Source organism: Sorex fumeus, unplaced genomic scaffold, assembly GCF_029834395.1.
Source record: "Sorex fumeus unplaced genomic scaffold, SorFum_2.1 ptg000044l, whole genome shotgun sequence".
NCBI classification, from domain to species: Eukaryota; Metazoa; Chordata; class Mammalia; order Eulipotyphla; family Soricidae; genus Sorex; species Sorex fumeus.
Window position 1 is genome coordinate 31264268 of NW_026606101.1, and position 120200 is coordinate 31384467.

General features: G+C 41.2%; 1 protein-coding gene and 1 pseudogene across 3 annotated transcripts; one reads left to right on the forward strand and one right to left on the reverse strand.

The window, feature by feature from the left end:
• Positions 1–203: 203 nt before the first annotated feature.
• LOC130030371 (serine/threonine-protein kinase 16-like) lies at positions 204–30154 on the reverse strand (annotated as a pseudogene).
• A 1235-nt stretch (positions 30155–31389) lies between these two features.
• On the forward strand, positions 31390–118521 carry ISM1 (isthmin 1). Of its 3 annotated transcripts, none has more exons than XM_056121564.1 (6): positions 31390–31588; positions 86161–86400; positions 94734–94998; positions 105257–105400; positions 111185–111274; positions 116813–118521. In XM_056121564.1, exons 1-6 carry the CDS (start codon positions 31451–31453, stop codon positions 117328–117330), a joined length of 1395 nt encoding a protein of 464 aa, XP_055977539.1. In that variant the 5' UTR covers positions 31390–31450; the 3' UTR covers positions 117331–118521. The 3 variants fall into 3 exon arrangements, with proteins under 3 accessions (XP_055977539.1, XP_055977540.1, XP_055977541.1); XM_056121565.1 differs by having other exon boundaries at positions 86164–86400; XM_056121566.1 differs by lacking the exon at positions 86161–86400.
• Positions 118522–120200: the final 1679 nt, after the last annotated feature.

A 120200-nucleotide genomic window follows, 5' to 3' on the forward strand; every position in this document is an offset into this window, starting at 1 on the left:
CCTGGGGTCTCTCCATAGCAACAGGCTTCTTTTTAAATAACAACTGCATGTTTTTGAGTTTATTTCCTTTTCCCCTCATTCCACCTCCCAAGCATTTAAAAAATTATATCCTGCATTTCTGTGTTCAGTAAACACAAATAGTGAGTATTTCTGTATTCAGTAAACACAAATCAAACCTGACCCCTAGCTTCTCTAAATCTCCTTTAGTGAAAGAGAACAATATAACTGTTTATCTCAGTCTCTATACCTAATTCACAAATCCCTGGAGCAGGAGAGGCGCCATCAGTCCTGCAGGACAAAGGAGATTCTTAGGAATGCCGCTTAAATTGATCAATGCTCAACAAGTGATTCTGATATGTATATCTGTAACTAACTTGGTGTATTTCCCTCTAATCAGATTCTGATTCATATTTCTTATCAATGGTTCCTTTACAATATCTGAATCAGTTTCATCATAAACTAATCTGAGGGATACAGAGGAAATCAAGGGTTGGAGCTTATGCTCAAAAAACTGCCTGGGCTGAAGTGATAGCACAGTGGATGGGGCGTTTGCCTTGCATGCAGCCAACCCAGATTCAATTCCCAACATCCCATATAGTCCCCTGAGCACCGCCAGGAGTAATTCCTGAGTGCAGAGGCAGGAGTATTGTGCATTGGCGGGTGTGACGACCCCCCCCCCCAAAAAAAAAGACTGCTGATATGGAATCTCAATCAAGAGATATGAAACTCAAGACATTTCTTAGACTTTTCTAAGAAGGGCCAGTGCTGTGAATTAACTTCTTAACCAATACTATTGACTTTCCTCTTTTGGGGGGGGGCTGGTGCATAGAGTGTGAGTATATATGCAGCAGTGCTCAGAGTCTCCTGCTGATGTTGCTCAGACAGACCATGCAGTGAAGGATCAGGGGTCCTAACATGCTGGAACTCTTCTTTGAACCACCTCCTTAACCCTTGACTTCCTACTTTTTGGTTATGGCCAACCAAACACTAATTCACAAACCTTAAATAGCTTTATTAAGCAGTGGTAAAAAACAACAAACGCATGAATTTATCTTTTGAAAGAACTTTGCAAGCTGTAGTTTCTTCCTTCAAAATAACTTAAGATACTCAATGGGCAAGTCTCTCCTACTGCACAAAATTGTAAGTTCCTTCCCAAATTTAAAATAATCAATAATTTAATTTAAATCCCCTAAAGCCCTGTGGCTACTCAGTTGACATTTTGTATCTTTTGTTTTCATGATCTCTGAAGACAAGTTAAAAATTGAAGCTTAAACCATAAAAATGCATAGTCAGTGCTTGATGCTGAGTGTCATCTTTATCATCTGTGTTAGGCCAAGGATTCTTCTTTTGAACCTAGTCATTTGTTGAATGTTTGCCTCATGGAAAGGCATCTATGATGTTAGATTGTAATTTTCCTAGAGAACCAATTCTGGGTGTTTTCTCTAATGCAATTAGCATGATATAGGTTCCTAGAAAACAGCTAACCATAGGACTAAATAATAAACCTCAACATCATGAGAACCATCGCTATAAACTAAGTCACTTTCTAGTAAAGCTTCTCTCCCTCTGGGGCTATTGTGATTTCATCTCCCATTCAATGAAATTGTACAGGTACAGTGGAAAGCACTGTATCAGAACATGATGGCTTATTTGACCATAAACCCATTTGACTTCATTCATCTGCATACAGTTTGTAATTAAAACAAAAACCAAAACAAACCGACAAACACCAATAGAGTGAGCAAAGAAGGAAAAGGACCATCTCTGGATTATGTTACAGAGCCCTCCCCAAACCTCCAGAGGGAGGGGTAAGGAGCTTGCTTCATTAGCCCTAATGATAATTACACTCACTTTCAAAGAGGCTTTTATCCCCATGCTTGAAGTGCTCTATAAACATTAATTAATTTAAGCTCTGAGTAACCCAGTGTCATTATGTCTTTTGTAAAAAAAAAAAAAGAGAGAGAGAGAGAGAGCGAGAGAGAAAACAGAAGTTCAGGGAAGTTAAGTGATTTAACTAGGTTCATTCAGCCAGCCTGCCCAGAGCTGTGAACAAAATCAAGTTTGATTGACAGTCTTCAAAGCTAGTCACAAGCAAGGAGGGAGGGCAGAGAAGATGCAGCAAAGTGGCAAATGAAAACAAAGGCCTGGACTTAACTGAAATCACAGCAAACCAGTAGAATACAACTGATTGAACAAATGCAAAAAAGATAACTGTGCCCACACCCCAACATTTTTTTTTAACACAGAGCTTTGCAAAGTGCTAGCAAATCACCTTAAGTGCCTCGCTCACCTAAGGACCCTGACTCAGCTGGAGGCCAGTGAGGCCTGAGTCACATCTACCAATTCTAATTTTCCTAGACAATTGAATGCTACTGAGGGGATGCTGCTGACCAAAGGTCACATGTTTAATAATTCCCTGCCTCATATTTTTATTGTGCATTTTTACCATTTCTCATACTGTACTAATGGTTTTTCATACCATGTATTTCATATGCCCTCTTTAAAATTGTTGTGTGGAGGATTAAGGATGTGGTTAAATAGTAAAGCACTCGCCTTGCTTTCATGGTACCTGGGCTTGATCACTGGCATGACAATAAGTGAATGAATGAATAAATAAATAAAATGTTTCATGCGTGACTGGGAGAGAGCATAGTGATAAGGGTGTCTATCTAGTATGTATCACATGGTCCTTTGAACATTGCTGGGTGCAGCCCTGGAGAACTCCAACTACTCCAGGAAATAGCCCTGGAAGCCCCCGTATGTTCAGGGTATCTGAGGAATCTCCAGTAATGAAGGTCTTCAACAGCATTGTATCTTCTGGGGCCTTAAATTGAAAAACCAGTCTTTGTCAAAGAAGAAATCTGAATGGCTGAAAGGCACATGAGAAAATGCTCTACATCACTAATCATCAGGGAGATGCAGATCAAAATAACAATGAGCTTCCGGTGCATTCATCTGGGGAACATAAAGTAACAAAATGGGAGACTAACACCCAGGAGTGGCCAAGATTAGTACCAGGAATTTTGCTCCATGACTTGGAGGCCAGCCACACGTGCTAGGGGAAAAGGAAGCTCAGATAGAGAAGGGAGCACCAAATAAAGGGTGTTGGGAGGATCCTCCCAGGATGGGAGAGGCATGCTGAAAGTAGACTATAGACCAAACATGATTGCCGCTCAATGCCTCTCTTTTAAACCACAGGACCCAAAAGGAGAGAGAGAGAACAAAAGGGAATGCCCTGCCACAGAGGCAGGGTGGGATGGGGGTACGGGGAGTGAGTGGGATGCTGGGACCTGTTGTGTTAGAGGATGGGCGCTGATGGAGGGATGGGTATTTGATCATCGTATAACTGAAACCCAAGAACAAAAATTTGTAAGTCTCTAACTGTACCTCATGGTGTTTCACTAATAAATAAATTAATTAATTAAAAAAATAAAACAATGAGATATCATCTCACACCACAAAGACTGGCCCACATCCAAAAGAACAAAAGCAACTGATGTTGGCTCCGATGTGAGGAGAAAGGGACTCTCCTTCACTGCTGGTGGGAATGCCGACTGGTTCAGCCCTCTTGGAAAAGAGTATGGATGATTCTCAAAAAATTAGAAACTAAGCTCCCATTTGATCCAGCGATACCACTCCTGGGAATACATCCCAGAGAAGCAAAAAAGTATAGTCAAATGACATCTGCACTTGCATGTTCATTGTTGCACTCTATCACTGTATCACTGTCATCCTGTTGTTTATTGATTTCCTTGAGCAGGCAACAGTAACGTCTCCTTCATCCTAGCCCTGAGATTTTAGAAAGTGCCACATTCGAGGCTCTTTCAGGGTGAGGGGAATGAGACCCATCATTGTTACTGGGTTTTGGCATATCGAATATGCCATGGGGAGTTTGCCAGACTCTGCCATGTGGACAGGATACTCTAGGTAGCCTGCCGGGTTCACAATAGCCAAAATTTGGAAAAAATCCAAGTGCCCAACAACAGATGACTGATTAAAGAAACTGGTACATCTACACAATGGAATACTATGCAGCCATGACTAAGTCATGACATTTGCATACAAGTGGTTCTACATGGAAAGTATCATGCTAAGTGAAATGAGTCATAAAGAGAAGGACAAACAGAAAGACTGATTCATGTCAGGAATATAAAGTAACAGAATGGGAGATGAACACCCAAAAATAGTTGAGATAAGTACCAGGATAAGTACCAATGGCTTGGAAGCTGGCAGCAGATGCTGGGGGTAAAGACAGCTTAGATAGAGAAGGGAACACCAGGTAAAGGGTGTTTGGAGGATTTGCTCAGGATGTGAGGTGCATGCTGAAAGTAGACTATAGACCAAACATGATGGCCATTCAATACCTCTAATGCAAAACACAACACCCAAAAGGAAAGAGAGATCAAAAGGGAATGCCCTGCCACAAAGGAGGGGCAGGGTGGGAGGGGATGGGGTGGGGGAGTGGGATGGCTACTGGGTTCATTGGTGGTGGACAATGAGCACTGGTGAAGGAATGGGTACTCGATCATTGTATAACTGAAACCCAAGCATGAAAGTTTGTAAATCTACAACTGTACCTCATGGTGTTTCATTAATTAAAAAAAAGAAAGAAAGAAAAAACAGTCTGGCTGTTCCAAGCTCACTCTGAAGCCCCTTTCAGGTCAGAAATTAAAGATTGTAAATCTAGAGAGATAGTACCAGATGTAAGACGCTTGCCTTGCCTGTGGCCAATCCAGGTTTAAATCACCAGCAAGCACGCTGTCCCCTAAACACCATCAGAAGTCACTCCTGAGCACAGAGCCAGGAGCTGCCCTGTGCATTCAGTGTGAAGCCCCAAAAGCTAAATAAGCATAAAATTAACATAATTAAAAATAAAATTATTGTATGATGTTTACAGACAAAAATAAAATCTTTGTACGGTGTTTACAGATGAAACAAAGAGAACATAAGTGTTTGGTTCTAATTTTCGTGGAGACCTACATCTGGTAATCCACAGCTCTATCAATTTAGCAATCATTGTCACCACTCTAGAATGTTCAGAGCTCCCATTTTTGTACATCCAGGTTTCATAGAATATACCCAAGTAAGGTCAAAACAAAACCATGATTTTGGTTAACTTCTAAAATGAGAGCTGAATTGCTTCTTTATGCCTTTCAACTGAAGACAATGAAGCTATCACCAACCCCACTCATTTCACCGTGGCCTTCTTTGGAATGTGGAGGCCAAGGAGCGACACATTGTGCTACAAACATCAGGTTGGAATCTAGGTCACCAGCCTTTGATCCCATCACAGAGTGCCAGCTGGTCCTTTGAGCAGCTCTGTGTTGGCTCTTCCTACAAAATACACTAAAGGAATTTTATTGCATGATATTTATTATATTACATTAGGATATTTTTACCTCGTTTGGTATTTCTCACCACGTCCTTAAGGACAAAACACTAATTACCAAAGAGAATTTTAAAAAGAAGCATAAGATGTAAATGTGTAGTGTTTGACAAAGGGAAAGAGCCTGGTCAGGTTGCTAGAAACAAACCATTAAACTGTGTTTAAACAAGCCTGATCTAGGAAGATGAGTAGAAAGAAATTTACTTAGTTACTTGGAGTTTTCCGTTTTTCCTTATGTAAGATAAACATCTGGAAATTGGGGAACATTTGAGTAAACAACTCATATTTTTGGTTTTTATTATAGATATATTTAATGACTTTAATAGAGGGCATAAATATCTACAATACATGCTGTAGACAGAGCCTGGCAAGATCCCTGTGGCATATTCAATATGCCAAACACAGTAACAACAAGTCTCACAATGGAGACGTTACTGGTGCCCGCTCAAGCAAATCAATGAACAACTGGAGGACAGTGCTATACAGTGCTATAGACTTACATGCTGTAAGTCTCCTCAGGAATAATAAAATTTTTCTGGTTCTGGGAAAAGTTCATATTTCACTTTGTAATCACATTTAGTAAAGGAAGACTTTAGAGTGGCAGCAGAAAACAGGAAGGGCCAGTAAAGATAGAGCCACCAGGAAATCCAGAGACAGATTATGAAAACAGAAGACTCTGAGGTGAGACTTCAGTGGTGACAAGTGCTAGTGGGGCTCCTGGAACATCTGGCTAAAGTCAAGAAAAGACACAAAGGTAGGGAGAGGTACACAACAATACTGTGATATAAATATTCTTATCTGTCAAGAAAGGGAATGGCAAAATGAATGCTATTTTTGTAGGATAACAATTGATTTGTCCTTTCTCCCTTGCCACAAGGAGCTTAGGTTTATCAGGTTGCACCCATCACAGTGCTCCCGAGTCACTCCTATTCCTTTGTATACAATCTCTCGTGCTCCCGAATTTGGAACCAGACCATGATGTGAGCTTAGAGCCCGCCCCCCCACACTGGCACCCACGCCCCCCAACTCAGGAGCCCTACCCCCTTTGCTCTTGGGAGCGAGAGGGCAAAAGGAGAGAATCCTGAGATGCTCCCCCCTCCCTGCCCTCAATGGCAAGTGAGCCACGCAAGGCCACGCCACGCCACACCACACACGGCCCGGAGCCTCCGTCCCGGGCTCTGCAGCTGCCCTCTCCCCACGGCTACTGGCTGGCTCAGACCACGCCACTGACTTGCTGGGACCACAGCCACTGGCTTGCTCAGATGTGGGTCGTGTGCTGGTCGGCACTGGGGGCTGCAGGGCTTCCAGCTGAGTGAGGAGGTCGGGAACATGAGGGCGCTGCTCGGAGTCCACGGTCATCCTCGAGTCCAGCAGCTGCTGCATCGCTGCTGAGTACCTGGGGCTCTGTGGGATGATGAGCTTATTCTGTACAGCCAGGGCCACACTGTCCCCCTTCTGGAACACCATGTCATAGGGCCCTTCACCGTACATCAAAGGGTAGAGCACGCAGCCTAAGGACCAGACATCGATGACTCAGTGGATCTGCACAGTGAAGAGCTCGGGGGCCGGTAGGAGATGGTGAACTGCTGGGCTGCCCAGTCCTGCGGGGCCAGAGCCTGGCGAGAGCCCTCCACATGGATGCGAGCTTGATTCATGGAGCCCAAATCCATTAAAACGGGCTGTCCCTCCTCCTCGAGCAAGATATTGGTGGGCTTCAGGTCTCTGTGGGCATAACCCTTGGCATGAATGGCCTCGAGGCCTCTGCAGATGCCCAGCAGCAGCTGGAGGATTTGGTCTTCAGTCAAGAAACTGCCTTTGTCCTTCAGCCTTTCGATCTCTTCAAGAGCATCCCTCTCTTGAAGAAATCGAGCAGTAGCCAAGCCTCCTGCTTGGAGCCCCGCTCCTTCACACAGTAAGCCAAGAGGTGAAGGATGTTGGGGTGATAGAAGAAGGGGATGCATGTCCGCTTCCTCCTGGCCCTGCTGCTCGTGACACAGGATTTGCTTCAGGGCGTAGAAGTGTCCAACATGCAAACCCTCCACTAGGTCCACATAGCTGAACCCGCTCTCCTCCAGTTTCTGGATGAAGAGGTAGCACTTGTTGTGAAAGTTCCCCAAGAATAGACACACAGCCCGTGGCCCACAGCGGCACAGTCATCCTCCTCCAGGGCGGTCTAGGGCTGCCAACTGGCTCGTCCAGGGAGAGCTGCTCTGACAGGCAGAGGGTCCAAGAGAACATTCTGGCTCGCACTGTGATGGGTGCAACCTGATAAACTGAAGCTCCTTGTGGCAAGGGAGAAAGGACAAATCGGTTGTTATCCTTCAATTTTCATTTGCATTTTATAGCATTTTATATCAAAATATAGTTCTGGGTGTGTCCAAACTTTTTCATTCAATACATTTTACTGGGCATTTACCATGTACCTTGCACTATGCTAGGCATATTCTTAGAAAATGAGATAAACATGGACCCTGAGCTCATGCAGTTTACACTCTACCTGATGAACCAGACAAAAGGCATAAATTAGTCATTATTAAACACAGGAGATGAAAATGCAGTTAATGAATGAAATACAGGCTAGTGGTGAAGCCAAAAAGAAGATAAGCATCTATTTGATATAGATGATCAAAGAAGAGCGCTCTCAAGAGGTGTTATTTTGGTTGAAATCTGAATGAAAGAATGTGGATTGCCTTCGAGGGACAGAGAAACAGGGATAGAATCTAGACCAGTGTTTTTCCAGTGGGGTCACATAGATATGTAAAGGGACCCACATGAGAAAATCTCATAAATGCATAAATGAGGGGCCACAGTAAGAGACAGGGGGACACTTGGAAGAGGTTTGAGAAACAGTTATCTAGGCAGCAAAACCATTTATGGAAAGACTGTAAAAGATGGTCTCAAAAACCATCAAATATATAAATTTGAATACAGAAATTTAAAAATCAAGGGGAAAACTGCACAAAGGGTGTGATGCCTCCAGTAGGTCAACCTGTACCCATGGGGCGAGTGCATCAGCAGCCTGATGGGGCCATCAGACTTCCTGATACATCCAAATTGCCACTGCTCCTCTGACTGGAATCCAACAACTCAGGACCAAGTTTCCCAAGATATTAAAATGGAAAAAATTAAAGATATGGAAGCCACACCCACAAACCACCTCCAGCTCAGCTATACAAGCTCATTTATCGGCCTTGCTTCAGAGACCCATAAATAAATTTCAAAAGAGATCAAAAGCCTCAGTTAATCTCAGACCCACGCAAGGGTAAATCAGGAGGTGGATGAGCCTGGTGCCTGCCCAAGCAGAGCCCTGAGCAGCCACTTGCTTCCATAATCCAAAATCACCATCATGTCCCAGACCAGACTCCACCATCTCAGTATGGACCTCACAGAGATATAATCTCCTGAAAATTCAGTAAGCAGGTTTTGTACTGAAAGCTCCATGCTCTCTTGGGGCTGGGATGGGCTACTGCCCTTCACCTCCCTGTACTTCTGGGAGTGGAAGCCTCAGCAGTCATGCCACACCCAAAAGCTGCCACCCAATTTAAAAAGCTACTCTGGCCTTACCTTCCCAATAAAATTACTGAACTCCCTGAGCAAAGATGATGACCCCTTAGTACCTGTATTGCAAACCATAATGCACAAAATGAGAAAGAAGAAAAGTGCCTGCCATAGAGGGAGGCTGGGATGGGAGGTAGGGTGTTGGGGGATTGATAAGTGAACAGTTGGAGTTGAGTTCAAATGAATAGTTTGTAGCTATTCATATCTGCTTGGTGCTATTAACATTGATTTGTTGGGTCAGCACCTTCTTATGCCATCAACTGTTTATCATGTAAGATGATGATGTATTTTAGGTCCTATAGAAAGTTCAATTCATGCCTCAAGACTGGATAAAGATAAACCATAGTAATAAGCCTGTTTAATGAGCTTACAGTGTCTTCTCTCTGATAATTCCCTTAACTGTACATTTTCACTTTTAACCATATATTTAAGTGCTAAATAGTCAAAGGTTGTGAGATTTTTTGTAAAATTTTATAAAATGCATTTGTTCCTCTTGTACGACCCAATATTTTTCCTTAAAATAATAAATTGATATAATTAGATCCACAAAAATTTGTATAAGACAGTAAAAAAATGTGTGGACTCTTTTGGATGATTCTTTAAAAAAATTGGGCTGGAGTGATAATACGGGGGCTTAGGCACTTATCTCACATGAGACCAACTCCACTGGATGCCCAGCATCACCAGGAATCATTTCTAAGCACAGAACCAAGAGTAAGCCCTAAGTACTACGGGTGTAGCCCAAAACCAATGAAATAAATAAGAGAGTGTAATTAAGATAATTTGTGTGCAATAGTAAGCATGGTCTGGGTGTTCAGATACCACGCCTTAACGTCACCAAAATGCCAAATATTCTCCACTAATTTAAATGATAGATTTTGAAGCTTCTACCTACTCTGCCTCCTCTTCCACTTTCCCTTTGCTTTCCCAGAGCCTACTGTCTAACTCACGCTTTCATCTCTAGGCCTACCACAGTCAGCAATATGATAATAAATATTGAATGACAAGTTGGGGTGGGGGATGTAATTGGAAATGTGTATTTGATTGGGAGTATTTGTTAATTTTACATTATAAGTATTCCCTTTATGTATAGTTTTAATCAGTATCCTTAAGATCACTGAACACAGCAGTGGGAATGAAATGCAAAAACTACACTGTAGTTTTTCTGGTAATTATTCATGTCTGTTTTAGTTACATAGTAGAAATACTATATGATGATATAGTATATATTTCTCATACACTTGTTTAATGTCATATAGTACTTCTACCATGTAACTACAGCAAACATGAATAAATACTAGAGTATAGATAATCATAACATGGGAAATAGTGAAAACTGTCAATTTTAAGTGATGTCTTTGCTTTTAACATAATGCATTTAATAGCATATAAATGTACTTTATTTTAAAAGTTTATTGGTGAAGGGTTGTGGGGAGGAAGATGATACACTTTGTTGATTGAGATTGTGTGGTTTACAGTTTTGTTAATAATAGTTCCTCAGGTACATAATTTCAACACCACACCCAACATCAGTGTACCCATCTTCCTCCACCAATGGCCCCAGAGCCTCTTCCATTTAACTGCTGCCTCCCTGCCTCTGTCCTCTGAATAGTATAGATCAGTTCTCCCTTTATGTTGCCTCTGGTCTTTTGTTACCACCTTGGTTTTTATCTTTAAGTCCCACATAAGATCATTCCATATCTATCTCTTTCCTTCTAAATGACTTTACTCTCAGCATTATAATAGTTCTTAATAATGTTTGTGTTTAAGAATTGAGCATTTGGGGCTGAAGCAATAGCGGGTAGAGCATTTGCCTTGCACGCTGCCCGACTCAGGTTCAATTCCCAGCATCCCATATAGTCCCCTGAGCACGACGAGGAGTAATTCCTGAGTGCATGAACCAAGAGTAACCCCTGTGCATGACTGGGTGTGACCCAAAAAGCAAAATAAAAAAGAAAGAAAAAGAATTGAGCATTCATATGACCCAACAATCCTACTTCTGGCCACCTATCTCAAGAGCCAGTAAAAGACATTTGCATTGCTATGTTCATTGCAGCACTATTCACTTCAGGCAAAATGTGGAAACCAAAATAAGTGTGGGAACAACCAAAGTGTTCAAGAAAAGATGACAATTAAAGAAACTGTGGTACATATGCACAATGGAATGCTACTTGACCATAAGAAAAGACAAAATCTTGCAAGTAGTCATGGACAGAACTGGAGCATTATCTTGTTGAGTGAAGTCAGCCAGGGGAGAGAAATAAACATAGAGAACAATATCTCTCATATGTGGGCTTTAAAGAAGCATAGTAAGAAAATAACAAATGGCCAACTGGGAGGGGGGGGGGAAGAATATCCAAGAAATAATCTCCAGGGGCTGGAGTGACAACACAGTAGGGCTTTTGCCTTGCATGCAACTGACCCAGGTTGAATTTCCAGCATCCCATATGGTTCTCTGAACACCGCCAGGAGTAATTCCTGAGTGCAGAGCCAGGAGTAACCCCTGTACATCGCTGGGTGTGACCCAAAAGACACACACAATAAAGAATCTACAGAACTGAGTTTAGTTTATGGCAGGGAGATGGTACAGGGGTGGGGGTAGGATTGGGGACCCCTGAGACAATGGTGGAGGGAAAAGGGAGCTCTTGGAGGAGTGATGTTAGGATGTTGTGTGCATGAAACTTCATTAACAGTATTGTAAATCACAGTGACTAATACTAATTTTTTAAGTAACTCACAAAATTCCAAAAATTTAGTGTATAGCTTCATCAGTCAATATTTCTTTTTCTAATATATCATTGATGATTCACTATAACCAACAATAGATACTAATAAATGTGTTGAATTTATTTGTATATTAAAGTTGAAAAATATCTGTCACCTCACCCTTCATAATCTTAATAGGGTTTATGTTTCTTATCAGAACATTCACTAATAAGTAATGGCCAGCATTAGCTGCATGCTCACTCACTGACAGAAAGTGAATTGAAATTTGTTGTATGCTAGTATCAGTTCTAGATTCTTCATTGACGCAATAGATGCAACAACAATAGATGCAATATAAGTTGATACTTTTATAATAGAAATTTTATAAGGAAAATTGAAGCATGGAGTGTTGATAGTTTGATAATATAACAATTTGAGCCCTTTCTATAAAGTTAAAATAAATAAAAATGAAATAAAATAATACTTCAGCCATTTCATGATGACACTTGTTCTAATATATTATCAATTTTCTATGCATACTTCTTGCTGTTAGCTGGTTAAACTTCATATATTATTCAGATATTAAGGGTTTTTCTCATTTTCCTTTCACTTGAAATAATGGTCTATTTTAATAGAACATTTCCTTTAGAAAAATAAAATTAAGTTATAGGTAGTAATAATGTGATAAAACAATCATTTAATTTCATTAATGTGGTCAACTGTTGCATTTTAATTAGCAATACTTTATTAAACATTTTAATAATAATGAATGATTGCCTCTCATGATACAAATTATAGAGATTAAAGTCATACAGTTTATATGTTTATAAAAACCACAAGTTCTATTATGTGGAAAACGAAGAAGGTAATTTATATTGTCAGCTCATGTCTTTGGACTAGAGAGATGAGGCAAAGGTTCAGACTAAGAAATGTACAATAAACAAAAACAATAACAAAAAAGGGTAAGATCACTTAAAATAATCACTTCTTAAAATAATTTCTGACCAAATTTCCTAAATCCATTTTGAAATGACAATAAATTTGCTTCTTGGGGGAGAAAAATGCATTTACTCAAGTACTTGTCACACTGGCTAATACCAAATATTGTTTTTCAAAATCATTCCACAAAAATCCTAATCATGCCATAAGAACTTTCAGAATTCTCATGAATATAGTAACTCAAATAATTATTACTCAAGTATTCATATGTTTAAAGACAGACTTGATCAGTTTTTTGAATACTGCTTGGTTTTGAATTTCAAGAGTTTTGATTTTTTTTTTATGTAGGTGTACTGCTATTTATTCAGCCACTGATTAGCTGATTGAATTGGGCATGAACTCCACCTTACTTTTCTTTTTTTCATAATTTTATTTATTTATTTATTTTCTTCTTATATTTATTTATTGAATCACTTTGGGAAAAGTTACTAAGCTTTCAGGTTTAAGTCTCAGTCATACAATGATCAAACACCTCTCCCTTCACCAGTACTCATTTTTCACCACCAAGAATCCCAATATAACACCCCTCCCACCCCTCCCAATGCTTGTGAGGCAAATGATTTCCACTTAACTCTTCTCTACATTGATTACATTCATCATTTCAACAAAAGATGCGCCATTATTGTTTAGAATTCCCCCCCCCCCCAAAATCAGAATTGCTGAAAAGGCTTTGTGAAATAATTCGTTTTCTATAGCTGGTTATGAGAATCATATAATCTCACGTGGCTACAGTAGTGGCCTCGCAATTTTGTATTTCTGCAAAGAGCCAGATAATTGTGAGATTGGTCTCTGTGCATCTGGTGTTATGGCTATGCCGGAGAGCCACTCGTGGGGGGCAACTTGTGACCTCGGTAGGGTGTGAAGGACGAGCTGGTACCGTCCCCCTTCCCATGAGAATTCAGTTGCCCTGTCACTGCCAGCTCATACCTGGCCTTCCAGTAAGTTCTGAGGTGGTGGCCACCTTGCTGCCAGGTGGAAAAAGGCAGAAGGGAGCAACACCCTTTCCCTCCCGGGGAGGCATAGCGCTGTAGTTTAACACATGGTCCATTCACTGTTCTGCCACAAACTGCCAGGCTCTGGATTAAGTCCTTTTGCCTCTGGATCCATGGCCGTGCCGGAGAGCTGCTTGTGGGGGGCAATTTGTGACCTCAGTAGGGTGTGAAGGATGAGTCGGTACCACCCTCCTTCCCATGAGACTGCAGTTGCCCCGTCACCACCAGCTCATACCTGGTTTTCTAATAAGCTCTTAGGCGGCGACCATCTTGTATGCGGTCCAGATGCATTTCTGCCAAAAGCTGCTGGGTTTTGAGATTTGTTTCTGAGTCTCTGGAATCATGTCCGTTAATTAGCTTGATCAGGAGCCAGAGAGCCCGTTTGAAGGTGGCGACTTGAGGTCTCGCTGGGATGGGGAGGAAAGGGTCGATTCCACACCCATCTGGTGAGGTCCCACGTGTCTCAACACTGCAGGCCCAAACCTGACTGTCCAGTGGCCTCTGGAAGATGGTGGGCACCGGGGCTGCCAAGGGGAACAGGCTAAGGCATGAAACCTATTCCCACCCAGAGTGGCTCAGCGCCAGTAACCTACTGCAGAAACAGTATGCATTTCTGCCAAAAGCCTTTGGGTTCCTAGATTCGTTTCTGAGTCTCTGGAATCATGGCCGTTAAGCAGTTCGATCAGGAACCAGAGAGGTCATGCCTTCAATTATATAGCTGAGCCAGAGGTGGTTTGTGGGTGTGTCTCCCACATACCTAACTTTGGGTGTTTACTTTCTTCCTAAACTTTGCCCCGAGTTTTTGGGGTCTGGCCAAAGGGACAGCAGCAATTTTGGGGTATCTGAAAGTCGACGGTGCCATCAGGCTGCTGATGCACTCGCCTCACAGGTACAGATTGACCTGCTGGCAGCACCATACCCCTCAAGAGTTTTAATTTTGAGAACTACTTTTAGTTCCAAGACTCAAACAACTTCATTGCTTTCACACTAGAATTCACACCTTTGAAAAATAAGGAATGACATATACTCTCCTCAGAAGACTGAGTTGTTCTGCCTGTCTAAGCCACTTTTATTCAATTAGTTTGCATCTTCAGCTCACAATTATTACACACTATTTCTGAGATCCCGTGGAGTTTTTAAGAGCCCATTTTGTTCACCGTTGTAAATATATTTCTTCCCTTAGGCACGGAGAGAAAGAGATCATGCAAGAGATTTCAGGAACAAAGTCTAGAAGGGAGTGAAGCCATACATTCATTCTGACCACTCTTTAACTAGCCATTCTTGGTCAAAATATAGACACCAACCCCCCTTGTCAAGTTAAGATATGTAATATTTCTTTGTATTCAAGAAAATATAAAATATTATTTGATAAATACACTCCACATAATGGTACTATCATGCAATATGTTTTGTATCTATAGCCATGGAATAAACTCACATATCAGAATAGATAATGAAATAAAAATAATAATACATCAAACTTTTATTTTTGTGGCATTATTGCTTAGAAATATTATTTAAAACTAAGTCAAGCAAATGATTAGGTTAAAATAGTGTATGTAGATGTGGCAATTTATAAACTTGAGTTATAGATTTAAACTCAAATCAGAGTGCATCAGCAGCCTGATGGCGCCTTCAGACTTCCAGATACCCCAAAATTTCTGCTGTGCCTTTGGCCAGACCCAAAAAACTTGGGGCCAAGTTTTCCAAGAAAGTAAACGACCAAAAGTTAGGTCTGTAGGAGACACACCCAGAAACCACCTCCAGCTCAGCTATATAATTGGAGGCATGGCCTATGTGGTTCCTGATGGGACTGCTTAATGATCCCAGGGACTCAGAGACAAATTTCAGAATCCAGCAGTCTTTGGCAGAGATGCGTCTGGTCCCCGCAATGAGTTACTGCCACCAAGCCACCCCAGGGGGGAAAGGGTGTTGTTTCTCCTTCTGCTTCCCCTTGGCGGCTCAGTGGCTGCCATCCTCCAGAGGCCATTGGACAGTCAGGTTTGGGCCTGCAGTGACGAGACAAGTGGGGCCTCACGAGATGGAGGTGGAGCCAGCCCTTTTTCCCCTACCCCAATGAGACCCCCGAATCACTGCCCATGAATGACCTCTCTGGCTCCTGATCAAGCTGCTTAATGGTCATGATCTCAGAGACTCAGAAACAAATCTCGGAACCCTGTGGCTTATGGCAGAAAGGCATCCAGTCCCGGCAGTAGGTTACCAGCGCCAGGCCACCCCAGATGGGAATAGGTTTCGTGCGTTGGCCTGTTCCCCCTGGTAGCTCAATGGCTGCCATCCTCTGGAGGCCATTGGGCCATCAGGTTGGGGCCTGCAGTGATGAGATGTGTGGGGCCTCACGGGATGGGGGTACAGCCAGCCTTTTCCTCCCCACCTCAACGAGACCCAGAGTCACCGCCCACAAACGGCTTCTCTGGCTCCTGATCAAGCTGCTTAACAGCCATCATCACAGAGACTCAGAAACAAATCTCAAAACCCAGAGGCTCTTTGGCAGAAATGCCTCTGGACTGCGCAGTAGGTTACTGTTCCCGGGCCACCGCAGGGGAGAAAGAGTGCTGTCCCTCCACTGCTCCCCCTTGGCGGCCTGGTGGCCGCCATCCTCCAGAGGTCATTGGACAGTCAGGATTGGGCCCGCAGTGATGAGATATGCGGGGCCTCGCGGGAAGGGGGTGGAGCCAGCCCTTTTCTTCCCATCCCAAGGAGACCCCCGAGTCTCCTCTCACAAATGGCCACTCTGGCTCCTGATCAAGCTGCTTAACGGCCATGATCCAAGAGACTCAGGAACAAATCTCAGCACCAAGCAGATTTTGGGAGAAATCCTTCCAGATTTAAGTATTAAAATTTCGGAATTCCAAAATTGCGTGGCCACTACAGCGGCCGTGTGACTTCATATATTATTCAGAACCAGCAATAGAAAACAAATTGTCTACAGTTGCCTTTTTGGCAGATCTGGTGTTTGGGTAAAATCCCAAATAATAATGGTGGGTCTGGTGTCGAAATATTGAATGTAGTCAAAGTAGAGAGAGAGAGAGAGTAGTGTGGAAATCATCTGCCTCACAGGTAGGGGAAGGGTTTGAGATGGGCAGTATACTGGGGTTTTTGGTGGTGGAAAAGGGGCACTGGTGAAGGGATGGGTGTTTCATTGTATGACCAAGACTTAAACCCGAAAGCTTTGTAACTGCTCTCATAGTGATTCAATAAATAAAATTATAAAAAGGGGGAAAAAAAGAGGCATTGAGTGGCAATCATATTCAGTTCATAGTCTACTTTCAGCATGCATCTCCCATCCTGCGAGAATCCTCCCAACACCCTTTATTTGGTGCCTCCTTTCTCTATATGAGCTGCCTTTTCCCCTACCGTGTGTGGCTGGCCTCCAAGCCATGGAATAAACCTCCTGGTACCTATCTCGGCTATTCTCAATGCCTCTTTTGCAAACCACAGCACCCAAAAGAAGAGAGAGAACAAAAGGGAATGCCCTGCCACAGAGGCAGGGTGGGATGTTGGGGGGGGGGGGGGCGGTGGGCGATGGGAGGGATATGGAGATCAGTGGTGGTGGTGAATGGGCACTGGTGGAGGGATGGATACTTGATCATTGTATAACTGAAACCCAAGCACAAAAAATTGTAAGTCTACAACTGTACCTTATGGTGTTTCAATAATAAAAAAATAAAAATAATTTAATTATAAAAAATAAATAATAAAATAAAAGGGGAAAAAAGAAAACCTCAAATCAACTACCCTCTCCCAAAATAAGTGGAACAAGAGAGATAGTACAGGGTTAAGACACTTACTGCACATGTGACAAAGTGTAGTTAAATCCCTGACAATGCATATGGTACCCTGAGCACTGTCAGGAGTAATTCCTGAGCACAAAACCAGAAATAAGCCTGAGCACCTTAGGTGTGGCCTAAATCCACCCACTCAAATTTAATTCAATAGGTCATTTCCTTGGAAGTGTAAAGAATCAGTTAACTATGTGGTTCCTTGATATTCTCTGAGAAAAATTATCTGTCTCATCTTGGGTACCAAAATATGCAGACATTCAAGTCCCTTGTAGTCTTTCTTCCTTCATATTTGCATCTTCTACCTCTGCAACCAACCAACATCAACAGCTGGTTGAATTTGTGAATGTGAAACTGAAAATGGGGGTAGAGATGGGGGGGTATGCTGGAAACAAGGGAACAATGGACTTATAGTTTAAACCTGTACTGTTCAAAATTACAATGAACTTGCTCTTCAAGCCCATATGTGTTCTACTACCATAAACACGTATCACTTGTTTGCTTCTATGTCTCTTTGCTTGCACTTCTGCTCTAGAGATGCCCGAGTTTTCTCTTGAACACATTTCTCTTTGTCTCCCCTTGAATCTTTCTAAATAATTTAAATAAAAGGCCAGGACTGGAGTGATAGAATGATAGATAAAGTGCTTGCCTTGCACACAGCTGACCCTGATTCGCTCCCTGGCATCCCATATGGCCCCCCTCACCCACCCTATCAGGAATTATTCCTGAGTGTACAGCCAGGAGTAACCCCTGAGCACCACTTGCCTGTGTCCCCTTCCCCCTCAAAAAAAAAAACCCAAACAATCTTGCTTCACTAAAAAAAAAATTGAACTATATTTCTGCAATAATGCTACATAATGCAGTGACTTAAAGCATTAGCAATGCATGCCCTGTCTGCAGAGGAGGTGCGGTTGGGTGACTTCATGTAGGTTCCACTGGGTTCTGCTGACCCTGGCCCAGTTTGCAGGGTGGATTCAGGTCTGCTGCACATGTTCTGTCATCCTCTTTAGATCACTGGCTGGGGCCCGAGTGATAGTTCAGTGGGTAGGGCATTTGCCTTGCACATGGCTGACCCATGTTCAATCCCCTGCATCCCATATGGTTTTCCAAGCACCACCAGGGGTAATTTCTGAGTGCAGAGCCAGGAATCTCCGGGAGAGCCAGGAATCTCCGGGCATGACTGAACCCCGCCTCCAAAAAAAAAAAAAAAAAGAACACTAGCTTTCTCAGGACAAAAGCAGAAGAGAGGGAGAAGAAAACATACTTAGTCTCTAAAGGTCAAGTCTCAGAATGGAAACACCATTACTTTGATTCATAGGCCACCAACCCTGAATGAGGAATGAGAAGGAGAACTGAGACATCTTAAAGAGAAAAAAAATGAGGTGAATAAAGTAAAACACATTCTATGTATGCAATTTTATTTTATTTATAACCAAAATTTATTCTAATATTAGTTCTTGCAGTTTTGTACTAGTTACTTGAATGATGAAGATTGAAAATAGGGAGATATGTTAGAAAAAACGTTATATGTAGACTCCCTCTGCTGTCATGGGTACCTTAAAACAAATTCCTCCAGGTTTCAGTATAAGTTTAAGTTATTAAGTGGTTAAAGAATCATCCCTAGGTTATGAATTGCTGGTCCTTCATAGGAGGACTCTACACAGTAGGATCTTAAGGTAACGTAGTAGGACCCTAAAGTAAGGTAAAGAACCAGTTTAGTGCGCTCAAAACACAACACACACACACACACACACACACACACACACACAGAGTATCCATGTTGTAGGAAAATTGAAACTGAATTAACTAAGCTAAATATTTTTGCTACTTCTTAAAATCCAGATGTTCCTTTCCTCTCTCACACTTACCAAACTCCACTGTGGTCATTATGGTGGATTACAAATCTGGCCACAATTCCCTGATCTTCCTTTTATCTGTGCCCTCTGTGATGTGGTTTTGTGGCTTCCTATTAGGCAATGGAGTATATTTCCTCACACTTTGAAGCAGGGACAGTCTTTGTCATTTTAGACGACAGAATGCAACAGAAGTGATACTATACAGGTTCCAAGCCTAGGCTCAAGATCTTTGCAAATGTTCGTCTTTTCTTGTCACCATTACAAGAACAAGTCGAACCCAGCCTGCTGAGACGTAAGATAACACGTGGAACAGAGCTATGTTGTCCCAGCTGGAGCAACCATGTGTGAGCCATCCCTCAGTTCACCTAGAACCTGAAAAAGATACAGGAGTAAGACTAGTTCATATTAGCAAGTCATCCCAAATAACCCACAGACATTCAAGAAATAATAAAATACCATTGTTTTAAGACATGGAGTGATTTGTCTTGCTTTTTTTTTTTTACAAAGACAGAAACAAAACCTGAGGTACTTACTGATACAGAGGACATAAACTTATGAAAGTTTTCTCCCTCACTCTTGTTGGGTGTGGTTGTGGAATTTTGGTGAATGAATGTTAAGTGGATGTGACAGCAACTGAAGCGTTAAGTGTACTCATGTGGATGGACCAGGTCTCTAGAAACTTCCACCCTCTTCTATCAGGAATCCTTAGAGTGTTGTAATTTCTTTAGGCTGGGCTCTGGGATACAGACATGGGAGAAGAATTGAAACTATCTTGCAATTTATAGACCATTCTAAAGGGAACAAGATCAAAGGACAGCTGAACTGCTGATTTGTGAATATGAGTTGAAATGTTAGGGAGCCCGCTGAAATTAGGTACTTTTGATAAATAGCATTATCAAAGCAAAAACATTTAAAGTTAGTGTATATTGTGATGCTTATTATCTTCATAAACTAATAGCATCCTTAAAAAATATAAAGCAAGTGATGTTGTCATAATTAAGTTATACTAGGAAATGTTACTTTTGGTAAAATATAGTTTATGGAACAACGTAGTTTTTTCCTATTGACTTTCAAGATCAGATTTCATATATTGTGTTGGATTAAATTAAAACTTAAATGAAGTGCAATAAAGAATATGATTTTTTAAAAAATATTCACTGCTTAACTGATGCTATCCTTTTGGTCAGTCTAAATACTACTAGAAATATCTGAAAATAAAATCTATTTTTTATTGAACTTATAAAAACACTTTAACAGAAATGAGACCATAAACTTTTAGGAAAAATATGCAACTTATTTTACAACAGTATAATTCTTAAAATAACACAAAACAATAGGTGTAGTAAAATGTGATAAAATCCTGTGTTCAAAGATTTATCACAGTATTTAAATTCCTATTTCTGGTTTTTTAACACATCTTACATAAAGTGCAGAAATCTGAATATTTCAGCTCAGTTCATTTCTATGTGCTTGTATACAAGCACCCAGGTTAAAATAGAAAATATTTCCAGTACTCTTAGGTTTTCTTAGACCTATCACAATACTTATCTCCCAAGACTTTATTCTATCTTTCATCATTTTAGATTCATTGTGCCTGATCTTGAACTCACATACATGAGATAATAAAGAATTGTTAAAACACCCGTTCCTATAGATGAATACTCTTTAAACATTATATCTGTGACAATCATCACAGATAGCATGTAGCAGTTTGTCCGCTATTTTCTATTAATTATTCAATTATACATGGGACCATTATTCTATTATACATGGAATTAATACATGTCACTATTTTTGATTCTATCAATTATTCTATTAACCGATATATGAAAATTTTAGTCAATCTAATATTGATGTACATTTAGATTACTTCCATCTGTAGACCATTAAGACTAAGTCCATTATGACCATTCTTACACGTGTCCTTTGTTGATGTAAGCATTCATTTTGTTGGATATTTATCTTTTAATAGTACTTAAAGTAAGGATGTTTTGTATAACATAAAGGTCCAAAAATAGAACTTGGGCTTAGTAAATTATGATATATACATACAAGTTGGTATGCTGAAGCAATTAAAGATTTTCTTCCAGAGAATTTTTAATGACCATATGAAATATGTTTTCAATTATGACCCAAATTATTTAAAAATATCTTAAATAGTCTGCAGACTATATATAGTTATGTGTCCACGTCTATGTGTGTATTTGGAGAGTGTGTATGTGTATGTGTGTGTGTAAACAGGAAAGAACTAGACCAGAATGCTAATAATAATCTTTAGGTAGTAAAAATATATATCAGTTTGATTTTCCTTTATTTTAATTTTTTAATTGAAATATTAATAAAATAACATATTTCTTAATGCTTAAAAGTAAAATCAGAAATTTATGAAGTTTGCCCTACAAAACTGACAATGGTTCACTATTCAGCCCTTTATAAAAAATTAAAAATAAGCTGACCTGCACTCATCCACCCAAGAAACAACAAATTTTTATTCACATAACTGTAAAAAATAAATGCTATTTTGTCAGAAATAATTATGGTGGGAAACCTCCGTGAATTTAACAAACCTGCTTTGTCTTCCTCCTACACATATTGGAATTCTATTTCCTAGTTATCCTTGCAGATGGATAGGACTGCAACTGAGCTCAAGCCAATAGCCTGTGGGCTAGTCCCTAAAACTTCCTGAGTTTGTCCTCCAGATCTTCCCTTGCCTAGTAGATAATGCTCTAGAAAAGGCAGATTCTAAATAGGAGGGTAAGCCTTTGATCACCAGCAAGTTTTTATTGTGTTGTCATTGAACTTTGCGGGGGGGGGGGGGGGGGGGGTTGGCGGGTGTATTTGTCATAACATCCAATGTCACGTTGCCTAATCAAGATACTTAATTTTTTTTTCAATATTACTTTGCCTGTTATCATGGTCACATTTTACTTATTCACATATACACACATCAAAGTATGTGCACAGTTTATTCTTTAATTTTTGTGAGTAACCAAAACATCCTTTTAAAGCATTATTTGGTTTTCAACAAATAAAATCTTCAATCCAAAACACTCCCTTTTTTTGTTTGTCGCTAATGGATAAAATTAAACTACAATTTCAGAACCAAGTTAGACACCAGGTAAATAAAGGAAAATCTCGACCTTTGTAAAATAACAACCACCCCAAATTAAAGCTCAAAAAATGTGTAAACAGCTCTTTCATGCTTATTCCTCCACGAGGCCATTTCTCATCTAACTTTCATCATTCTGTTTAGAGTTTACCAACTGAGAATCTTCAGATTTCAGTTGAGACACATCTGGCTCACAAATGAGGCTCCGCATCCCCCAATCATTGTGAAATCCTTGCCACAAGCATTGGTGATGAGATCTTGTGTTTAGTAAAGATGTGAGAACCAGTCAATTGTGAAGCTATTTTGAGTGGAGACATCTCTGATGTGGCATCGCAGAGGTGTCAGTTTAATCTTTCTCCTTTTATTAACCACTGTCATTAAATTCACTTCTAAGTGCAAATTTACCGCTTTTAGCTTTTCTTCAGTTATAACTTCACCTGGAGCTGTCCAGATTATTTTAATTATTCAGCAGTTGCTTAAAAAGAGTTAATATTTCCAATTCACTGTTTGACTTTTAACTTGCTGAGATTTTTAAACATCTCTTTAGGTATATTTAGATATCTTGTACTTTTGTCAAAATGTATATTTATTACTTTAAAATCACTAAGGCAATAGTAACTTTATTAACCAGCATTTTTTTCGCCTCTGTCTTATATCAAGTTCAAATTGCTCTGAGAAATAGAGGGATAGAAGCTAAATTCTTTAGAGGGAACATAATTAGAACAAACAGAAAACAAATAACTAATTCATAGATGAGATTTACTGTGAGGTCTTTGCCAAGGTTGACAACTTAGAACAAAATGCAGTAGGTGCCCAGAAGTTAACTTAACATTTATTTCCATAATTACAAAATTTATTAAAATCAACATATTGTTATTCAAGAACTCTTCACATTTAGCCCCAGAAATAAAATAACGAAAACCTCGATACCTCTGCATCTTGAAAAAAAACTCCATGACCCCATGACATGCTGCACTATGCTTTTACTATAGATATTTTAGTATACATAGTTTAAATAGCATAATCCAATTTAATCCTAGAAAAGTAATATTGTTAGAATGAACTAAAGTCATTCTGCAAAATAAACTGTCCTATACTTTTAAAAATGCAAATGATAGTAAAGGCCAAAAGAAAAAAGGGATGGAAAAGGATGGGAACCCTTCAAAAGAGAAGAGAAATTTCGATGACAATTAAATGCTTAAATGCAGCAAATGACTCTGACCTGAGTCCCAGATTTTGGGGGGGGGGACAGGGAGAGGAGAGAGTAGCTATAAAGTACATTATAGAAACAATTAGACATTTTTGAAAATGTATTGCTAATTATGTGTCAATATTAAATGTCCTGAGCACAGTTATATTGTAAAGACTAGGAGAATCTATTGTCTGTTGGTGATACTTGACAAATGAAGTATTTGAAGTTAAAGATTATATTGAGGGGCTTTAATATGTGACAAGTCCCTGCACAGATGACCATTTATTTAGTTCTTTACTTATTTGTCCTAGGTGACTACATGATTGTGGCTCTGTTCCCAAACGTATGTGTGATCAGCAGCAGCTCAACTGAGTGACTCTCTTTCTGGAGATAGGTTGATTGTTGTCTGGTGGCTAGGACTCTATTTCTGTATTAGGATAGTCTTGGCTTATTTGCACAGAAGTGACCAAATCCCAAGGCAGACACAGGAAGAGAGAAAGGAAGCTCATGAGGCTTCTTGAAGCCAAACTGCAAGACTATCATGGCATCAATTATTCGCCTGTTGTGAAAGCCAGTCATTGAGCTAATATAGTTGAAGTGTGGATGCTTTCATGTTGTGATGAGAAAAGTCTCAGAGAAGTACTGCAAAGGGTTTTGGATTTAACAGAACAAAAACTGGGGATCATTTGTAGTCTGCCACAAAGATATGAGGTGGGTTATTCGATCATACTTGCAACTTTCTATAGGCTTCAGTTTGTTTTGTTCCCCCACCCCCCACCGTCACCCAAGCAATGCCAAGGAGGATCAGGGTGATTCTTGGTCAACTAGGTCATCAGTTCAATGCAAAGCCGAGGATGTGGTGGTGCTCAGGTCCTAAAATGCAGGGTACTAGGGGGGGGACACGCCAGCAGTGTTCAAAGGCCTCCAGGGCTGTGCTCTGTGATGTTCATGGGACCATGCAGTCGTGGGAATGGAACCAGGGTTGATGACTGGCAAGGCATGCACCTTAACCCTTGTGTTATATCTGGAGCTTTAAGGCTTTATATTTTTAAAAATAAAAACTTGGGGTTTGGGGTAGGAAGATAGCTCAAAGTGGTGGGGCATATGCCTAGCAGATGCAAAGCCTGGCACTACATGGCATTCAAGCACTGCTGGGTTTGGCTCTGATGTGCCTGAAATACTTCCCAGGCTGAGCACAGCTGGAGATGGTCCCTGTAAAGAATATTAATAAATTAAAAGTTTGGGAAGGGGACAGAAGATGGCCTAGGAGTCAGATACTAAATTTACTGAAGTGCAAATTTCTATTTATATTCATTTAGTAACTTTCAGGGGTTTTTTTTGTTTGTTTTAAATCTCAGTTGTTTTTTTTTTTTTAAAAAAAAGCTTTTGAGTTATCCTTACAGACATATCTTCTTCTCCCTATATGCATGTTTAATTTTTTAAATTTTGTTTTGGAAAATGTCAAGTGCTTTGTTTTTGGAGCTGGGAAATCTGTGGGTGATGGCAAGTGCCCCTGTAAATATTAACAAAGTCTACTTAGTTCTCTGTGCCTTAAATTCTTGTGATAAAAACAAAACTAGATGGATTTGATGGGCCCTTGGAACTGTTGAGATTCAATTCCTACTGAATTGTTTGTTCTGGCCCTACCTGAAAAGAGTTGCAGAAATTTATATGATAAATAACACATAATCTTATGATAATGAAATGCTTTTCTACTTCTGCTCTAACTTGTACCTGGGATTTTCATTTTATTTTTCTTTGCAGAATTGGTATAGAAATAAGTATAACAAAGCCAAAACAGTAAAAGGGCACTAAAATAGGATAAATATCCTTTAAAAATAAATGGGCAGTAAAAATTAAAATTTTTTTAATTTTTAAAAGATTATAGTTCCTTTTGCAAAAGGGATTAGTCATATTTGGGGTGGACAGAGTGTTGGGCCACACAGGTGGTATCCAGGGACTACTCCTGGCTCTGGACTTAAGCGCTGCCCCAGCAGTGCTCAAGGAAAACATGTGGTGCCAAGCACTGAACCTGGATTGGACCTGGGTTGGCCGCATACAAGTCAAGCATCTTAATTCCCGTATTCTTGCTCTGGTCTGTTATATTTTAATATCATGTTGGAAATGCAGTGAATGATCCTCTCACAAAAGGAAGAACCATTGCAGACCCTTTCAATCCTGTTTCTTTCATATGCCAGTCTTTGCAAGGAAAGGTCAGTACATCCTCAGGAAAACAGTTTCTCAGTCTCTGAAAGTCACACACTAAGCCCTCTCTCTTTGGACATTTAGGGGCTCTTAGGATGAACTGATGAGAGCTTCAGACAGTGCCTGTCTTCCCCCCATTTTGTGTGTGCATTGCAGCTTGCGGAAAGCATTGCAGGAGGTCCAGGCGTCCCACAGGCCTTGCTGGTGCTTTAAGATGTGGAGCCTCTGGGAGAGCCTTCGAGGTGGTGATTTTCTCACTTCTGAGCAGGGCAACCCCTTCCTAGTTCAAAGGACTGGAATGAAGCAAAACTTTGAGTTTTTGTTTGTTTGTGTTTCCTCTCAAGGTTTTAGAGTTTACCTCTAAGGCTCCTTTCAGCTCTGCTTTTCAACAGTTTTCTGAAAGTTGCTTTCCTCCAACAAGTATTCTTGGAACATCTACTATGAGAATTTGAAAGTAAATGTGACAGACCAGTTTCCTGTCCTCACAGTCACAGTATGAAGTTCTTCTTCTATTAGTCAAGAGACCAGAAGGAATCACCTATGCACTGATCCTACTGTAAGGAAGGGCAGGGGCGGGGGTGGGGAAGGGATGGGGGCAGTAGTTGAACTTGACGATAGTTTGAGAATTCTTGGCTCCAATTTTCAGATGAAACAAATGAGACACAGAGAAGCAACATACTTGTCCAAGAGATTACCTGCATGGCAAGTGGAATCCATCTGATGCCACTTTGTTATAATGCCTTATTCTATAGCACCTAAAATAATGTGGTGAGGTTTATTGGTCTCTAAGCAAAATACTTGGCAAACTAAACCACGTGGTTTAGCTATTTTTGTCTGCATGCACAAGGTTTTATTAAAACTCTATCACAGTTATTTGAGCATATACTTTCTTTTTTATGCCTTCCCACTGCAAAACCAGAGGTGAGTTGAGACTTCATTGAACATAAAGACAGATTAATAGTCTGACCCTCTAAAGAAAAGATTTGACACTCTTTTTTCTTAGACTATTTTTGCCTATGTATGTTGGGGGGTAAGGGTAAGCTCCTTTAACAAAAGCCTGCATTTTAGTAATATAGTAATTTTTTAAGTTTATTTCTGAACCACATAAAAGTCAGTGTTCTGTGCAGTGGTAAAGGTAGGTTAAGGACTCTGCTTTAAGGATTCAGGCTGATCATTGCTTTATGGTCACCCTGGCAGAGGCATTCAGACAAAGGAAAATACAAAAATATACAGGACATTTTTATAGGCTAGATATGGAAGGGACATACCTCCACCCAACCTCAAGCACACTGCTATACCTAAATGAATAGAATATTGAAAAGTGCAATCTACTAACATGACCAAGAATAAAGAAAAACTTTAAGTGATGTTATAGCCTCCATCATCATCCATAACTTTCCAAATCAGTTTTACACTAGAAAAAAAGTTCCTAAGTTTAACTTCCCAGGCATTTTTTAAATGGAGTCCTTGCCTTTTTGAGATGCTGACTGAAATACATGTAAGTAAAATTATGTCATGGATTTACTTCATAAACATGAGAGGATTAAAGTAAGTGAGGACATACATAAGACAAGAATGGCCTTGAGTTTGGGTGAAGCTAGTTTCAGGTGGTAAAGAGGCATTAAGCTATCCTCTTTATATTACTGTATCACTGTCATCCTGTTGTTCATCGATTTCCTCAAGCAGGCACCAGTAACGTCTCCTTTGTCCTAGCCCTGAGATTTTAGAAAGTGCCACATTCCAGGCTCTTTCAGGGTCAGGAGAATGAGACCCATCATTGTTACTGGTTTTTGGCATACTGAATACGCCACGTATTTCAATTGCTAATTGAAAACCCTCTTTATACATTGAGATTAAAAACACAACATCAAAGTCCCTCCCTTTTCTGTCATCCCCCGCATCCTTCAAAAAATTATGAAAGGGAAAAGATGTTGCATGTTCTGTACACAAGTTATAAATTCATTTTAAAATTTATTAAAAAGATGCTAGATTTGAACAATGAAGTTCTTTCCAGTCCCAGTGTTACTAGAAAATATTATGCTGTAAACATTTTGGAAACCAAAAGAAAGAAAACTAGATATAAGGGATGAAGGATATGGAAGAGGGGGATAGATTTGGTCTGAAATGTTTTTTAATTTTATTTTATAATGTTGTCCACAATAATTTATTACATTCAATATTCCAACACTTAATACCACCACCATAACACCTTCCCACCACCATTATTTTGAATTTTCCCACCAACCACCCAAGCCTGTCCCAAAAGCTGGTCTTTAATAATTAATTTTGTATGGCTTGTTATGAACAATGTGTTAACAGTGATCCAAAAAAGTTTCCCCAGAAGAAAACGTGTGAAGATTGTTGTATCTCACCCTAGAGCCATTAAGCCCTTGTATAAGAGATGGCCAACATGTTGTTACATGTTGAGCCTTGTGTGCTAATATTTATTTATTTTTGAAATGTTTTACCGCAAAGACCATCCACATCTGGTGATACACAGAAACATTCTACTAGGGTATAGTAAAAATGAATCACAAAGATGACATTGCAAGACTGTTGAGGGAGGAGGCAGGATTCTTAAAACTTTTAGAGTTCCTGGTATGGTTTCATAAGTGCTTACAACTTTGTTTAGGATACTACATTTGTGATTTTTCTTTTAGGAAAAGATTAAGGCAGTTGATTTCTAACTCTTCAAAACCACAATACTGCTATCACCTTTTGTGACTATTTTAGTTGCAAAGCAAGGGCATTTATCAGTATTAGCTGTGTGTGCTTGTGATTACATAAACTCACCTGGAATTTGGATCTCACAGCGTGAAAGGATTTTAATAGGATTCATTCATACATTTGTTCACCCTTTTATACAGACTTCAATCCCCAAAATTCAATTTACAATTTTACAACATTTTACCAAGACTTTGATCTTCAGATCAGACTTCGCAAATTTACAAGAGTTTCACCCACTGCAAGGATTTCTGTCCAGTTTTTTTTTTCCTTTCCTTAAGACTCCAAAATGTTCATTTTAGATTAGAGGTGAGGCAGTTGAAGTTCACATATGTAGACGCTTGTGAGGAAAACGCAGGACTCAACAGCCACTGAATTCTAATTTAGAACAGCTCGCCTAGGGCTAAAGGAAAGTCATTTGTCCCTGTGTACCCACATTACAATCTGGCACTATTGGGGGGGGGGGAGGGTCGAGTCCTTTCTAAACTCTCTCTATAGTTCAAGTATTCTAGTTTGCCATCATAGTTTTTATATTTTATCCATGTGCTCCTTCTAAGCCCTTCCCTCCCTTTCTATTCTAATTAGAAAGCACACAGAAGATCCCTCTGGGATTCGAAAGCTGCAGGGATCCTCCAACCCCCCCCCCCCCACTTTGATCTCCCATCTGAACATCTATTGTTTTAAACTCTCTCCCAGCGCTTCAATTAACAATTATTAGCATGTAAGAAAGTCAAGATTGTTTTGAGATGTCAGAAAGGACCCAAACCAAGTACTCCTTCGAAATCTCTCCTCTTCCTTGTGTCCCCTACTAAAAGGAAAAAGAAATATTATCATGTGTGCTCTATAAACAGCTGCCAATTGGTCAGTAAGATGCTAGAACTGGATAGAACTTTAAAGATGCTCACGGAATGTTCAGAGCTGCAACTAGCCCTTGCTTCTGACAAAAAGTTCTCTGCGCACCCTACCTTAACCACCAATTATTCACGCTCTGCAAAATGCCACGGTGACTCGAGGAACTTTCGGAATGATGCAAGTGTTTCTGATAAGCCAGGGCTGAGATGCCTCGCATCAAGATGTGAACTTGAAAACGAGCTGAGTTCAGAATCTTCTGTTGGTGGGAAGGGAGAGGGCGGAAAGGGAGGTATTCCGAAGGGATTTATTTCTTTTTCAGTCACCCAGGGAGTATCTGACGGATCGATCTCGGGAGCCATGGGGTCTGGGATGAAAAAAGGGCTTGGAAATGTGTGGAGTGGGAGCCTGCGCTCCTCTACACGTCTACTAAGGAAGGCTCGGCAGAAGCGGAGGGAAGGGCTGGGCGGGTTCGGGGGAGGAGGGAAGGAGGGCAGCGGCCGGGAGGCGGGGAAAGAGCCGTATAAAAGGTCCCAACCGCTCAGCGCGACCATCACTTCAAGCCCTAGGGGAAGACTGGGCTTGCCAGGACCCGGGAAAGAAGAAAACGCTTGGTGCCACTCCGCTGATCTAAGCCTACCATCGGACCTAGCTCGCTTTTGCAGCCGAGGAGAGGACTCCGAGCCCTGTGCTCACACCCCCTTAGCCGTTCCGCTAGCCAGCAGCCCCCCGCGAGGCATGAGAGGCGCGCCGAAGCCCGGGACTGCAGCGCGGTCATGAGGCAGTGGCCCCGGAGCACCGGACGCGCAACCTCAACCCCCAGGTCCCCTCCGGGCGCCGCGCCTCCGGGATGAGTCCCCAGCCCCGCGGTCGCGCCCGTTGAGATTTCCATCCACTGCGTCCTGCGCTCCCCAGCAGCCGGCCCCGCTGCGACACCTGCGCCTGCGGACGGCCCGGAAGGACGCCCCGCGAAGCCCACTCGCCCGACGCTGCAGGCTCGAGGGGCGCCGCGCGAGCACGAGCCGCGGGGTGCAGGGAACCCCAGCAAGTGTCCGAGCCCATCCGGAGCGACGCGTCGCGGTCTCTCGCATGCACACGCACGTCTGCTCCGGGCAGGGGCGCACAGTCGCAGGCCCCCGGCTGGCCCGACGCCCCCCTTCGTTCTTCATCACCCCAATCCCAACTCCACTGGGTCAATAAAAGTTTCTAAACTCGCCCCGGCACCCCACCCGCCCGCCGCCACCCCACGTCTCGGGGCGCCCCCCGGCAGCGGCGGGGCGCGCTTCGCACCTCCCGGACGACCGACGCGGACTCCCGAGGGGCGCTCGGGTCCCCTCCCGAGGCCGACAGCCCCCCCCACCCCCACCCCGGCCCTCGGCGCCCCCAGGATCGGCGGCTGGGCGGCGCGGGGAGGAGGGGAGGTGGCTCGTCGGGTGAGTGGCTCCGGGCGGCAAGGGCGGGGGAGCCGAGCGTGGAGGTAACTCCGGGCCGCCACTGAAGCCCTCCTCCTCCTCCCTCTCCTCCTCCTCCTCCTCCTCCTCCTTCTCCTCCTCCTCCTCCTCCTCCCCGCGCTCCTCTGGCGGCAGCTCCCGCTCCAGCTGCGGCGCCGCGGCCACATCTGGGGCGCCCATGTGCGCTCGGGGGCTCGGCTGCGCCCGCCCCGCCGCCGTCCCCGCCGCCCCCCGCCCGCAGGGTGGTCCCCGGCCCGGCTCGGGGGCCCAGCCGCCCCCCGTCCCCGCCGCCGCCGTCGCCGGGGCGCGCCGGGGTGTGCTCGGCCGCCGGCTTGGACGTCCCCGGCCCCGCCGTGGCTCCGCCGTGGTGCGGCAGCAGCGGCGGCGGCGGTGGCGGTGGCGGTGGCGGCGGCGGCTCCCGCTCCCCCGGCCCGGCGCGTGCGGCCGAGCCCAGCGCCAGCCCCGCGGGCCCGGGGAGCGGGGCCCCGACCGGGGCCGAGGTGGGAGCCGCGCCGCCGGGCTCCCGGGCTCCGACTCCTCCTCCCCCGGCGCCGCCGCTGCCGCCGCCGCCGCCGCCGCCGCCGCCCGCCGCTCCGGGTCCTAAAGCCGCGCGCCTCAAGAGGATGGTGCGCCTGGCCGCCGAGCTGCTGCTGCTGCTGGGGCTGCTGCTGCTCACGCTGCACATCACCGTGCTGCGCGGCTCGGGAGCCGCCGACGGGCCCGGCGCGGGCAACGCCAACGCCAGCCAGACGCCGCTGCAGGTGAGTGAGTGCGCCGGAGCCCCGGGGGACGGGGGCCGAGCCTCGGGCACGTGGAGGGCGAGTCCCCGCCCCGCGTCTGTGGGGGGCTGCAGTTTCCAGGGTGACTGTCGTGGGAGGTTGCAGGGCGGGTTCCGGCTTCGAGATCTGCCGGACGCGAGCCCCTCCAGGTCTGTCACCAGCAGTTGCGTGCGTGCGTGCGTGCGTGCGTGCGTGTGTGTGTGTGTGTGTGTGTGTGTGTGTGTGTGTGTGTGTGTGCCGGACGCGAGCCCCTCCAGATCTGTCACTAGCAGTGTGTGTGTGTGTGTGTGTGTGTGTGTGTGTGTGTGTGTGTGCGCGCGCGCGCGCGCGCGCGCGTCTTGCTTGGGGCTAGGAGGAGGCAAAGAAGCCTTTAAACTAGAGAATAGAGGTAAACTGGAGTTTAGTGGGAAAAGAACTCACTTAACTCTGCCCCTGCAGAAAACTGCCCAAGATTGGGAGAGAACTGCAAGAGGAGGGTCACAATCTCCCTACGCTTTCCAATCGGTGACCCCTTGCACCCAGCACGCCCCCCTCCGCCCCGCCCCACGCCTTTCTGCAAAGGGAGGAGTCCAGGCACCTGTTCCCCTTGGGTGTGGGGCTACCTGGGCTCAGAAACTCACAGCACTCTTCTTCTGTCTGTCGCCTGAAGAAATGGGATTCCGGTGCACCCATTTTAGGTCTTAGGCAGGGAAGGGTGTAGTGGGTGTCCCGCATGAGTTGACTTCTGGTTTGGGGAAGGGAGGTCTGTTCAGGTAGGGATTTCATTCCTCTGTTCAAGAAAGTCTTTTTCCTTTCCCTGGTGTCTAGGGATTTGACAACTGTCAAACTGGAGCTTGGGTTGAATTCAGCAGGTTTCCAGGAAGTAGCAGAAATTGTCTCCCTTCTAAAAATCTCCTCCTCAAACCAGTGCCTAGAAAAACTGCGCTGCACTGGGGAGACCCGGGAAACAAGCATGATTCATTGTGCCCCAATCTTGACAATCTTTGCCGCTGCGCAATCATGTTTCCAAATCTCTATATAACTGGGCAAGGGGCCGATGGCTTTACTACTAATGAGGCCAATTCACTTAAACATTTCCGTGGTGGTTACTCTGGCTGGTGTTTTAAGCACTTCACAGTATTTAACTGATTTAATGGATATACTGTAGTTAACCTCCTGCTTTTACAGATGCAAAAAAAGTGATGTTTAATCGAGTGCTGGACCTCAGTCTTGCTAGAGGCCATACATTCCAAAATCTTGATTAATTACACCAAATCTTCTTTCTGCCAGGGTACCTCTGGTCATAGACACAAAACCAGGTATGGAAAAGTATGCACGCAGAGGCAAGCACTCTCAAATTGTGACATTTCAGTAATAGCCTGCTTCGGTGTGGGCTTCTTATCTGTAGGTATAGTGAGACTGACTCAGAACTCCTGTGGGGCAACTGAACATACTGCTGTTCTGCAGACTGATACAACAGCCGGCCTGACATTGTAGGATTGATTCCTAATATCTTTAAGGTTCTGGAAGTCATATTTTTTTTTACACGATGCTCTCTTTCCTCATGGACTCATGAAAGGCCATAAAAAAATGATGTTCTATGGAAAAGTAAATTTGGCAGGTTTCTTTATGAGGTGTTTGCTATCATTAGAATAACCTGGGGTTGGCCTTTTCTGCCTGAACAGTAAGGTAATGAGAGAAACAGCCGGTACAAGTGGCAACAGCAAAAAAGGAAGATTAGATTCTCAAAAGAGCCTTTGGCTGAAGAACTGCCCCAAGAGGGTAGAAGAAATAAGGGGTTTAGAAAGACTAAAGCTACTCTGAATATCTTGGGTCACAAATAGTTGCTAATCCACAAGCTTCGGTTTATCTTATAATGCCTGTTTGCCCACTTCCTTTTCTTCGCCAAGGAGAATGATGAGTTAAACAGATTAGTCCGTAATTTTACTTTTAAAAATAATTTGTTATTATAAAAGTTTTATATTCTTCCTGGCTAAAGTTATTTCTTTGGCCTTCTGGCTCTACAGAGACATTATGATTCAAATGAAGAGAGTATGTCTTGCCAAGTACCGAGGTCTGCAAAAGACATTTATTTGGTTTCTCTTATTTTCAGACCCCAGAATGTGAATTTACCAGTAGCAGGTGTATTAAAAACAGAACTACAACACTGTATCTTTTCTATTTCCTGGACATTTATAAGCCCTCTTTAACTCCATCTGAAATTATTGGCTGTGATATATTAAGTTGCTAAAATCATTCAGAATGGTTACTGTGAATTCAGAAAGGTTACTCTTCATATTAAATTATTACATAAATTAATCTTCATATTACTTTTTTATTGTTACTCAGCTTAAAATGTTCAAAAATACAAGGTTAAAATTTGAAAATTTTTATTTCCCAGATTTTCTAAGTTGGTGATAACTTAAGAGAGATACGACTTTATATACAATATTGTGATTTTGACATATTAAGGGCACCCAATAAAATAGCACAGATGACAACAATATTATAACAAAGATTTGTCAGATGCCTTTTCTGTAACAGGCACTGTTGTTAGCACTTTATATACAAATTTAATTTCTACTTATATATAAACTTTGCAAGTCCATAAAAGTCCCTTTAATTAAGCATTATTATTATTATTATCATTACTTTAATTGAACAACTGAAATTGGAAGCTGCTTGTATAACTTAAAGTATTTACTTACTTTATAGTATAAAAATCTTCAAAAATATGTATTTTAAGCTCTTGGTAGCTTAAATACTGTTTAAGTTAGCTAAAAAAAAAGCTGGCTACAAAATACAGAAAGATTGAATAATTCATATTTCCAAGTCATAATGGTCTTACGTCAAATAAGAATGTGTGTATTTACAGGACTGGAGCCATAGCACAGTGGGTAGGGTGTTTGCCTTGCACACTGAGGACCCAGGTTCGATTCCTCTGCCCTCTCGGAAAGCCCAGCAAGCTACCGAGAGTATCTGCCCACTTGTTACCTGTGACGTATTCCATATGCCAAAAACAGTAACTACAAGTCTCACAATGGAGATAGGTTTCATTGACTTTGTGACCACTGTGGGCATGATATTATGAGGGGTCAATAAAATTCTTGGAGAGACCTGAGAGACAATAGAGTGAGTAAGGAGCGTGCCTTGCATGCATCCGACCCAGGTTCAGTCCCTGATATGTCATATGGTTCCCTGAGCACTACCAGAAGTGATTCCTGGATGCAGAACTTGAAGTAACCCCTGAGCATTGCTGGGTGTGGGCATTTCTGGGTGTGGCCTGAAAATAAATAAATGAAGAATATAAAATTTAATTCTTCAAGTGTAAAATTTGTTATCTGGCTCATGAAAATAGTGATATCAGTTTTTGCACTATTTCACTATTTTTTTAAGTTGTACAATTATGTACATCTGCCACGTAAAAATACCTGGAATTATCAAGTATTTTTTTGCTTTTTAATGAAATATCAGTAAAATAAGTTTATCTTATGTGGAGCAAATACTCATATTCTTTCTTATGATTTTTAACAATAACAAATGTATTAATAATTATTATTGTACATATTTAAATGAAAGCAATTGGAATATACCATCCCCAAACATATAGCCCATAGACAATAATATATTTTATTATTAATCTTTTATTTGAAATTCAAATGAATGCCTTTCTACTAAATTTCAATTTGATTTAAAACCATAAATTTCTACAGATCAATACCAGAGCTAACACTTATTATGGTAGTGAGAATTAGGCAAGCTTTCTAAAATTCCAAACTGATTACTTTTATAATAACATTAAATCAAACCAAACTCTGAAATGAAATTAGATGTCTTTGTTCTCTGTCTTCTAATAGCCATCCTTATGAGTTCTTTTCAGCTTTTATTCCTTTATTTGCCCTCAGTAAAACAGCTTACTTTCTTGTACTTACTGCTTCAAGCAACAACTTTGTTCATTAACAAAACAATTTTGTTCATTCACAAAAGGTGTTAATCTTTGTATTGTCAATAAATACTTTTTTTTAATTGTTAGTCTTTGTGCTAAGGAATATGACCCAATAGGATAATTAGCAGTTATACCCTTTTCACAGATGAGGAAACTGAGGTCTGAAAAGACTGGTGTAACATTACCTAAGACCATCTTGCTGCGGTGTGGCAAAGCCAAGACCGCAATTGGTCTTGGAACCCAATTTCTTATTCCTTTCCAGGTTTTCTTCTGTTTGACACAAGTCAGTAGCTTTGATTCAACAAGTTTCCGATGTTGTGATTTGTCTGGCCCTTTTGGATTTTGGTAACTGTTCTAGTTAGCTATTGCTACATACCTAACCACTGTAAAGCACAGTGGCTTAAAACCCTCACCATTTGGTCATCTGCTCTTAAGTTTATGTGTCAGAAACTCACTCTAGTTCATCTGGGTGGTTCTTATGCTGATTTTTCACAAGATTACTTCTGTGACTACAGCCATTTCTATTGGTTTGCATAGGCTAGAAGTCACTTAGGCTCTTTTTACATAATCTTTCACCATGAATGAGCGTATTATGGAGGTCAACAACCTATACTCAAAGTGCAAAGTTGCCAAAAGCCACCTAGCCGGGGATGGCCAGGATTATCATAACTCTGTCTTTGCAAAATCGCTACCATATTGATCGTTTTTCTTTGTTTTATGCTTTTGAAATGTTTGGACCAATCTACACTTGTCTTTCAACATTATTTCTGCTGCTTTTGGCCATGCAGAAACTTTCCATTTTAAGTCTAATCAACTTTGAATCTCTTCCCTTCTGACTTTTGGTTTCCTTTACTCAAGTAAAGTAAATCTTTATTTTGTTCTAAGAATTTTATTGTTTATTTTCTGTGTTGAACTACAATCTTTGTTTAAGTTATTTGTGGGTTTAAGGTTTTCAGATAAAATGTAACTTTGTTTTTGTCCAAGTGAATAGCCATTTGACCTATCATATTTATTTAGTTTTCCATTCTACATTTACTGATGCAAAATGCCACTTTCATCATTTGCTAAAATTGTCATTTCTACCACACTATTTTATCTAATATAGCTTCATAGTATTTTTAGTAGGACAAAAGTCCTTTTATTAAAATAATTCAATTTAGAAATTTATTGAAAATGTGATTTTTTTCAAGCAGAGGAATTAAGAATATTATCATTTGTAATTCTCCCATCTAAAATATTTGTTTCTGAAGTAATATTTTATATTTTCCTTCATCTGTTTTTCACATTTCCTTTTTACAAGCTATTTTCTAGGTTTCATTGCCATTGTGAATGGAGTTTTATTTTTGGTTATATCATCCAAATTGATAAGTCCTGAAATCACAGAAAGCAATACCTCAGAATACTTGCTTACTATTACTTGCTTACTGTTTGTGTTTATCTGAGACTTAGCAGTATCCACTTCAATTATGATGTTATAATTTTATGGCTGAGTTAAAAAAAATTTTTTTATGTTTTCACTGTGGGTTGGAGTGATAGCACAGCGGGTAGGGCGTTTGCCTTGCACACAGCCGACCTGGCCAACCCAGGTTCGATTCCTCCACCCCTCTCAGAGAGCCCGGCAAGCTACAGAGAGTATCTTGCCCCCACTGCAGAACCTGGCAAGCTACCCTTGACATATTTGATATGCCAAACCCAGTCACAAGTGTCACAGTGGAGATGTTACTGAGCCCGCTCGAACAAATTGATGAACAACGGGAGGACAGTGACAGTGACAGTGACTGTGGCACTTTAAATAAAAATTAACCATTTCTTTTTAAAAATGTATTTATCTATTTTTATTGATTTCCCCCTGAGATACAGTTACAAAGCTTTCATGTTTGAGTTTCAGTGATACGATGATTGAACACCCATCCCTTTATAAGTACACATCTTCCACCATCAATGTCCCAGTATCCCTCTCCCCGCAACCAACTCCTCCCCCTCCCTCTATGGCAGACAATTTCTCTCTTATCTCTCTCTACTTTGGGGCGTTATGGTTTATAGTACAGATACTGAGAGGCCATCATGTTTGGTTCTTTATCTACTTTCAGCACACATCTCCCATCCTGAGCAATCCCTTTGATTTATGCAGCTCTCTTGTTCATAACCAATTACTAATTTTTTTCATGAAATACTCCAATGAATACAATTCATTTATATTTATTGTGATGACTTATTTAAAAATATTTTCCCCATGTTTTTATGTTCTCAGTTTTTCAATTTTTTTGTCCTTACATTTTATCCGTGTAGCTAATAGAAATAGAAGTAACTTCTCATCTAAAATATTCTTATCTTGGGTCTGGAGAGGTAGTATAGCCGGGATGGCATTTGCCTTGCACATGGCTGACTAGGTTCTACACTTGGTACCCCATGTGGCCCCTAACCCCTTCAGAAGTGATCTTTTTTTTAAATTAACTTTTTATTAATTCACCATGAGGTACAGTAACAAAAAATCTCATGTTTGAACTTTGATCATATGGTAGGAGTCATCTCTGAGCACAGATACAAGAATAGCCCAAAGCACCACCAGATGTGACCCAACCTCTATCCTACCCTTCCACCCAAATACTACTTTAACTAACATGTTTCAACTTAGACGTTTCTCTCAATCTTGGGAATCAATTAGTAATTATAACAATCCCCCAGAGATGTCTGACATGACTTTTTCTTATATATCTTTCAAATTTTAATCACATTATTTGAATATTTAGCACTAGATACTTTTCTCCTTTTTTTCTATCATTCCAATCATAGAAATAATTTCTTAGACTTCACACTAGAATTTACTTATTTCTTTATATGCCACTGTTGCTTCTTGGTTCTCATATTTTCATCTTTTATAAATTTTATATAAAATACATGTATTTTATATAAAATACATCCTCAAAATGTTCTTTCAGAAACGTGATATTAGAGGGTAAACGCTCTGAGATGGTATGATTTTAATATGTCTTTGTCTCTCATATTCATATATTAATTTGACAGTTGATTATGTTCTATCTTCTTTCCTCTCAGAATTTTGAAAATATAATCTGATTTTATTATACCGTCTCATGTTTCAGTAAAAAAAAACTTATGCTATTTTTATGTAGTTTTTGGATAGAGGTTTTTATTCATAATATTCTTTGTTCATAATATTCTGAGAATTCATCAGGCTGTGATCAGGACATAGTTGTTAGCTTTGTTCTGCCCTTAGTAGACTTCAGTGTGAAGCCTCAAGTTTGTCTTCCACATGAGAAAAGTTCTTTAGATATTTCTTTATTTCCAATAACTTTCTGGAATTCCAGTCAGAGTATGAAACAATAATGGAGTTTTAAAGTCTATCTTCCTTACATATCTTAGGATTTGTCTCATGTTGTTATCTTTTTCTATTTTTCTAATATGTATTTTGCCTTAGCTCAGCATTTTCTAACTGTGGAACAGTTAGAAAGAGTCGTGGAACACGGGTGCTACCTTCTCCAGTCTTCTGGTTTTTGTGCTTTGGAGTCACGCCCTGTGCTGCTCAGGGCCTGTGCCTCGTTCTGTGCTCAGGGAGCTCTCCTAGTGAAGATCTGTGGATATATACAGTGCCTTGGATAGAACTGGAGTCAGCCGAATTCAAGGCAAGGTCCTGACCCCTGTACTATCTCTGGCCCACTTCTCTACTCTTGTCTCATTTAATGTTTTTTTTTTCTCAGCTACACCTGGAGTGCTCAAGGATTACTCGTGACTCTGTGCTCAGGGACCACTCTTAGAGGTGCTCAAGGGACCAGATGGGGTACCAGGAATTGAACTTTGGTCAGCTGCTTGCAAGGCAAATGCCCTACCTGCTGTGATGTCTTTCTGCACTTCCTTGTCTACTCTTCAATCAGCTTTCCTTTTCCTTTTCATCCTCCCCTTTCTTCTCTCTGCATTTGTAAAGTTTTAAAATTATGAATTCAATATAATTAATGGCTATTAAAACTTCAGTTGCCCTTTCTGTAATTTCATACCCATATAATTACTAAAATTAGTTCCACCGTCACCAAAGTGTACTTTTCTAGGAGCACACTACTCCCAGATGCAAACAATGTCAGTCTTCTCAGAATCCTATAAATTAGTTTTACCTATTTAACATCTTTCTATAAAAGGTATCATACCATATATATTTTGGTGTGTGGCTGCTGCTTCTGTTCAACATGATTTTGAGATTCATTTGTGTTGGTGTTTGTTATTAAGAGATTTCTCTTTTTTGACGTCGTTGAGTGATGTGCCATATATTATAATTTATTTATCCATTGTTCTTCACTGATGACATTTGGGTAGTTTCCAATACTCTGAGTATTATTAATAAGCCCATGTTAATATTCCTCTATGAACCTTTTTGTGCACATGTTTTCATTTCTAATGAGAAATTATATAGTAGTAAAATTGATGAGCCTCTTTTATTTTTTAAACAATAGTGTGGGAATTTTAGGAAAATACTTTTTAAATTTTATTTATTTATTTATTTATTTATTTATTTTTAATAGGGCTGGAGTGGTAGCATAGCAAGTAGGGTGTTTTCCTTGCAAGCGGCCAACATGGCCAACCTGAATTCCATTCCTCCACTCCTCTTGCCCCTCTCAGAGAGCCTGGAAAGCTACCGAGAGTATCTCACCTGCACGGCAAAGCCTAGCAAGCTCCCCGTGACATATTTGATATGCCAAACACAGTAACAAGTCTCACAATGGAGACGTTATTGGCCTGCTCGAGCAAATCGATGAACAACTGGAGGACAGTGACAGTGATTTTTAAGACTTTTATTTTATAAAGTAGTTCACAATATTTGATTCCATCCTGAACCCCAGTCCCTGCCCCAAAGCAGAACCGAAATATATTTTGTATTATTATGAAAAACCACTGAAATTGCTACAAAAAAGTATCCTTAGAGAAAAGAATGTGAAGATTGTTGTATTTCACCCAGGGGCCATTAAGCCCTTCTATAAGAGATTACTAGCTTGTCGTTAAAGTTTGAGCCGTGTGTGTGTGTGTGTGTGTGTGTGTGTGTGTGTGTGTGTGTGTGTGTGTGTAAAATCTTTGTCTCAGATATTGCCTCTAAGCAAAGCAACATTAGTCCTGGAGCTGATGGCCTCTTCTTTAGGGAGTGAAGATGTAGGAAGGCCCAAGAGTTTCCTAGAGGCGCCTCTGCTTCCTGCTGTCTTTGACATGGCTGAAGTCTGTTAGTCTCTGATGGGGATACTCCTGTGGACAGCAATAGAATCAGGCTGCTGTAGTGTCTAGAGAGATAATTGGGTATTTTCTCCGGTGAGTCTGATCCTATGTTTTTGTTTGTTTTTGAAGGGGGAGGCTGAGTGCAATCAGAAGCCCGGAAAGCTGTGGGATTGTCCTAAATGACTGAAAAAGACTGGGGGCAAATTGATTTGATAACTAAAGCTTAGAATCAATGCCTGAGCAATGACAGGCCAGCATGTGTCACTGGAAAGTTGTTTCTGTAAATTGAGTAGAAGTGAAAACAAAAAGTTAACTACCCCTTCTTCCTGTTGGCCTGACCCAGGCACATTTTAGTAAACTGAGTCATCCCACAGCTAGCACTGTCTAAAAATGACAGTAAGAAATCAATAGTCGCCCCACCTTCTCCCTTCTCCCTAGAAGAGATATTGTTGCAGGGTTCATGGGATAAAATTTTCTGTCTGAAAATTTTGGGCCCTGAGTTGCCAGACTTGCATTTTCAGGCACTCTAATCCCCAGATGTTCACTAGCAGTGACCTGGAAAATGGCAGGTAGACTGGAAATGGAATAGGCTGCTTCCTGCTGGCCACCCGTTCTCTATTTTCAAAAATAACAAAGAGTAAAGTCTTTATAAAGGATGCAGAAATGCTGAAAATGGTGCCATATGACACTCAATTATTGACCTCAGCATCCAGTTAGCATACTTATTCCAACTCCAATGAACAATTTTTAAAACTGCCTGAACCTTTTGGAGATAATGATATGATCAAAAATGTGCGGGAAAGTGGGAATCTTTTTAAAATACATTTTACTGAAGTATTCCACGGTCCACGGTCCTCCCGTTGTTCATCGATTTGCTCGAGTGGGCCCAGTAACATCTCCATCATGAGACTTCTTGTTACTGTGTTTGGCATATCGAACACGTCATGGGTAGCTTGCCAGGCTCTGTCGTGCGGGCGAGATACTCTCAGCAGCTTGCCGGGCTCTCCGAGAGGGGCGGAGGAATCGAACTCGGGTCGACCATGTTGGCTGCGTGCAAGGCAAACGCCCTACTGCTGTGCTATCGCTCCAGCCCACTGGACTATTATTGACAATAAATTGTACATATTTTAAGTGAACAGTCTGAAATTTCAAACCTTTGAAGCCATAACTAACATCAAAATGGTGAGAAAAAAAAAAACACAGCCATCTCTCTTCTTTTTACATCTCCTTGTTCCTGTGCTCTGCCTGAGAAATTAAGAAAACCAGAAATAGGTTTTATCTCTCCTGCCTGGGGACTCAATTACATTGTGACTTAAAATTCCAGTTTTGGTTATAAGCCTAAATGAGTTGTAAGCCAGGATTATGGAGGGGAAATTTCAAATTCCGGGAAATAAAAAGACTAAAAATATTTTTAAATGGAGCTCTCGGTAGGTGTTTCTAATCCTTTGCCCAGGAAATGAGCTGCTCTCCATGGCCACATGGGACATTAAGAGAGTGCAGATTGCTAGAAACTCACACTGTTCTCCATGGGCTGCAGAGACTTTTCCCTTGTGCATAAGGTAGCCCATCACTGCCCTGGTATTTATTGGTTGCAGCAGTTATCCAGAAACACTGGTGAGACATTTGGAGTACTTCTTAGTCTTTGTGCCCAGATTTTGGTCTGTGGAACAGTAGCAATGGCAGCAGAATCTCCTTGGAACTTATTAGAAAATGAACATATATATTATATAGTTTTAGAGCTCTGGACTAGATTCATGCATTCTAATAAGAATTAAGTCCCAGAAATCACTGAGAATTTATTATTTTGCTGTTTTGCTATTACTTAGTTCTTATTTCACTGTTGCTCAATGTTTCTATATCACAACTTACCCCCAGATTTCAAAACCTGTAAAAATTTCATGTATTTTCATGCTTATGAGTCTAGGGATTATTACTTCTTGGCAGGCCTGGCGCCAAGTTCTAGCTGACTATGCATTTAGTTCCATATGTCTCCCTATCTTCTGCAACCAGTGAGTTATCTTCCCTGCCTTTCTTTCATGCATATGGAAAAATGCAGGAAGGCAAAGAGAAACCCAAAGAGAAAAGCACATTCCTACTTTTACTTGGATCCAAGGCTTTTAATGTCCCATTAAGAAGAAATCACAGGGTAGAATGAGCAAAGTTAGGAGCTCTGGATTTGTTGTAACTCCATTTTTGCTTTTCACTAATATGTAAAAACTTTTTCCTGAGGTAAAGTTTTTCAATTCTCTATACTTCTTTCTGCACCCTGTTTAGTAAAATCAGACAATACTATCTATGTCATGTGGAGGTTATGGTATAAGGTCCATCCTTGTTATACAAGCATGGTTTGAGTTTGTGTGATAGGTATTATGGAGATGTACCACTGTGGGCAGGTTATATAAACTCTGTTCTTCATTTTCCTTGACTATGAATAGACATCGATTTGCTCGAGCGGGCCCAGTAACGTCTCCATCATGAGACTTGTGGTTACTGTGTTTGGCATATCGAATACGTCACAGGGAGCTTGCCAGGCTCTGCCGTGCTGGCAAGATACTCTCGGTAGCTTGCCGGGCTCTCCGAGAGAGTCAGAGGAATCGAACTCAGGTCGGCCATGTTGGCTGCATGCAAGGCAAATGCCTTACCCGCTGTGCTATCACTCAGAGCAATGTCAAGAAATCAAGGTTGAACGTCTGATTTTTCTGAGTACCTCATGTGAGAGGAACTGCTGCAGACTAGGCTACCTCATTGTGGCTGATACATACTCTGCCTCATGCATATCAAGAATGCTTCTCATATGATTATTCTTGGCATCTTCTCCCATGTTGGAAATGGCAAGGAAAGAGCAGAAGTGAGTTCAGAGAAGTGAGTGAAAGTGGCTGGCTTACTGGTTAAACAGAGCTCCCTTCCCTTCACACTCAAAGTCATCTCAGGAGACAGATGATCATGATGAACTTAGCCAGTATTCCGCAACCAATCACTTAGCACTGTGTCATGGAGTTGCTCATTCTACCTCTGGGCTGGGGTCAGTCTCCAGAGAAGGGTGAGGCCCAAATGAACCTGCCACTGAGAAATTAAGAGCTGGAAAAGGCTCTGGATTACTCTGCTGGCACAGGATTCCACCCACCAAAGGTTGTTTCTGAGTCAAGATACACACGTCCATCTCTTTCCATCTTCTTTTCTGAATGGCTTCCCTTGTGCAGTTTCACTGCTTGCAAAATTGTGTGCTACATGGTAGGAATGGAACTGTGCCCACAAATATGTTATTCATCACTCATAGAGCTTTAACAATTTAAGTCTGTAACCACTTTCCCTGATGAAGGGGCACCCTTTCCTACCTTCCTCTCCCAGACATAACAAGAGAAACAGGACACGCCTGGGGACAGGAGTTCTACAAGCTCTATGAGTTGTATATTCTGCCTTTTAATTATTGTTGCTGGCCAGAAGAATTTCTTCGTCATGACTAATCAGATTTTCCTTTTCCTTAGTCTGTCACTAAGGCCATTTCCTCAAGGCCTTCTGAGGAACAAGTCAAGAGTTTTTTAAATGTTTGCCATAATTGAGAGTAGAGTTATATTTCTGTTTTTAGTATGGCACTGCATTGGTAATATCTAATCAACTTGTGGGTCACTGTGATTCCAGACTTTTCCCCATTAATCTTCCCAAGTCCTTGACTATTCTGTATCATTAGTGAATTTTATGTTGTGTGTTGTCTTTGATAGGCTGTGTCTCATACTCCAGGTATTCTCTAGAAACCTCTCTCTTCTCAATTTGTACTCTAAATGTTAGGTTGGAACCTGTCCCATTTCAACTCTACTAGTAGTTTATAATTTGGTTATTGTATCAGAATTGAACACTGAGTAGGAGAAAGCATAAAAAGAAATTAAAAACAATTTTTTAAAGTATGACCATTAAAAATTTAAAATGTTGTCCCACCAGATTTGTCAAATGAACACACACACATACACGCACACACACACACACACACACACACACACAAACACACTGTGAAACTTCCAAGTGTTGTAAAAAATGATAGAATGCCTATCGGCAATATGAACAAATGTAAATACTTTGGAAAGTTGTTTTTCCAAACTAACTACTAAAATAGAATATATACATACCTTCACACCTAGTATCCTAATCTTGTATATAAAGAAACATATTTAGCACTGCTCAATGTAAAAGAATACTTACCACAGTCCCAATCTTGAAATGGTCTCAATCTTAAAATAACTTCAAATTTGAAAGGTCCAAAATGTCCATCAAAAGTAGAATGGAGAATAAGGCAATTAATGCTTTCAGTGGGAATTGGCCAACAATAACTGCACTTAACAGTAGAACTTCACAAATGTAGTTGAATGAAAGAGGTACTTTTAAAAATATATGCTAAGGCATATGAAAAATACAGATCAGCACTGCCTCAAGAAAATCCAAATTAAAATAGCAAATCTCAGACCTCTGAGAGGACCCTACATCAAAAACAGCAGAAACAATTAGTGCTGGTGAGTATGTAGAGAAAAAGAAAGCCTTATTCACTTTTGGTGAAAATGCAGATTGGTTCAATCTCTGTGGAAAACATTATGCATATTTCTCAAAAACTTAAAAATAGATCAATCATAAAATCCAGAAATTTTATCCCTAGTTACCTATCCAAAGAATACAAAAATGCTAATTCAAAATGATATATGTACACCTGTGTTTATTGCAGCACTGTTTATGTAGCCAAGATTTGGGAAAAAGTAGGTTCTCAAAGATATATAAATGAGTAAAGAAGGTATAGTATATAAAGAAGTTATGGTGTGTCTGTGTGATATATATTTTACAAATACATATATGTTTATATAGATACATGTATACTAATAAATGCACATAGAATAATCCTCAGCCATAAGAAAAAAAACTTGCCTTTTTTCAACTACATAAATGGAACTGGATGTATCCTGTATCATGCTAGCAAAACAAACCAGAAGAGGAAAGATAAATACCAGATCTTCTCATTTTATGCTGTGTATAAGGAGATAAGGAGGTGAAGTAATGGACAGTGTCCAATAAAAACTAACCATGAGACTCTAACAACAGACCTAGGATTTTTGAGAGCATCGGGAGAGGGTTGAAACCATCTTTCAGACAATTAATGGTTATTGATTGACACTATGGTGGTGGGTGTGGTGTAGTAACAATTTATGCATAAGCCATATAAATATTTACACTCTTGTAAACCAATGTTATGGCTATAAAAGAGAGAAAGATAAAAGAGTATATGCTGGATAATTCCATTTATATGAAGATCATAACCAGGAAAAACTAATCTCTGTTATTGAAAGGGAAGGTGGATACTGGATTTTCTTTCCCAGGCATACAACTATCGAGGGAGTGCAAGGGGTCATCTGTGGCCATCTGTGGCACTGGTGAAGTTCTGTTTCCTAATCTGAGTATTGGTTGCACAGGGGTGTTCATTGGTGAAATTCCACAGAACTTTCCAGTTATATGTGCTCCACATTCTTTAATTTAAAATGTAGCAATGAACGCAGTAGGCAAGGCAGATAGTGCTAGAAGAAAGTTATCATTTTTCACTGGGAAAAGCAGCCCTCAGCCTACCCTCTGTGCTCCCTGAAGTGTGTTATCCAGCAGTCTGGTCTCTAAGTTGTAATGAATGTGGACTGGTTTCAGTGTTACAGGATCCTCCTCTGCCTCCTGAGCCCAGGGTTATTGTTAGTACATCAAAGACCAACCACTGGCTAAGATACAGTCCATATGAAAAGAGTGACCAGCAAATTTACTGCTTGATTTCATTCCCTTTAAATGGAACTGGCCCTGTGGTTTTCTTTCAAAGCTCAATTGTGGACATATATCTTTTTTATAGGACACCATGTACAATAAAGAGAAGCAATAACTTAACTTTTTTTTAAAAAAATAATACTTTTGAGAGCACTGTGAGATGGACATTCCATCACTGTGGTTACATGTGTCCAAACGCTGGAAGTCCAGCGTTCTATTTGTCTAAGAACTTTCTATTTGACATGGTGACTTTCTTGGAATACTCAGTTACATTTTTGTGCTCCAACTCTTTCTCTAGATGCTACAAGGTCTTGGGAAAGCCATCAATGAGAGCCAGAGGACAGCCTTACTAAAACCAGACAAAATGACAATGTTCACATCCCATTACTCATTAACTTATTGGGAGCTATATTTCAGTAGAACAAACATTTATTAAAGACTGAGGCCAAACTAAACTCCTGAACCAATTATATGCCGTTCCACAATATCCATGTGGATACTACTTCCATCCCATACCCTGGTGTGAAAATCTCGGTGAGCTATGTAAAGATACATAGCCCACCGAGCTGGGGGAGAAAGAAATATAATTTTTTTGTAAATATCAGAAAATTTAAATCATTACTTCTTTTTTTTATGTAGGAGTACTGCTTTTTATTCAGCCACTGATTAGGCCGATCAAATTAGGCATGAACTCCACCGTACCTTTTTTTTTTTTAATGTAGGAGTACTGCTATTTATTCAGCCACTGATTAGCTGATTGAATTGGACATGATACTCCACCTTACATTTTTTTCACTTTTTATAATTTTAATTTATTGAATCACCATGAGACAGTTACAAAGCTTTCTGGTTTAAATCTCGGTCATACAATGAAACACCCTGGAGGGTGGGATTTAATAAATTTAATAAATCTGGAGGGATTTCTGCCAAAACCTGCTGGGTTCCGAGATTTGTTCCTGAGTCTCTTGGATCATGACCATTAAGCAGCTTGATCAGGAGCCAGAAAGGCCGTTCGTGGCGGCGACTCAGGGTCTTGTTGGGACATTGGAGAAAAGGGCCGGCTAAACCCCCATCCCATGAGGCCCCGCCTGTCTCCTCACTGCGGGTCCAAACCTGACTGTCCAATGAACTCTGGCAGATGGAGACCACTGAGCCGCCAAGGGAGAGCAGGCGGAGGGACAGCACCCTTTCCCCCCTGGGGTGGCCCGGCGACAGTAACTTACTGCACCGTCCAGATGCATTTCTGCCAAAAGCCATTGGGTTTCAAGATTCGTTTCTGAGTCTAAGGGATCATGGCCGTTACACAGCTTGATCAGGAGCCAGAGAGGCTGTTCGTGGGCAGTCACTCGGGGTCTTGCTGTGACAGGGAGGAAAGGGCCGGCTCCACCCCCATCCCGTGAGGCCCCACGTGTCTCATCACTGCGGGCCCAAACCTGACTGTCCAGTAGCCTCTGGAGGATGGCGGCCACTGGGCCACCAGGGGGAACAGACCAAGCCACGAAACCTATTCCCACCTGGGGTGGCCCAGCACTTGTAACTTACTGTAGGGACTAGATTCATTTATTCAAAAAGCTGTTGGGTTTCGAGATTTGTTTCTGGGTCTCTGGTATCATGGCCTTTAATCAGTTCGATCAGGAACCAGAAAAGCCATGCCTCCAATTATATAGCTGAGCCGGAGGTGGTTTGTGGGTGTGTCTCCCACATACCTAACTTTTGGCCATTTATTTTCTTAGTTAACTTTGCCCCAAGTTTTTTGGGTCTGGTCAAAGGCACAGCAGCAATTTTGGGATATCTGGAAATCTGACAGTGCCATCAGGCTGCTGATGCACTTGCCTCACAGGTACAGATTGACCAGCTGGCGGCACCATACCCCCTCCACCTTACTTTTTTTTTCATTTCTTATAGTTTTATTTATTGAATCACCATGAGAGCAGTTACAAAGCTTTTGGGTTTAAGTCAGAGTCATACAATGAAACACCCGTACCTTCCCAGTGCCCATTCTCTACCACCAAAAACCCCAGTATACCCCCATTTCACACCCTCCCCCTACCTGTGGGGCAGATGATTTCCACATTACTCTCTCTTTCTCTCTCTCCCTCTCTCTCTCTCTCTCTACTTTGATTACATTCAATATTTTGACACCAGACCCAGCATTATTATTTGGGATTTTACCCCAACACTCAGATCTGCTGAAAAGGCAACAGTAGACAATTTGTTTTCTATTGCTGGTTTTGATTAACATATGATGTTGTATGGCTGAAGTAGAGGCTGCGCAATTTTTGAGTTATAAAATTTTAACACTTAAATCTGGAGGAATTTCTGCCAAAACCTGCTGGGTTCCGAGATTTGTTCCTGAGTCTCTTGGATCGTGGCCATTAAGCAGCTTGATCAGGAGCCAGAGAGACCATTCGTGGTTGACGACTCAGGGTCTCGTTGGGGCCGAAAGGAAAGCACTGGCTCCACCCGCATCCCATGAGTCCCCCCATGTCTCATCACTGTGGGCCCAATCCTGACTGTCCAATGACCTCTAGAGAATAGTGGCCACTTAGCCGCCAAGGGGGAGCAGGTGGAGGGACAGCACCCTTTCCCCCCGGGGTGGCCCAGCAACGTAACCTACTGCGCAGTCCAGATGCATTTCTGCCAAAAGCTGCTGGGTTTCAAGATTTGTTTCTGAGTCTCTGGGATCATGGCCATTAAGCAGTCTGATCAGGAACCAGAGAGGCCAAGCCTCCAATTATATAGCTGAACTGGAGGTGGTTTGTGGGTGTGTCTTCCACATACCTAACTTTTGGCCATTTATTTTCTTGGTAAACTTTTTTTTTCTTTTTTTTTCTTTTTTTATTAGTGAAACACCATGAGGTACAGTTATAGGCTTACAAATTTTGTGCTTGGGTTTCAGTTATACAATGATCAAGTGCCCATCCCTCCACCAGTGCCCGTCATCCATCACCACGGGTCCCAGCATCCCCCCCACCTCCCATCCCCCCCCGTCCCATCCTGCCTCTGTGGCAGGGTATTCCACCTTGTTCTCTCTCTTTTCTTTTGGGTACTGTGTTTTGCAAGAGAGGCTTTGAGTGGCAATCATGTTTGGTCTATAGACTACTTTTAGCATGCTTCTCCCACCCTGGGAGGGTCCTCACAACACCCTTCATTTGGTGCTCTCTTCTCTATCTGAACTTCTTTTCACCTAGAACGTGTAGCTGGCCTTCCATTCATGGAGCAAAATTCCTGGTACTAATCTCAGCCATTCCTGGGTGTTAATCTCCCTTTTTGTTGCTTTATGTTCCCCAGATGAATGCAATCTTTCTGTGTCTATCCCGCTCTTTCTGACTCATTTCGCTTAACATGATACTTTCCATGTAGTACCACTTGTATGTAAATTTCATAACTTCATCTTTTCTAACAGCTACTTTCTTGGTAAACTTTGCCCCAAGTTTTTGCTGGGCCACAGGCACAGCAGCAATTTTGGGGTATTTGGAAGTCTGAAGGCACCATCAGGCTGCTGATGCACTTGCCTCACAGGTACAAATTGACCAGATGGTGGCACATACCCTCCCGTTATTACTTCTTGAAGAGGAAAAAGTTCTTCTTAAGGTAGCAATAACATAAAGGATGTTTGACTTAATTGGAGTTGGAGCTATGTGGTGAATAAATATATATATGCAATCAAAATTACCAGTATACTCAGAAATAAAATGATACAGACTTATTTTTTAAATACATAATCACTTATTACAACAATGAATCAGCCTAGAGGGGAGAAAATATTTTACAGAGATTTCAGGGTATCCTGGTTCATAGCTTCCACTTTTTTCTTTTGTTTATTTCTCCTGAAAAGGTACATACTTTACAATTGGCTGAAAAAAACTTCAGAGCAGTTTAGTTTCTGTTCCTCTTACTGGAACATTACAAGAATCTATACCTACTGTGTGAAATAACTGTAGTTTTTCTGCTGAGATTTTTATGGAAGCAAAACACTACATTAGAACACCTATAAGATAAATCTAGAAAATATACATCAACTGGGAAACACTGGAAATTTGAAGATACCTTTGGAATCCCAAAAAGTGATTCTAAATATCCAACAGCAGATGGTAGTAATAAGAGTCGTATTCTTTGACGTTACCTATGGCAGACAGCTTTTGATTTCACGTCCTCCCACTGACCTCATTGTCCTAAAGCACACGGCCCAGTGCAGACTCCTGTGCCCGTGATGGTTCTGCTCTGCTGTTCTTCAATCCTCAGCCACGTGCTGAGCTCCCAGATAACCCAAAAATGAATGTTAATACCCAGGGTCTTAATTTTGCTCATAAATGGAGGAAAAAAGGCAGGAACGTGAACTCAGAGACTCAACAAAGTCAATTATAAACTCAATGATATGCCCAAATAAGGAAAGAATTGTGTGCTGTGGGGCCATAAAGAAACATGATTGTCACTTCTAATATGAAGAAAGGAAGAGAGGGAAAAACAGAAACGGGATCAGAACTTCAAAGAGTAACTCTCTGATTAAGGAACCAGCACTTTTTTTTCCAGGCTCTGACTGCTCCAAGAGTGCTCAAGCCCTTAACTCAAGTTACTTTAGTTGCAGAGCCCCTGTATGTGTCTGTTGTTCCTTTGGGTTGGAGCTTTTCATGTCACTTAGGATGTGGTGTGAATAGGAGTTCTGTGGAATCCTGCCAGTGATATGGAGCCTAACTGAATGGCAACAGCTATATATCGGCTACACCGATGCCCTTTAAAAGAAAAACTCAGCACCCAAAAAACCCAAGTGCTCAGCCTAGAACTGCATGAGGGGGGCCATCTGCAGGCTCTCCCTTGACATCCAAGGAAGCTTTTGACATGACCACTTATCTTAAGACAGGTGCTAGCAGGAAACTTGCTATAATCATATTCCTGGAAGGTTCTATATCTTGATCTAACAATCTAATTACCTATTGTCACTGTCACTGTCACTGTCCTCCCGTTGTTCATCGATTTGCTCGAGCGGGCCCAGTAACATCGTGAGACTTGTTACTGTGTTTGGCATATCGAATACGTCACGGTTGCCAGGCTTTGCCGGGCAGGCAAGATACTCTTGGTAGCTGGCCAGGCTCTCCAAGAGGGGTGGAGGAATCAAACCTGGGTCGGCCGTGTTAAGTTCTCCTGTCCATAGGAGCTACTGCTCGTGGCTGCAGCCTGGTCACAAATTGTGCCAGCTTGAACTTGAACTTCATCTACATATTCAATACCCTAGAACTCATATATGAGTCCAGCTTATATGAGACACTTTTCTTAGAAGGCAGATTTCAGACTCTCACCAAATCCTTGCATTTTGTTCTGTTTCATCACTTCATTTCATGAATGAGTAATCCAACATTTTGAAAAATATAAGGACTTACCAAGAATCATGCTAGTCATTCCAGGTTAACTGACTCCCAGCCCAGTTTTATTTCATAAAGCTGCACAACCCTTCTTCTCTGAACATCTTTAAGAGTTTTCATAGTTCTGCTTGGTTAACTAGAATTGAAGGAAATATGTGTCTGTAAGACCCAAAATCTGCAATGTTCAGTTGTTGTTAGGTTGTTAAAGATGTTAAAAGAAAATTAAATGAAATGAAGGTGATTTTTTTTAGTTTTTCAGAGATTAGTTTGAACCCATACAAATGAAATACTGTTCACTAAAGTTAAAAAAAAACACACACACAATCTGGCCATGTATAAGTATTCCACAACTTCATTCATTCATTAGCACTTACAAATTATATGTAGGGATGTGCTGAGATGCTGGAGATTCACTAGAAAAGAAATTTCTTTCTTTTTTCTGGGGGGTCAGGTTTTGGGGTCACACCCAGTGGTACTCAGGGCTTACTTTTAGCGGAGCTTGCGGGGCCATGTGAGGTACCAGGTATCAAATCTGGGTTGGCCACATGCAGCAGCACTCTGCCTAGTTATATCACTCCAGATCCTCAGTAAAGGACAATTTCTAGGAGAGATGCAACAATTTATCACTAATATAATTATCATAGATTGTTATAAGTTCTTATTAGGGCATAAAAAAGAACAAAGATAGGGTCTATCTAGAGATAAGTACCTAGGAAAAACTTGATGGAAAAGTGCCATTACTCCTCAATTGAAGGATAAGAATTAGTCAACCATGTAAAGAATTGGAGGAGACATAAAATCACAAGCACCAAATCCTTAAAGGATAAATATTTGGGCCCAAATAAAGAGCAGAAAGGAAACCAGAGCAAAATGTGTAAGGGATAAAGTGCTATATGAACTTGTTGAAGATGATATAATCATGAAAGAATCTGGCTGTTCTGAGATTAGCAGAAAAGGAGCTGTTAAAGAGATTTTGAATGGTGGCTTTGTCTTCGTGGAGAACATATTGGGAAAGGAACATACATATTGGGAAGTTTTACAATAAAATAATCTAGACAAAAGATGAAGGAACATATACAAGGGAGTGAACAAATGGGTAGATGTAAGACACAGTGCTGAGATAGAGCCAACAGATATCCTGCTAAATCGGAGTTTAGATTAGCACTGTAGCACTGTCCTCCTGTTGTTCATCGATTTGCTCAAGCAGGCCCAGTAGCGTCTCTATTGTGAGACTTGTTGTTACTGTTTTTGGCATATCGAATATGTCATGGGGAGCTTGCCAGGCTTTGCTGTGCAGGTGAAATACTCTTGGTAGCTTGCCGGGCTCTCCAAGAGGGGCAGAGGAATCGAATCCAGGTTGGCCAGGTCAGCCACATGGAAGGCAAATGCCCTACCTGCTGTGCTATTGTTCCAGCCCAGATTTTAGATTGAGAAGTGAAAAATCAAATATAACTTTAAGTTGTATGGAAAGAGATGGGGTGGGGTATATATACTGTAAACCTATAGTGGATATATAAAATTTTAGTTGCCCATGGGATACATTAGTGAAGATGATGAAATCTAAGTTATCAATAGGACAGGAAACTGAGATTGACATGTCACATGGAGATAAAGGTAATAGGTGGAGACCAAGGGTTGTGTTATTGTAAAACCAATGTAAAAACTCTTTAAGGAAAGAGTCTATTGATATAAAAGTGAAGAAGATGAGGACAGATATATGTTCAGTTAACTGAGCAATAGGGTATTTGTTGAGGTCTTGAGGAGGGCAAATTCAGAGGTATTTGGGATATAGAAATGGGCAAACAGTAGGTGAAATGGAGATAGAGTATTTACATAAGTCTTATGTAAATTTTACTATGAAAATACATTTTAACATAGACCTGAAGAAAATTTTTATATTACTCAATTAACTGAACATATATCTGGCCTCATCTTCTTTACTTTTTTGTCAGTGACTCTTTCCTTCCTTAAGGAAATATCTTTCATTGGTTTTAACAAAACCAGAATTCTAGGTTTATTTTTTGTTTATATTTGATGGTTTTTGTTTAGAAATTGCAGGGATTGAATCTGTATTTCTCATATGCAATGCCTATACACTGTTGATGAACTGCTTTCCTGCCCTGGTTCACTTTATTCTAAGATTAGGAATTTTAGGCTATCTTGTATGCCATAGAGAAAGCAAGTTGAAAACGATGAACAATTGGCAGGAGAGTACTTAGAATTAATTCCTCAGAGAGGCAAGAATAGGACTGGGTTGAATAATTCAGTAGTCAGGAGCACATGCAGATGCTGGCACATGCTGATACCTGAGTTTGAATCCTAGCACCATATAGCTTTGAGCACTGCTAGCTAGAACCCTGTTGGTTCCTGGAACCAAAGACCCAAGCAGCTCCACTTTTCAGGATCAGCACTAAATTTCCTGGCCCAGTTGGTGAAATATGGCTATAAGTAGCCCCAGTGCTCCCTGAGCACTGCTTGGAAAGCCCCCAAATAAATAAATTCAAGAATCTTTGATAGAAGCTCAGGTGATGGTCCTGGTTAGCAATTGGAAAGGAGAGTGATGAGCCATGCAGACCTGAATATAGATATAGTGGTAGGAACGTGACACTTGCCATGTGTGGGTTTTTGTTCCTTCAATAATACATAATAAAGATAATGAAGAAGAGTAGGAGATTTGGAGCAAGAGAATATAAAACATTTGACACTGGAGAAGTCAATATCACAGAAAGGGTAGAAATAATGTTGAGTACCATGGGAGTTGAGAATATGAATATAAAAGAGGCAAGCTTCCCAAGGTGTGCAATGCTATTTTTGCAATGCAATCCATTGCTTCACTTCTTAAATTGAAAAGTTGGATCATTGGGTTCAATCATAACTTCGGTTTACCCATAAAAGAGGGGGGAGAAGGGCAAGAAGAGAAGTGTTATAGGGAAGACTACCATAAGGGAACATGTGCAGAATAAAAAAGAAAGTAAAAGAGAAAAACTAGAGAAAATTGTGAAATACTGATGGTGGATTTAAGATTTTAGTGAGAATAAAAAATTAGGTAAATGAACTAATAGAACAGGAAATATATTTGTGAAGAAGCTTTGCCAACTAAGGTCTACAATAGAAGGTATCTGAGGTACAGTGGAGGAAAGGTTGGTGTTGGAAATTAGAGTTGGATCTGGGAATGTCATCAGTATGGTTCTAAAGTCACCAAAAAAGATAACAGAATTTGGCTGGTGGAAAAGACTAAGATAGAAGCTTAAATATTTGATGAATGAGAGTGAACTCCTGTCAGTTGGGTAGCAGTTGTAACATATCATCATTCTGAATGGAGTGGGGTTTATTTATTTTTGTTTTGTTTTTAGAAAAAAGAGGGTAGAAATAGAAACTGCTTGTGGGACCATGAAAAGCTAAAGACCTAGTAGGAGGTCAAAGGGACGTTCACACAAGAGGTTGAAAATGACAAGAGGTTGCTTACCACAGAGTAAAACAGCAAAAGTTTTAATAGAAGAATTTTCAGAGGGTAAAGGAGACACAATGAGCCTGATTAGGGTGTTCAGAGCAGTGTGTGTTGAAGGGCTATAGTCATAGATTTCTAGAAGGCATCTGAAGAATCTGTGCTGACATGATCCTAATCTTTCCTAAAAATGGGAGAGGACACTCTTCCTCAATGAAATAGAAGCTCTGGACTCTTGTTTTTAAGCTTATCTGTAATCTTGTGTTAGATTAAACTGTGTCAGATGAAAGGTAGTTGTTTCTGAGGCCACAATAGATGAGATTAGCAGTCAGAGCTAAAAACATCCATTGGCTAAGGGCTTGTCCAAAGCTACAAGGTAATTGGCACAATTATAGTGTAATGATTCTGGAGAAGTATATGGCGTGATGGGAGTTGGTAGATAGATCTCATTTGATTTAATTCACTTGCTTTTGTCAAACATTCCAATAGCATTTACTATTTGTCAGGCACCTCTCCAAGCATTTGACTAACAGAAGCCTACTTAATGCTGGCAGGGGAGTAGGGTGGATGGACATCACTGGGACAGTGGTAGAAGGAAACAGACACTGATAGATGGTTTGGTGCTGGAATATTTTATGCTTGAAATACACATTAATAATTTTGTAAACCCTGGTGCTTAAAATAAAGTTTGAAAAACAACATAAGTTAAAATTTTTAAATAAAAGTAATACCATGACTATCTCCATTTTTATGGAGTAAACTTAAGTAATTTGTGCAAGTCACATAATAGAAGACAGAGGCAAGATTTGGTCCAGTTTCCTGAGACTAGGTCGTGAATTACTATGACCATAGTTGCTTGGGCAGAAATTTATTTCACATTGTCCAAGTGATATGTTGCTTTTGAGAGTCAAATGATATATTGTTGAGATCCCACTCTGCCACTGACTGACTGTGAACTTGGGAAGAACATTTAACTTTGGTCACCTTGGCCTTTTTTTAGTGATCAATTTCATGTGGTCATTCAGGAATTTGGGCTGATGGAAGCTTTAGTGTTATATCAGTCCTAGCTCAGAAGAGACATATCACTTTGTTCATTTTGGTCAGACCTTGTTGCAGGGTGGCTAGTAGATACATTCTCTGGCTAGGGCAGACTCTAAAGTGAAGGCACATAATTTTAGTGGAGAGTCGCTATCTGAGCTTATTGCTAAATGTGCTCATACTTTCATAAATTTGTGTCTGCATTTCTGCAGTTGGCCTTGTGCTCTTGGCTCCTTGCTTTTTGCTTCACTTTTAGGCATCTCTCACACGTGACCAATAAGTGACCTCATGAATGCAATTAACTGTCATGCAACCCATCACTTCTCAGAACATGAATCAAAAAACCTTAATCCTTCCCCAGTACCAACTCCCAAGGAATAAATTAAGAATGCACAAAGTTTCTAGTCATATTCTTCACCTGTCAGCATCTATTTGTATTGTGAGAACTTACTTAACGCTAATCAGCAAAGCCTAATTTGGGTGGAAGTCACCATTTTATAAGGAATACAGAACAAAGATTCACAGTATTTTTTCAATTAGAGTAACTGGTACATTCTCCCTGAAATAGATATTTAAGGGAAAATGCAACTATTTCATCAATTACTCTCATAAAGTTTTTGTTTTCATAGAGTGGAAAGAAACCTCAATATTCTTTGTAATTGCAGAAAAGAATGTTCATCCACTCTCATAGATGCAATCCAAACAATGTGCTTGATTATGTTCTCTACTTCGAAAGTCAAATAATGAGTTCAAAAGCAGAGGACTTGAGCGGAGAGATGATATAACAGTTAGGGCACTTGCCTTGATGGGTTTGATTCTGAGCATCCCAAGTTTCCTCCCTACCCACCCCATCTCCCAGCCCACTGTATACTGCCAGGAGTAACTCCTCAGTACAGAGTCAGGAGTAAACCCTGAGCATTGCCAGGTGTGGCCCCAAACCAACCAACCAAATTAAAAAAGAGCAGAGGATTTGATTGAGAACATCACTCTGATTCGTTTGCTGGTGACAGTCAGATACATGACCATCAGTCTCACTGAGGTATCAAACTCGAGTTCAGAGGTTCTGTTTCCTGCAACTCTGAAAGATACCCTACGGAAAATTCACCTTAGTTAATAAAACAGAGGAGTAGGGACATTATGTGCTCTTAAATCTTATAAGTTATGTGGGAAGGCAGTTTTGTGATTTCTTTTCCTCACAGCAAGAAACTGGTGAAAAGAACTTAATTAAAGTATCACATTTCCTATAAAAATAAATTTATAAGATTTAGGATGAAGGTTTAGTTCATGATTCACAGACATGATAATAGCTTTGCTAGATACCTACACAGTTCAAATATAAAAGAAGAGATAACACAGTTATTCTTAAAAAAATCCCTCAGTCAAGTTGTTTTGATGAGCTATCATTCAAGGATTTTGGTGCCCTTGATGCACTTTTGGAGTGATTTATTTTCTGTGAAAAGTAATTTTCACCTCCCTAGGCTCATTAAAACAAAATACCAATGCAAAAGACAAGAGGGAGCAAGATGAACAAAATGGAAAGGTGTGTTTCACCTACATATCAGATTCAGAGGCATCTGCCTGGCCTGGTGTGTATGGCTTTCATTTCCTGCCAGTTTTCTATTGGAATGCCCCCCTGAGTGGCTTGAAATTGAAAATTAAGCCATGTTTCTTTAATCAGCTCAAGGAAATAGTGAAAGAAAGGGTAGTGGAAAGGTTTCATCTTATGAAACATTTCTAAAATCAACAAAGCAGTTGTGTTTGTTTTGGGTTTTTTTTCTTTTTCTTTTTTTTTTTTTGAGGTGGGGAGGTGGGGTTAATGTCTGCACAGCTTTGTGCTAAGAGTCAGGGATTTTAATCCCATAGAGTGTTCATGTCCTGCCATCTCCATGTTACTTACAGATCTTCCTCTATGTATTAGTTATCTCTTGTTCCAGATTTAGAAGTTTGGAAAACATATTGTTCTCAAAATTTCTTTGGCTCAGAAATTCAGGCCCAGAATAGCTAGGTACTGCTGGTCTGAGGTCTCTTAGAGGCCTTACTTCAATTTTGTCAGGGAGAGAGGACCAGCATCATTTAAAGGCATAACTGGTACATAAAACTGGCTTCCAGGTTCACTTGCTTGAACTCCAGTAAGATTTAGTTTGTCAGCATTTAACCAGTGGGTACCCCAAGCTTCTCACTGTGCATCTCTCTCAATAGGGCAGATCAAATGTGAATTAATCAGAGGAACAGAATGAGTAAAGCTCATCAAAGAGTGAGCAAGAAAAGAATTTTAAGTCTTTGAAATCTAATTTCAGTGACATCCTATCACCTTTGTCAGTCATTGTTAGAAACAATTTACTGCATCTAGCGTTAGAGAGAGGAGATTACACAAAACTCTGAATTCCAGGAGACTGGACCATTGAAGGCCATGTAGGAGATGCCTGCTGTACTCCCTGCAATGAGTATGCAGGCAACCCTCTTCCCACGGTGGCAATTGCCCTTCACTCTCTGGTGTGGTGACCTTGGCCCAGCCTTTCCCTGTTCTTCTTTATTTTCATCCCAGTTCCTCTTCTGTCACTTTCATGCAAATGATATTGCTCATATTTGCCTTTTAAAAATCATTTTCCTCCCCTGCATATATACTTCCAGTAGTTTCTCTTTCTTCTCCCATTTCTCACCTCAAAAGATTTATTGAACTGCATATCTGGAATTAATCAACTGTTTCTTGCCCTTTGCTTTATAGACTGCGTATGCAGCCAAATTGGACTCTTACAAGTCTTGTGCCCTTCCCATGCTCTTTTGCCTCCCTGCTCAAGCCATTCCCTTGGCTAATACCTTCCTCCCTCTTTCTAGCTGCAGATGTTCTGTACAAGCCACAAAGGCTTTCCTGTGACCTGCCAAGATGGAAATGGGCTCTTGGCTGAAACCCCATAGTGTTGTACATCCATTCAGTAGTGATTACATTCTTCCTCATATATAATTATTCAGTAGTATGAAACATCCCTGTACCCTATTCTGCTTCTCAAAACAGAAGTTTTGAGTCTTAAGAGCAAGAATTATAGCTTGATTTTCTCTTTCTCCTTATCATGCAGTACAGCCCATTACATATAGCATATGTTCAGTAAAATCTGGCAGATAGAATGTATTGTGCTTTTCAGAGTCACTCACCAGATTTGGAAATACATAGTGGCTATTATTTCTATTTTATAGATGTGAAAATAGAGACCTAGAAGGTTTACCTGTGTGCTTCTAGCAGACAGTAGCAGAGCCCAGACTGTTTTCTCAGCCCCAAGGCAGGAAGAACCCCCAGTCTGTAATTTCTTGCTCCTCTTTAAATAGACCTTTTCAACTTACCCAAAAGTATAGTATGAGGGATTTTAAATGTCTCATTATGTATCTCTTGCTTCTACAGACCACCCTACTCCCCAGGTTCACTTCTGGTCATGCATTGAAGTTATCCTGCACAGTTCAAGAGGGTTCTGGTGCCATGGGACACCTTTACTTGAGTCATAGTAATTTCTCCAGGAAGGAAATCTGTCTGTGGATGTGTGTGTGTTTGTGCATGCACGTGCGTGCATGTGTGTGTGTGTGTGTGCATGCACGTGAGTGCATGTGTGTGTGGGGGGGGTGCATATATGTGAGAGAGAGAGAGAGAGGAAGAGAGAGAGAATGAATAGGACTGTCTTAAAGGGAGACAAAAATAAGGAAAAATATTTCACAGAACCCACCATTCAGACCTTGGTAGACAAATTCTAAATTCAAAATGACTTTCAGAAGGCCAAAATGGTAGTACAGCAGGTGAGGTATACTTGCATGCAGATGACCTGGATTTAATCCCTGGCATGTTGTTCCCCAATTCTGCCAGGAGTGATCCCTAAGTGCAGAGTCAGGAGTAAGCCCTGAGCACAGCCAGGTGTGGTACACCCCAAAAGAATTTTCAACCAAGTCATCTTTCCCTTGGGATCTGTGAAAAATGTTGAAAGTTTCATAGAGGAGATTAAATTTGATCACAAAGAAAATAATTTGTAATCCAATCCCAGAGGCTCAGATGCATTGACATAAAACAGTAAAGTAGAAAAGAATTATGGTTTTCAAACAGAAGTTGGCATTTGGTTTCTCTTTTATCTCAGTTTGTGTGTGTCCTAGAATAAAATACTCTAACCACTGTGCAAAAATGACATTCATGCAACATCATAGTCTGAACTTTTTGCTTTTTGGGGTCTTATCCAAGGAAAGTCAAAATTTCCTCTATGACTTATTCATCATGTGTCAAGATTGTGGATTTCAAATACTATGTAAGCCTGATTTTCCAAGTTCCAGGTAGTCTATGGGTAATGGCAGCAACTAAAGTGCTGAGGGAATTAACAAAATCCAGGAGTTACTAGGAGACTGAGTCTTTGGCTCTCCAGCTTATATTAGTATGTTTTGTGCACATTTCTCCACTTGGTTCTCTTATTAGAACTTTTATTGTTGCCCCATTTAAATTGAGAGTCCGTTGTCTAAAAGAAGATGAATATCCAAAAATGCTGAGGATGAACTGTATAGTGATTTGGTGGGACCACACATACTGCAAATTTTTGACAGGTCAGCTGACTCCATCTTAGCTGTGAGAGATGGTTTTATTCCATAGGAAACCTAATTTTATGTAACATTTTGCTCAGCATACTGCTTCCAGGTCAAGCTCAGAAAGACTTCAAGTTTATTGAAAGCACGATTCATCATTTCCCAGCAGGTGACTTCATAGTAAATGAGACCATTGGACTTCTCTTTAGCCAAGTCCCATAACACTAATATCTGCCAGTCTTCTTCTTATATCCCTGGGTGAGCTGCACTAACTCCATTTCCCTTTTTGGTCCTCTTCCCTCTTTTTCATTACATTTCCAGTGCTGGAGTGACAATTCCAGATAGCCTAAAGGAATGTCACAGGATGTTTGATGCTATGATTCCTTGTTTCTGTATTACCAACTGTTTTGGAGATAAAAACAGGGAATAAATTTAGTTTTATGTACAAAGCACAGCAGTGACTTGAATTTGATGTGGCAATACAAATAAATGACAGGGTAACATACATGATGTAAGGAAGATACTTGATAAACATGAAAATGGTGGAGAGGCTGCTATTTCTAAAGCTCCTTGTAAAATAAAGTAAGAAGAGTTATATTTGGGTGAGATTGGCTAAACACCATCGGCCAAATTCTGGCCCCAAGTACATGTGGTCAGCCCATAAGCCTTGGAAAAAATCTGGCTTTGCCTTTATCCAAATATTAGTCATTTCTGGGTGGATTTTTCTAGGATGATTTTTTAAAAAAGATAAATAAAATAAGGACACACAGACCTGGAGGTAAAGCCAAGGCTCATGGGGAAACTACTCCTAAGGCTCTCCTACTTGGCCCTGTCACTTCACGGGAGAAAAATGAGCATGATTTGGGGGCAAGCCGTGAGCCTGCCCATTTCACAGATATACATTGGTGCATCCAGTCTAGCCTCACTATTTCTCCCTCCAACCTCTGCTTCTACCCACGGATGCTGCCAGATGTGAAGAAAGAGCAAGCCAACTTGAACCCTTCCATGCCCCGAGTGGAGGATGCAGCGGGACCACACGGAGTACATTCTTCTCCAGCAAAGAAGTGATGTGTTCCAGGCAAAAACCCAATCTGGGATATTTTGGCCCAAAGGAAACATTTACAACCAAATTATACACCTCGGAAAATAAATGAGCTTTCATTTTGGGAGAAAACTCTGCCAGGCTCTTTATTATTTGCACCACAATCATAAAGTTGGTTTTAATCTCTGTAGTGGAATGCTGCAAGGTTGGCCAACTGGCAGGCTCTGGTGGTTTGAGTGGGGACCACTTCACCCTTAAGAACACACAATGGAAGCGAGGGGAAGTGCTTCTTCTCAAACACTTTTCTCAGGATCCATTGATTTTTAGGAGCTGGGGTTTTTGTTTGTTTTTTTGTTTTTCATTGTTTTTTTATTTCTTTCCTTGGCATGTTCACTGCAACTTCAAAGTGGAGTCTTTTTATTTTCTTCACTTCTTATTTTTTTGAGAATTCCTGGGACCTTCCAGAAAAAAAAAAGACTTAATATAATGTTTCCTTTCTAAATAGATGAAAATCCAGGAGCAGGTCCAAGAAAGTCTATTATGGATTTCCATTGAGTGTAGAAGGGAAAATTGAACATAAAAGCTGAGAGAGAATAGAGGGAAAGGGGCTTATCAAGCAAGTTCTCTTTTATCCACCTTAACAAAGAAATCAGGTGATTTGAACCTACTGAGCTCTCATTACCGGGACTCATGCCATGATGTGACCTTGTAAATATGGCAGGAGGTTTAGTGAGGGTTTCTGGGATGATGACCTTTACTTGGAATATTTTTAAACATTATCAGATTAGATGCTGGGTAATGTGTCCTGATTTAATGTTTGAAATAAAGAGGTCATCCTACCAGCCCTTAAGTATATGGCTGATACTTTTGCAAGAAAATTGGGAAATTTTCTTGTAAGGACATGGAGAGGGGTAAGGGAATTTTGCACTTATACTGATGACATTAGAATGAAGTCTTTGTGGGAACATGGAGTTTCAGAAATTAGAGTAAGAGCTTCTAAAATAAGAGATGTACCAATCATCTCTGATCAGACCAAAATGGCAACACTACTCTAAGTAGGGAGACCTACTCCCAGAAACTAAGGAAGCGCAGCAGCACTGAGGGTGGGCAGCAGGGGGAGGAGAGGGGAGGGGTACTGTTTGCCCACCAAATCAAAATTCCCCCGCACACGAAGCACTCACTATGAGACTGTGCCTTTCTTCACCTCTCCATAACTCATATAATTGTACAAAAACATCCTAGCAGTGGCCACCTAGTCACACAAACACACACAAGAAATAAGAACTCTAAGTAGGCAGCCAGGGAGATGTGTCAGTTGTCGAAGACATGTGACTTGCATGCACAGATCCTGAGTTTGATCCCAGGCACCCATGATCCCCCAGGTGTGAGCCTGGTGACTACCGGGGCTGCTGGGTTAAATCAATTTAGCATTGCTGGGTTCTAGCATTAAAACATGGAACTTCATTGGCTAAGTAGAACCAGGAATCGTTCATGGGTCCCCCCCCCCCACGAGCACTGCTTGGGAATCCCCTCTCACCAAAGAAAATAATCCTAAATGCTTTCCAGAGTTTACTATGCATCCCTGGAGATCTTTTTAAATTCCCAGTGCCTGTACCCTGTCCCAGACAACATGTTTTCATTATTTGGGGGCATGACCTGAGAAGGAGGAAAGTCTGGGACATGCTACAGAAAACTATACACCCCATGAAAGGAAGGAACATCTGTCTCCTCATTGTATTCCCTATGCTTGGAGCCAAGATTATAACTCTCAATAATTGTATATGGGTAAGTACACAAATAAAGGTCCCAAAGCTTCTCTATCTGTCACTTAATCACTTACACCATCCATACACCATCAAAACAAATTTCAACTCCCTGGATGATTTCAGCACTTAAATATTTTGGTTTAGGCTGTAGTGTGGCTTTAGTTGTTGGTCTTCTTGCCCTTATTTCACCCTCTTTGTCTACCCATGTAAAACACCCTAGAGATGCTTTCATAAACTTTCCATTGTCCATTTTTGATCTTCATAATCTGGTAACTTGTAGTCATTGATGGCTTTGTATTTCATAATTCAGGGATGAAGACCTGAGCCACCCTGCTACTTGGGTTTTTTCTGTCCCACCTGCAACACCTTAATGATATGAGGATAACTCAACCTGGTTCTTTGCCAACAATGCTGTGGGAAATAACTGTCACCAGTAGACAAAGGCACAGAACTTGTTTTCTTGTTCTAATTCTAGAGGTTTCTACTTTCCACTCGTTATCCCACCTCTCCCCCACCTCCTGAAGACACCAAATTCTGGCACTGGATAAGTCAGCTTTTATTGTAAAAATATTTATGGAGACTGTCAGTTTTTAACCTTAAAACTGAACCATACTGTTCATATTTTTTCCAAATGATGGAGAGTGTGAAAGACTCATGAAAATGGAGCATGAAGAGATCAACCATGCGTTGTGGAATCTTTGTTCAAGACCTGAAACAGGAGAAATTCTACTTGGGTTGGAGGACTGGAAATCCAGAGAGAGGGTCCTTTATTCGTCAGCTCAGGAACTGACATAATAGTGTGGCAAGGGGGACATAGGGGCACGAGGGACTGAAAAAGCTGGCAGTGGCATACTAAAGTAGAGAATAGAAATATATTTTCTATTTGAAAAACTAGAAATTATTTTCTTTGGTAAAGAGTGAGGGAATGAAAGAAAGAGAGGTGGGGGAGAGAGGGAGAGAGAGAGAGAGTGAGATCCAGTCCACTTGAAACAAGCTCAATCTTCTGAACTTCTTTAACCTGATTCCAAAAGTCGGAAATTTGAAAGAAACAATTCTGAGTTTACATAACATGTGGAGTTGGAGAACTTTCAGCTGACTCTGTCCTTTTTCTGTAGATCATTGTGGAGAGTGAGCAATTAGAGCTCTTACTGATCGAATACCTGGGGCTTTGTTTAAAAATGGTTTTGGTTTTGTTAAAAAAAAAAACAGGTCTTTCTCTCTGAAGACTTTGGAAGTGAATGGGGAGTCCAAATGAAAGAAATAAATGTGTCGTTTTCCGAAAAGGGGTTTAAATTTGCTGGAAGAGAAACTCTGCTTGCTATATGAGCCTTTCCAGTTAAGGCCTCTGTGGCTTATTTTGAGAGAGCGTTATCTTGGGTTCAATTCCTTCAGCAATAAGCTCTGTCCAGGGAACCTTCCGGTGCATTGGTATGAATGTGATCATTAGGTTTCTGTTTTCCAGTTCTCTCTTTATTTTTTTTTTTAAATTTTATTGAATCACCGTGAGATAGTTACAAGCTTTCATGTTTGGGTTGCAATCAGGTATGGGGAATGTGCTTTGAACTGTTTTCCAGTGCTCTATGAGAAAATATGATGCATGTTGGTAAATGGAAGCTGCTCAGGCTCTGCCCAATCACTCTGGAGTTGAATACATTTGGTACTGATGGTACCTGAACTAGATACGCTGAGAACCAAAAGATTCTGATCTTTCTACTTTATACATTGTTTTTATGTCCTGAAAATCATGCAGCTGAGGTAGAGTCTGAAGTTTACCCTTGCTAAAGATTTGCTGGTGGGCAGGGTAGCATTTAGGGCACCAGAGAAAGCGTTTTCCAACTTTTTCTTATAACTTCTATCTTCATTTCCCCCACTTCTCTCTATATTTATACTGATGGACAATTTCTCCTTTCTCTTAGACTCGTCTGAGGAGACTCTCTCAGGACTTTAATTTTCTGCCAATATTCTGAAATAGGAAAATTTATCCTACCCATAACCAATTAGTCCCAAGCCTACCCTTCCCTGTCATCCAGCATTGGTATTTTTCAAGGAGTAAGAAATCCACTGAAGACATTGTTCTGCTTTATCACTGTATCACTGTATTACTGTCATCTCGTTGTTCATCTATTTACTCGAGCAGACACCAGTAACATCTCCATTCGTCCCAGCTCTGAGATTTTAGCAGCCTCTCCTTACTTGTCTTTCCCAATGATTGGAGGCTCTTTCAGGGTCAGGGGAATGAGACCTGTTATTATTGTTAACTGTTTTAGGCATATCAAATACGCCTTGGGGGGCTTGCCAGGTTCTGCTTCATATGGGCACTTTTTACTTTTGCAAGAATGGAGAGAATAAGAGTTTATTGAAGTTTGGGTGAGGGGAATGAGAAGAAAGCCAAGTCTTGTAGTTCAGCCTTCATCTTCAGTGTTTTAGTTTTTCACCCTGTGTATTGGTACCTGGGTGTCACTGAGCTCAGGTATAGCTCCTTTCACCCAAGCACACAGTAGGGTGAGGAACTGTTCTTACCTCCTAATGTCACATTGTGGGGGATCCCTAAAGAGTTGGTGATGCTCACAGTACCACCCTGTGGAGGCCCTGACATCATTTACTGTTCACCTGATTACATTTTTCTAAGCACAGTTATACCAACCATTTGCACCCCAAACTCATTCCCTTTCTTAACATGGCCTGAGAATTATACCTCCTCATCTACTACTCAACTACTGTGCCTCATCTTCTCTGAGATGAGCTGGGCTGAGTTTCTCAGATATTAGCCAACATCAGAGTCACTAAAGGGCCGATTAAAACACACAGACAGATGGATACCATACGCAAAGACCCCAACTCTGTTGACAGTGTTGGGGCCTCTGAGAATCAACATTTTAGTGAATGTCCACATTATGCAGATACTGTTCATCTGGGGACCATACTTAAGCTAGGTTCAAGCAATAATAGCATTACTAGCTTTTCTGCTGTTCACATCAGGAACAAATAGCAAAGTTTTGATGTCTTAAAATTAAATAAAAAATGAAAACCAAAATTAAACTACACACAATCATGTATGTTCATAAATTCTCCAGTATATATTTACCTACTGATAAATATGTACTGATAGATACAAATGTATTGACGTTACTTATATGTTTATACATGTGTTTATATATGTGAATGTTATATATACATAGGCATAAAATATTTTCACTGTATTTGACAATGAAGAAAACAAGGATGTTCAGAAAATGTTCAGAATCAAAGATATTCAGAAAGAAGAAAACAAGGATATTCAGAAAATGTTCAGAATCAAACACAAATTCAGGAGAGCCCAATACCTGGGCCCCTACTATTCGTCTCCTTCGGAGTCTTCTTTCTGTCCATTTCCCAGGTCCCTCTACCCCGTGTTCTCCTCTATACAGCACAGTCTGAGTATGGAGTACTGAGGGGTTGTGCACAGATTACTGCTGCCATCCATACCTCCAATGCAGTCTCCGTATTTTCTTTCTGGGTAAAGGGCAGTGCCAGCGCCACTTCTGGTACCACTCAGAAGCAGTCCACTGGGACATGGCATATTTTTCCAAGACTTGAATTTATCAGACAAGAGGAGACCAAATCAGGACCTGAGCCAAGGAGACCATTCTCCCCTTCTTCCAGAACTCCCCCTCATCCTCCCCATCCCAGAACCCAAATGTGGATCCAGAGATGTGAGGAATTGGGATGGAGTGATAGTACAGCAATTAGGGCACTCGCCTTCTACATGGCCACTCTGAGTTTGATCCCTAGCACCATATATGGACCCTGATACCCACCAGGAGTATCCTCTGAGCTCAGAGCCAGTAGTAAGACCTGAGCAACACCAGAGGTGGCCAAAAACAAAACCAAACCAAAAAGCAGAGATGTGATTAACTTTCTATATTAATGCCTTTGGGGTATTGAAATCCTCACCATTCCTTCATTCATTTATTTGTTCTTCTATCCATTTATTCAGAGGGCATTTGGTCCATGATTTTATATGTCAAAAGCTGAGATTCAGAAGTAACCAAACAGACATAATCTCTGCTCCTAATAGCTCACCCCATGTTGGTCCAACAATTAAGAAAACCCATAAATAGAATCATTTCAGCCTTGTGATAACTATCATAAAAGAAATGAGTGAGTAATAGAGACAAACTCCTGTTAGATAGGAGGGCTGAGAGTCCTTCTCTGGATGTGGTATTTAAGCTGAGATTAAAGAGATAAAAGAAAGAGTGATGACGGTAACTTGCACTAGGAGTATAGAGGATTTTTAGAAATGAACAAAATATTCCTCTAGTTGTGGATAAGTATAAACCTGAAGAATTTAACTATGACTAAGTTAACCTAAATTTAGTTTTTGTGAAGTTGAACTTATGGCTCAGTCACTTTTTATGTGTGTGCCTTATTAACTAGGAACTAGAACATTATTAATAAAAGTTTTAATATGGTGTATACATATTTAAAAGATGCATAAAATATATAAATAATGCAGAGTAAGAAGAAATTAATTCTGCAACAGAATAGGTGTCACAGAGGAAAAAAATCTAAAGATGCAGAGCAGGTTTTTTTTGTGGAAAAGAGAAACTGTATAGAATTGTTTAGATTTTTAATTTTAGGCATAATAATTTACAATACTAGGGGCCAGAGCAATAGTACAGTAGCGAAGACCTTTGCCTCACACAAGACCAACCTGTGTTTGATCCTCCGCATCCCATGTAGTTCCCCAAGCACTACAAGGCATAATTCCTGAGTGCAGAGCTAGGAATAACCCCTGAGCATCGCCGAATGTGACCCAAAAAGCAAAAAAAAAAGAAAAAAGGATTTACAATACTATTAATGGCAGGGTTTCATGCATAAACCATTCCAGTACTCACCCACCAACAGAGTGTCTGCTTTCCTTCATTCTTGTCACAGTGTCCCCCGTCCTCTTTCTGCTGGTCCCTGCCATGGTAAGCTTCCTACTGGAAATCAGTTATCAGTTTCCATTGACTTTTCCATTTGTTATCTCCTTACTCTGTCACTTTATATATCATATCTGTGGAAGAAATAAAAGAGGACTAAAGAAAATAGAGAAGCATTCTTCAGGTTTGGCTGTTTTTGAACTTGAAATAACTAGAACATAGGTGTTTTGGTTTTTTGCATGTGACTTCATTTGCTCGCTTATATTTGTGAAATTTATTGATGTTGTTGGGTTGTAGTTGTGCTTGAATATTTCTCCTTGATCCATAGTGTTTCATTCTATGACTTCTTAACTTATGCAGACACTTTATCAATGGCCATTTGGGTCCCTGTCACTTTCAAAGTTCACTCCAAATGTTAGGAGGGTTGAGGACTGACTTTTGTAATCTACTTTCTCTCTTCACTGCCTCATCCAGTCCTCACATAACTTTCAGAAGATTTGCATGAAGTGTTATGTGTCATTTCATTTTTATTTATTCCTTCATTTGTTAGCCATCAGTCTACTCTATTTCATCCTCATTATAGCAACTGTTTTATTTTTCTTAATGAAGTGATATGTAAATCCAGTGTAACACCTTACAACATTTAGTCACACTACTACAACCCATATCAGTATCATCTGTGAGGGGGGAAGTTAGGATACATTACATAGTGGAAAAACAGGACTATGCTTCCTACTTGCTAATCACAGACATTTCTGATACAAATTTCTCATCTCTGGAATAGTCATGCTTGTGTATTACCTCAAATTTATGTGGTGAAGATTAATGTCCAGTGGTTGGCATAGTAGCTTCTTCCAGGCATGTCTTGTGTCACCAATATCTTCTGGTTTTCTCTGTAGATTCATTTTCATCTTTCTCCATCCTAATAGGCTTGAGGATGTAGATCTGCATATATTACATCAATGGAGTTTCTTATTCTTGATCTTCCTCTTGTATTTGGTCAATCACAAACATGGCAGAAAATGATAGTGCAGAGGTTTCAGTATTAAGTAAGCTCTCCCTGCTCCCCCGCCAACCCCCGCACACAATCTCACATATACACACACCACCCCATTGGGGTAATAGTAACCTTTACCTATTCTGCCTCCTCAGGTATATCATCGGTATTTTTCAGCTCCTTTGCCCAGATATCTGCAAATTGGTCTTGTGTTAAGATTTCCTCAATGCTTGGTGCCATCTGATATTCCCCCATACTATGATGTTTCTGTTATCTGGAGCATTTTCTCTCTTGTCCCACCTTTTGACCACCTTACAAAGGAAAGTCAATGAGAAGGTTACACTTCTTTTACCTTGAACTGAAAATAACTCAATTCTAGTGAGAGAATTACGTTGTTGAGAACAAAGTCAGTAAGTGCCTCTTTTACTTGAGGGTCAGAGTAGAAAATTGTGTGGGGGCAGAGTGATTAAAGAATGATTGAAGTAGGGTGGGTTCCACTAGTGGTCTCTCTGCCAAGGACCCATGTAAGAGAAGACCCATTTCTTCTTGCTAAACCAGCAGTTTTTCTTTCATACTTTATTCAACATGAGATGAGTATCCAGATAGATTCCTAATAAAGTGAAAGAACATAATATGGTAATAATAAAGATTTAATAAATAGTGAGTTGTATCTTCATAATTAGGAATCGTAATAAGTTTAGTCCCTTTTGGAGTGGGGTGGTAGGACCACACCCAGTGATGCTCTGGATTTACTTACAGCTCTGTTCTCAGGAATCACTTCTTGTAGTACCTGGAGCTCTGTTTGCGGTGTCAAGTGCCTAAATTTCTGTACTATCTCTCCAACCTTAAAAATTTCCATTTTTATCTTGAAATTTATATACATATAAACATTTTTTAACTTTCCTGTTGGGTTCTAAATTTGTTAAGGACCAAAGTAAATAAGTAAGTAAGGCCCTCCCGTTGATAATCGATTTGCTCGAGCGGGCCCAGTAACATCTCCATTGGAGACTTTGTTGTTACTGTGTCTGGCATATCGAATACGTCACAGGGAGCTTGCCAGGCTCTGCCGTGCGGGCGAGATACTCTCGGTAGCTTGCCGGGCTCTCTGAGAGGGGCAGAGGAATCGAACTCGGGTCGGCCATGATGGCTGCGTGCAAGGCAAATGCCCTACCGCTGTGCTATCGCTCCAGCCCTAAGGACCAAAACATATTTAAATATGATTTTGAAGGTAGGAGAGATAGTACATATAGGATACTAGCAATCAAACTTGGGTACTTGCATGTGGCCAGCCCAAGTTTGATTGCCAGTATACCCTGTATGGTCTTTCAAGCCCTGCCAGGAGTGATCCTTGAGTGCAAAGCCAAGAGTAATCCTGGGCTTCACAAAGTGTGGCCTCAAAAACAAATGTACATTTATGTGTATGTATATAGAGAGATTTTCATAATGTTCAGAACATAAGCCTCACCCTGATCTCAAACAAATACATTTCAAAGAAATATTTAATCAATGAATGAGGAAGCTAAGAAGATGGCCAGTATCAGTGAAGAACATTTAAAAAAACAGATATCAACAAAATTAGAGAAATTTTGTGAAAATTAATTTCTAAGTTAAAAACTAGCTGATGTCCCAAAAGGCAATAAAATAATGAATTTGGAATTACTGTTTTTACTGGGAAAGGGAGGATGGGGAAGTCTTTTTTTGTATGAAATGAATATCTGCAAGTTAGCATGTAACTTTTAGTCTGCACTCTGATCAATAATGAATAATAGACAAATGAAGGCATATTTATGCCTGGAATAGCAAATAGAAATACAGTTTTCCTAGAGAATTAATGAACTTACATACACCATGTTTCTGCTATATTCCAGATACTGTTCTAGGTCCCACCAATATAGCACTATGCAAAGATAAAGAACTGCCCTTCTTGGGGCCGGAGCGATAGTACAGCAGGTGGGGCACTTGCCTTGCATGCAGCCACCCCAGGTTCAATTCCCAGCCTCCCATATGGACCCCCAAGCATGGCCAGGACTAATTCCTGAGTGCAAAGCCAGGAGTAACCCTGAGCATCACTGGATATGACCCAAAAAGAAAAAAAAAGAACTGCCCTTCTGGAAATGCCCTTCAGACTGGCAGGGGAAGAAGCATATAATGTACAAACACATGTGCATTCTTTACAAAGTAGAATAAAATGGATTATAGGGTTAGAGTGTGCAACCTAAAGTTACATGGGCTCATCACGTAGGTGGTCAGTAAAAGTTTCTCTGAGAGCCAAAGCAATAGAAAAACAGGTAGACTATTGGCCTTGCACGTGACAAACATGGGTTCGATCCCTGAGCCTGCGTGGAGTGACCACGCTGGGTGTGGCCCAAAATAAACCAAAAGAAAGAAAAAGAAAAAAGAAAGTCTCTCTGGAAAGTGACTTGAACTAAGACCTAACTAAGAAGAAACCAGTGATATATGATCTATATCAGGAAAAGAGAGTCACTAAGAATTTATAGTAAGGCCTCAGCTTAACTTGAAAACCAGAAAAGGAACCAATGTAATTGCATTGGGAGAATTGTAGGGGATAATAGACATATGTATGAACTAACAAATGTGTGATTATTCTTATGCTTTTTTTTCAAGTTTCAAATAGTTTGTCCTAACGATCCCCATGATCAACTACTATCTCATCCCAGCAGCACTAATACAAAATAGATGCTCACTCACAGTATTTGTTGAGTGAATCTATAAATAAAACAAAGACCCCAACCATTTATAGAGAAAGGTGATCCCAGGTAAGTCAAGGGCTTATGGTGGTATCTACTGCCTATTTTCTAAGTATGGATCAAAAGGCTTCCCTGGAGAACAGAGCTACAGTACAAATAAGAACAATCTGTACCGGCAGGTGAGAAAGGGAACAGACCCTGTTAGATTACAGCTTTCTCTTCACCTCAGGCTGTAGTTGGTCTATGATAGCTCTATAATTGTTTATAGTGTCAGTAGGGTTCCCCCTAATAAATGAGAATTGTTTCTGGCAGCCCACAGAGCTATACAGGTGCATCATGAAAGTGTATGGAAGAACTATTAAGTCTCAGCTCTAAATCTTTCAAAAAGTGGCAATGGAGCAGTTGCCAAGTACTGTATGAAAATGATGAAGCAAGGGGTGGAGGGAGATATCCTTTCCAACAGCTTTTGCTGAGTTTTCAGTTAGTAAAAGCAAGGCTAAGAGAATGAAGGTAATATTTATTTTATGTGCTTTATATATTTTATTTATTTAATGCATTTAGAATCATTAGGGTTTATTTTTTATTTTAATCTTCCTAATCCTCAATTTGATGTTTTTAGGATTTGGGCCAAGGTTTACATTGTTGATGGAAAATATTTTCTCCAGAAAAAGAAATAACTGAAGTCTGGTATCAGGTTTTACTGTGCAACAAATATTCTGAATTCTTTGTCTTTAAAGTCATTAACCTTCTCTTCTGACTCTATGGGGAGAAATGACCGAGGAAATCCCCATTTTTGTGAGTGGTTGAACTGGTCATTGAGTGACCACTTGATTTGAGAATTCAGAAGAGAAGCAGAAATAGGTTTGGTGCACAAGCATTTAATTTTTTGGCTTACTATTCTACCATTGGGCAAAGCAAGTTGTGTGGCCAAGGTCAAAGATTGGTTAGGGGAAACCATCAAGGCTGACTATTTAACAAACCGTGGATATTAATATAGCCCAATATTCCATTATTATAAACTGCAAGGCGCAGAGGTACAGTAAATTACCTAATCTTACAAAACTAATCAAAGACGATGGTGGGACCCAAACCTTGGACCCTGGAGCTCATGGTCCACCCCTCTTCCATATTTCTATGAACAATTTTCCAGGAATTCAAGGTTTAGGTCCAATTCCTGTTAAAACCTAGCCCAGGAGTTTATAGTGGGTTTCATTGAAGGGCATTAACTTTGGATGCTGAGCAAAATAATCTTCTTAATTACAACAATAAGTGGAATGAGGATTCCTGGCTACTCCTACCCCATAACAACCTCTGAGTTGTGCTATCTCATTTTTGGTTTGCCTAACAGGCTCCGCCTCCTCAGAGCATAATGGGAGCCTTGACCTCGCTTCTGGGCCTCACCCTTCCACATGGAGAGGGACACAGAGAATCACTTCCTGGGTGTTTTCTGTGTAGAGCTCCTTGTCCTTTTCCACACTATTTCTGTCAGTTTGAAGGATGGCTTAGATATTTGGGCCCCTTAGTCAAAGACTTAACAAACTGCATCTTGTGAAATGGACCTGGATGTTTAGTTACCACTATTTGTTTGCCAGAAATTGTGAATGCACAACATGAAAATTCCCCAACAACTCATACTTTTATTAAATGTTTGCACATTTAGAGTCTGAGTTCCACAAGCTGAAGAGTGGGGACTGGCACCCCCTGGTGGCTACTTTGGGCCTGTTCTTTACAGCCTGAGCAAATTGGCTCAGGCCTCAAATTCAATGTGACCTTTTTCAGGACAACATCTTACCTTACACCCTAAGAGATTTACCAGTGTCACTTCTAAGCAGACTCACCACTTCCCTGGGAAAAAAAAGTCCTGGAAAGTAAAGTTTCTTCCATTTGTGAAGATATTTTGATGACAGGCAAATGTTTCTTTGACCAAATTGACTTTCTACCCCATCCTCTCCTTCTTACATGTCTTCTTAGCCGTGAAAGCATAATTCATGTTTTATTTCTGTTCATTATTTAGCCTAACAGGACATAAAGGAAATGGGTCCTGGATAGTTCCCACTCTGTTTTCTTTGCCAGCAGTAGAGAAGCACAACTTGAAAAATCACCAATACTTCACACATTTTCAAGATCAAAGCTGTTTACAGAAGGCTATTTGAGACAAGCCAGTGGGGTGTTGACTTCCATTTTGTCTGTGGTCCCCAAGAATCTTCCATTAAGAGAAGCTGAGAGGTGGGTGGCCCACAAGAGTGGCCCGATTCCCTGCAGAGCCCCCTCTGGCCCAAATGCAGTAAATTGACCATCTTTATTTCTTCTAAAGTATCGCCTGAAGTCATAAGCAAGTTCACTCCCAAACCCTAAAGTAAACATCCTCATGGGACATTCTTCCACCATAATGAAAGATTCCTTAGCTATTATTCAGACTTTCAACAGAAGGCTCCAATCTCAAACAAGATGTAACAACCCCTGCATTCTTTTTTTTTCTTTTTTTTCCTTTTTGGGTCACACCTGGTGATGCACAGGGATTATTCCTGGCTCTGCACTCAGGAATTACCCCTGGTGGTGCTGAGGGGACCATACGAGATGCTGGGAATCGAACCCGTGTCAGTTGCATGCAAGGCAAATGCCCTACCCACTGTGCTATCGCTCCAGCCCCAACCCCTGCATTCTTGGAATATCCTGTGTCTATACTATTCGCTCTTCTAGAGTTGGGTTCCTCAGCAGAGAGCCCAGCTGAAAGTTGTACAACTGGGAGAGCCAAAGCATGAAACTAAGAGGTCAAATGGTAGATGGGGACAGGGAGGCGAAGGAAGGAAGCAAAGTTGGAAGGAGGCCAGAGTGATAAAAATTGGGGGGGGGGGGGAGGGAAATCCACTGGTCTATAGACTCCTTCCTACCCCCCAATTGATATTAGTTAGGTAAGAGATAATCATTCAGTTTGTTGTCCTTTTCTCCCTGCTAGAAATTATTCCTAAGGGGATATTGCATTTCTACGCTTGCGCCAAAATAGAAGCAATGCTACTTACTCTGTTTCTTCATGTAAGTGGAATGATGCTATCACACCCAGGTAAAGTGAGAACAGAAGGCAGCCAGTTTTGCCATCTCTATTCTACTGTGCAGTTTCCCCACACCTGCACCTGCCTCCATAGGCCCCACCCTCCCCACCATGATCCTGGATACATCCCTCCAGCACCTCACAGAATTCTCCACCACTTCCTACTGCCTCTCTTGTTTGTTTGGTTTTTTTTTTAGTTTATTTGGAGATCACACTGACAGTACTCAGGATTTACTCCTGGCTTTGCACTAGGGATCACTCCTAGAGGACTTGGGGTACTGTATGGTGCATTGGGGATATAACAGGAGTTGGCCCCATGCAAAGCAAGTGCCCTGCTCACTGTGCTATGGCCCCTCCCTGCTGCCTCTTTTATGATGAGAGTCTTTGCACTGTCTTTCTGTCTTTCTGAGTCAGAATAGTAAGTACACCCCCTTGAGAGAGCCTTTATTTTTTTCTAATATTCTGTTTGCTTCAGGGTCACTCCCCCCCTCCCCCGCATATAGGGGGAACCACACCCAGCTGTGCCAGAGATTACTCCTGGCTCTGTGCTCAGGAATCACTCCTGGTAATGCTTAGAGGATCATGTTCTGTGCCAAGACTCAAACTGGGGTTGGCCATGTGCAAGGCAAACACCTTACCCCTTGCAGTATCTCGCTGAAACTTATTTTATTCATACCCCTGGCTCCTTTCTCTCCCAAGGAATTCTTACTTAATGTGGAAAGATAATCACTGTGCACCTTTATTCTTTTATCTTCCCCAACGAGGAAGCTTTTGTTCTTGCCTTTGAAATCCCACCAATGGCATTCTTGAATTTATTTTTAGCCTCGTGGAAGTGTTCCAGACAAAAGTCGATGCCCAGGACAGATAAAGTCCCGGGTGTGTTTACCATGGGTCGGAGAAAATGGAGTGTTTTAATGTGGAAGAAGCAGGCCATATGCCTGGGTGCAGCATGGCTTCCTTTAATCTGGAAAAAGGAAACAAGCATTGTCGATAATAATATGCAGATGTCCAGCCCCAAATGAGGACATATTGCTAATTAGCTATATTGTTAGTATGTTTTAAGGAGAGAGGCTGCAGTGACGTTAATTACAATCTCTGTTGTTTGTTGTTCAAAGTCTATGAGACCAAAAGCATTGCTAATAATATCTTCTTTAATATCTTCAATGGAGGATTCCTGGATTTTTTCTTCTTTAGAATCCCACATAAAAGCAACATTAGGGGTAATGAGGCTTGTAGCCTGAGCCTAATTAAAACAAAATCTTAGTAGGCCCGTAGCCATCATTATCATCAACTAGTACTTATTGGGTGCCCCCTGAGCTTGTGGAATTGGAGGGTGTGGGGTTTAGAGATTGCAGATATGGCCTGTTCTTTGCCCTCCAGAAATTTACCATCCCGTCTGCCTCCAAGAAGTCTGCCTGGTTGTGTTAATCTGGGAATAGTTACCACAGCCTTTCTTTTTTTTTTTTTTAAAAAAAAAAAAGCACTAAAACTGTCCTAGCCAGCTACAATTTGTTACTTATTTGGACCTCTCCTGGGCCTCTGGCAGTCATTGAATTAGCCCTGCTTCTCATATACCAACCATTTGTCGATATTTGTGGAATTGGGCAAGTGACTGTATGTGGTACTGGGACTACAGTGCTTACTACCCTTTCCCAAAGATGGCCCCATCAGCCATTACTGTACCTTGTTCATACTTCTCCCTGGGTTAATTGCCTGATTTGTGCTGGGGTTTGGTTCTCTGGAGAACCATTTCCTCTCCAACTCTGCCTGCCCGATGACTGCTGGGGAACTGAGTGCTGTCACCGCTTTGACCATGAGACAGCTGTGGCTGCTCTCTTTGGTCATGAAGATAACCAAAATTAGCAGCTCCGGTGACTGGGCATCCTTGGTCTTAGGCCAGTCCTGTACTATCGAGAAAGGACACATGAAATCAAACATCGGGACTTGTCATCTTAGAAATGATTCCATGTCTGCAGATGAAATATTCTCTTCTGGGTTCATTTTGGCAGTACTTTGTCAGAAATATCTAGAGCCAGTAGATGAAAACAAAGAAAGATGAGGAGCACCATATAGCTTCAGCAAGCCTCCAAATGACCCAGAGAGTGCCACTAGGGACCCGGTGGCCTAGTGGACAGGTTCACAGTATGATGAAAACTCTCAGACCAAACTCAGCCCTAGGTATCAGTGAAATCTTGCCACTGGTGACAATGTGAATGGAGTTAGACACAACCAGCCCTTGAGCTGAGACCCAGGGAGCAGAGTACCTTCCTCACAAGTGTGTAGTGCTAGGTTCTATCCCTGACCCTGAATAAGCACCACAAGGCGAAGGTACTTAACTTCCTAAGTACCAAAATGACTAAAATGACTACCACCATCCCACTTGAATTCAGATGTGTGAAAAAGTACTCCTAAGCAAATACAATCATATAAATTAATGGTATCACAATGAAAAAGAAAAAGAAAAAGAAAAGCCCAACATCTGAGTCCCATCTTGTATTTCTATTATGTAACAAATGATCTCTTACTCAGGCAGCAGAGTGGCTCCAGTCCTCATATCCATTCCATTCCAACTCTGTTCCTTGGCATACTCATCATGCTGCAGGCCTGCTCCACGGTGTCCTTTGCCAGGCCTGCAGTGTCCATTGGCCACCTCCTCTCCTCTCTGTCCTCTCCCTCTGCTTAACATCTCAAATAGTATGTCTTCTGGGAAATCTCTCTTTTTTTCTTAACATCAATGTTCAAAGCAGTTCTTTTTATAATAGCTTTACAATTGAGTTTTATAATAGCTGCTTCAAAGGGTGAGATTTTTTTCTGGCTTTCTTTTGTATCATCAAGAGCTCATGAATTTGCATAGATTCTGTCAACTACAAGCATTTTATTTTCTTGTTTGATACCCAACTCATCTTGTCTTTCTGCAGTGTAGACTTTTCAAGCTGGCTCCTGTTTCCTGTTTTCTTTTCAAAAAGGTAGAGCCGAAGCAATAGTACAGTGGGTAGGGTGTTTGCCTTGCACACAACTGACCCAGGTTCAATCCCTGGCATCAAACCATATGACCTGCTAAGCGCTGCCAGGAGTAATTCCTGAGTGCAAAGCCAGGAGTAATGCCTGAGCATCACCATAAGTGACCCAAGAAGCCAAATAAATAAGTAAATAAATAAATAAAAGGACTACACCTGGCAAAGCTCAAATGTCTTCCTGGCTTGGTACTCAGGAGTCACTCCTGGCAGTCCTCAAGGGACCATGCTGTCCCAGAGACTGAACTGGGTCTCCTTCATGCAAAGCATGTACTCTATTTCTTTTAACTACATCCCTGCCCTCCCCCATATTCTTGTGTGCTCTTCTGAGAGGACAATGTCAATAACTTAGTTTCTTTGCTTTCTGTTATAGCAAAGTATCCCAAACTTTCCTTTCCTGTCAAGACCTGAAATACACCCGGCGATGCACGTGGATTTCTCCTGGCTTTGCACTCAGGAATTACTCCTGGCAGTGTTTGGGGAATCATATGTGATGCTAGGAATCAAACCCGGGTTGGCTGCGTGGAAGGCAAATTCCCTACCCACTGTACTATCAATCCAGCTCCAATTTCTTTCAGTAAACTTCTTAAATGCAATTATAGGGGCTGACTATGTAACTAAAAGAACCCCAGGTTTGATCTCTGACACACATGGTCCCCAGCGTCATTAGATGTGGGCATCCCCCATCCAAATGTTATGATAGAAATTTAGAGAAAATTAAATTAAATACTACATGACCTAGTGAGTAATAGATTTGAGAAATATGATATATAGTAACCAGGACACTGAGAAGAATTTGTGACTGTCTTGGGGAGGGTATATATGGCACATTTAGAATGAGATATTAAAAATGAATTTGCATCAGATGGAGCATCCATTGTCCAGTTGCCATCATGATGCTCTGCTGGGATCTCCCTCAGCTGGGGATTGTGCTCCATTGCTAAGAACAAAATACTTTGAATTACATAATTGAACTTGTCCCTTTTTATTAAAATGCATAGCCCTAAATTTATCATCATCACAGGGAACACTGTTCCTAATATTATAGTAATTCCTATATTCACTGTATCACTGTACAACTGTCATCCCATTGTTCTTTGATTTCCTCGAGCAGGCACCAGTAACATCTCCATTCATCCTAGCCCTGAGATTTTAGCAAGTGCCACATTGGAGGCTCTTTCAGCGTCAGAGCAATGAGACCCATCATTGTTACTGGGTTTTGGCATATCGAATATGCCATGAGGAGCTTACCAGACTTTGCCATGCGGACAGGATACTCTTGGTAGCCTGCCGGATTCTCTGAGAGTGAGAACTAGACATTAAGAGGTTGCATGGCCACTCATGTGGCTGCTCGATTCCGGGAGCTTGGTTTTATAGTCTCTGGGTCTTGGCCATTGATGGGATTAAATGGCGCCAGGGCAGTTGGTGGGTGTAACTCTCTAGCTACTGGAAGATGGGAAATCCGGGTGGAAGAGGCCCAGTCCTGATCCAAGCAGGCTTGGAGATCTCAGCCCCAGGTCCTGCACACCTGAGTTCCTCTGCCTGTTCCTTCATGCGTGAGGCTCGTCTGAGCATGTGGAGAGTGGTCTTAAGCATGGCTGTGGCTGGTTCCAGAGGTCTTCAGCTGCCGGGGCTCTGCTCAGGGCGGGGAGGGAAACTCAACCTGCCCTCCTCCAAGGGTCCACCATATGAGGACAGGCAGGCATGGGGACAGGAGACTCTGCGTTGTTCTCTTCCCAGAGCTTGGTTTTATAGTCTGGGTCTTGACCGTTGATGGGATTACATGGCACCAGGGGGAAGTTGGTGGATGTAAAGCCTAGCTACTGGAAGATGGGGGATCTGAGTGGAGGAGGCCCAGTCCTGATACAAGCAGGCTTGGAGTTCTCAGCCCCAGTTGCCAATATTAATATGAATGTTTATGATCATGACAAAAGAAGTTCTGAGGTTACAATTCCAGAGCCAGTATATGGTCCTGCCATGCAAAAAGCGGGGCCATATTTATAGGATAAGGGTTAAAGTGTTTGCCTTGCATGCAGCCAAACCCAATTCAATCCTAAACACTCCTCCCTATGGTCCCCTGTGTACTGCCAGGAATGAGCTCTGAGCACAGATCCAGGAGTAAGACCTACGCACTGCCAAGTATGGCTCCCAAACAAAATGAACAACAAAAAAATTCCGTGCAAAAAGGGACTCAGGCCCCTCCGTATTTCCATTCAACTTTTATTTTTTCAGTTTAGTCTTAATCCTCATGCCTATCTGTTCCAGCAGTTCATGTCAAGCAACTGTTCCCACAGTTTGGTCAGGAAGTAGAAGAAAGTTTGAAAAGTCAGCTGAATCTGCCTCTCATTCTGCATTACCATCCACTATTTTCCACCTAAGTTCATTGAATAGAATTGAGTCACATGGTCCCCTGATGTAAATGGTGCTGGAATGCAGGAAAAGAAAAGTACAGAATGAATATTGCATAGATAATTAGAACGCCAAGGTAGTGAAAAGTAAAATATAACATAATGTTGTATGCATACGGAACATATTTTCAAGTATTAATATTCTAGTAATACTTTATTCCCTTTTTTGGGGGGGGTGTCTCTCCCAATGATGTCCAGGTGTTACTTCTGGCTCTGCACTGAGAAATTGCTCCTGGAGGTATTGGGGGAACCATATGTGATGCTGGGAATGAAAGTTGGGTTAGCCATGTGAAAGGCAAGCTCCTTACTCACTCACTGTATTGCCACTCTGGCCCTGCTATATTCCCATTTCAGAAGATTAAATTATATAATAATAGAGGGCAGGAATTTTGAGCAAAGATGAGGAATATTAAGCAGTAGTTGGACAATTTGGCCTATACATCACCTGCCCTAGTAATTAAACAAGGCATGTGTGGTAAACCAACATAGTTTTAGTTTCTTCTGTTTCTAATCCTTTGGATAGTCATAGCTACCAGAGAGAGAGAACATTACTCCTAGAACTGTAGCATTGACACAGGTTGAATATCAGCTCAATACACTGTGGGTAAAAAGATATTTTCCCAAACTAAGCTGGCTTTCTCGTATCACATGGATTTAGGTCCAATGAAACCTATTTCTCCTTGGTAAGAATGGTTATGTTTCTTTTCAGCTTCTGAAATTTCCCAAACTAGCCTCTTCAGAGTGAGTGTGTGCTTTTCTAATTAAAGCACAGCTATTTCTTTCTGCGTTTTTGAGATCTCTTCTTAAATATCTTCACTCAGCTAAAATAATTTAAATGGTACCTTCAAAAGAGAGGTTGATGTATGTGAAGTGAAATTCAACTAAGACTCTAATGGGGCATTTGTAAGGATGGTGCGCTATATTTTCTTTTCACAAAGGATAAAGAAGACTTTTCCTTCATTGTTAAAAATCCTGATTTTACAGGCTCTTACCTTTGATCTAGATCACCAAAATAATTACTCCCAAATTTGACTGTTGATAAAATAAAATATAATTTTATCTGAACCACTTGAAAATACCTTCCATTATTCTATGACTTACAGTTTCTGGACAGTTTGGGCAATATTGTTTCAGGGAGACAAGGTGCCCAGATAAGTGTATTTGGATAGAGATGCGAGCATAATTCAGATATTCACAGATCATATTAGCATTTCTTTATTACTGCCCATCTTCAAATGCTATAAAAACATTGAGCTTATGAGGGATGAGGAAAAGATTGAGAAATACCACAATTCTGTGTGTAACTCAAGCCAAAACATACTTTAACCTCAGTCCATTCCCGGCAGAGACACCAGTGGCCTGAACTATCCAAGCTATTGACCTAACACTGACACATTCCAAACTCTTGATCATCTTCTTGAGAGGGTGCAGGCTCTTCTTATTATCTGTTTTTTGGTTTTTGTTTGTTTTGTTTCCTTTTTTTTCACATGCAAGACCCCTGAACCACAGGAGTTTAAGGAGTTTTCTTGGTGTGTGGCGAAACCAGGGTCACTCTGCGGTGGTGTATTGCCTACCAGGAAACATTCCAGAGTCAAATCGAAAAATCAATCAGACTCAGTTCTTGTTTCTTTCAGCTATCTAAGCAAAATGCCAAATAGCATTAAAATTGCATGGCCTACTTCTTTGGAAAAAATATTTTTAGGAGTAAAAAGTACTTCATTGTAGAGAAAATGAAAGAGACTTCCACTCATCCTTATGTCCCAATTGATACAATGAAGTTGGGATTTGATTTGCAGAGGATCCCTTGAGCAGTTGGCCAGTAAAACCTGGACCCATTCTGAGAAGTTAGTTGTCTTCTCTTTTGCTGTTCAGGATGTTTTAGAGCTGGGCACCAAGGGAGAACAACCAGAGAACAATAGCGTTAAGTTATCTACCTTTGGGCCGGGACAGATTTTCTTGATGTGTGTGTTTTAAAGATACAGTTTCACATTCCCAAATAGATATTGCCACTCCACACCCTCTACTAAACTCTCACAATTTGCCACAGTCCCTTCCCTCTCTAACCTTCTTCCCCTTCCTTTCTGGTAAACACTTTTGCATTCATAGTTCAAGGATGCCTTCTTTCACTTTGCCTTTTCAACCTTGTTTAGGTTTCTTTATATCCCACACAGGTCAGATATACTGGTACAACACCTGCAGTTCCATCCATATTTTTGGATGGAAAGGCAATAATTCATCTTATAACTGAGATAGTGTATCTGCTCATCTGTTGCTGGACATCTGAATTGTCTCCATACCTTTGCTATTGTGAATAGTACCACAGCGAACACACCCATGCATAGATCTCAAAATCATGTTTTTGTGTTCTTGAGATAGATTTCTAGAAATAAAATTAATGGTCATGTGGTAGGTCTATTTTTAATATTTTAAGAAATAACCATAATTCTTTCCATAGCGGGTAGACCAATTTATAACTATGTGCTGGGGTTCCTTTTTCTCCACACCCTCTCCAGCCTTTCCTGGTTTTGGTCTTTTTTTTTTATGTAGGTAATTCTGACACATTCTTAGACATAAAGTTGATAGAGGGGTTTTGTGACCTTGAATTCTCCTCTCCTCTCTTTTCCTTTCCTGTCCTATCTCCCACCTTTCCTATTCTTCCCCTCCTCTCTCCCTCCTCTCTTCTCATTTCTCTCTTTCTCCCCCCTTCTTCCTCTCCCTCTCCCCCTACTTGCTCTCTTCTCTCCCTTCTCTCCCTTCTTGCCTTCCCTTTCTCTTTCCTTGCTCTCCCTCTCTCCTTTCTTACTCGGTCTCTTTCTCTCCCTCTGTCCCTCACCTCCTACTCAATCTCAGCATAATACATTTGGCTTCCACTGCATTGAGGAATGCCTGAGGATGCCAGGGTAACACCCTCTATGAGGATGTGCCAGAAGCCAAAACCATGGCAGAGAAGTGGCTGGAAAGGTGAACAAAGACATTACCCCTGGCCATGTCTCCTGAGAGGGCAAGTAAAAACATGATGAGGAATATCCTGCATACCCCCTCTCTGACTGCACATTTTCAGGGAAGACAGCAAACTTGCTGTCTATCTCAAGTTTGCTCTGAGCCTCTTGGAACATTCACAAAGGTTGTCTCTGTACCAGTGAATGTATTCAGCCCTCATTTCTGTTTAAAGAGATCTAGCAAAATCATTTCCTTGGGTTAACTCTCTAAGAAGATATTTATCTCCTGCATGTGTTTCATCCTCCGGCTGTTCTTGACCTTGGGTATGTAGAGTCAGGAGTGTTTTGATACCAGATGTAACCTTTTGGCTGGGTAAAAGGAACTGTGGAGAGAAGCGGGGAGTGCATGTGGAGACAGCATGCTGGAATATACACTCACAACACCCCAAACATACCCAAGAATAACAAGAACATTAACCACTGACCCAAACACTGGTGAAATTCTATCTCTACATCTCTCTTAACCAGTAAACATGAAAATGCCATCTCTACAGGGATGGATGATACTTCCAATAAGAGGTCCAGGGAGGCAGAGGGAAAGAGAGCTGGTTTGGGAAAGAAGTCCAGCAACTTCTACACTGCACAATCACTAGAAAATTTTCCCCAAGTGGCAACTAAGTAGAGACTTGTTTTTACTAACTGGGAAAAATATCAAACTTGAAATTTTCCTTTTTTGAATAAAAATCATTAAAGTTTAAGAGTGGTGTAGATATTTTTTTCTTTAACCATTTCCATCCCTTCATCCTTGCCTCATATCATTCTTCTGCCTTTGCTCCATACCAGCCATGCTCGACCTTCCTGCCAACCTCACTGGTTGTCTTTCTGTTCTTTAAATACACCAAGTTCATCTTTACTTCAAGACTGTTTTATTTGCTGCTACTCTCCTCTAGAATGTTCTTCCCCAGATCCTCATTGTAGACTAATATTTTCTTATTCAGATCTATTATCTAAAGTGACCTTCTCAGAGAGGTTTTCCCTGTCTATTGTTGTTCCTAGCTGAACTCTATCATGTCCTTATTTATTTTCTTCTTAGTAACATGATTTTCAGATCCAATTTTATTTATATATGATATATATATATATATATATTTGCCTCTTTGGGTCACACTTGGCAATGCACAGGGGTTACTTCTGGCTCATGCACTCAGGAATTGCTCTTGGCAGTGCTCAGGAGACCATATGGGATTCTGGGAATCAAACCCATGTTGGCAACGTGCAAGGCAAACACCCTACCTGCTGTACTATTGCTCCATCCCCTATGTAATATATTTTTTAAAATGTGTATTGCCCCCAACTTGATGTACACTGTAAGAGTGTAAAGCCTATGTCTGTTTCATTCACTTCCTTGTCTCATATTCCTAGAACTTGGTTTGCATTTGTTGATTGGATGGATGGATGGATGGATGGATGGATGGATGGATGGATGGATGGACAGATGGACGGATGGACAGAGAGATGGATGGACAAATGGATGTATCAGTAGATGCATAGATTACTTACTGTAATCAATACTTTGGGTCAAGTTAGCCGGATATTTTGATCTGTTACCTAAAACACACATTTCAGGGCCCCTGAGATATTACAGTGGTAGGACGCTTGACTAGCACTCATCCATCCCAGGCTCAAGATCCTCTGAGCATTGCCAGGTGCAGCTCTGGAAGTCCCAAGCACCACCAGGTATGATCCTTGAGGCCCCCAGCATCACCAGGGTGGCCTCCTGGGTAACCCCACTGCCACAGAACCCGACAGTATTGCATCTTCAGACCTTTACACTAAACTGTGAGCTGAAAATTGTCTGTGGGGCTCCCAGATCTCCTGAAAGAGACTTTGCTAGTGTCCTTACCCCAACAGAGATAAACTCTGAACAGTAGGGCCATATCCAAAGTGAGAGCCATTGACTGAAATGTAAGCACAAAAGTTCGTAAGTCTGTAACTGTATCTTATGATGATTCATTAAAAAATAAAAATAAATGAAACAACAAAAAAAAACAAAGTGAGAGCCATTAATCAGATGAAGCTGTGAGACTGAAGTCATCACATCATTCTACTTCTAAATGAACATTATACTCCTTCTGAATGCCATTTTTGGGTTGGTTATGCTTTAGCGTTTCTGAAACAGTCCCTAATTCTTTAACCCCCAGAAACTTCTCGGTCAGCAGGCTAAGGAAAATTTGCTAATGATTTGACCTTTAGAAGATGGGCAAACTAAGCCATAGAAATTTCACATAAGTTGGGAATACCATCCTGGCTCAAGGTCAACCACTGCAATTGTTCTTGCTCTTGAGTTGAAAGTATTGTTTTGGATAACATTTCTTAATCTCGTTTCCCCTATTTATCTGTTTGCTTCCTTTTCTGTTTGTTTTAGAAGAATCTTAATGTGGAAAGTGACTCTTCATCAGGAATCAACTTTCCTCGCCCTAAAGAAGTGCCAGGGGAACCGCTGGATCACCAGGCCACACACCAGCCCTTCCCCAGACAGGGGTTTCGGCAAGAGCCTGGACACCCTTCACTGCAAAGAGACGGCCCCAGATCCTTTCTCCTTGATCTTCCCAACTTTCCAGATCTTTCAAAAGCTGATATCAATGGGCAGAATCCAAATATCCAGGTAATGCATGTTAGCAGGAAGATAATTTGGGCACAAAATCCTCATTTAGGATTTGGCTTCTCTCTTCCCTTGTTCTTCCCAGAGCAGATTTCCATGATGGCTAGGAATCTCTCCCTCTTGGGCAACGTAAGCTTCTTGGCAGCAGCTGTTCTCGTTTGGCTGCTTCCATACTGTTCAGTTTTGTTCTCCATTATTTTCACCTGCGGAAAGTCAACTTTTCCTATTCTTGCTCTCTGCATCAAATTCCACTTAGCTTACATGGCAGAAGTTCCTCAACCAGAACTCCTGGCCCTTAATTAACAGTATCTGGAGATGAATGCTCTCTACATGCCACTGTTTGGGGTCAGATTTCCATGACCTCTGTTGTTTTGCTTATAATGCCAGTGTCCTGGTGGCTGACAAACATCACTATTAACATACATCAGATAGAAAACACTGACCAGCCCCTACCTCATATAAATGCCATGCCTGAAACTTTCAAAATCTATGATCTCTACCTTCACCCAAAATGACCTAGGTATTAAGATCCCAGACACCTCTTGACAGTGAGTGTCAAAGGCTCCTAGTGATCCATAAGAGGAGAAAAAACACTGAATTCCACAAAGGGCAGATCTACATGGACAGGCAGATGTAGGGCAGTACAGAAGTGCAAAGGGCTTTGGAGGTCACTCTTTGACAACTCATGTGCAGAAATCACTGCACGCCCCAGTTATTATTTCTGATGAGTCTTGTATTACTCCAACTGATGAATTAGAAAACTAGTCTTGCTGCTTCACTGCCCTCCTGCCATGAACAGGCCATACAGCTCTCCAATAAAGTACAAAAGACCACTTTGAGAGGTACAGACTGGGAGAGAAAATAACTGTTGCTTAGTATTGCTTCTTCTTCCTCAGGAAGTGATTTCTCCCTGCTTATACATTTTATAGTTTCAGAATCAGCCTGCCCTTACCCCAAAGGTGCTTAGAACATGCCTAAAGCAATTTAAGGCTTGTGGCTCACATCTTTCCCAGAAAAAAGAAAAAAATGGTAGTGAATATCAGTGTGGATTTAATGCTGAGGATTAAGCTATTAGTTGCTAGATTTTTAAGAATTCCTTATGTCAGTGGACATAGCGCTAGTTCCGTAGCCAGGGCCATGTACCTTATCTGTGCAAGTACCTAGTTTTATCCCCAGCACTGCACGCCTCACCCCACCACCCAGGGTGGGCTATATCTCTCAAGGTCCCCCTCTATTTCCTAGATATAACCATTCATTAGAAGATTCCCAGACCCTATTAAGGATACACTTGAGCCCTTTTATTAAAATTTAATTTTATTTATTATAGTTTAAGAAGTTATAACAGTATTAAATGTATGGTACATATAACCTTACTACACTTTCCAAGCACAAAGTATCCACAATCCTCCACCACTGTCTTTATTTCTCTTCTAGTCTGAGTTTCTCTTTCTACTTCCTACTCTGTTTGGTAATTGATTCTATATTCCTATGTCAAGGCTTAGTTATTGCTCAGTGCTACCTATATTAATATTTTGCCTCTCTGTTCTCTGTAGACGAGTGAGCTCATCCCTTGGGACTTTTTAAACTATTATTAAATGTCAGAGAACAGTGGTGGTTATAAAGGTAGTTGTTGTCCACAGAGCTCAGAAACCCAGATCACCTTGCCATAGAGAACCATGAGCCTAAATCGTCTCCAGCCCATGCAGTACAAAGTTTGTGTATAATGAAATCAGTAAAGCAGCCAAGGTTGCAATTCATTTTTCATCATAAGATGCTGTGTTGTTTCGCTGGGCAGGTAGTAAAGAATGCTTTGGAGCAGTTCCACCTGACTTCCTGAGGGGTAAAGGGGCTGTTGAAGTTTGTGGAGTGGAGGGCAAGTTGTGAGAAGGCTACACATGAGATTCTCTTGGGAAGAGTCTCTGGGGGTTTTGTAAAAGGCAGCTTTCCTGTGTGCAGATTACAGCAGCAGAGATGGGGCAAATGGAAATTGTTTACCCATGTCCCCTTGAGACCACAAACCACCTGTTCACATAGACTTAGAGCAGTTGACAAGTAACAACCAGTGCCGTTTCTCCTTTGTCCTGCATTTGTCCCAGCACAGGAATAAGCACTGCTCTAGGAGTTTCTTCCAAAAGGTATGTTTGGTGTACAAAGTGGAAAGAAGGACAGGGAACTCCTATCATGTCCCCATATTTTTCTTGAGTCACACTTTAGTTAGGGATCACCCCTCAAAGGCCACCATAATTTCATATACCAGGGCTAATAGCAGAACAAATTAGGAATGAATGAACCTCCTATTCCAGATACTGTTTATGTCAAAGAACCCCCAAAGACAGCCAAGCCCATCTTTTCACCCACTTCCTCGTCAGGTTCTTTCATTTGGTTTTGTGTTGTCCCTCTATGTGAAATTTGTATGTGGATTGTTGGGGGAGGGAGGGAGTCATCACATTCTATTGATCTGATGACATGTTGGCTCTAAAAGGAAAAAGAAAAGGCTATGTTTCTAGTCTCTCTCTGGAAGACCACAAAAGGTTAATGCTGGTCATGCAGAAAGATGTTCAAATAAAGAGGAAGTAGCTGCTCCCCTCAAAGGCCTAGTGCTCCATCTGTGCGTAAATGTGTATGTGAGTGCATGTACGCACATGAGCGCGCGCGCGCACACACACACATACACACACACACACACACACACAGCTGGCCCCATGTAGCCCCATGCACCACTGCACTTGAGTAAACCAATTCCCCGGTGATCCTTCTGAAGATGAGGTGCTTTCTAAAAAGGGGTGATGGTTTCCATGTTGGCAGCCTTTACTCCTTCTGCTCTTTTGTTGAAACCCACTGGTTTGACACAGGCTTATTCAGCCTAGTAGACAGCCCTGCTGCTGACTCGGGGCCCCATCAAAGTGTTTTCTCTCCCCTGGGGGGAGTAGAGTGAGGACAGGTGAAGAGCACATCCGTGGCTTGGCTTCCGCTGCCAGGGGCCTGGCCTAGTTTCCACTGCCCTCCCACCCACCCTTGGCAACCTGCCCTTCGCCCCCTTCTAGTTAATCAGAGCCACAGAGTTGAACAGGAATTTGATACCCCTTCCTCTCTGCAGACCCCCCCTCCCTAATCTCCACAGTGTCTGGCCGTGTTTCCCACGCCCCCAGGCTGGGTTCCCTTTTGCCTGTTCCTCCTGCCAAATAGCCCAGACCTTTCCATAGATGTCCCCAGTCATGGGGCCCTATACATCTAAGGCCTCTCGACTTTTCAGAAGGGAAATCCTTCAAAAAGCTCTGCTTTTCAGAGCTTTTTTTTTCAAATCCCCCATCCCCCTCCCAAGCTAGGTGGCTTCTGTCCCAAGTGGTTCAGACTGCTTCAAGCTGCAGAAATAAGGGGGGGGGGGGCTACAATGTGCAAAGTAGAAAGAAATAGCCTCCAACTCCTGAACCAAATCTCCATATTAAATTTAAAACAATACTTGAAGTTGGGTTTGGTTGTTTAAAAGAGTCATTCAGGAAAGCAAGAAAGTAAATCCCTCAGGACAAGTAAAACTTGAACTTTGGTATCTCTCCTTGGCTGGGTTTTTGGTTTGCAGCTGATGGCCAGATAGCAAAGACAAAAATCTCTAAAATAAACTCATTATTAGGCTTACTGCATCAATTCATTACCACAGTAGCTATTCACAACCAAATATTTCTCTTTTCTGGAGCAAAGTAAGATTAGTATTCATTTCAACCTTATTTCTTTTCTTCCATTGAGGAAGAATTTTAAATAGTCATCTGAAGACCTTTTTTCCCCTTGCGCATACTTATTTACATGGCCCTAGGCCTCTGGAGTGCCACAAGATACAATCAGATGAGTTGGCCAGTGTTGCAAATGCTGTTCGTGCTTCTACTTCTGATTTTCCCTCCTCCTGTTTCTCTAAAATACTCTTGGAATGGAAGGTCTGTCTGAACAAGAACCAAGAAATATCTGTGTCCAGGACATAGACACAGAACAAGAACCAAGAAATATCTGTGTCCAGGACATAGACACACACACCTTTAGGGACAGATTTGTATTATTCAGCTACTCATGGGCTCTATTGTCCGGATCATGAGCTGCGAGTCCGCTTGTCCAGAACTTTCCCAAATGGCACCACCATCCAGTTGTATAGCCTTGGCCTTTGTGGTTTCATGCTAGTTATTCAACTGTTCTAGATCTCAGTTCTCTTGTCTGTGAGTACCAGTATAAACTTATGTAATATAATACTAAGTAAGTCATGTTGTGAAGACTAACCAAGACTATTCCGTAAAACACAGGCCAGACCGCTGGTAAGCTTTCCCAAAGTGGTATATGCTGTTTGCTCACAGTATGGGAATGAACATAAAAGAGGAAGTTGGGTATAAAATAGTTGGAGATCAGAAGACCTCATTTTGGAAGTGACTCTATGTCTTCTTTGCTGTTCATCTAGGGAAGCTGAATTTTCTAGACATTTCTGTGCCTGAAATTTGAGGCTGATTTGCATAGAATGAGCAATAATACTTGGTAAAGCATACCCCTAGTTAACTGAGTTTGCAGGTGCTGTTATTAAAGTATAAGTGAGTTCAAAAGGAGATTATATATCTCTTTACTCTGTTTTGTGGCAATAGTTAAGTAAGGAAAACAAGCATTATCTTGGAAAACTGTCTTCCTGTCCCTTGTTCCTGAGGAAATTGCCATACCTCTCAGAGCTCATTTTCCTCTCTGAGAAATATTGATCAGTGTCTGTGTAGATCCTGAAACTTACTAGACTTAGGGGATCAACAAGCAATAAGATCCTAGAAAATTGGAAGCTGCAGTGGGTAGGTCCCAAATCCCGCTAGATCCCTGAGTATAAATCCAGGAGTAATCACTGAGCACCACTGGGAATGATGCAAAAACAAAGCCTATATATATAGAATATATGTGTATGTATTCCAGAAGATTCTCCTGAGTTCAGGGTATTAAGGTTTCCAGGGCAGAGAGATAATACAGAAGATAACGTGCTTGCCTCACATGCTTGCACGAAGCTATCCTGGGTAAGATTTCTGAGCCCTGCCAGTTATAACACAAAAACAACAAAATAATTCAAACATTAAGAGTTCTATAGTGTCACTCTTATGAGTTTATTATCAGTTATCTGAAAAATGTGTTTCCTCTGAAAAGTGATTTTTCATAGCAAGAGTAAAGAATTTTTCTCCTAATAAACATTTTTTAACTTTGAAAAGAGGGAAGAAAATGGCACCATTCCATAGGGTCATTTCCTGGATTTGGTCAGAATTCCCCACTTGGCACTTATTTTATACTGTTAAGAACTGATGGATGACATTCTACCAGAAATTGAAACTGAGTTTTTTTAATGAGTTCTCTGCATTTTTCTGTCTTGATTCATGATGTCAAAAAGTGCAGAAAAAAACTAAGTTAGTATAAGATTTTTAATTATGTGTACTAAAGAAGAGAAAAGATGGTCAAGTTTACAGTCCTTAAAGCTTGGAAATATGCTGGGCTCACTTCCACACCTTCATCCCATCCCTTTGATTATTATCTGTTTATAAACACATTCTTTGATGGTAGAAAATATGTAAATAAAAGAGCAATAGAAACTGTCAAACTAATCCTTACAATTCAAGAAGTCACTTATATGCTCATCAGGACTTTTAAATTTTATATCTATGAAATTTCAGTTTTAAGATTTCTTCTTTTGATATAAAAAGAAGCATGAGGCTTCCGCATTATTAGCTATAGGGGAGGGTGGATCCTAAGGTTTGTGTGGTTTTTTGCTTTTAGATTTTAATTCAGTTGGGCCAATGGCGAGCAATTTAAAAAGGGAAAAAAAAATATCTAAGCTGTTGAGATTTAGTCTTTGATATAGTTTTTGGAGTAAATTTTGTAGTTTGTTACTCATTGCCTGGCCAAGCAATAAATCTATTTTGCTTGGATCTGAGTAGCAGTTTTATAAAAAAAAAATGTTTTAAAGTCATATTGACAGTAATAGCTTAAAACATAAAATTGTTTTTATTCCCAACTTGGAGAAATTGCAAGGCATGTTTTGTTTAGGCAGTCCTTTTGACTCCAGTCTGAATACAAATGGAATACCAAAATGGTTGGGCATGTTCCCCCTTATCTCCTACCCAGTGACTGATTTCATTACCATAATTGCAGGCTTGCCTGGCTCTTGGCAGTTTCTACCCTCGGAGACCCTTAATAGCCTTGCAGACGATTGTTGCGGCTCAGTTCCTCTGTCTGCCAGTGGGGCAGGACTGGAGAGGAGAAAGACTCCTCCTTGTCACCATCTGGCTCCTGCTGTACCACTTAGCTGTACTCTCCTTCTACCCTTGGCCTTTCAAGGTTGAGAACGTATCCCACTCCCTGTGAACCTCTCGTGACAATCTTTTTCAGTTAGCAGCAATGGTACAGAATGCATGGTGTATTTTCTCTCTTCTTTCCCCTTCTTGATGGCCTTAACTGAAAGCTCTATAATTACTTCTGCAGGGACGCTACAAGATGGGAGTAATGGGAGTAACATGAGATCAAGCCAATGAAGCCCTCCTAAGTACTACATTCCAGTGGAATGCTCTACTCTGAGGTTGGAGGTCACACACTTGACCTTGAGAGGACCACTGAAGGCCCCAGGCCCACTCTATATAGGAGAGCTTCATTTGAAGGTCTAGTGAATAGAATACAAACTTCTCCTTCACTAACACAGAAGAAAGGGGCTGTTTGTCTCAGGGATGGGCACACCCTGGTGTCTTTTGGCAGAGCTTCTCAGCAACTCTCTCAGATGTCGGGTTAGGGCAAAACTGGAAATGCATCTGCCCAGTACATCTTGCGCTGATTACTTGGAGTGCATGTTTCTGATTCATTTGCACATAACTCATCCAGGGGGTGTTGCAAGAGCTATGTGATGGCCAAAGAACCCAATGAGTCTTTTATTATATATTTTTAAACAAGTTTCTCTACGTTGAGTGTCTGCTAGAGCCAAGAAGCTACATTCTTCCAACCCTGTGCCTTCCAAACTGGGCACCCGAAGTCCAAGAGCAAGTTTGAACCTTGGCTCTGTGACTGTCTGCTCTGACCTGGAGGATTGGTTGAGTGCTTGCACTGGATCTGAACTATGGGATGAGTGAAAATTTACAGCTGTGGAAGCTTAGATCTTGGGAGTCTCGTGCCCATATTGCCACAGAGCCTCTAGCATCCAGTCCCTAAAAACATTCTTGACCTCTTTGCATCCATGACCATGTGAAGGTACCTCTCTTTACCTACGTTTTTTGAGAGACAGTGAAGTGAAGTTGCAGGAGAATTTTGGAGCGAGACCACCCACACCTACCAGTTACTGGTTTTGTGACCTTAGGCAAATTGTTAGCTTTCAAGTGTGCCAGTTTTTTTTTTCTGTTTGTAAAATGCTATCTGTTGCTGTGTAGTAGCCAACAAAAAATGGATTGAAACAACAATCGTTGAATTGTTCATGGTTCTGTGGGTCAGAAATTTGAGCAGAGCTTGGGAAAACTTGTCTTTGTTCTACATGGTTCTACTAGGAAGTCCTGGATGGTCATGGAGGTGGTCACTTGGCAAAGGCACCTCAGTTCTCTTCTACATGGGTTCTCTCTTCACATGACCTCAATGTGTGCACTATCCAGACTGGATTTTCCTTATACTGTTAGGAACATCCCAAGAGAATGAAAAAGATAATGAACAGGAGCTACAAGGCTCATAAGGTTGTTACCGTCACTCCTAAAACACATGATCCTTAAAGTCGGTCACAAGACCAGTACAGTTAGAAAGAAAAAGAAGATAAATTCACCTTTTATGTGGGAGATAAATCTCATTTAATAGAAGATGGAAAGGAATTAGCTGTAGCTAATTTTTCAAATTATAGGGGCCTATAAATTAGGTCCAGCAATTACAGGGACCTATCAATAATAAAATTATAAGAATTAAATAGGAATAGATGAAAAACTGAGATTAGTAACTAGAACAAAATTAGAACAGTCAACAAGTATTCAGTATTATTGCATACAAATTTTGTAATTTTGAAACTCTAAGAAAATATGTTGTACCTGCTGAGTCTTTTAATTAAAGATTTCCTGGCAATGTGATTGCTGGAAAATCCGAGGCCTTCATGGTGAAATGACTCTTCTCAATCTGAGGCCCTCATGCATCAATTCTACATAGTTTTGGGGCTCAGTTGGACCATTCCTGGATGTTTTTCATCCTTTGTCACCATGCAGTGCCCACTTTCCTTCCAGAGGGATGCATCTATCATAATCTCTGTTCTCTCAAACTGTCTTCCAAGGGCCACTCTACTTGGAGATTGGTGCCTCCTTATTGACCCTGGACTGTTCTGAATTCTTCAGGTCACAATAGAGGTGGTGGATGGCCCTGACTCTGAAGCAGATAAAGATCAGCATCCAGAGAATAAGCCCAGCTGGTCAGTCCCATCCCCCGACTGGCGGGCCTGGTGGCAGAGGTCCTTGTCCTTGGCCAGGGCCAACAGCGGGGACCAGGACTACAAATACGACAGTACCTCCGACGACAGCAACTTCCTGAACCCCCCCAGAGGGTGGGACCGTCCGGCCCCAGGCCACCGGACTTTTGAATCCAAAGAGCAGCCAGAATATGGTGAGTTTACCACCCAGTAATATAAAATTGGTGGGGAGAAGAAGTAAAGATGATAAGGCCTAATGGACATGGAGCCAAGAAAAACCCAATTTATAGTATGTGGCTTTGGGACTTCTAGGAGGCATAACTCATAAAGACTATTCCACAGAAGCCCCAAGGAGGTACCAGCAGCCATGTTTTTCTGGGAAGACTATAATTTTAAAATCATTACCAATTATTGTAGGAGAGAATTGTTCTTTTTTGTAGTTAGGGGTCTTTGAGGTTCTGCCTTTTTATTCCCACAAAAAAAATTATTTTCTAAACATGAAGAAATAAAATTAAATTACTTTAATTTGACTATATAAGTTCACATTAAACATCAGTCTAATAAAAGAGAGATGTCCAGAGAGATATCCAATGGCTCTATTTGACAAGGCAGCCATGTTATATTTGAAAAAAGAGTGGAGTGGCCCATAGGGCTCATAGGGAATATCCATCACTCATAGCTCTATGCATTATCAAATGACTCAATGACTCTCCACCAGCAAAGTTCAAGACCCCAACTTTGATCTTCTAACCATAGATGTTTTTAGAGTAGGATAGGTAAGATAACTTCTAAATGCAGTGACTTAAGATAATTAAAATTGAGGACCAGAGAGATACAGGAATCAAGGAGTTTCTCTGCATTCCACTAATCCTGGTTCAAATCCTCAGCACCACATATGGTACCCAAGCACCTCCAGGAGTCACTTCTGAGCACAGTAATAATTACTGAGAGTTGCTGAGTGTGCCCCAAAATATCATCACAATAACAATAATAAAGTTTATTTCTCCTTGAGCTGGGATGGGAGACAGTATAGGGGAACTAACCTTCACTTTGTGAGAGACCCGGACTTCTTCCGTCTTGCAACCCCACCAGTTGTTATGGTCTGAGTTGTATCTACTACAGTGTTTCTTGACTATTTTCCAACTGGGACCCCTTTGGACTGTTTTAACTACCTCTGGCTCCATCTAGCCTCCTGGTCTCATGATGCAATAGTCTCCCATTTACATGATTTTCCCCGTGGCCCCTTTATAGCATCTTGAGGGCCCACAGGAAATCGTATGATTCCCAATTGTACCTGATCTACCTAAAGTTCTATATCTCAGTAGCAGCCAAGGAAAGAGAAGGAAGCTGAAAAAGGTACACCACAACCTCAATCTGGAGATTATATATGTTTTATCTGCTTAAATTAAGAATTATTCATGTGGCTTTATGCATATACAACTATGGCTGAAAATCATATCCAAGAAGAGGAAGCCTATTTGACAAGCTGCTGGTCAACCTTCATGGACAATCAGAGAGTGTGTTACATGAACATTTGAGAGGTTGGTGTACTTCAGGCACTTGTCTTGATTCGGCTGATCCCTAGTAGATCCCTAGTGTCATAAAGTGCTTTGAGCATCACCAGGTGCAGTCTTGGTGGCCCTCAATTATCAACCAGGTGCTTCAGATCACCCCTGGTTCCACAGGACACCATTGCCCTTGCACTGAACCATCACCAGATTGAATGAGAATCAATCTTGAGCACTGCTTGAGAGATGCTCCCCTCTAAAGTTAGAACATTTGAGGGATGGGAGGTAGCTCAAGTGGGAAAGCACATATTTAATATAACCAAAGCCCTGAATTTGATCCCCTATGACACATGGCTTCTTGAACACTGCCAAGTATGACTCTGCTAGCTCCCCAACACTCTACTGGCTCACCAGGCCCAAGCGCCACATTGCCAGGTATGAACCTAAAGGTTGAAATCATCAGACCAAGCATAATTGAGAGTATGGAAAAATTAAATATATATATATATATATATATATATATATATATATATATAGTAGTGCCAGGAGATAGTAGAGTAGTTAGAATGATTGCTATTAAGTGCCAAAACCAGTTTTGATGTCCATGTGGTTGCCCTAGTGTTGCCTTGGGTAGCCTCGAATAGTGCTGGAGGCCCCTGTGTTCTGTCTGGGTGTCCCTGGTGATCCTCAGCATCGCAGCACACAGCAGCACTGTATCCTTGGATGCCAGCATTGGGCCACCAGCCCGGTTAACTGAGAATCACTGGGAGAGTCCCCAAAGTTCCCTGAGCATACTTAGGAATCTTCCTCCCAAAATAAAATTTAAAAATAATACTGTTTGAGGTGTTGGGCATGAATCTAGCATTAAGCTGTTCTTGTAACTTCATCATTTTTTCATTTAGAAGCCAACTACAGATGATGAGAATGACTGTCCAGCACCATTTGCATTCACACTTTTACCTAGTTTTTTTCTGCAGAAAGGTTTGTTGTGTATTAGACGGTCTGCTAGTAGATGATCCTAAGCAGCTCCAAAGAGCAGGACAGTGTTTGGGTATTTTTCCAACTACATCATTGAGTTGCTTAACATTAGAAAGAGTACGTCTTGTGTCTGGCACTGTGTGAGATGCTAGGAATTCAAAAATGGCTAAGACATTGCTCTTTCCCAAAAGGGAATCTCAGCTATCTGTGGACCAAGGGGGAAAAATTAACTGAGAGACCAAAAGGGTGCCCTGATAGAGATATACATCAAATATTAAGGAGCCAAATACTATGAAAGCTCTGCTGCCTCCATTCCAGCCAAGAAGCTGGTGAAAGCTTCTCGTTTCCCAGCGGAAGTGTAATTTGTCTGTCTTTTAAGGGAAAGTCACATTTATATAGCACTTTTCATGCACTGTCCCTCTCCATGATCTTTGAAGCAGGTACTCCATTTGACAGATGGGAAAACTGAATCCTGCCATATTAGGCAAGTCGACCTTGAGCTTCAAACTATCTCAGTCAGTTTCAGTCCACAGTCTTAACTCTTATGTTATTGTCCTCTCTGGGTGGGTGGAGACTGGAGGGATCGTAGATCCTTAAGGAGAGAAGAGTGAATCAATAGACTGTTTAGATGGAAAGATACGAGTAGAAGAACAAGTTCATTGAACTGGTTTTTAGTTTAACCAGTTTGCCCACCCTACACAGGACATAGTTTCTAAGAATAGAGCTCAAACTCCTGCCATCAAAATCGCTGGTTGAATGTTTTAAAGATGCCAGTTCTTGGCTCAAACACTTTTCCTATGCCAGCCCAAGCCAGCTACATCAGCATCAGTTGAGATCCTGAGAGGATTTCAGATTTCCAGTCCTTGCCCCAGTACCCCTAGATCAGATACATTGGAGTGATCCACAAAACCTGTGTTTAAGCAAACCCTCCAGGGGCTCTGCTGCATTGAGCATCGCTATTTGAGGTCAGTTTCTCAGCCTGGGTTGCTCACTACTGTCATCCAGTGTATTTGATTTGTTTTGTTTTGTTTTGGGTTTTTTTTTGTATATTTTTAATTTTTTTTATTTTATTGAATCACCATGAGATATAGTTACAAGCTTTCATATTTGAGTTACAATCACACAATGATTAAACACCCATCCCTCCACCAGTGCACATTCCCCAGCACGAGTGTCCCCAGTATACCCTCCCCTTTCCCACCCTCCCAATATTGCAGACGATATTCCCCATACTCTCCCTACTTTGGGGCATTACGGTTTGCAATACAGATCCTGAGCATCATCTTTGGTCCTTAGTCTACTTTCGGCACACATCTCCCATCCCGAGCAATCCCTCCAACCATCATTTACTTACTGGTCCCTTCTCCATCCCAACTGCCTTTTCCCCCAGCACATGATGCAGGCTTCTAACTATGGAGCAATCCTCCTGGCCCTTGTATCTACTGTCTTTGGGTGTCAGACTCATTTTATTTTGTACTCCACAAATGAGTGCAGTCCTTCTATGTCTGTCCCTCTCTTTCTGGCTCATATCACATAGCATGATACTCTCCATGTCCATCCAGTGGATTTGTTTTAAAATACCTCTGTCCAGACTTCTTTTGACCCAATAAATTAGCTTCTCTGTGGAGTGAGGTCTCGGCTTTAATGTTTCCAAAGCTCTACGATGGAGCCAGTGTGCATCCCAGGTTGAGGCCTGCAGCTTTCTTTGTGCTGAAGCAGGATGGCCGGGCCGATGTCCAGAATACCTCTTTGTTTTGCTTGTTCATTTTGACAACTGAGGTCACCAGGTGATTCTCAAGCTCACTAAAGTTTGAAAAGCACCTTGAGAAAAACTTTTTCATTTTGAAGCTTTTTTATAACACTGTAGCACTATAGCACTGTCCTCCTATTGTTTATTGATTTGCTCGAGCAGGCACCAGTAACATCTCCATTGTGAGACTTGTTGTTACTGTTTTTGGCATATCAAATGTGCCACAGGGAGTAAGCTTACAGAGTAAACTCTGCCAAACTCATGACTGTTACAAAAGAGTCCCCCTGAGGCCAAAGAGATAGTACAAGGGATAAAGCATATAGTAACTTTAGTTGTTCCCTGGCACACTACTTATGATCCCCTAAGTGCAACTGGAAGAGATTCTTGAGCACCACTGGTTATCAAACCCCTGCCCCCCCCCCAAAAAATATTTTTTTGCTTTTTTGGGTCACACCCGACAATGCACAGGGGTTACTCCCGGCTGTGCACTCAGGAGTTACTCCTGGCGGTGCTCAGGGGACCATATGGGATGCTGGGAATCTTACCCAGGTTGACCACGTGCAAGGCAAATGCCCTACCCACTGTACTATCACTCTAGCCCCCACATTTTAATCTTAAAGACAGAATTTGTCCTTACTGAGTTAGTGTTGTTTCTGAGCTTCCCTCAGCCCCTAAATGCCTGTGAGGTCCCTGTCTGAACCTTATAGCCATCTTGAGCCATTGAGAAATCTCTCATCTTTCATGATTTCAAGACTCTTGGAAACTTCCCCATCAGTTGACCAAATAACAGAGTTGCCATTTAAGAAAAGAAAAAAACCATGTGTCTTGTATGCCCTGTAGAACACTCCTTGTCAGATCTTATGGGCACATAATAGAGGAAAGGAGAGATACTCCAAATTCAACTTTGGATACAGTTTAAGTAGGAAAATGGCAGGGTCCCAGATACAGTGGACCCCATTGGCTCTGAGTATGAGACTCTAAATATGTTGTTGATGTTGGGGTACATTTGAAAACTCCAGGAAGGCTGACTTCCAGGGAGCCTCTGCTTTCCAGAATTCCATTTATCATCAGATGAGTGGCTCCTCTGTAGTTTCAATTAAGGAGAAGCTCCAATGCAGTTTCTTCAGTATCTATCCCTGTGTTTGGGAACAAGAATATACATACAGCCCAGGAGGTGATATTCATGATAGAGCAAAACAAAGAAAGCCACTGTACCTAAGCGTTAGCTGCCTTGTCGAAGAGAAGTTAAAGCTGGTCTTTGTGGATGATGTTGATCTCTGATTTATGGAAGTAGGGGTTTTTCTCTTTTCTTTTTCTTCTTTTTTTATTATTGTTTAGGTAACATGGTTATAATAGTGTTGGCATTAATGGTTTTGATTTACAAAGTTACTGCAGAAGGCAAGATATTTAATAAGAATTTCAATGTCAAAGGGTAAGAGAGATAGTACAGAGCATATGGTGCTTGCTTTGCATAAGGCTGACTTGGATTTGACTCCCAGAACCCCATATAGTTCCCCTAACATTATTAGGAGTGATCCATGAGGCAGATCCAGGAGTAAGACTAATATGCACCCCTCAAAAAAATAAAACATTTCAGTGTTTGTTCATGCCGGAGAGATATCACAGTGGGTAGCATGCTTGTCTTGCACACAACCAACCCAGATTTGTTCCCAGGCACCCCATATGGTCTCTCAAGTGATGCCAGGATTGATTTCTGAGCGCAGAGTCAAGAGGAAGCCCTGAGCAGCTGAGCAGTGAAGGGTGTGCCTCTCCCCACAGAAAACAAAGTTCACTACCTATGACCAAAGAGTCCTAGGTAAAATAAAAAGAACATAATGACATTCTTAGAACAAATTATACAATTCACAAAAGAAAGATATACCTAACAAATCACATTATGTGAACCACTAATTGGTTCAAATATGTGTGTTAGAGACTGCATTTTAATTATCTATTGTGTCGATACCTGAAGTATCAATACCTAATCAATACCCAGAGCAGAGTTCAAGTATGTTTCTATTGAACAGTACTATACTATTCCCAAAATTGTTCAGAGACACTCACAGAATGAACTCACATGGACCCTGCTTATTTGTAACATGGGTTAGGACAAAGTTCTGTGCCATTTTCTACATCCCATTCAGGATCCTATTTTAATAGGAGATTTCACAGTGATTTTTTGTCAAGGGTGTTTCTTTTTCATGTCGAATTAGGACCACATAAGTGGGTGTTTTCAGGAAGGGAAATCAACATGGATCAGGATCAAACGTGCTGAGAATCAGAATATAGAATATCAGAATATAGACTCATAGAAAAGTGGGGTTGGGAGGGGAGGTGGAATCTTAGACTTAATCCCAGCTCTGCAAAATTTGAGCTGTGTGACATCAAGTACTTCTCTGAGCCTTAGTTTCCTCATCATAAAAAAGAAAATGTTTCTAGCTATCTCGTGGCATTGTAGAGGACTTAAAGCAGTGCATTTCAGCCAAGCAGCCGGTGAAAACAAGCTCCCAATAATTGGCAGTCTCTCTCATCTTAGATTAGTGGAGTCTTGCCAGTGACCGAGTCAAGACCCAAGTCACTTCAGTGACCCAAACACTGGAACTGCCTCTAGGCCTGCAACTATATAATGACTACTTTAAAATTTCAAATGACATCCTTGAAACCCAGCTCTGATCCCGCTGCCCTGTGGATTGTTCTCTTTCCTTGCTGAACTCTTTGATGTCACAGATAGGCTCTTTCCAAGCTCCACAGAAATATTCACAGGCTCTGTCTTCTACTGCCTCTGCTGTTATCTTTGCAATTACTGACATTCACATTCATTTTCTGCCCTGAGCCTCACTCCCTGAGAGGGTGAGCAAATGAGAACAGGCTTGGTTTTTCTTTTCTTTTATAGCAGAAAGGAATAGAATCCTAAAGGTTTTGTCCCACAGTCGAACTTCCCTCTGTGGCCTTTGAAGCAAAGCGAACCCCACCCCCCCAGCTGAAGGTCTTTCCTGGGATATTTATCTGAGACCGTGCACTCTAGACACTTTAGGGGGAAGAGCTGACTTGCACACTTTTCCTCAGGAGGTTGTTTTCTTTTAGGAAGCCTAGAAGTGCCTTCCCACATGACTGTTTAACTGTGCTCTGACTAACTTTGTGAAACCATATAGGAAAAATGTTCAGAAAAGAAATAGCTTTTTGTCACCACTTTATAAAATAAAGAGATCGAGAAAGCTACTGACTGGAATAGTAAGCCTTTTGTGATTCTTGAGTTCTACTAGTCATTTAAACAGCTTATTTTAGGGAAAATCTTATAAGGTATTTGTAACCCTTAGTTTTTGCTGCTTAAGAAATCACCCCTGAAGTTTAGTAGCTTGAAAGAACAAATGCACCTCTCTCTTGAATCTGCAGGTTTTCTGGGTTCAGCTCCGGGTTGGCTTGGCTATGCCTGAATGGTCTTTGCTTCCTTAATTCTCTTTGAACTAAAGGGGCCTCAACTGGCCTCAGCTGTGTGTGCTGAGGTATCAGGTCCCTGGCCCTCCAAGAGGCTAATTGGGTTCTTCACATGGTTGCAGAAACTTTCCCTACAGCACCGTACAAAAGTCTCCAAGGTACAAGCACTTTCCTAACTTGTGCTTGACTCATATTTGCAGCTTTCTTCTTGGTCAAAGCAAGTCACTTGGCTCTTACTAGGCTCAGTGTAAGAATGGAGTCACCAAGGAGACAGATAAGGAGAGGGATTGGGAAGTCATTTTCCACATAATCTGACATTGTATTGACATTCAAAGAACTTAGAGCCAAGAAACCAAATGAGATATTAAATCATGCAGCTATTCCAATAGAAGCCCTGTGGTGAATTTAACACTGGAACTAAAAGTTCCAGAAATATATTTCCCAAAATCAGGTCCCTGAATAATAATAGCCCCACAGCAAGGAAAGATTGTAGATTTCTAGATGGTTAAGGTCCCGCTCTTTCTGTGGAGCCAAGCAGCATAGCACATGAATTCTACCTTGGTGGTTAAACAGATGTTGTCTGACTCAGTGTCCCCCTCCCCTTTTAAGCTTTAAGACATTATCACTTTTGCTGGTGACTTGTGACCTTTACCAGTTTGTCTCTCTGAACCTTTACCAGTGGTTCAGACTGTCTGTGATGTGTCCATGTGTGCCTAACATCCACCCCACCTGGATGCTGCCATCAACAAAACAGGATCATACAATTTCTCCAGGTGCATCGGTACTGCCCTCTGCCAATGGCCAAGAGATACCGGACCGCAAAGGACTGGAGGAGCAGCAGTTGCCACCAACTCAATAATTTGCCCTCTGGAAATCAAGTCTCTCCCCTTCTGAGCCTTGATACCAGAGGGATGGGAGAGATGAGCAAGCAAATAATGCCAGGAAGCCCATCCAACTCCCTCATACAAAACAGTAGCTTCAAATATCTTCTTACATGTGATGGGAAAATTGTCTCTTAGAAGAAAGTCAAAGTTTGGAGGCATGGTTCTGGGGGAGGGGAAGGGAGTGAATGGGGGTCTTGGGGGCCAGTGAAGTGTCAGCAAACTCTTTGCTCTGGGTTAGGACACAGCTTAGATTCCCCCCAGCTCTGGTGAGTGGATTGAGTAGACTCAGCATCTTGGGTTGGCCTGTGGCTATTCAGAATGAATGCCATATAAACACAGCCCGAGAGTCTGGCACAAGACCCACAGCTCAGGTAGAAACATGTGTGGATGACATTCTTGCTGGGCCTATGTAATACAAATCGCCACAACCTCTCATGAAAAGAGAGGACCCCTTCCCTGCAAAACAGATGCCTGTAGCTGAGCACTTGGCACCAGCAGAGGTCCACAGCCGTAGGGATATTTGGTTGAGCCAAAAAGAATTCTTGCAAAGTGGAGATGTTGCAGAGAGAATCACACTTCAGAGATCTGGGACTAAGTGCAAGATTACACTTTCCTTCTGTTTCCTTTATGACTTTGGCGAAGTCACCTAATCATTCCAGGATTTATTCCCTGTAAACTGTATGTGTGTGTTAGTGTATATTTATTTACTTACTTATTTTGGATTTCTTCCCACATGCAAAGCATGAGCTCAGTCTGTTGAGCTATCTTCTTGAATATCTTTACTTATAAAGAGAAGAGGAAAAATCTAAATAATGTACCACATGCTCAGACCCTCTTAGCATAACCATACTATGTAATTTATACTATACTATATATGTACTATATAATTTATTCATCTTTTTGTGTTTATTGATTACTTTTAGACTCTTCTCACTAACCTACTAATTCCATCAGGACAGAAGTCTTTAGAAACCTTGTTTGATTTTGGGGTTGTTTATTGGTACTTGGGACATACCAATGTGGTACTTGGGCATCCCCAGTAATATGTGGAAGACCAGATGGTGCAAGGAATTGGTCCCAGGCCACCTGCAGGCAGAACAGGAGTTTTGGCCCCTGGAGCTTTCTCATCAGCCATACTTGAAATAATATAATCCATATTTTCCAAATTGTGTTTGGTATATGAGTATGTGTGGATGCATATTGGAGGAAAGTTGGGTGATGACTCAAAGGACCACTTTGAGCTTCATCAATAAAAATTAGTTTTTTGTCTGCTGAATCAAACAAACATTCCCACAAAACACCAGTTTATTCTTTTTCCTGGTACTGTGACTCAGAGGTGCAGGTGAGGTCCCAGTAGACAGTTGCTCTACTCCTGTTGCCATCAGCTTCATTCTGCTGTGCTCTGGGAAGGACTGAAAGGTTCGAAAAGGATTCACTTACATATTCAGTGTCTGAGTGGTCCATCATATAGTCCCCTAATTCATAGGTTCAATCTCTGCTTCTTCTCCAGAGACTAGACTCCCCAGAGCAAAAGTTCTAATCTGGCAAGCCTCTGAAGGACAAACCCTGGTCAGATTTTGCATGTATGCAAGGTGGAATTAATGGGAGTCCTCTTTGGAAACTAATATATTATCCCCTGTCCCCATGTCTACAAATGTATGTATTCTCAATAAACACTTACCAGGCAACCCTCTGACACTGAATTGATCATTAATGTGCCCAAAACCTCAGTCAGAGTCTCTAACTTCATGGATCTAATGCCCAAAATGAACCATGTGACCATATGCTTTTAGCATAGATCCTCTCCAGCAATATAAAACAGCAGGCAGGCTGTGTGACAGAGGGAACTTGGAACTGGTGAATGAAATTTGTGACCATCTTCGTGACTCCCTTTCAGATTCCACAGATGGTGAGGGGGACTGGAGTCTCTGGTCTGTCTGCAGCGTCACCTGTGGGAATGGCAACCAGAAACGAACCAGGTCCTGTGGCTACGCCTGCACTGCAACAGAATCCAGAACCTGTGACCGTCCAAACTGCCCAGGTGGGTTTATAAAGAATTGTGAGTCTGATTCTCAGAGAAGTCTTGCATTTATTATCATTTTTTTATTTATATTTAAAAAAAACAGAAATTGACATCATAAAAGACAGTTATTTTCCTAATAAGAATCCTGACTAGACTAAGCCAGGAGTTGAGTAATGAACTTAATTAGCGAAAAATGGATTTTCTGACTCTTACGCACAGTGCAGTCTCCGTAGCTATGACCTAGAAGACAGTGTCACCACACACTAACTTAATTTAAAGGAAGAACTCTAATTCACTTGGGCCTTTGATGTGGGATTTGAGTGGGATTTGTGTAGGCCTTGAGGAGACACATGAAGACAAACATTCACTATCTGATAAGGAATTGGGGATGAGCACTTCACAGTCATCTCCAGAAACACCAAGACCTGTCTATAATGTCTGAGAGTTGCCAATGGCTCCCAGGGAAACAAACCAGGGCAACTTGACAGTTAATTATCGCTGTAGACTGCATTGTCAGTATTTTTTAAAAAAAACTACTAATTGCAAACTTGGTGAGAGGCCATATTGGCAGTGGAAAATAATTGTTACTGTCTCTAGCAGTGGTTATTAAACCACAGCCTGGTTTTGTATGACCCCCACAGTTTTAAAGTTTGTTTTTTAAAACAAAAAAAGAGAGAGACTGGAGAAGGAAGAATATGCAACCAAGATCACATATGACCCACAAAGCCTAAAATAGATGGTCTCTGACTACCAAAAAACATTCCCAACTCCAGGTTTTATATTTGCTATGTGTTCCCCATTGCCAGGTAGAATACCAGCCTAAAATAATACTTCAACCTCTTCCAAGAAACCACACATTCCTCATCTGAAAGAAAATTTATAGACAGAGAATTTGATCTCCACATCCCAGACATTTCTTCTATTTCTCGAAACTCTGTTTTCAAATTATAAGGCTCAGAGTTTGAACAATAACAACAGCAAAGAATTAGAATATAAAGGGGGTTTCTGAAAAGAGAGAGGACAAATCAGATTGAGCCTGTGTAAGTGAGCAAGGAGGCGTGTGTTGAACAAGGGACTAAGGGAGATAGCACAAAGGGCTAGACACACGCTTTGCAGACCCAAGGCCCCAAGTTTGATTGATCTATGACAATGCATGACCTACAGCCCAACAGTGTTGGGTGTAACCCTGGTGGTCCCCAATTCCTATTGCTTTTGAGATGGTTTTGGTAGACGCCCCCCAGAACCACTATATCTGAGCAACATCACATCACTGGACCCTACCATTGAACTGCTCAGCCTTGTTAGATGAAGTATCACACTTAGAACCTGTGAGCATTGCTTGGGAGCACCCCCCGCCACACACACACACACACACACACACACACACACACACACATACACACAATGTAAGAAGTGGTGATTCTGCAGCATTATTCACAATAGTCAAAAGTTGAAAACAATCTATGCTCTCCTACAGATAACTAACTAAAAAAGAATATAGACAATAAAATGCTGTTTAAAAGAAGCAACATAGATGAAACTTAAAGGTGTTAAGCTTAATGAGATAAATCACTAAGATAGAGAATGACCATATTATTTCACTCATGTGTTGTAAATAAAGAAACCAAACAAATGAATGACCTGAACAGAACAAAAACAAGTTCTTAGATAATAAGAACAAAATAGTGGTCACTATAAGGGGGAAGATGTTGGTAAACCAGGTAAAAGAGGTCAGTTGTATAGTGATGGCTAGAAACTGGAGTTCTGGTGACAAATATATGTATTATATCAAAATATTGACTTAAAAGGCTATACACCTTAGGGTTGGAGCAATAACAGCGGTTAGGGTGTTTGCCTTGCACATGACTGACCTGGGTTCAATTTCCAGCATCCCATATGGTCCCCCAAGGACCTCCAGGAGTAATTCCTGAGTGCATGAGCCAGGAGTAACCCCTATGCAATGTCAGGTGTGACCCAAAAAGAAAAAAAATTACTATACACCTGAAACTATTAATCTTATAAACCAGAGGTTCCCAAACTTGTTTGACCTTTCAAGGGGGAAAAAGCTTGCTCTTTTTATCTTTTCTTAGTTTTGGGAACCATACATGGCTGTGAGAGCGATAGCACAGCGGGTAGGGCATTTGCCTTGCACACGGTTGAATGGGTTCGTTTCCTCCATCCCTCTTGGAGAGCCCTGCAAGCTACCGAGAGTATCCCACCCGCACGGCAGAGCCTGGCAAGCTCCCCATGGTATATTGGATATGCCAAAAACAGTAACAACAAATCTCACGATGGAGTTGATACTCATGCCTGCTCGAGCAAATCAATGAACAACAGGAGGACAGTGACAGTGACAGTGACAGTGACATGGCTTTGCACTCAGGAAACACTCCTGGGGAACATACAAGGTGCCAGATAAACCACATGCAAGCAAGCACTGTATTATCTCTCAGGCCCCAGATCAAGTTTCTTTATTGAACAAATAAAAAGTATCTCAAATTGCACCTGAGGCTACTATTGTTCCTCTGCATTTTTCCAGCACCCACAGGAGCTTGGTATTGTCCATTTTCTGAGAGACATTATCATAACTATTATCACTTCAATTCAAAAGTTCATATAATATTTCAGAGTCTTTACAATTATGTTGTTTCAACTTGGAGATACATGCCAATTTAAGTTGTAGAAGAATGGCAGTGCTTGACTTTGTATTTGTTCTCTATGCATATAGTATTTTCTTTCTTTTCTTTTTTCTGCAGCTATGGTGGATATTGAATCGAAGGCCTCACTCATACATATCAAGTGTTCTTTCACTCACTATATCCCAAGCCTCTTTGAAGTAATTTCTGTCTTTCTATAAATTGCTAGATTAAACTTAGCCATCTGACACCTATTTTTCTCAGTAGAGGTAAAATTTTAGGTAGAAATACATAAATTCTTTGTGTCCTGCTTAGCAGTAATTAACAAAATTCCAAATAAGAAAGCAGTGTTCTGACTTCTCATCAGCCATGATAGATTTCAAAAGCAGAGTAAAACTAATAAGATATATATGTGTGTGTGTGTGTGTGTGTGTGTGTGTGTGTGTGTGTGTGTGTTTGGGTATCTTTTATTTCTAGCAGTTTAGCCATTTACCTATTCTATTAGGTAATTTGGGTATTACAATTTCTTTCCTGTAGCATTTTTTTAATTGAATCACCGTGATACAGTTACAAACTTTCTTGATTACATTTCAGTCATACAATGATCGAACACTCATTCCTCTACCAGTGTGCATTTTCTACCACCAATGTTCCCAGTATCCCTCTTGCCACCGCCACCCCATCATACCCCATGCCTCTGTGGCAGGTACATTACTTCTTACTTACTCTCTACTTTGGGGCATTATGGTTTGCAATACAGATACTGAGAGGCCATCATCTTTGGTCCTTAGTCTACTTTCAGCGCATATCTCCCATTCTGAGCAATCCCTCCAACCATCATTTACCTACTGGTCCCTTCTCCATCCCAACTGCCTTTTCCCCCAGCACATGAGGTAGGCTTCCAAACTGCAGAACAATCCTCCTGGTCCTTACCTCTGCTGTCCTTAGGTGTTAGTCTCATATTATGTTATTTTACATTCCACAAATGAGTGCAGTCATTCTATGTTGTCCCCCTCTTTCTGACTAGTTTCACTTAGCATGATACTCTCCATGCCCATCCACTTATTTTTCTAATCTCCCCCCATGCTCATCATAATGAAACTGAGTTGGAAATCTGGTAGGATGGAATTTGGATTGGTAGAAATTAATAATAATAATAATAATAATAATAATAATAATAATATGAAAAAGGTGAAAACAGGCAGAAAGTTAGAGCAGGAAAAGAATAAAATGATAATGAAGATAAGGAGATGAAGCAAAAGACAATGAGAGGATAAGGTAAAAAGAAAGAAAAAATTTAAAGATGATAAGATCATGAAGAATAGAATTTAAGTATCAAACATATGTCTAAGATCATATTATATATTCTTTCACTTAATCCTCACAATATTCTTGTGAAGTGGGTATTTATTATTGTACCTATTTGACAGCTATAAAAACTGAGGCAGAGGTGTTGATTTGCCTAAAGTCAAGCAGGCAGTAAGTAAGCAGTCTAGAATTTAAATCCAGGCAGTCTGATTCAGGAATCATATTCTTAAACATTAAAACAGTCTATATCTACCAGAAGGAAATGTATCGTGCTGTCACACATGGATACATGTGTCACTTAATATCAAGGTTTAGGACTTGCCTCTTGTTTCATCCAGACCCATGTATTCCATCTGGGGACCTGATAGACACGGGTGTCTTAATAGGAGAAGACTCTTTGCTGCCATTTTGAATATTTCTTTCTTGTTTTCTCTCATGACTGACGACAGTAATTTCCTTTTTATATTACTTCACCCTTCCATTTTTTCCTTCCTCTCTCTCTGTTCCTACATCTTCCTGTTCTGTAGACTTCCCTTGGAACATGTAGAAGGATTTCCTTTTACAGGGTCTCTGTCTTTCCTTCCTATTTCCTTATTTGGTTTTTTGACTCTCAGCTTTACTGGGATGAATTATGGAGCAACTACACTCTAAAAGTGTGTCCCCTGGGAGCTGAACTGAGATGTAGCTCAATCGTAGAGTATATGCCTTACATGTGTGAGGCCCTGGAGCCCTGGATTCAATCCCCAAGACCACAAAAAAAAATAATAATGTGTGTCCCCTACAGCGATTTGAAAATAAGTTTGAGGAGGAGCCTCCCTTAAAATTAGAGAGAATGTCTTAAAGGAAATCAAGTTTTAGCAGGATAGCCAAGGTGAAGTGATGAATCACCCATGTTCCACCTTTCCTGCCCCTTCTGGACTGCCTTAGATTTCTACTAAAGGGTTTCTCTTTGTAAACGAAGCCCTAAGTAGGGTTCATAGCATGGGGAGTGGGAAGGAGGGTAGGAAGAGTCACTCAGAAGTTCAAGGACCCTGGTAATGACAAACCCAGTTACTCTTTTCAAAGCCTCATTAGCAATGCTATAAATTCTAGAACACTAAGTCTATGGTCCCTGACTATGAACTGCTACATCCTTAAAATGAGCTAGATTTAAAGGAAAACTATAAACAGCATTTACTACTATGAGCGTTTTTTTAATTTGTTTTGTTTTGTGTGTGTTTGTATGATGGTGGGGAGGAGGAGAGGGTGTATAGCTAGCAGTGCTCAGGGAGCCATATGTGGTGATGGGGATTTGAATCAAGGTTGACCATATGTGAGGCAACAAATATTTTATTTGACCCACAAATATTTTATTAACATACAATTCATTTAATCCGCACAACTCCATCTGGTGGGTTGTTTGGTCCTCTCCCATTATACTGAGATAAAAACTGAGTCACACCAAGTATAAGCAGCTCACCCAAGATCACATGGCTATAAGTGCTTTGAACCAATCAGTCCAACAATTAGACAAGCCAACTGTTCCCCGTTGTCTCCAGATAATGGGCCACCCTGTCACCAGACTTCATTGTAGTCCTTGTCTCTACAGATGCCCTGTCCTTGTGCTGCAGTGAATAGGGTCCATTTCACACATTTGGATCTGATTTCATGCTGCAAATGCTATCTGGGCTTTCAATATATTTTATGCTCTACTACCTGCTTTTTACTGTTTCCTCTGTTGGCTAGTTGCTGCCCTCAAGTAGGAATGAATACAAAAGAATCTTTGTTGAGGTGTATTTGTTTTTGAAATGAAATTGGTGAGGGGAAGGGTTACTTTTTCCATATTACCAGAGAAAAGTAGGCTCCTGTCTGTGTTTAGGAATTGAAGACACCTTCAGGACAGCTGCCACTGAAGTGAGTCTGCTTGCGGGAAGTGAGGAATTCAACGCCACCAAACTGTTTGAAGTTGGTAAGAAGATTTTTTTTCTCTTCTATACAAATATTGATTTAGTGGTTTAGGTTGGTTTTTTTTTTTTAAGATTTCTGTTTTTAAGATTTCTGTTGCTTTTACCGTGTCATCCTTGGATTCATTTAAATGTTTGAATCTGAGCATTAGATGTTCAGCTTCCTCTTAAGAGGTGCAATACTCTCAGCACAGTTCTTGCTCACTTGTACCTATTCCATGTAAGAGACAAATTCACTGTTCATGCATCAAAGCTGTGTCGGTCCTGCTAGCAACACGGCCTTCATGGCTACAAGCAACCTACTCTATTTTTAACACAGAATTGTTAACACAAGAGGTGTGAAGCCACACGAAATCTCTTCTCATAGCCCCCCACTGGATATCTGCACTTAATCCAAAAATGGTAGTCCTAGTTTTATAGTAAGGAGGGATGGGACTTTCTCAGCATTATACCTGTGACCCACTACCACATGAATTTTTTAGTAAACTTTCAGTGCATCCCACTGCTCATCTGCTGGTAAGTGCTATGAAAATAAAAATGCAACAAACAATACAAATAAGATACAGAAGAATAGGGGCCAGAGCAGTAGTACAGCAGATCAGCCCTCACCTTGCATGCAGCTGACCTGGGTGTGATTCCTGAGATCCCATATGGTCCCCCAAGCCCCACCAGGAGTTACCCCTGAATGTAGAGACAGGAGTAAGTCCTGAACATTATTGGTTGTGATCCAAAAGGAAAACATATATATATATATACATATACATATATATATTCACACAAAAGACTAGAAAGTGATTCTAATTCCCATGTAAAGCGAATTTTGAATTTTGCTTTTTAAAAATACCTTCCTAGGATTTGGGGTTGAGGGGTTTTATTGTTTGTTTATCTGTTTGGGGGGCCACACTCAGTGATGCTCAGGGGCAACTCCTGGCTCTGCATGCAAGAATTATTTCTGGCAGTGTTCAGGGGACCATATACAGTGTCAAGAATCTAATCCAGGTAGGCCACATGCAAGGCAAGTGCTCTAACTAATGTACTATTGCTCCAGCCTCTTGGATATGATTCTGTTGTGTTATTTTTACAGATAAATATAAATCCTTCTTCCCCATTTCTTTGTGTGACCCAGTAATTCTTTCTTAGCCTCTATGCTTCTGCCCTGCTCTGTCAACAAACTGAACACAGTTGGAAATCTTTTGTTAATTAAGGCTTTCCACTTAGTCTTTCTCTCTCTCTCTCTCTCTCTCTCTCTCTCTCTCTCTCTCTCTCTCTCTCTCTCTCTCACACACACACACACACACACACACACACACGTGGCAACTACTTTCCTCCTGACTGAGATCCCAGCAGCACAGACACCCCAATGTGTGACTTAAGAACACACAAGGAGGAGGAGGGATTGTGTGTCACTTGGGTTCTGGATGGGAACAAATACAACACACTCAGACGGATCATTGAAGAGCACCTGATGAGGGTCTGATGGCAAAGAAATGAGCAGGGTAAATAGGAGCCAAGAAGAATTTCTCAGAATTCTAAAGCCAGGGTAAGGGGTGGTTACCAGAATCCATCAAGTAACTGTTTGTCGAGAGAGCTACCTGACTCTCAGAAATAAATGTAACCTACCTCTCAGAAATAACTGTGCTCCTACCTCTCAGAAATAAATGTAACAATCCTATTAACTGTTGGAGATGAGTCATAGCAACAAATAACCTGATCCCAGTCTTCTTTTCTGTAGTCTGGCCAGACCTTCCCTTTGGTTCAACCCAACAAAGAGTCAGGACTCAAAAGACACATAAGATAATCTTCAAAGTCAAGGGAAAACACAGAATGATGATGTAAAAGCACACAGAAGATGCCCAGCAGAGGAAAAAAAAGTCTGACTGGTATATAAGATCAAATTCCTTAACTTTATAGTGCCACACTTTTCTGATGTATAATATGGTATGAGGTAGGAATACTACCGTGTAGAGCTATTGTAGAATTCACAAATCACAAATCATCCTGTTATTCGTCGATTACCTCAAGCAGGCCCCAGTAACGTCTCCTTCATCCTGGCCCTGAGGTTATATTCAAGGCTCTTTAGGAGAATGAGACCCATCATTGTTACTGGTATTTGGCATATTGGGTACGCCACGGGGAGTTTGCCAGACTCTGCCGTGTGGGCAGGCTATATTCGGTAGCCTGCCAGTTTGTCAAAGTAGGAATGAGATGTCATAATAAGATGTCGCGCGGCCGCAAATGCTGGTTTTTATAGTCTCAGAGTCTTGGCCGCTGATGGGATTACATGGCGCCAGGGGGCCAGTTGGTGGGTGTGACCCCCGCCTACTGGAATTTGGAGGATCTGGGTGGAGGATGCTCATCTCCAATCCGAGCAGGCTTGGAGATCTCGGCCCCGGAACCCACGTGGCTTTGTCCCTCTGCCGGTACCTTCAGGTGTGCGGAGAGTGGTCTCAGCATGGTGGTGGCTGGTCCTGGAGGTCTTCGGCTGCCGAAGAATTAAATGTGCTGATATTTGTAAAACAAGTAGAGCACACCCATCACACTAAGTATGATGAAAGAAGTCAATAGATGTCTCATGGTTACATGATTTACGATGACTCTTCATCCAGAAAGAACATACAAAGCCAAATGGGGAGGGAGCTATTATTGAATATTGTTTTTGAGCACCCTTTTATCTGAAGGAGCTCCCCAATCTGCTTTGCTGAAACATATTTCCCAGGATGGAATTTCCATACGATCAGTGACTGCTCAGATGGAGACTCATAGCTGTGGAACTCCCAACTGAGAAGTCCCTCAGTTTATTCCTGCCAACAGCCCTGTCCGCATTCCCTCTGACTTAATCTTGATCACACATTCTATGTGCTGTTTTTTTCTTTTTGTTTTATTGTGAAGGCCACACCCATAGATAATCAAATCAAATGTATTTGTGTTTGTTTGTTTGTTTTGTTAGTTTGGTTTTGGCTTGGGGGCCATACCTAGAAATGCTCAGAGGTTACTCCTGGCACTGTACTCAGGAATCACCGCTGACAGGTTCATGAGACCATATGGGTGGTGAGCGATTGAACCTGGGTCAGCTTCCAGCAAGGCAAGCACCCTAACCGCTGTACTATCTCTCCAGCCCTAAGTCAGAGGTGCTTAAGGTAACATCAATGCCAGGGAACCAAACCCAGGGCCACACATGCAAGTCATGTATTTTTTTTTCCTAAAATTTTATTTTATTTTTATAAAGTGGTTCACAATAATTCATTACATTTACTATTCAAACACCAATCCCATCACCATTGTACCTTCTTGCAACCATAAGAGGAAAGTGTATAAAGACTTGTATTTTATCCTGGAGCCACATTAAGCCCTTGTATAAGAGATTACAAGCACGTTTGTTTAACCCAACCACATGTTGTGTGCTACTCTTGGTACATCAGTGGTGTAGAGCATGAGAGGTCAAGAAATTCTAAAATTTAGAATATGATTATAGAGCAGATTCACTCATAGGTGAGGCCTATGTCGCTCTCTTCTGGGAGCTTTATTTCTGAGTCTCTGAATCATGGCATTGATGAGATTATATGGCACCAGGGGCAGTATGTGGGTGTGACTTCCAAGCTACTGGTAGGCTTGGGAGATGTGGGGAGGTTTTCAGCTGCCAGGGCTCTGTTGGATCAGGGAGGGAAACTCAACCTGCCCCACTCTGAGTTCCCCAGATGAAGACAGCCTGGCTCGGGGTCTGGACATGTGTTCTTGAGATTTAGCCTGACTCCAGACAGGCTGTTTCTATACTCAATATAAAAATAAATAAGCAAATTGAAGCACATTGAGGTCAAATACCTTGCCCAAGGTCTAAGAACTACAAATAGCTGAGTTGAGATTCCATCCTAAGTAGTTTGGCAACAAGACCCCACATTTTTAACCTTCTGGCCAAGTCTTTTCGAGCTCCTGGGAGATTTTATTTTGTTTTGCTTTATTTTTGTTTTTGAACCACACTCAACTGTACTCAGGACTGACTTTGGTTCAGCAACATGCAAGGCAAAAGCCTTGCCCCTGTGTTATCTATCTTGCCCACCCCTGAGAGTCTTGTCTCTCTCTCACACACATATTTCACTGAAGGAAAGCCAAATCATTCCTCTACACAATCCCCTTCTCCCGTCCTGGCACTTGAATTTTACTCAAATCCTCACCAACATCCACGTATCTGGGTCAAAGCTGAGAGTCACTTTTTTCCTTTTATGCCAAAACTCTGGTTCTTTTGTCTACTCTTGATTGTACCTACTGTTACTTCCCAGAGTATCTCCTTAGGTGTTTTACAGTTAATGTTAGTACTTAATTTATTTTGTTATTGTTCAGCTCAGGGCTGGAGTGCTAGCACAGCAGGTAGGGCATTTGCCTTGCATGCGGCCAGGTGGGCAACTCGAGTTTGATTCCTCTGCCTTCAATTCTTCCACCCCTCTTGGAGTGCCCGGCAAGCTACCAAGAGTATCTCGCCCACACGGCAAAGCCTGGCAAGCTATCTGTGACGTATTCGATATGCCAAACACAGTAACAAAGTCTCACAATGTTACTGGGCCCACTCAAGCAAATTGATGAACAACTGGAGGACAGTGAGAGTGATTGTTCAGCTCACTGTTTCCCCTGAGAAAATCTAAATTGAATTGACATCTTATCTCTCTAGATCATCTGCTCCAGTAAAGTGGTTCTCCATGCCCCTGACCACACTGGACAACCCCACCACATTTTCTCTGGCCAACTTAGTTTTCTACAGTTAGTGATTACCAAGAATGTCCTTCTTTTTCTCTTCCCTGCCTTGACTGTTGCCATCTGTATCAGTTGTGATCATCTGAGAAGCAGATAGCATCATGGGATTAGATAGTCAAGAAAGCTGTTGGAGAAAATTACTGAGAAGGACAAAAAAAAGGAAGCAGGAAGAGTGTTTAGACTGAGATGCAGGTCTGACCTCTACAGGGAGAGAGAGAAAAGGGCAGGGGCCTAGACCCGAAAAGCCTCAGGAGTTAAGATGCTTGCTTTGGATGACCCTGGTTTGATCCCAAGCACTGAGTATGGTCCCTGAGTATATATCCGGGAGTAAGCCTTGAGAATCACCATGTATGACCCAAGAACAAAAATTTAAATAAACTCTTTGTTCCCACTGATCAACAGGAACAAAATGTATCTTGATTTGGTTCTTATTCTATACTTCCTTTCAATCTCTGAACTTTGGCCTATTAGCTGGCACACTTCTCCTAAGATTCCCTTAGAGAAAATAGACTCTACTCAATGGAAAATATTCTCTGGGCTACTGGTTTTCACTACCCTTTTATCCCACTTACTCATCCTTAGCAGGTTCTAGTTCTACTTACTCGGCAGGGGGAAAAATGCTGTTGCCTAATCATTTGCCTTGAACTAATTTTCCACATTCAAGGGAGTTGGGCATGGTCACCAATGGACTGGTATTAGCAGGACACTTGCAAGTTGACTCTGGGAATAATGGGGATGCCTTAAGTCGTCCTGCTGCCCCTTGTGTATGTGGCTTGAAAATTTCTCTGTAACCCTTTCAGACACAGACAGCTGTGAGAGATGGATGAGCTGCAAAAGCGAATTCTTAAAGAAGTACATGCACAAGGTAATCAATGACTTGCCCAGCTGCCCCTGCTCCTACCCTACTGAGGTGGCCTACAGCACAGCAGACATCTTCGACCGCATCAAGCGCAAGGACTTTCGCTGGAAGGATGCCAGTGGGCCCAAGGAGAAGCTGGAGATCTATAAGCCCACAGCCAGGTACTGCATTCGCTCCATGCTGTCTCTGGAGAGCACCACTCTGGCTGCCCAGCACTGTTGCTATGGCGATGACATGCAGCTCATCACCAGAGGCAAAGGAGCAGGCACACCCAACCTTATCAGTACTGAGTTCTCAGCCGAACTCCACTATAAAGTGGACGTCCTCCCCTGGATTCTCTGCAAGGGCGACTGGAGCAGGTATAACGAGGCTCGACCTCCCAACAATGGACAGAAGTGCACAGAGAGCCCCTCGGACGAAGATTATATCAAGCAGTTCCAAGAGGCCAGGGAGTATTAAAGAGTCGCAAACTCTGGTACTTGTGACACAGATGCACTGCACTCGTCTGCTGCCTGGGACAGAAACCCTCTTATCCGCCTATGTGTATATTTGTATATAGCACAATAGTATTTTTCATAAATTACAGTAGGGGTGTGCACCGGATTGCCCTTTGAAGTTGCCCTTGCCCTCTACAATGCCTACGGACCTTCTTAGAAATACCCTGAGGTATGATGTTGGCAGGAGGATGAGGACAAAGAAATCCAAGGAGCCTGGGGCCATGTCTGGATGCTGGTGGATTCAGTTCCCACCCAGACCATGTTTCCTAGAGGAGCAAAGGGGCAAAGAGACTGAAATTGTAAACATTATAAGCAGTTTTTATATATAACTTATTTAATATGAATGTGACTTAAGCATCAACTTTTCTCTGGAGTTGTCACGATGACAATAATCACTTCTGTGAGAGTTCAAAAAGGGGTTTAGGTAAATGGAAGAGAAAGGGTCTTTGGTAAGGGTTCTCCTAAAAATAAACAACTCAATACAAATGTATCAAAGCAAGAAAGCCCCCACCTTAAACAAAATGCTATTTCAGTAGTCAGAATGCTGCTGAAATCTCAGTTTCTGAAATGGTCTTGCCTCAAACTGAGGAGGGGGTAGGAGAGAAAAGGATATTGTAAGCCCAATTTGAGGCCTGGTTTGAAATAAGATTTCAAATTTAAAAACATAATGCTATGCTTCTACTAAAATGGCCTGGGACTGCAGAATTTCTGTTCATATCTTAGTAGGTTCATAGTATTATAGAGAGACCAAACAAAAATAAGGCATAGCACTTTTCCAAATGGGGAAAATAAAAACAGAAAAAGAAAACCAAGAAAGAAATATGGAACACATGTCATCTATTTAATGTTAATACCAGTTTAACAATTATTTTCTCTTATCAGTATATTATCAGAAAATAAGTATAAAAGAGTGAGAGGATCTCAAATCTAAGAAATCCTAATTTTTCTATGTTTTAAGAATCAAAGAAAACTGCATTATTTTTGTAAAGTATTTATTGAGTCATTGAGTCTTATGCGTCAATCAATTACAATGTGACCTGCTTTCTGGAGGGTGGAACTTAGGACAAATAAAGAGTTGGTTCTTATTCAGTCTACTTGCAAAACTCCAGGAAAAGAAAATACACAATAAAATCATAATAAAATCTGTTTACCTGCAGAAGATGTGTTACTGGCAAATATTTTTTGATACAAATATCATAAATAGCTCTAATGAATCAAGGCTTCATAGCAGGAGAAAAATTCTAATCCTGTGGGAGGAAAAACGGTCCTTGATTAATGTGATGTCATAAGTACTCATATCTTTGACACCAGAAGTGTCCTCAAAAGAGGGGCCAAAGTGATAGTACAGCAGGTAGCATATTTGTCTTGCATGTGGTCAACCCGGTTTTGATTCAAGGTATCCCATGTGGTCCTCCCAGCAGTGCCAGGAGTAATTCCCAAGTGCAGAGCCAGGAATAAGCCCCGAGCATCACTGGTTGTGACCCAAAAACAAAACCAAAAATAAAAGTGTTCCCAAGAAGCATTTGGTCCCTAAGACACTGAAGTTCATTGACACACACATGAACTTTTGACCACTCAGACATAACTAAGTGTTAAGAAGCCAAGCCAAGGGGCCAGAGCGACAGTACAGCAGATAAGGCATATGCCTTGTGTGCACCAAACTCAGGTTTGATCCCCAGCACCCCATTTAGTCCCCCAAGCCTGTCAGGACTGATCCCTGAGACAGAGCCAGGAGTAAAGTCCTGAGAACAGCCAGGTTTGGCCCCAAAACCAAAAAAATAAAATAAAAAAGGAAGAAGAAAGCCAAGAGCAAAGGCTTAAGACAGCCCAGGTAAGGAGGCTTCCAGATAAAATTCTGTAATTATGATTTACAGCATAATGATTTATAGAAATAGCATAATTATGTAAATATGCTATTTCTTTTCTAGATGAGGGAAAACTAAATCACTCTGGGCCCATCTCTTATTTATTAGCCTCTTGTTCTTTATACTGTAACAAATTTTTGCTGTCCTACACCAGACTTTTGTTTCTGATATTCCTTTGCTGTCCATACACCAGACCTTTTGTTTTTGGTATTTTTGACCTTACCTGCAGTTTTTCAGATAACATTTTATTCTTACCCAACAATTCTTATTATTCATTTACTCTTGAGAATGCATTGTCTGTGAACTTCTCATTGTTTGTTTATTTATATTTAAAATCTATCCCCAATTATAGAATGAAAGATTTCTTCACATCCGAAGGAATTTTAGGCAACTGAATTAGGAGAAAATTCCAAAGTCAAAAATAACAGAAAGCATATTTAATTTCTAATAATAGAAAAACTAAATTTGTAAAGATAATTGGTCATACTGAATACACTGCATTTGAGGTGTTAAATCTGGAGATAATTCCATTGAATGATGAGGAGTGACAAAAAAATACAATAAAATATCATTTGATAAATGTTCTGTTAAGGATACGTGCAAATTACTATGAGAGAAAAAGAGACATAAATCAAAGAAATACCTGTTGGTTCTCTTAAGGAGATGTATTCCATAGAGAAATGAAGAGGAAGTAGGAAGTGTATGCATTTGGAGTAAGAAAACATGGATGGACAAGGGTAAGAAAAGAGCTTGATGTGTTCTGAAAACAGATATTAAGGATGGTGAGCAAAGGTACAAGAATGGCAAGTTCAAGCCATATCTAACTCGTTGTTACTAAAAAATTAGCTTGGAAGAAAAAAGAACTGAGTTCTTTCCTACTACACTGAGAATGAGTGGACTATTCGGCTCTTCATACGTACCTCAGAGACCTGGGGCTGGAGTGATGGTATAGCCAGTATGGTGCTTT

Coding starts and splice junctions, on each gene's coding strand:
- ISM1 (XM_056121564.1), top strand. CDS start 31,451: ATGGTGCGCCTGGCCGCCGAGCTGCTGCTGCTGCTGGGGCTGCTGCTG. Junction 31,589..86,160: donor CCAGCCAGACGCCGCTGCAG/GTGAGTGAGTGC, acceptor TGTTTGTTTTAG/AAGAATCTTAATGTGGAAAG. Junction 105,401..111,184: donor TGACCGTCCAAACTGCCCAG/GTGGGTTTATAA, acceptor GTCTGTGTTTAG/GAATTGAAGACACCTTCAGG.